The 144,179-nt window shown below is 32.4% G+C and overlaps 5 protein-coding genes across 9 annotated transcripts; 3 read left to right on the forward strand and 2 right to left on the reverse strand.

The window, feature by feature from the left end:
* Positions 1–28,059: 28,059 nt before the first annotated feature.
* Positions 28,060–35,334, reverse strand: LOC133189065 (lipase maturation factor 1-like). The gene is made up of 11 exons (XM_061324500.1): positions 35,154–35,334; positions 32,544–32,853; positions 32,374–32,384; positions 31,842–31,990; positions 31,475–31,540; positions 30,972–31,139; positions 30,480–30,651; positions 29,858–30,011; positions 29,226–29,406; positions 28,881–28,993; positions 28,060–28,310 (listed from the first exon to the last, which is right to left on the reverse strand). Exons 1-11 carry the CDS (start codon positions 35,332–35,334, stop codon positions 28,121–28,123), a joined length of 1,695 nt encoding a protein of 564 aa, XP_061180484.1. The 3' UTR covers positions 28,060–28,120.
* Positions 35,335–42,100: 6,766 nt separating this feature from the next.
* LOC133189066 (dual specificity protein phosphatase 4-like) lies at positions 42,101–48,030 on the forward strand. The gene is made up of 4 exons (XM_061324501.1): positions 42,101–42,543; positions 45,283–45,422; positions 46,060–46,279; positions 47,259–48,030. The coding sequence occupies exons 1-4, from the start codon at positions 42,129–42,131 to the stop codon at positions 47,633–47,635; spliced, it is 1,152 nt and encodes a 383-aa protein (XP_061180485.1). The 5' UTR covers positions 42,101–42,128; the 3' UTR covers positions 47,636–48,030.
* Positions 48,031–51,679: 3,649 nt separating this feature from the next.
* Positions 51,680–99,943, forward strand: LOC133188603 (BTB/POZ domain-containing protein 16-like). Of its 5 annotated transcripts, XM_061324093.1 has the most exons (21): positions 51,680–51,758; positions 51,860–51,959; positions 52,319–52,385; positions 59,090–59,246; positions 59,661–59,826; positions 61,001–61,116; positions 64,424–64,450; positions 67,569–67,770; positions 71,431–71,564; positions 80,687–80,801; positions 81,112–81,181; positions 81,622–81,684; positions 82,874–82,941; positions 83,120–83,239; positions 86,774–86,865; positions 94,568–94,650; positions 95,087–95,173; positions 96,151–96,228; positions 98,139–98,237; positions 98,387–98,575; positions 98,728–99,943. In XM_061324093.1, the coding sequence occupies exons 2-21, from the start codon at positions 51,886–51,888 to the stop codon at positions 98,794–98,796; spliced, it is 2,076 nt and encodes a 691-aa protein (XP_061180077.1). In that variant the 5' UTR covers positions 51,680–51,758; positions 51,860–51,885; the 3' UTR covers positions 98,797–99,943. The 5 variants fall into 5 exon arrangements, with proteins under 5 accessions (XP_061180077.1, XP_061180076.1, XP_061180079.1 ...); XM_061324092.1 differs by having other exon boundaries at positions 51,680–51,959; positions 98,728–99,942; XM_061324095.1 differs by lacking the exon at positions 96,151–96,228 and having other exon boundaries at positions 51,680–51,959.
* Positions 99,944–104,957: 5,014 nt separating this feature from the next.
* On the reverse strand, positions 104,958–107,990 carry LOC133188258 (M-phase inducer phosphatase-like). The gene is made up of 9 exons (XM_061323631.1): positions 107,968–107,990; positions 107,738–107,789; positions 107,250–107,417; positions 106,721–106,918; positions 106,190–106,351; positions 105,747–105,845; positions 105,438–105,571; positions 105,199–105,316; positions 104,958–105,095 (listed from the first exon to the last, which is right to left on the reverse strand). The coding sequence occupies exons 1-9, from the start codon at positions 107,988–107,990 to the stop codon at positions 104,961–104,963; spliced, it is 1,089 nt and encodes a 362-aa protein (XP_061179615.1). The 3' UTR covers positions 104,958–104,960.
* An 8,740-nt stretch (positions 107,991–116,730) lies between these two features.
* On the forward strand, positions 116,731–119,502 carry LOC133189067 (M-phase inducer phosphatase 1-like). Its single transcript, XM_061324503.1, has 8 exons — positions 116,731–116,871; positions 117,233–117,289; positions 117,624–117,785; positions 118,085–118,234; positions 118,453–118,551; positions 118,683–118,819; positions 119,000–119,117; positions 119,344–119,502. The coding sequence occupies exons 1-8, from the start codon at positions 116,731–116,733 to the stop codon at positions 119,476–119,478; spliced, it is 999 nt and encodes a 332-aa protein (XP_061180487.1). The 3' UTR covers positions 119,479–119,502.
* Positions 119,503–144,179: the final 24,677 nt, after the last annotated feature.

The raw sequence follows: 144,179 nt of genomic DNA on the forward strand, positions 1-144,179 counted from the left end.
TTCCTCTTCCTATTAACTTAGCAAATTCTCCTACCAAAATAATCCTTTCTACCCAAAAAGACAACAAATCTATATGGTCACAAAAGAGAAAGCTACATGTCTTATCAGAGATTTTTTCCATTTTGCGTAAGGTTTTGGAAACCAAAATAGTCTTTTAATATTTGAACATAAAATTGTTGTTCCTTGAGCTGTTGAGAAGACCAAAATTCCGAAGAGCATTTAAAGCTGGAATAGAAGGATGTTGGGGGAAAATACTAAGCTCTTACAAGTGCTAATTTCAAAAGCTAGTGCAAAGGGTTCAATAAAGTCGGGCAAGAATTTCTTCAGTTATATTTGATGGTGTGCTGAGGGATGTTGAAGTGGAAGTGCGAGTTGATAATGACAGCAATTCAGCATTGATTTTAGGTGGAACACGGTCAAATATGAGGAAAGCAAGTTGAGTTTGATTTAACTATTTCCAGAAAAAAAATGAAACTTTTCTAGTATTATATATTTGTTTGATCAAGAAAGGCAGAATATAGAAACAATAGACAAATAAATCAGAGAAAATTCGAATTAAGTGTAGAAACGACTAAATTTTCTGAATTAAAGTAATATATATCAGCATTCTTTTATCATTTTATAGTTGCATTACACTCAGTCAGATATTCACACATTCTTTCTCCCATTTGAACGACATTAAGAGAAAATTGGAAAAGTGAATGTCCGCCATTTTGGCCTTTTTAACGCCCTTTTCATGAAGGCCAGCATTTTTTTTTCGCATTCAGCACACTCGAAATAGGTTAAAAAACTCTGCTGGACCAAGTAATAATTATTTGCCGTTAGAAGTATTTTTTTCTATAAATCAGGACCAGACTAAATAGTTCAAAGCTGAAAATGTATACCATGTCACTAAAGTCTGACTTTTATCCATGTTGAAAAAAATGCATATTTTAGAAAACAGTATGATTATAAATAGCTAATCAAGGTGTTTTGTTTGTTTGTATGTTGTTTAACGTCCCTTTCGAGAATTTTTCACTCATATGGAGACGCCACCATTTGCCGGTGGAGAGCTGCAAATTTTGTCCTATACTCGGCACTTACGGCCATTGAGCAGTGAGGGATCTTTTTCGTGCCAGCATCTACTGCGACACGGGACCTCGGTTTATACGGTCTCATCCGAAGGACCGGTCTCCACGTCCCACAGTGGGATTCGAACCCGCGACGTAAGGATCAACTCCTTACGCCGCGACTTTAGAGCAGACGCTCTAACCACTGCGCCACGCGGGAGACCCCAAGGTGTTTTGAATAGTAAAATCAAGCTATACCGGTATAGCTAATTCAGCCACAGAGCTTAGTCAATTTTAAGATGCAAGACCTGTTCAACTTTTAATCATTCTTAAAATATTTATATCATCATTCCTCTTTCAAGGGAGAACTATGAATATGATCAAAAGTCTATATCTATTGACTAGTTAACATGTACATGTTTGTGAGAAGAGTACTAGTAAATAATGATGAAAAGTCAGAAGTGGGGTTAATATTCGCAAATTTTAGGAGTTTTCAACAATTAAGACATGCAGAGATAACTCCTATCCCTTTTCTCCCTTCCTAGTCCCCAGTTTGTTCATGTAAGCAAACCAATACTTTGATTTGACATGAAAAAATGTGAATATATAAAAAAAAATTGCACAAAGTTTAATATTGCGTCTCTCTGAATGATTTTCATTCCTAATTTTAGGAGGATGGGTTGACTCAAAATCATGAATGGAATGTTAAGCAATCTTTTCATTGATGCACTTTTGAATTTGATACAGGTCATATTATGAACATTTCCAGTTCAAGTGGGTTGAGATGACCTCCAGGGGTTCATAACCTTTATACAATTAGATACATAATGAAACAAGAAAAGAAAGTATGTATGCTCAAGGGGAAAAATTTTCAACCATATTTGAGTTACATGATCAGTCGTCGTTCCAGGGACAGGGGTGGCCAGGGAGACCTCGGGGGGGGGGGGGGGTCATGACCTCTCATACCATTTAATTTGACATAATACAAAGACGGCTTTAGGGTTTCCGATTTTATTTAAAGCTATTTGATTGTTTTCACATCCAGGGAATGGAAATAACCCAGAGCCTTGCTTCAATGTGTAACTTGCATGTGGCATCCGATGATCTTTAACCCTTTTTAAACTAAAGCCTAACCATTTGCATTACAGATTATTTTATTCTATACCTAAACTTGTACTTACCGCGTCTCATAGTATTGTCAACTTCATTAAATATAATCCTATTAAAACACATAATGAATAAATTCATACTGATATAATGATGTGTACACCATGTTCAATCCAATAATGATAATGGTTAGTACTCGCGGGATGACGCAAGTCCAATGTGAGGCGCGGGTCTAGAAATTATCAAAAAGGTGTAACATGGTACATGTACAAATTTTATATTGATTATTCGATGTTTTTACGTAACTTTGTACTATCTTTGTTCAAAAACAGGCAAGTTAGGGGGGAGGTGACAATAATTGATCTGGTGTGGGTTTCGGAGAGGGTTTTTGCCTACCCAAATATTGATAAAAGTTTGCACAATTTGATCAGTTCTGAAAGTTGGCATCTATTTTTTTTTTCAAGTTCATCAAAAACTCTATGCAATAAGATAATATTTGTTGTTTTGAACATAAATTTAAAAACTTCCAGTTATGGGACAAAATTTACATCTCCCTCCTTTTATTAATTTTTATATATATATAAAAAAACACAATTTACGTCAGGCCAGCTTTAAAATAATGTTTGTTTGCCCTCTCCCGACTCAGGATGAAAAATTTGGGTCGGTAGGTAGGAGGGAATTTTTTTTTTCACTGAATATTTTCAAATTAATGCTGAATTTTCAAAATCTATTTTCCGGAATGCATAAAAAATAATTGTTTCCGGGAATTTATAAAAAAAAAAGTTTTGAGCCTGGCCATTTTAGCCAGTCAGTCGGGAGAGGGCAACCAACCAAATTTTTAAAGATGGTTTCATTAATTAAATCATGTAATTTTTAAGTGGTAATGAATTTAGTATATGAAATACTTACATAAGAGGCCCATGGGCAACATGTACACCTAAGCATTTTATGCTTGATTTGACAAATACATGTACTGTGTAAATTATAGAATTATTGTGGCTTTTTCCTTGGTTACCCAAATATGAGGAGTGCATTTAGAGGCTAACACCTTAGTGCGGGTATTACAGTCTTTTGACACATCTAGTTTGTTTCTTGTTTTGTTTGTTTGTTTGTTTGTATTACAGTCTTTTGACACATCTAGTTTGTTTTTTGTTTTGTTTGTTTGTTTGTTTGTTTTTTTTTGTTTTTTTGTTTTTTTTTTTTTTGCTTTTTTTTTGTTTGTATAATTTTTTGTTTGGTTTTTTTTTTGTTTTTTTTTTTTTTTGGCTTTTTTGTTTTTGTTTTTTTTTTTTTTGGGGGGGGGGGGGTTGGTTGGGGTTTTTTTTAGAGAGAAGTCTCATTTGGGGTCTGATGCATCAATATGAAGCTTATAAGGAAAAGAATTGTAGCGTATTCTAGAATAGGTCAATAAGTCTGATGAATCCTGTTTCAAAAACTTGGTCTTATGCTTTTCTTCCTTTCCACTCTTGCACTAATTTTTTGTTCTCTCAATTTTTTCCTGTGGTGTTGGCTTGAGGTGTTTTAAGGGTCTGCTTATCCATCTAAAATTTTCAATAAATCCCCTGCAGGAATTTGCGGATCAATATTTCTTCGTAACTGTTCGGATCCAGCCTTTAACAACCCATTTCGGCTTATTTGGATTCGATTCACACCTTCTGTTGATACATTTTCATTGAATTTCACCTTACTCATAAAGAATTCACATTTTCCATGGGATATTTTAAGACTGGCATAAGACGACCATATACAAATTTGATGTTGTGAAGGTGTTCCTCAAAAGTTTTTCCAAGAAAAATGGTCATCTATAAAAACTTATTTAAGTTGTAATCTGCTAGGATAAATTTCCGATTATTTCCGATTAGTCTTTCTTGTGGTTGCTGGTACATTTGTTGAAGCCAAAGGCATATGATTATTTCAAGAATCCTAGGGGTCAAACAGAAAATAAAGTACGTTCTTTGTGTTCTTCATATGTCTCCCCCTAGTTTCATGTCGATACGGTTCCAGATGAACAAGAAGTTTTTTATTCCTTGGAATAAGGTAAGTTTCTTTCTTTATTAGTTTCTTTAATTGTCGGTAATCGACACACTTCCAGAAAATGCCATTTTTCTATCTCAATAACACTACAAGCAGAAGGAGAATGTACTAAAACGATGCCGATATCAATATAGTGGATGATGGTATCTTTCGGTGTTTTTGTTATGGGGTGTCAAGCAAGAAGATCTATCATGTGATGTACATCTATGATGGACATCATTATCTCCCCTAGCTGAATATATAGCCAAATAAGCCAAACGTATTTTCCACTCCATAACTGTTTCATCGTAGGTCACTTTCTGTAAAATCAACCTCATTTAATGGTTCTTTTGTCTTTGCTTTACATGGTATTGGATTTCGTTTTCTTCAATAGCACGTTGTTTTCACGCGATATATTGAGAAATATTTCATCAATAACATTGGAATACAGTTTAACTTATTACAAGCTTAAGGCATAAAACTCAAGCTTGTACACGAAAGCATCACACACACACCACATTAGCGATGCTGTTTCTCCTTCTACAACTTGTTGCTAGATTGGAAAATGAGCAAGAATACTAATTGTAGAACCAATAATTAAAAATTTCAACGAATTATCACTCACTAGATGGATTACAAATAGGATTATTCATTTATGGTATAGATGAAGGTTCTTCAACTCGTATTCTCCAGGGATGAGAAGGTTCACTAATTATTGATCCACTTTTTAGGTTATCTGAGTCACTCAGGTGACTTATTGCTATCCGTTTTTGTCTGTCGTCGGTCGTAAACATTTGAATATTTTCAGCTTCATAAACCGCTGAACCAATTTCAATCAATTTTGGCATATAGCATCTATGGGTAAAGGGGAACAAAAATTATGAAATTCATGGTCCCTGCCCCCCTAGGAACTGAGGGTTGGGGCTAAAACCACCAAAATTAATGCAATCTTTAAAAAACTTCTTTACTCCTGGACATCATGCGGTCAAACTGTTGGCATGATTGTAATAAGCATTGAGCCTTCTACCAAAATTGTGAAATTCATGGCACCAGGGTCAGGGTTTCTTGTGCTAGGGCTATATAGATCATATAGTGAAAGTGTATTATTTCTTTGAAAATCCTCCTCTCTGCTCCTGGGTATTATTTAAACAAACTAAGTGCATGGTTATGATAAGCAATGTTGCCTTATCCAAAATTTTGAATTTCATGGCCCCTGGGTCAGGGGTTCAGGTTCTAGGGCGGGGCTCTTTTGATAATATAGGTAAAACGAATTAATTATTTAAAAATCTTCTCTGCTTCTTGGTACTATTTAAAAAACTAAGTACTGTACATTGTTATGATGAGCAAGGTTGCCTTTTCAAAAATTATGAAATTCATTCGATTCAGAGGTTCTTGTGCTAGGGCAGGGCTATATAGATCATATGGTGAAAATGCATTAATTCTTTTAAAAAAAATTTCTCTGCTCCTGGGTATTATTTTTAAAAAAAACTAAGTAGTTTGTTATGATGAACAAGGACGCCTTTTCGAAAATTGTGAAATTCATGGTCCCAGGCTAGGGTCAGGGGTTCTGGTGCTAGGGTGGGGCTATATTTATATCTATAGATCATATGGTGAAAGTGCATTATTTCTTTGAAAATCTTCTCTGCTCCTGGGTATTATTTAAACAAACTAAGTGCATAGTTATGGTAAGCAAGGAGACCTTTTCCAAAATTGTGAATTTCATAGCCCCAGGGTAAGGGAGGGAGTGTCTATCATAATTGAATATGTAGTGAAAAAGCATAAATTCTTTGAAGATATTCTTTTCTGCTCCTTGTTATAAAGCAAAGAAACTAAGTGTATAGTTATGATGAACAAGAGTGCTTCTTCAAGAATTGTGAGTTTCTTGGCCTTTGGGCCAGATGTTCTGGTGTAAGGATGGGACTCTATTGATAATATAGTGAAAATGCATTTATTCTGTTAAATAATCCTGTCTGCCCCTTAGTGTTGAACAGATAAACAAAGTGCATAGTTATGATGAACAGTGGTACTTCTTACAATTTTTTTAAAAACTTGTGGTCCCAAGGACAAGGGTTTTAGTGTTTCTCGGGGGGGGGGGGGCTATATTGATAATATATAATAAATAGAGCCCCGCCGTAGCTACAAACTTTCAGGTGAAAGTGACATCCAGAAACGTGAATAAGAAAACCATTTAATACATATTTTCAAACCTAAATTTAACAATTAGCATAATCGTTTTCACAATTGTACATATCATTTTCATTCTACAGTTTTCCCGCATTGTTTAACTATGACGTCACTATAGACGCTAGTATCTAATGTTCTGCTTATGTTGACGTTTTGACGTTATGTTTCTAAGTTATTTACTGTAAAGCTTCTGAAGATTTGAAATGAAAGCCCTAAAGCTTTATTAAACGTTTCCGTGTTCCTTTATTTTTTAATTTATCTATAATTTACTGAGCATATATACTATATAATTTGCTTTTTATGGAACTCTGAACCTACCTAATTTTAATCAGGTCACGGATGGAAAGTACATGCAATATCAATTGTAGCATTATACATATAATAATATCAGAACAATTTTAGTTCGACCACGCTTATTGTTTGGAGGGAGTATAATGCCCCTGCGAGAATTCTGTGTTCAGAAACATGAAGAGTTTACGGTATATACATTGTATAACCTTTAAGTTGGTTTTAATTTTTTAGGTTTCTTTTTTTTCTTTTTGTTTTGTTTTGTTTGTCTGTGTTGAGGGATTTGCCATTGACCCTCTTATAAGTAGAGCTTTATGCCAGAATCAGTTGACAATTTTAGATATTTGCTCTCATGTTTTAACCTGTGTTTCAAATAATATTTTTAGAAATAACACCGATATGTTATCTTTTATTTAAAAGAAATTAATTTCATAGCAATTCTCTAATGTATCTTTGTTGAAATGATTTTTTGCAAATTAGACCCCTATTTAATTTATTTTCAATGCATAATACCGTTAATCGTCCAAGTTGTTTTTTTTTTCAAAAAAAAAAAAAAAAAAAAAAAAAACATTTCGCCATCGAAAAAAAAAATTCTAGGACTCATCTATCAGTCGGACATAGACATTTGGACAAAACTTTAACCCCCGAAAATATGGCTTATAGGTAGATTAATGGGCCAAGACAAGGACAGTGAGGGTTCAATATCGTGCCAGCTGTACGATGTGATATGGGGTGTTGGTTTTTTAAGGTTTTAATTGAACAACCCTTGACCTTCACTACTAATGCCGAGTGTTTGACAACTTGATATTAAGTATTAAAGTCCTACGACTGTGATGAGATTCTTATTCTCGACTTTCCCCGCACAAAGATCTACATCTAAGCCACAGCATCAGCATTGGTCGTATGAAAATAACTCGGACTTGTTGGAAAAAAGTGCTTGTAGACAAGTAGAAAGACTTCTATGGTTATCAAAAATTGTACATTGATCACGAATTTTGGTGATTACTAAGGACATATATCAAGAAGTCAAATCCAAGACTTCACGATCATCATAAACAGAGCAAATGCGCTTTTCTCATTTTTTCAAAGTATTAAATTTGTGTTAGATACACAATTTTGTCGACTCTCAAAAAAGCATTATTGTCGGTCAAGTTTTCTATTTACGCACTTTATTTCTAGTTTGTTTTAACACCAACACCTAAAGACGTCGGGCTCAATCACATTTCTAACGGGCCCGATCAAGTTTTCGTTGATGACATTCTTGCGTCCTCTGCACGGATCCTCTTTCATAGAGGTTTTGCCTCCGGAAATTTCTTCTGCTATTGATAGACAAGTTTCTGGCAAACCACTGATTCAATATAATACTTGTTTCATTAAGCATCGTTCGGTTCTCCGAGCAACACACAAAATTTTATGAACGTGCACTGTTCCGTTCAGTCACTTGTCATAATTTTAGCAGTTGTTTTCAGAAGGAAATCATTGGAGAAAAATCAAATATTTTAGCTGTTTCTTCCAACAGAACATCAGATTGTAACAATAAAAAAAACTGAAGAGAAAATTGACGAATTTTCTAGCAAAATTATAATCAAATAAATGAGTAAATTTTTAGATTCTGTAAATTTGTTTTTCAAACCTATTTCCATGCTCCGTACATCAACATCGGCATTAATTTCACAACAGCAAATATTCATGTCGAAATCCACTTAATATATATTTTTAAGATATTACCTAATATTACTGCTTTAAGGAATGTTTCTGTAAATTGTCTTGCTATTTGATGTCTGTACAAGTAAGAGTAGATAATACCAGTATCTGAGTGATTCATATTTGATGCTTCTTTAAGGAAAGAGTATTTAAAGACAAGCCTCGAGCTCCGACCAAATATTCTCCATCAGCAAGCTCATCAACAGATGAGAGTACTGAAAACATGAGTAGTTTGTTGACCTACCAACACCAAATCTATTACAAGAAAGGTGAAAACTCGACATCCGAAAAACAAGGTAGAGACTTTCATTTATAATCATCTATATGAAAATTTAATCAGTATATTTTTCCATTATAGGAACAGTATTAGCCACCTTCAAAGGGTTAGGGCCTAATTTTTAAAATCCTAGATTCATCCCAATTGAATAAAATGCCGGGTGGGAAGATTTTATTTTTTTTATTTGTTTCAATGTAAAGATATTTTTGTTGACTTTATAAATAAAAGTCAACGTGGAGTTCCATTTAAAATTTGTCACAATAAGTGGTCTTTGTTATATACATACTGAGGAATGGTACAATAAATTTGACCTTTTTGCAATTAAATTTAACTTTTGTGTTAAACACTTTAACCGTAAGGTACTTGTTTATCACTCGTCAGCTTTTGGAAAAAAATTGGTCAGAACGTCTAATGTCAAAATTATCAATTACTATGCAATTTTTATGACATAATTATTTGAATAAAACAATGCAATAGATACAATATTCAGTTTAAAAACTGTTCAAAGGTATCGTAATAAAATAAGATTTATGGGGGACTATTTCTTGGGTGAAAGGATATCTAGATTGACTGATTGATTGTATGTTGTTTTACGTCCCATCGAGAAATTTTTACTCATAAAGAGACATCACCATATACCGGTGAAAGGCTTCAAATTTAGACCTTTACTCAGGACCATTGAGCAGTGAGGGACCTTTATCGTGCAAACGCCTGTCGTAACACGGGGCCTAATTTTCTAGGGTTTCATCCGAAAGACCTGCATCTTTCACTTTAAAGTGCCGAGCGCTAGGTGAAACAACAGTTGCTACCTATACGTATTTTTTATCGACTCAGTCGCGACCTGGGTTTGAACCCACAACCTTCCCGATCACAGAGCGAGCGCTCTACAGACTGAGCTACCGTGAAGGTCAGAAAGATATGAAGAAGAAATTCTTCAAATCTCTACATTTCTTTAATTCAAATGTTTTTTAACTTTAGCTCTATATACTTTTACTCAGAGATTTTTTTTCATTATTGTATGCTAGCAATATTTCAGGAAGCTCTAACACTGCACTTTAAAGAGTTCAACTTGAAGCTAGGGTAGATTTATGCAGTTAGAGTGATCTGTCCTTAGAAGTAAGATAGAAAATATGGTTATTAACAGTTAATTACACAATTTGTAAAAAATCAAAATATTCTTAACATTATAATAGACCAAGAATAAGTAAATGAATTCATTATTTCCATTAATTTACCCAATGTACGTAAACAACAGTGATTTCTGTTCACGAATAATCCATTGTCTTTGAACATTTTTCCTGCGGAAATAAGGTAGGTACCCTATGTTGAAAATGAACTAAATAATCTAAATATGCACACCGTTATAAAATATGATATAATTTTAGTCCAAAAAGCACTTTTTGTCAGTGTTTAGAGCTTCCTTAGAATATGTTTCAAGTAATATTTTTGGAACAAATTTTACACTTTCACTCAACCTACTTCGTTAAAGAAGGAAAATATATTGAAGGAGTCAAGATATAAAATTACGTTGTTTTTCGTCTATAAATTGCATATTTTGACCAATATCTAAATATTTACATCAATTGCCCTAACTTTTACTTTCATTATTTGAAATTGCACGATACTTTCAACCGATCAACACTAAAAGTCATAAAAAGCTTGATACAAGAAAATATTCTATTGTCTATTTAGATTTTTAATACCCTAATAAATATGATACTCTAATAACGCAAAAAAGGTCAAACGATAATTTACGCCCATTAAATTGCAGGATTTTAAAAGTTTCAAATATTATTCAATGTATTTTACATAAAATATGATGATATTAATTACCATGATAACATCTGGTAAAATATAATTAAGGTTAAAGTGATTTACCTAAAAAAGTAATAATTCAGGTGCAAAAAGGTCAAACTATTTATACCGCTGCTCAGTAAGACACAACCTGGCCCCCAATCTTCTTTGCGATTTTGAGTCATGCTATGAGTGGTGATCTAAAACATCCTTCTCAAAAAATCCTTGATATAACTCATGTCATGAGTGACATACCTTAGTTATATCTTATCAGATGTAATCATGACAATAAATATAATTTTATGTAAAATAGTTCATTTCAAATATATTATTGAAAAAATTCCCAATGCACGTTAATTATGGTGTGACTTTTTTGCACTAACAGAATTTATTGTATGATTGAATAATTTCCATCTCTCTAATTGGCTGAGATCCAACAATGGTAGAAAAATACTACGTTATATTGACCTGCATGTGATCATCCAGGTCAATATAAGGAATTATTTATTCTACATTGGACCAAAAATAGATAGGGAAATTCCAAATTGATGCAGATAGTTTTGGAAAGTTATTTCACTTGCACCTGACATCCACTCATATGAACATAACATTAAGGCACATAGATTCTTGGGGCCCCTCTCTCAAACCTTTTGAGAATGTTAAGCTTAAATTTAAATTTTAAGGATAAAAAATTTCAATAAAAGCCCCCCTCCCCTCGAAAAGTTTATGGACCTTTACATCCCACCAAATAAAATTTTGATTTGGGAAAATTCTTTTCCTTTTTTTATGGCAAGGAGGGGGGGGGGATAGTCAAAGATTTGTTTTCGGGTAAGTTGTCAATTTTTGTCCTTTTAATGCCCCCTTTTTCAAAATCAATTCTATATATGTGCCTGACATTTATTTTTTCTACATTGCACCTAAACTAGAATTAAAAATTCCAAAATAATACAACTGTTTTTTTTAACCCCGTTTCTCTCATTATGTTCGGCTAGTACTTCAGTAGATGTGAACAAGTAAGATGGCATAGATAGCTTAATGAGTGTGTGTCATTTAATCATTGAATCATATAATAAAACAATTATTGCTGGGGGGTTTTTCGGTCAATACGATGATTTAGCCACCTTCGAAGTACAATATTCACATCGCCCTTCGGGCCTCGGTAAATATTGTACTCCTCATGTGTCTAAATCATGGTATTGACCTAAAACCCCCCAGCAATAATTGTATAATATTTTGTACGTTAAAAATTTAAACACTCAATGTATATCAACCTTTCCTTCTATTTAGTGGGGATCCGTTAGAAGTATCCTTTAGTACATTAATTTCAAAACATGGGGAACAACTGGGGCCATTGATGTAACTTTTGAGATATGGATCAAAGAAAATTTCAGGCTATAAAGAAGGTTAATTTAATCTTGACTTTTTCGACAAATCTGCAATTTTTGACCAAGTGCGTTGAAAAAAAAATGTAAAATTCTGTTTTTAAAAATATTAGTTGAAGCCTACATTGAATTTAACGTGAAAATTTCTGTTTGTAAAAATAAGTGGGGTTTATTATTAATAAGCATATTGATTGATTGATTGTTGTTTTACGTCCCATTCGAGAAATTTTTACTCATGTAGAGACGTTACCATATAAGGGTGAAGGGCTTCAAATTTTAGACCTATACACGGCACTCAGGGCCATTGAACAGTAAGGGTTCTTTATCGTGCCAACGCCTTCAGTGACACGGGACCTCGGTTGTAATGTCTCATCCGATAGACCCGTAACTTTCACTTCTAGTGCCGGCTGCTTGGCGAAGGAACAGTCACTAGCTATGTTTTACGTCTTAGGTTTGACGAGGAGCGGCGGACGAGAATCGAACCCGGGCCTCCCGATCACTAAGCGAGCGCCCTACCTCCATCATATTGAATAAAACATATAAGTAGATTTTGACTATTTTCGTCTAAATATTTTTCCACTACGAGAATTAGTCCCGTATAAATGTTATTTTTAGCCGTTTTGTAATTGATAAGTTCTTGCCAAACTAAAAACTGACGAGTGACACACCTCAATAAAAACCGAATGTTGAATGATGTATTGAATACTGTTCCAATCAGAAACAAGACGAAGAACTATGAAAGTTTCAGTTTTTTATTATGTATAAACATAAATTTAAAAAAAATGAGGCGGGGTAAAAATGGGATGGGCGGAGATAGCAATCTAGAATTTTTTAAATATGGCCTTATTAGGGCCTCGCTGTCCGGGTACCCTATAGTGATCAGTCTCTCCGTCCGTCCATCCGTCTGTCCGTCCGATTTCATTTGCCTTGAGCACATTTTTTCTTCCCTCGGAATAGTCGAGCTCAAACTTCACCCATTGAATGCCCTTGGGTAGAGGGTATTCATTGATCTTGAACCAATTCTATACGTGAAGGGTCCACATCGAAGTTTAAACCTCTCTCTTAAATTGATGTCTGCAGCATATTTTCTCTCCCCTTCGTCCAGGATATATATACCTGTTATTTTAAAAAGATCTTGAGTGAAACTTATCGTGTCATGAAACCAACATATACATGTATTAATATGATCGGCGTTTTGATTTCAGTTTGTTTGTTTATTGTTTAACGTCCCTCCCGAGAATTTTTCACTCATATGGAGACGCCACCAGTTGCCGGTGGAGAGCTACAAATTTTGACCTATACACGGCACTTTGGGCCATTGAGCAGTGAAGGATCTTTTTCGTCTTTTCTTTTTAAACACGGGACCTCGGTTTATACGGTCTCATATCTCTCCTTGTCCCACAGTGGGATTCGAACCCGCGACGTAAGGATCAACTCCTTACTCCGCGACTCTAGAGCGAACGCTCTAACCACTGCGCCACGCGGGCGACTGTTTCTGTTGATGATTACACACACACACACACACCCTCACACACACACCCTCACACACACACACACACCCTCACACACACACATATATATATATATATATATATATATATATATATATATATATATATATATATATATATATATATATATATATATATATATAGTACAATAGCATATCATATTATATTATATATATAGTGTTCCCAGAAATTATTAAGAATTTTTTCGTAAAGTGTTTTTCATATTTTGTAATATTTTTTTGTATCAAATCACAATACATGTACTTCCTACTTTCTTATTCTATATGCAGTTTTCATGAATAACTTACTGTTTTCTTTGTATACTTCCGGTCGATTGCTAATGTTCAAAATTAGTGCTTATGTTTATTATCAAAGAATTGCAAAAGTAGCGACACTGAGTATTCCACTGTCTACTATTGAATCACGTGGGAAAAAATATTGAAAAATTGAAAATTCTGAAGAGGAATAAACTAGCTATAGTAGGGCTAGAAATAAAACCCCATTTTTTCTACAATTAGTGTTGTTCTTACTGAGCAAAAAGCCAAGCTTTCTTTGATCTGTGAATGTTAGTTTACTACAAACTCTTTTCAAAAACTGAATTCTTCTTCTTTTTTTAAATATTTTGTACAACACAATACAAAGTAGACGGTGAAATACTCGGTGTTTCAGAAATATCACAGCAGGTTTAACAGTCTTACTTAATCCCTTACATAGCTCAAATAGGCTTGAGCAACAGCAGACAAGATGAAGTATATTACACAGTGTTACATGAATTGGAGGCTATCCATGAAAACAACATGTATCATAAGAGTATATATATATATATATATATATATATATATATATATATATATATATATATATATATATATATATATACATACGAGGGTTGTTAGAAAAGTTCGCGGACAAGTTCTATTGTGAGCGCGCTATTTCCATGAAACCGGTTAAACTCTCCAGATAAAAACTTTACCTATTTTCCAATAAATATACAAAGATTTGTTGTTTTCCGGTGATCCTTAAAAAATATACAGCTATATTATTTTGATAAAACATGCTTCATGGAGCATGCTACTTTTTTCGCACGTATACTTTACATAGACTTTTTATTGAAATTAAAAATTGCACAGTTGTAGCGCAGAAAGAATTATGATATATTACCTGTCGCTACAGTATTAATAAAACGTCACTTGCCGAAATTTTGAATTAAATTGGAGGTTGTATGACTGTTTTATAGCCATTTACAAATAATTTAATTTTGTTTGTATTCTAGCCTCTGATTGGTTAATATCCAAAAAGGAACACAAATTATTTCTGTATAACCTGGTTTGGTATGGGGACACCCCCCCCCCCCGACAACCAGCTGAATCGTCTGTATCCATGCAATCCTCTCATTTCCAGTCCTCGGGATTCATGGAAAATTCCAGATTTAATAAATGTACCTTTAACTTCAAACAGTAACTCGGATCTTACCACATGTAAACAAAAACATGGCTGCTAGGACTATGTATCATTTTTTACCTCCCCTCGCTTCCCATCACTTCCGTTACTAGGGTTGTATTATTGAGCGGCAAATTTGAACTAATAAAAAGCAACGAAATTTTACACCCACAGTTGTTTAATGATTTTAGAATTAAATTATAAGGAATGACTCTAATTCTTGGCCAAATTATTCGAGGATAACCTGGTTTGGGTCAGTTTACGCTGTTTTATAATCCGCTTCGCGGATTATAAAGCGTAAACTGACCCAAACCAGGTTATCCTCGAATAATTTGGCCAAGAATTAGAGTCATTCCTAAAATAATCAACGCGTAAAAACAAAGCCAAGAATGGGAACGTCATTGAACGTCATGGAGCACCGAGCTACTAAAAAATTATGTTTGCAGACAGGAAAATGTCTAAAAATAGACGAAAATGCTTCTAGATGTTGCTGAAAATTGCCTACATGTACAAAGGACAAAGGTATTCAAATGGTAGTAGCTTTTTAAGAATGGAAGGATAAACATTTTTAATGATCAACTCGATCGATACCTCAATACCCCACTTATCGCATGGACGTTGCCGCCTATGGATTTTGCATTGTTTCCATATCTGATCTCTTAACTGCGTGGACATTTATTTTAAGATCTCACTAATATCCGAAACAGCACAAAAGACTTTATAGAAGAAAAGTAACATGTCTTGATATAGATATTTAATTTTTAAGTAGAAAAAAGACGAGAAAAGTCGAAATAAATGAAAGATATTTAGAACTATGAAAAAGCTTAATGGGTTTGAAATCTGTTTGTCACGTCACTTAATGTCAAGTGATTGCTCCGTGAATCCTATGACCGCATAGTAAGAATTGTTGTAAATTTTCAACATTTTAGTAAATGTACCTGATTTTTTACATACTATTAAACAAAAGATAGGAATTTAATCAGACATAAGTCATACTTCACAGTATACAATAGATTTTCCGTAAATCAATGTGTCCGCGAACCTTTTTAACAACCCTCGTATATATATATATATATATATATATATATATATATATATATATATATATATATATATATATATATATATATATATATATATATATATATATAATGACATTGCTTAATTAGTTTCCTAAATATTTACCAGCCAATAATATTTTATGTTAACTTTCTAGAACCAATACTGGATTACGCCGAAGCAAGAACTGTCGAAAATGTTCTCCAAAAATTGGAAAAAGAATCATTTGTGATAATTATTGGAAATCCTGGGGATTGGCATTCAAAACTTGCAAACATATGTGCAATGCAGTGTACCGAATCAAGTTCAAATACCATTCTCCTCACGGTCAACAGAAGCTATAAATTTTCTGCTATCAAGAAGATGAAAAACTATGTTATATTGGTGGAAGGTCCTTTTAATCAAATTGATCCTGACCCAGAAATAGAGTATATTTTAAGAGAAGTACAGGAAAATGCACAGAATAGGCAGAACAGATGCAAAATGGTAGTTGTCATGCTAAAAGAGGCACTCACATTCGTAAAAACATACTTTAGAAACATGGAATGGCTGCGAAATGATGTAATCATTGACGTTTCTTTTGATGCTAGTAAGAAAAGACTACTGGGGGCTCTGAAAGATCATCTAACTGATATGAATGGCATCTCTCTACTTCTATTAGGTGCAATTGCATTGAATGACGGGTCACTTAGTTTTCAAAGACTGTGCTGTACTGACCAAGAAGACGTAATTTGGAACAACGTTTCTGTTTTTGTAGGAATGCCTTTCCACAGTTCTCGGACAAAGTTGTTATTTAAAACAGCAAATGCATTAAAAGGTATTTATATTGCGGAGAAATCAAATTCATATGTTTTTCTAAACCAAGATGTATCCGATGCAGTCCATATATCTCTCTTCAAGCAAAATCGTTGGAAGTACGTAGAGTTATGCCCCTTGTCCAAACTTTCAATCTTGTCTAAGGAATACTTCAAGGAGCAATTAATAACTGAAATTTTTGAGAAACGCATTATTAGAGAAATGAAGGAAAAAATGCCGAGAATTGAAATAATCCTTAAATTGAACATCTGGCAAGAAGATGTAGTAAGAAGAATTGGACCAGAACTAGTGAAATCATTTTTATCTCTGAAATGCAATGATAGGAGAATATTCTTACAAGGTCTTCGAAGAAGCAAGAATATTGCTCTTTTGTCGTATTTCTTTATTGTACTTCCTAATCTTAGATACAACAAACTGGAAAGAAAAATTGTTCTTGAAACCTGGACCACTGAGAATTCAAAGAACCTTTCGTTATGTCGAGAGCAAACCATGCATTTAAAATCATGGCCTGTTGATCCAGCAGGAAACTACGCTGGAAGTTGCGATAACCTTGTATGCATTCTAACCTCAGATTTCATCTGGAGGGAATTTGAATATTTTAGTGGAACGCATACTATGTTTTCAGAGTGTATGTACCCAGCAAGAGAATTCATAGTGTATATGGCTAGGAAGAGAAAGAAGGATGAGGTATTCAAAATGAGCAATGACGACAGCCAAATACTAGAACGGCCAATAACTTTGCAAAGTGAATCAAAAACTCTAAGTAAACTCCTTTACGGATTAATTGATGATCGTTCTAAGAATTATAGATCATTATTGTTGGAGATCGGGAAAGAGTTGAAAGAAGAATGGTATATACAACGTGCAGTTTTTCAAGCACGGACAGATTTTATGACAAGTATTTATCCCAGTTTAAACAAATCAGAAGAATGCTTTTTAACATCAAAGATTGATGAAGCAGTGAAACGTCGATTTAAAGCTTTGAACAAAAACTTGACATTTTTACAAGTTTGGACAGGAACGTATTATCAACAGGGGGAAAAGAAAAGTAGAGGTATTGACACAATTGTTGGGATTGTAAAGTGTAAACAAACGTCCACAGAGAGTACATTTTGGGGACTTGATGTTATAATTCGAGAGGAAAACGAGTTCTGCGAAGAAGCTTTGGATGTTATGTTCCACAGTCCAAAATACTCAAATCAAGAATTGATTGAGTTAAGTGGGCAAACATATAGTGACCTGCTTAGAATGCATTCAAACATAACTCTTATAAGTACCTCTAGCGTAAAGTCTCGAAACTATGAGAAGAAAAATGCTTCCATTGTTTACACACAATGTGTTGTTATATACTGTCAAGTTAAAGGCATTATACCGACAGGAGAAGACGCGTTTCCTGAAAAAATTGAAAACCATCCGGTTGATGTTCGTGAAGGTTTTTGTAATTTTGCGGTCAATGAAATCCGAGCCGGGGACAAGATTACTTCAGAAAAAGAGGGAACTGGTACTTTGGGTGGTTTTGTAGATTGCGAAGGTTCTCGAAAGAACGCATTCATTACATGTGCACATGTTTTGTATGCGAGAGAAGAACTTGGAGAAAATTTAGAAAAAATGTCCATTAAAACTGAACGAAATGTCCTTCTTAGTGTTAACGATGCATGGCACGAAATCGGAAGGGTCAAGTGTGCCGTTTTTAATAATTCCCAAGAAGAAGATTCGAGTGTTGATGCAGCTCTTGTCGATATGACTGATTTTTCTTTTACAAATGATGGCCAATTTTCAGAAACATATAGTAAAAAACAGTTGAAGAGAGCAGGTTTGTATAGATGACTGTCCTCAAATTCCCCAAAATAAATCTTTCAGAAATTGTCACTATCGAAAATCAAATTCAAAAGAAAAATTGACTTGAATTAATTTTTTATTCTTGCTCCTTTTTGAATAATCAGCGGAACTTACTCATTGTCGCCCAGCATCTTTCTCTATATATAACAACTCGTATTTTACTAAATAGAAAATATAATGTGCTATAACATGCTAAGAGGCATATATTGAGGACTCCATAGTAAGTCAGTAGTAGTGTTTGAACTCTTCCTGTATTTTTAAATTGTTTTTTAGAATTATTTTTAAAATGAATTCTGGTCTTCCGAAATTAATTCTATGGGGGGGGGGGATCCTTTGATTTAATTTGAGGCATTCGCGCGCACATTATTCAACGAACTTCTTTGCATGCAAGATCCTTTAAAAATTTTACATATCCGTGAAAGCAGGGTTGTTTCTAAGACCCAGGGGCCGGGGAATTTCCTCGCCTATAATGATGTAATCCCCCGGTTATTCTGGTATTCCCCCTCAACCCCCCCCCCCCCGTTAGGGAGGAACCCGAAAAACCCTTCTACTTTTTAAATGTCCCCTGCTATTTCAATTCTTAGGGACAACCCTGGTTAAAGCATATAAGATTTTTTCAATACGTTTACTTGAAGTTCGTTATTTATGAACTTACGGTTTTTTAATGTACGTAAGACATTCTTTCACCTCTAAAACGGTCTAAAATTAATAAAAATTTTGTAAGATCATTTAATCGATCGCTTAAGGATCATTTTCAAGACACTTTTATTTGAGAGGTTTTGCAAACCAACGTGTACACTTACTTGCATTTTTCGTTCCATGAATCATACTGTTTCTATTTTATGTATTACATATTGAATATTTGACATACAACATGTGCGAAGTTGAAGATATTAACTGCATATATATATATATATATATATATATATATATATATATATATATATATATATATATATATATATATATATTAAGTAATGAATTTATACAAAAATGATTTACAGCAAAACATAACTTTACAGTCTCTTTTTGATAGGTATGCATAATGAACGCTCAATATCATTTACTTCGGGTAAGACAGAAATGATCAACTCCAGTACCATTAATAAAAAAGTAATGAAAGTTGGTGCAGAAAGTGGTCTGACTGTTGGAAAAGTTACTTCTACCTGCACTTCCAAAACACCCATACATAACCAGGACCGTTCTCTGTGGTTTAATTTGTTTAATCAAATTGAAGTTCAACCTTTATCAAGAGATCACAGCCCATTTCTGAAAAGTGGAGATTCGGGGTCCTTCATATTCATATTTGAAGAAGACAATCCACGGGATCTTAAGTGTGTTGGCATGGCGGTAGCCTCTACCTCTTATGGTTCCTGCATAATGACTCCGATTCATCGTGTTCTAAATGCTTTGAACCTTCATCAGAACTCGCTGTCTAGCTTTGTAAATCCATTTGAATCTGAGGAAACTCGATATGTCACAGAGAATAAACTTAGTAGTGTAATTCAAGATCAGACAGATATGATGAGAAATGTTCTAGAGAACGTCAAAATAATTAAAACTGAAATTGAAAAATTGTCAAAACGAGTGGAAAATGTTGAAGAAAAAGTAGAAAATAACCTAAATAATTTTGAAAAGAAATCTCAGGATCCGAGGAATTAAACGCAATAAGCTTAAATTTGGTGTGCAATGCTTATTAAAGGATTGTTGCATGGATATCAGATGATATTGCTGTAAATATACATGTTGATAAAATTTAGCAATTACATTGTACATTATGCAATTGCTGTATGATTGAATGACGTAGGGCTTAAGGATTAATTTAACATTTTTTACAATATAAAAAAAAATTGCTTATAATAAATAAGTATCTCTTACTAAAGAATTTAACAACTTCATATATTTATATTTGGCTAAGTCAAATAATTTGATGAAAAGAGGGACAAATTTGAAGTTTTGTCATTGTCAAATTTATTTTTACATGTCAAACAATTTGAAATTTCCTGATTCCTAATTTCAAAACAGTAATGTTCATGTAACTTTCCGTATTAAAGATAAGAAAATTGGTTGTAGGTACATATCTTAATTCAGACCTTAGATATCAAATCATTTTTTACAGTACTTATGTTTCTGAATTTATGCAAGTGACAAATGCAAAATGAAAATAATAAATAGATAAATAAATAAAAGTAACAACTGTCCTTGTAAATATTAAATCATGAAATCTTAATTGGGCTATTCTGTTGGAATAAATTAGTATCTTTAATCTCTTCACCTGCTAGAACATCTGTGGACAAAATCGTAGGTGGAACAATAACAATATGACAATGATAATATGTATGAAAATTGTATCATTTCAAATAGGTTTCTTTATTTTGAATATAGTTTCCTTTTTTCTAATTTGAATTTATTTTTGGTACAGAGGTAAATAAATTGAGTGTTCTTCAGTCAGAATTACTTAATTGTCGGGATTATTTTTCAGCAAAACTGGTCGTCTGAGAGTAAGTAAATGCACTGGTGAAACAAGAGGTCCATGGACCACAATGCTCACCTGAGTAGCTTTAGCCCTGCTGGTCTTCAAAGACTTCCAAAAAGATTTCTATATTCCAGCGAAAAATTGCAATCCAATATTTTACCCCCACTCTAACTCTAGAGGTCTCTGTATTCATATAACATAAGGATGTTGCTATATCATTATGACTATCATGGCCTTGCAATAATGGAGAAGCATATTCTTTTCCTGTATACATGCATTGTGTGAAATTTAATCCCTGTTTTAGCTAATTAAAACCCACGATGCATAATTTGAAAAACATGTAGTTTCTGAGATTTTCAAAATTTATTTCCCATATCGTTCTATGTAAAACTTTGATCCCCTATTGTGGCCCCACCCAACAATGGGGGGCATGATTTGAACAATTTAGAATTTACACTACCTCAAAATGCTTTCACGCGTGTCATCTCTTGTGACCCAGTAGTGCTTGAGAAGAAGACATACAAAGACTTTTTCCTACATTTTTCAATGTAAAACTTTCATTCCATATTATGCACCCACCCACACCCAGGGCCCAAGATTTGAACACTCTAGAATCTAACTACCTCATGGAAGTTTTTACCTAAGTTTCATCTCTTCTGGCCCAGTGGTTTTTAAGAAGAAGATTTTAAAGCATTTTTTTCATATATATTCCAATGTAAAACTTTGGTCCACTATATGGTCCCACCCAACCCCTTGGGCCCATGATTTGAACAATTTAGAATGTACACTACCTCAGGAAGCTTTTACATGAGTTTCATCTCTTCTGGCCCAGTTGATTTTAAGCAGAACTATTTTAAACTTTGATCCCCTACCCTAAGGGGCCATGATTAATTTAACTTAAAATCTACACTAACTCAGGAAGCTTTCGTACAAGTTTCATCTCTTTTGGACCAGTGTTCTTAAGAAGATTTTTAAAGATTTTTTTCTATATATTTCAATGTAAAACTTAGATAACCTACTGTGGCCCTACCCAACCCCCGGGGGCCTTGATTTGAACAATTAGAATTTGCACTACCTCATAAAGCTTTCACACAAGTTTCATCTCTTCTGGCCCAGTGGTTCTTGAGAAGAAGATTTTTTAATGACCCAAATCTTTTTTTTTTTTTGCCTTTTCTTGATTATCTCCCCTTGGAATAGGACTGGCTCTTCATTTGAATAATTTAGAGTCCCCCATTTCCAAGGATACTTTGTGCCAACTTTGTTTCAAATTGGTCCAGTGGTTTTTGAGAAGAAGTCGAAAATGTAAAAAAAAATTACAGACGGACGGACAGACAGACAGACAGACAGACGGACTGACACCATACAACGGGTGATCAGAGAAGCACTTGAGCTTTCAGCTCAGGTGAGCTAAAAAGTATCTTGATTATATTTGCAGGGATCTTGTCATTTTCGATGTCAGTTTTCCGAGTGTAAATACTATGGATTATTATTATTAAAAATCGATTTTATTAGAATCGTACTAAAAAAAAATAAGTGATCTTTAGACAATACAAAGCAATAAACACTTCATTAGCATTCTTCAAGACAGTGTGTCAATGTCAGGAGCACGGTTTGATGTGTTTATGAGTGTTATCAAAATCAGCCCCAAAAAGCAAAAAATTGCATACACGGAGAAAAAAGTCGGATTATAAGCGTCATAAAACTTCGAGAACCTTCTGTTCCCTTTTCATCATTTATCTAAGCACTAGTGAGAATCCTTGTACATCCCTAGAAGACGATTGATTGATTTTATGGGTGAATTTAAAAAAGAAAAGACCGGACACATAATTGTCAACATGCACTGAAAAAATCAGGCTATGTGAGTAAATTTCTATAGCTCAGCATGTGTTTTTGATACTGGCTAAATGCCTGCCAAACATGTCATTGATATCTTAGGACAAAAAAAGTTATGCAAAAAAAAAGATACTAAAAATGTCAGGAATGTAACACCTTTATGTGACACTTTGAAAATTTCATATTTTTGAAGATCTGTTAAATAAATAATAATGATTTATATTAGAAATAAAGATGTTCCTGATAAAATTCAATATATTGAGCTTTAAATTTAGACTGTAGTAACTTCATTCATATTGTGTTGACAATATAATCATGCCTCATAATAAATGTCTGTGGAAAGGTTCCTCCTATCTCTACATACTCTTATAAAATGAAAACGAATTATTACATGTATGTAGCCTAAAGCCATTGACCGTAAAGAAAGCGACAAGCTTTTTGTAAAGACTGACACCAATCCCGACCCTATAGGTCCAAGCTCTATTTATAAAGAAGTGCTCCTTTTTCAGAATTAAAAAAAAAAAACAGAAAAATTTAAATAAATTTCAGATAATTCCACCATGACTTTACTGAAAAAATAGAGTAAATTTTGATGTAATTTATGCTTCACAGCCCTACTTTAAGGTCTCGCATGCTCTTCGTCAGGAGTGCAACAAAAATACTAGAAATATTATTTATAAATATATATAAACAAAAATTGATGAGTAGAATGTTTCTGGTTGACCTTAGTTGCTAACTGTGTTTGTCCCATGAAGTAAAATGTCCTGTAAGATATACTCTTTTTCTTCTTACTATATTTTAAGATAGTTTTACGACATTACTAGGGAATAATTCGTAATATAAACCCAAGTTTAAACAATTTTATGCTTTAACCACGAAGTATTGGACTATAAATAATATTAACGCAAAATTTCATTGTAACATGATGTTGCCAGAATGTTATGAATTTTTGTGTTCTGTGGCTTTAATTCTAAATTTTACTGCAGTCAGGAGTGCAATAAACTGTTTTATAATTATCAATGTATATGAAGATAACGAACAGTATTCCAGCTCAAAGTCCATTGAAACAATACAAATCGGGAGCAGAGCAAACACGGACCTCCAAAAACATCAGAGGTGGAATCAGGTGCCATGGAGAAGTGAGCATCCCCTGCCGACCGGTCACAGCCGCCGTGTGCTCCTTGTCATGATCAGGAAATAACGGGAAAATCTGTCGGCAATTCAGTGTGTAAATAATGGCCTAACAATTAGTATGAAAAACGTCAGTCAGCATATGACTTAATGATAGATAGTATTTGCTGACAAGGTCGTTGTATCGACCATAGAACTTACGAAATGATGACATTAAACGAGACTGTAGATATTCTTGTTTCATCAACTTGTTTGTCAATAACTTACCTCGTTTTAGAAAATGTTAATACGTAGAGCATGCTCTTGCGTATCGAATCAACTGAGAGATATACACCCCATTTGCAGGTGATAAGGGTATATTGCTGCATAAGTAAGGGAAGTTGACGATTGAAAAATGAAAGTCATCACGTTTATTATAAAGCTTTGTTGTTAGATTAACATTAACGTCTTTTTCTAGTAAACTATCCAAATATGAAACAGATGTGTCAGACTCTGTGGTATCTTTTATTTCAAGCTTACTGGGATATATCGTGTCGACATATGAATGGAAATAACTATTGTTAATTGACAATACGTCGTCGATATATCTAAATGTCGAGATGAAGGCCACAGCAAGAGATTTCTTTTTCTCATGTATAAGATTTTGAATAAATTCTGCTTCATATGAATACAAAAATAGGTCTGCTAACATCAGGGCGCAATTGGTACCCATGGGAATTCCAACAGATTGTTGGAAGACCTGTTCTCCAAAAACTACATGAATATTGTCAATCAGAAATTCAAGCATCTTTTTAATATCAACTTCAGAGTACTTGTGTGTACAATCAGAATGTTTTTAAGAAAATAATTTTGCAAATAACCAATGACAAGGTAAGTAAATTTACGAGTTCCATTTTTATTGAAAAAGCAGCTGTCAATGATGTCAAAAAGCCTGGACTTTAATTCATCGTGGGGAATGGTTGTATACAGTTGAAAAATATGATAAGTTTATTTGTTTAATTCAATTTGCCGGTCATTATATTTGAATTCACCCTTATGTTGTTTTACATGTACGTCCCATTGAGAATAGAATTTTTATACATATAAGAGAAATACCAACTTCTTAAGAAGGAGTAACCAAACGATTTAAGAAAAAATGTATCGTTCTTTGCTTTCTGTCCGTTAGCCTTTTTATAATTGTAAACTGTGTGCTACAACCCATGATCCAGTTGATATCTCCTCCTAGAATATTTAGCAGTTCTCATACCTAGGTGACTTAATTATTTTGGACAATTAGATAAATCCGAGTTGTTGCAATGCTTCGATCGATGACTTTGGTTCTCGATAGTAAGTACCAATTAAGACCACATCCTTCCCATCTGTGGTTATCTTGGCACACATTAATTCACATGCAGTATCGAGATCTGGACAGTCTTCACAATCGTAAGTTGGCTTTACCTTGATGATCTCCCGTCCACCTTCATCAACACGAATTTTCCTATCTTTCCTATATACTAGTACTTTGTCCCGTCCACCTTCATCAACACGAATTTTCCTATCTTTCCTATATACTAGTACTTTGTACTGCTGTTCAGGTGGTATTCCAAGAGGTGGAATTTCTGCATCTAAATAATCAGAGTCTAAATGCGCCTCATCACCCATGGTATCATCTGGTTCCATGCATGATAATGATATAATACTTGTCTTTCTTTTTATTCCTTTAACTTTTAAAGTTAATAATGAGGCAATTCAGGTTGTTTGATGTCATGTATTGTGATGTATCATTGTTGTTAGAGTCACTTGTGCTGTGTTATGACGGCGACTGTATGGCATCAGTTGCAGGTGATGATTCTGGTTCGGTGATTACACTGTTGCCATGTGATGACATAGAATTACTGTTCCGAATTGGTGCAGGTAACTCGATTTGGTGGGTATGATGATGAGGGCACTGTTTCCCTGCTTACAAGCACGGATTCTTTAATCTTTTGCTGGTGTTGGATAGCTCTGAATAAAAGGTATTGGAGGAATAGTTAACTAGTTTAACACTATGTTGAGACGATATGTGTGGGATTCAGCAGCTCGTACGTACAAATTCAACTAAAGCTAGGTTTGTGTAGAAGACTAGATGTACGGAGACCAATGTTTGCATTTTTTCTACGATACAAGATATTGCATCCGTCACATTGTATGGCCTTTGCATTCATCGCTACATTTCTTGCATATATGCCACAAGGGTACCTGACTGGGCCTGGAAGTTAATCTGTTAATGTCTATCCCTGGTGTGGCCACATAAGATCATGTAGATTTTAACTAATTGATTTCCCATAATTTCATATGAGCGTAGTTTTGGAACTTTTAATTTTACAACCTTAAACAATAAACATTCTATATCTGCAATTACATGTAGATACTGATCAATTTGTACCCCAGCTCTTATTTTATACGGAGTAGTCCTCGGATGGGAGAGTAGTGCATTTTCAGGGGACTAGACAGTTCTATTGTATTCATTTAAACAGTAGAGGTATAATGAACTATTTATCCACTGGAGAACTAATGTGACTTACTGTCACCAAAATATGCATGAAGAATTTAAATCCTTCCAATGATACAATATTAATTGCAGTTAATACATAAGTGGTAAGCAGTTCCTGGTATAAATATATCAAAACAATAAAATATTTCTTTGTTGGTACAAGAATTAACATTGCAGCTGTTCAAGAAAAAAATATGTGTAAGTGGGTCATGAAAATTTTTCTGCAATGCCCGCATGTCTGTTTATTCCCACACGAACAAAGATGGAAACTTTAAGATACATGTCTTTTATGTCTGTATAAATAATCATATATCTGGTTTACAACTACCTTAAATATTGTATTATTGATATGTATGTCATTGTATGTTTCACTGACAGTAAAACACAATGCAAAAGAAATCTATACATGGGGCTCCAAAAACAGGTTCCAACTTGCGTTTACTGATTGATGAATAAAGTAGTTTTTCCATAAGAGAAAAAAAGGAGAAAATCTTCAGTAGACGTAAACATCATGAAATAAACAACTCGAAACACATTGCTAATTCATTTTTTTTAATTGCAGAAAAAAAAGTCACAGTGACTATTTCAGGAACAAAATTTAAAATAATAAGAAGATATACTTTTAACCATTTTTTACAAACAATTTCATATATATCTTATGACACTAAACTGAAAAAAAATATAAAAGCAAAGACATTTTTTTCATTTGTGTGCAAGTGTAAGACAATATCTGTACCTGAAAAGGGACACAACAAACTTTCTCTGTTTAGAAGTTTGAAGCTTACAGGTAGTCAAAAACTATATCCTAAAATACTTGTAATAAGAATATTTGTGGAAAACTACATCAAAGAAATACACTTGGTTCTGCTGCAATTCCATTTATGACTATATGCAATCTATTTAAAAAAAAAAGGTTTACTGTTACTTATTTATATACTTGTACATAAAACTTATGCAATTGAGCATGAACATCAAAGAGCAAGAGCCACTTAGGGCCTTTTTTGGCCCTGAGAATTTCTGAAAAATCAAAACTGCTCACTTTTGGTTGAAAATGCAGTATTCATAACTTGGACCCTTGGTGACCATGTATCTATTGATTATGACGTAATTTTCTCTCTAATCAATGCATTATGACGTCATAAAATGTGTCATTTTCCCCCATATCCTGTAAATTCCCTTAAAAATGGCCAAAAGTTGAGGTATTTTTTCAATATTTCATATAGAGCACAACCTCTGATCCAAAATATGCAATTACATAATGAAAAATCCGTTTCTGAAGATCACAAAACATGTTTTAATTTTTGGATCGTGGGCTGTGCTCATATTTTAATTCTTTGCTGAAGGTAGTCAAATATGCATATTTTCTGCAAAATTCAAGAACATTGCATTTTCTCCAAGCCTGTTTTCCAATACCTGGATTCTCAAAAAGAAATTTTGTTATAGGAAATGAAAGCACTACATGTAAGTCTCTAATTTATTTTGATATATGAAATGGGACAGAGGGTGATAGTCAATTAATTGAAATAAGGACAGGGCCATTTTATGCATAAAGTGAACCTAGCTCTTCGCAACAACAATATAGTGGTAGAAGAAAACAGAAAAAAAAAATAAAGTCATGGAGACATTAACAGGTACTTGTATAGTCCATATATAATAAAAAATAAATCATTAATAAATAAAGAATAACGGACTTTATCTACTGAGATCATGGCTTCCTTCTTTTACGTATCCTAGGATATTCATAATCCATGTTTTTCATGAATTCTTTAACAGAGTCCAGTGATATTGGAGGCAGATAATTTCCTATGTGTCTTCTCTTCCACCAGCGACCCAGCTTTGCATCCTTGCTGCCTATTTTTGTGAACACATATCGATAATGTTCTACTCTTATGTATCTGAAAAATAAAACAATAGCAATGCAATGTATTGAGAATTTTTATCAATTGAGAAATGTTATGAAAGAGAGGACTGATGTAGAGGTCATTAATTAAACATGAGTATAAAACTAGGTCATTTCAAATTTCTTATAATGAAGAACTTAAGTTCATGATAATATAACATATATGTTACATGTTTTACTACTGAACTTTACACCAGTAGCTGCAGACAGGAGGCTTATTAGAACACTGCAAATCACTTTTTTATTTTGCGCAATTACGTGAGACGGTCTATTACATTTAGTGTTTATTAGCATTGGATATAAACTCCAATAAATAAGGTGTCACGAAAATTTGGTGATCTACACTATGCTTTAATACATACTCATAATGTAAGAAATTTATTCACTACATGGAATGCATTTACTTTATGAAATGCGTACACCAAAAAAGAAGTATAAGTCTATTAAACTGGACTTAATTCATCTTTTAAGGTCATTTGGCAAGAAAGATAACTTTAAGTTATTTGCCTTCTAACAATAACTCTGACAAATCTATAGATACTGCCATAGATTTGCCTATACTCACTTTGGTGGATTTTTGTTATGGAATGGATTGTGAGCTATGAGAGACTCGGCCCCAGGGTCATTAGTCATCAGTTTTACAGCTAGATGTACAAGCCAGGGGTTATACTGGTAATTCTACTAACACAATAAAAGTAATCAGTAAAGGACAAAAAATCTAGACACTTCCTTTTCCTTACTCCTCTGAGTAAGCAATTTATGGTAAATACTTTTTATTACCACCAGTTGCATCAAAGTCTTCACTACAGTTAACTTTTATGAAATTGGCTATTGGTAAATGTAATGCTAAAACAATTGTCACACTTCTGTATGATTGAAAATATCTCAGACAACACAGTTTTTTTTTTACCTGAAATGCTGCAAACCACAGCAGCCAGTCCAGTCTATAGTGATATGGAGAAATGAGACATGGCCTATTTCTAATGTTTCCAGGCTTGCATTTAAAATGATACTCTTCCCAGCGTGCATTGGGTTCATACGGGTTATCATACGTTCCCTGAAATATAACTTCTGTTCTCTCCTTTGTAATACTGAAAAAAAAAAAAGTCAATAAAAGTTCATTTTTAAAAGAGATACATGTACTACATTGTAAAACTTACCATAATCCATGCTTTATTTGGGAGTACATTCAAACCTTGTTAACTTGCACTCAATAGGACCAAGAAAATACTTCAAGATATCCGAGGATTTGAGATATCCAGGGTAAAATACTTAAGGAATAAGTGTTTGGATCTTTTAAAACACTTCGACATATCCATGGTTCAACTGTACTTTGTTTATTTATGTGTAATTTTGTCACTTTATTGAAGTTTGCTATAACTTGGTTCTACTGTGCTTAACATTTTTGAAGTGGCTCAAATTATGGCAGAAAAAATATCAACACCTTTAAAAACATCTATAAAACTGAAAGCAATTTGGAAGTTGATGAAACATGTATGTGTACAAAAGGAAATCAGTGCATTGCAATATTCATTGACCAACCTTCCAAAAGCACCATACGTGTTAACGATTCTGAGGGGATCAAATGAGGTATTCATGGCCTGGCGGGGAGAAAGAAGGTTCTGAACCACAGGGATACTGAGGTAGGCAATCAAACATCCAAGACTTATGTTAAACACTCGTCTTATGTAGTTACCTGTGATAAAGAAATCCAGAATGTGTCTGTAATATTTGTTCTGTACAGTGTATGATGTATACAAAATTTGTATCTGTTCTTTTCTTAAGCTTGAATGATTCACTGAATTAAGTAAAAGAAAAAAATTATTAATTTATGTAGTTTTTCTTTATGTTTTTATTATGACCTTGTTTTCCCTTTAATTCAAAGTAAAGGGTTAGAGATCAATTGTAACAGGCTTGGGTTGAAGTTTATGACAAATCTCTGTGGACCTTACGACAATTAAAGTTTGATTTTTTTATTTCAAAGTGGTAAGTAAAAATAATTTACAACAAACCATTCATTCCCTTTTCACCTTTTTTTCTCTCTGTCTCTTTTTTTTCTCTCTGAGTCACTCAATTTCTACATCACTCTCTTGAATCTTAATCACTACACTTACAGATACATGTATTGTACAATACATTATATATACTTCTTAAATAAACTGACCCACTTTTAATGTCGGAGTTCCCTTGTGTTGTAGCTGACACACCTGATCTCTTACAGAACCTGATTTACTGGAAAACATCCAAGCCAGACTGGGATCATCAAAACAGGCCAAACTTGGTACAATCGTCAGCCAATTCAGGAAACTCAGGTTCCCACTGATGATCAACACAACCTTGTAAATAAAATCATAATTCAGTGAGGAAATCTGTATAATGTGCGATGTGAGACAGCTAAAAACCTGCTGTGTTTTCACGAGTTGTTTCCCTTGGCGCATCAACTCTCCAGTGCATTTACTATAAACAACATAGTAAACTAAATACACTGAGAAATGACAAAATACATCATTAATTCATACAACGCTGATAATTTTTTGCTGTAAATCCTCAAAATAAGACATCGATTCCCTTGTCTGATACTTTTCCTTTATATTAGAAAATGTCTGATAATTTTTTTTTTAAATATGACATACAAACTGATTCCTGGAAAATTTACCTGAAAGAGAATTTGAATTGCACCTCCAACCATACATAGTCTTCTAGGTCCAATGAGGAACAATGGAGCCACCAGCTCCACAAAGTGGTTTGTCAAAGTTTCAAATTTGTGAAAGACTTCAGGAGACTGATGCATGAAATAGCTAATGGGGTTAGGCACGGGCTGGGTCTGTAAAACAAGATGTTAAAAACAATTCATTACAAATCTTGTCATGTGTTAAACATTCCTCCAAGTTATAAATTAAAATAATATTGATTCATTATAATCAGTGTAATTTTATATCATAGAGGTTTAATCATCTGATGTCTCTTAAAACTGCAGAATTTATCTAAATATTGCAGTAACTGGAAGTATTTACTTTAGGCTTTTCAAAATTTAGCAATTTTGAATATGTACATGTATAAATCTGTGTAAGGCTAAATATTATGAGGGCCATAAAAAACTTGTCCAGGAGAATTTTCTTCTCCAAAACATGGCATACAGTTCAAAATAAAACTCCTTACCTCATAATGGTAATTCATACAAGTTAAATCTCTCCAGCACTTATCACCTCTAATCTTTATTAGTCCCTGGTAGGAGAAATTAATGATACATATGTAATAATGAATAAAATTTTCAGAGAGTTGATTTAAGTTAATTCTTTGCCAGTTACCAAAATACAAAATCTTTAATAATTATACATTTTATTTATTTTGAGAAATATAATTTCATCAAAATTTTTCCTCATTTATAATTTTTCTTAATCAATATTTACAATCTGTTGCATGTTTTGATTGTGAAATTTATTAAATAATATATTTTTTTCATTTGTTTATTTTTTTTTTTTTATAATTTATATGCTAACTAAAGTGAGGTAATCTATGCACTCACAGCACCAATCATGATTCGAAAGATAAGCCATCTAAATCCCCAGATTACTATCTTTGATGTGGGTGTGCCCTCCGGGATGGGACTGAAGTTCCAGACAGGGCACAGAAAAGTGGCCAGAAACCCCGTCTCTAACAACTGTGATTCCCAACCTGTAACAAACAAGATTTCTTTCTTACTTTGCAATAAAAGCAGAAGATATAATTGAAGCATTTAAAATCAGTTATGTAAAAAAAAGAATTCTCAAAAGTTCAAAATCAATTTATGAATGAAATTCATGGTACGTGTATACTTTTTCCCCTTGATTTTTTAAATCATTTTTTATTTATTTATTCATTTTTAGAAATGTTGTTTATTATCAAGTATATCAATGAATTGTAAAAGAATACACTAAACTGAATAAACAGCATATTGTAAGTTTCAAGTATAATCACATTGTTAACCCTGTGGATTAGCATAATTTCTAAAGTACTGTAAATGAAATAATTTGCCAAAAATACTTACAATATGTCTTTAATTATGAGAATATACTTACCAAAACCATACCTATCAAAGTGAAAAACTCCAATTTAGCCAAGAAAGCTAAATTTGGTCATGAAACACAACAATGTCAAATCATAAACTCCTTTGTAAACAAAGTGCATAATCATCAAATAGTAAAATTATAGCAATGAGATAAGATAAAATTTTTATAAGTTATCTTACCAAGTGCTGCCAAGATTAACAATGGAATGGTATAGAACCCAAAGACCAACCATAATGAACCAGTTAGCCCCGCCCACTATGATGACAAAGAGAGACAGAGCCAGTCCAGCATACGCTGTGTAGTCCAGAAACTCGTCCAAGTTCTCCTCGTAATCTATCAACCAAACCAAGCTGGGAATCCGGGTAAATGTCTGCATGTTGATGCCTTTGGTCTCTTGTTGGATTCTTTTCAAAAACTTTTGAGCAGGAATGAGCCCTTGTTGTCCACATAATTCTTTGTTTTGATGAAGAGCCACCAGAAAAGCAACGACTGAAAATTAGAGTACTGCTCTACAAGTTTGTCATAAATATTTATTAAAAATCAGGGGTGTGCAATTAAAAAAATTCAGCACTAGTCCACGGGATAGTGGCAGAAATAAAGTTACTAGCCCCAAGTAAAAAGTTACTAGCCCAAATGTAGGGGAAAGGGGGGGGGGGGGGGTAACAAAGTTCTAATATTAAAAGAAAATAGTTTATTGTTGAAAAAGTCAGCTAGGGTTTAAATGTGATTCTTTTTAATTCTCACTAGTAAAATTAAATCATGTATAAATTAATAATTATGATAGAAAATAAAAATGAATTAAAATAAATTATCCTATCTAAAATGAAATGACAATCATTTTTTTTCATCTTAAATCATTAAATTCGCTGGAGTATATGTTATGTAAACCACATAACACTTATCTTTCAATTGATTGAGTGATCGTAAATAATTTAATGAGATATCTGCATGCGTATTTACCATAAACAGAGGAATAGAGGAAATTCGAATTAGATAAAAACGATCGTTTTTGGAAGTAAATAAGTCAGGTAGTACTGCAAAATGGATAATATTATGTAGATTTACGAATAATAGGCGCATGCTGCCGAAAAATTTTCATTGCTTAAGAATTTTATAGCCAAAAATGAGAGAAAATACCGATAGTGATTTTCATGTATTACATTGGTAGTTTTAATTTTTACTAGCCCAAGGGGCTACCTCCGTGCAGAAAACTACTAGCCCGACCCCAAAAAATGGTAGCCCCGGGCGTCGGGCGATGCTAATTGCACACCCCTGAAAATATATAGTCTTTTAAAAATTTTCCTGCAAAAATGGAACAAATATCATTATGCTAAAATCTTGAAAGTATTCAAAATATCTGTAACATACAGTCAATTTACAGTAATTTTTGATTGGTAAGGGAAATACAGTAAAGTGTACACTGCAAGTCAACAATCTGAGAAGGAGTTATTTCCCTTTAGTCTGAAAGTCTTAACCTGTAAACCACAAATTCACAAACTTATCTTTTAAATGATTGAATTTAATCAAAACAGAATCCACAATTGAAAATTGAAAAAAAAGTTTTCAATTTAATAAACATTGGATTAAATGGTAGTTTAGAGAACTATATTTAAACACAAAACTAAATTGTTTATTCACTAAGCATAACTTTGGATTTCTGTATATTAGTTTAGAAATTCATCACAGTAGACAATTTTAACAAATTATATTGTATATATTACAGCACTGCATTTCATAGATCTTCATCCTTATGCTCAAGATTTCCAGGGAATAAATGAGTGGTTTACAATAAAAAGGCCTTGACAAAGGACATCTGAAATGGTTTATAAAACAAGAGAAAAGTCTGGCAAAATATATCATAATAATGTAGGTTAATATGGGAAAGACCATTTGACTCTGAAGGTGGCAACAAACTTTTTCGAGTCAATTTGTTTATTTTCATGCCTTGCTGAAGGACAGATTGAGTTAGGTACCTTATAGATAAAACATTCTATCGTTAAAATCATGATACTGTCCTAGAGACCTGGTTCAATAATAGAATTTGTTCCTTGCGTTGGCAATTAATGTATAGCAAAACAAACTGGCAGACAATTCTAAGCTACGCATTTACTACAAATAATCCAGAGAGTTCCAAATGTCAACATGGCATTAAATTCGAAGGAAGAAAAAATGTTGAGAAAATGAGTTGATTTTTTTTTTGTATGGATTTTTTCGGGTTAAAACGCATATATAAGGTCAAAAAGGTTTGTTATGGTTAATTTTGGTATTTTTTTTTTTAGTGCAACTCGTTTTGTATTCTTCATAATCGTTTCAGCAGTCTGAGAGCGGATCCACAACTATATGGGACGTATTCTAATTGTGGTGAAGGCTTATCCCATGACACAGTTATATTATTCTAATTAGGTACCCTGTAGCACAGGAGTTCGCAATTTTATCAATATAGTTAATAGAAATCACTTGATTGACCAAGCTATGAGCTATGTGTTAGCATAGCATATGCTAGAGCATAGCTCATGGCTTGGTCAATCAAGTGATTTCTATTGACTTTATTGATAAAATTGCGAACTCCTGTGCTTGTAGAAAGAGAAAAGTGAGGTGTCCTCTTACTCCTGTACACGAAACAAGTGCTTGTGAAAAACAGCATGGCGGTTTGATATCTTGGTTTGCTGAATGGCCTGTATGCTTAATATATTTTTGTTATCTAGGTGCTACCTAGCAGCTACAATATTGCAGTGGTGACTACATTTTTGGCCTCGAATAAGATGGTTACTTTGTGTTATTGTGCTTACAGTATATGAAGCCGATGTAACGCAGCAAAACAATGCGTGTCAGCCAAAAAGTATTTGTTCGCAGTGGCTTCCCCTTCTCTTTGTCAATGTCCTCTGATATTTTCTTTGAGTCTTTTTCCGATGACGAAATTTCGGCGTTAAATCCTTTTCTTCTTCTCAATCCCACATCACCATCCGCCATCTTGTCTCACATATCAAAGAAAATATACGATCTTGTCTTTCTTTTTCTACAGTGTTCGTTAGAAACAGCTAAAAATTTCCTGAAAAATGTCATTAACCAGCTTAGATGATCAAAAGCTTGAGTAGATAAGTATTAAGAATTCTACAATTTTTTTATTAATGTTGTAGGCATACTCTATAAAAGAAAACCAATATTGCTGTCACTCTACAACTTTCGTATTTCCGGAAAAAATGTGGAACGATTTTAAATTTAGAGATATTTTGTGGAAATATTGAGTATTCCTGGTATTTTATATACTGTTTTTTTTGTGTAATTAAATAAAATGTCACAGTACAAGAAGTGCAGAAACATATATTTTAGTGTAGCATAATGATTTTTTTTTATCTTTATTATTTTTTTATATTTACTTTTCTTATTCAGTAGATTAGTATGTTTTTATTATTTTACTTTTATTCTTAGACTAGATTGTTTATCAATGTTTTGACCCAGACTGCGAACAGGTCATGGGGAGCTGTTAATTAGGTTAGGAGGAGGTTTTATACAATGGTAGTGATTTATAGTGTTTAGACTTTATAGCTTGACCTTAGTTTACTTTAGGGGAGACATTAGGAGGAGTAAGAGGAGTCATAAACTATATAAGCAGGCTCATTTTATAATGAGAGGGGAGTAATTTGGGGGAGTAATTTGAAAGAGTAGTTTAATAATGGGAATTTAACTTGAGTTACATTGGAATAATTATTTTAAGTGCCTTTCATTCAATTCTTTTGGATTTATACTTTGTGACATTGATTTGAATTATATTTTATTTTCATTTGGATTTAATAAACATTTTACCGTTATTTTGTGTTTTATTACAAAGAGGAATTATGATTGAGAGCTACCAAAATATGAATGTGAAAAGGATTTACTCGGAAACGCTACATTAGATATACATAAGTTACATGTATAAACAATAGACAATAGTTTATTTCTGAACAAGCAAGGGCCCCCAGAGAGGCTGAGATACAATTCTAGAAGAAGACAGTAATCAATTATGAGAAAAAAATAATATTGCATAAAGTAAAATACAAACAGAGCAAGTTGTTGTGCTTTACAATGGTTCATGATTAGAGAGGTGGTTTACAAGTTAAAGAAAAATATCAAAATTTTTGAGAACTATCTAAGCTTTTAAAATTTATATTATGTTTCTATGCTTTATTTAGAAGTTGATTTTTTTTATTTTTATTTTTTATTATTATTATTATTATTATTATTTTGGTTGAAAGGAAAATCTTTAAGAAAATGTATTTCATTTTCTATTACATGCCTATTCAAATTACCTTTTTCGAATATTCTTTTTATCTCTTTCTTGTTTCTAGTCCTATATGTCTGCCAGTTTCGATTTTAAACCTGTGATAATATATTTTTAACTGTACATTAAGCAGTGCTTTTCTATTTTCGCCAGGCAAAAGTTTCCAGAAACATAAGATAGCGATGTTTTAGTTGCAAATGTCTATTATTTATGTTTCTGGTATTTTAATCCGCTTAAAAGTTTACGAGGAGTGGACTAGATCAACGAATATATATGGAGCTAAATCCATGGATCCCCCCTCCTTTCCAGGCACAATGGGCGTCCTCCAGTGCTCTTAGAATTTGAAAACTAATAATTGTTCATCAATTTAGTATAATAATTATTACACTATGTCAGTAAACTTTTATAACAGAAACAAGTACCTGTGCACCAAGTGGATGTAATTTAAACTTTGTATATGTATGTATTTAATCACTTTGAAAGGGGGTGTAGTTTAAATCAAATACATGTAGCTTCTATGATAAGAATAATTAATTTATGATATTTTGGGCGTTTTTTTTTTCCATCTTGAATACACATCGGGGACATCGTTACTATAAATGATCTTACCATAAGCCTGTTCATAATCTACACATAAATTTATGTATGTATCATGTTGTAAATTTTGAATTTACTGGGGGGGGGGGGAATTTGTTGTAAATTTTGTATTTACCTCCCCCTGGTAAATTCAACATTTACAACATGATATATGTCTGTTTTCAATTTTACCAAATATATAAATCGGCAACGAGATTCCGTTTGTCTGAACATCCAGTTTTATAACGTATATAGAAGCATGGGCATAGTGCTATTTCTGGCCTCACTATCATTTGATATAGAAGTTGCATGGAGGCATTGTCCTTATTGTCAAATCGTTCATGTCAACAGTTTTAACAAATGTCTGCTCAAAATTTAACCACAAATAGGAGATCTGACACATTGCTAATGGTATAATTAATGTTGTCCATGAAATTTGATAAATGTCGCTTAAAAATCTATTATTAAAGAATTGCCATGGTTTGTTCCATTCATGGCCGTATAGGACTGTGAACCGGGGGGGGGGGGGGATCTTTAATTTTGCTGATATAGACCTGTGGTATACTATAAAAAACAAAGCAACTTTATGGATGTGCCCCCTCAATTTTTGTTTCCTAGTTAACACTGAAGGATTGTTTGCTTGTTAATGCCCTACCAAACTGAAAATGTTCAGTTGTGCCTCCCGACCCCCAACTGAAATTCCTTTCTACGTACGGACCTTTTGACTTTGAACATATTTTATTGCATTAAATATATACAATAGGATTGGGCACAAGTTCTAAAAACTTAATTCGCCCTCTCCCTACATGTATAATATCACAAAAAATTGAATTAGACGTGTCCAACGTTAACAGTGTGTACAAAATAAATTAACCCACAAAATAGAAATATATACTGCTAAATTATTGTCTATACACATTTTAAGTATAAGAACAATCAATTAAATCTGCCAGGATGCAGAATATAAGAATGTACAATAGAAAAGAGATATTCATTTTCAGCAATACCGAGTGAAGTATCCCCTCAGAGTAAAGTATGAGTGTCAACAATATGAACTTTATTAAATCTCAGGAACTTATCAAAGAACTCTTTGCTGGCCTCAGTGTAATTGGGACATGAGAAAATATAATGATGTGTGTCTTCTACCTTACCACAAGAGCATAATGGACTAGATATTATGTTACACCTATAAAGATCAACGTTTAGCACACAACTGTGTCGAAGTCTAGTGTGCAGTATATTGTAGCGTCTTTTTCCAAAACTGAAGTAAGGCGGGGCTACTGTTATATTTTTTTGTGTGATTTTACTTTTAAAAGCACACAAGGAGCTCGAAAGTCTCGTGTCTAGCGATAAAGAATTCCACTCGTTTACTACAGCTGGTACAAGTGATGATTTTTATGTTTGCAGTCTACATACGGGTATATTATTATAATTTTGAGAATTTCTTGTTGTATACGCGGAACTTCCGAAGCATTATATCGTATGTCAGGTATAATCGGGAACTAAATTATTATGAATTTTATACATAGTATTCAATCTTGCGTCTATCGCTGAGCGGTTCCCAGCCTGTTTCAAAGTACAAAAAATCTCTAGATGCAATTATATATAAGGTCAAGCCATGCAATCCAAGATGTGTGTAGTTACGGACCTATCAATGGATAAGGAGTTCTAAAGACAAACTCAGTTTTTTAACCACACCTCTTTATAGACTCGATAAGACCTCTGAGCCAAAATCGAAATTTTCAAACTTTATCGCACATCTGCAGCACAGGGTCAATCATATCCCCCCCCCCCCATCCCCAACCAAAAGAGTAGAAGTTATGAAAACGGATCCGGATGAGAAAACATACACAAAGACGATGGGGGTTGTAGATTAATGTATATACTCAAAATATCTTTAGTTAGTGCAGATATACTAAGGAGATAGAGTCCTGAAGATTTTTTGTCTCAACTTTTTTTTTTCATTTATGGTTTGTGTTCTCACATATTAAAGGAGAACATGGTGTACATATTTTAAAACATGTATTATATCAAATAAAATTTGAATTTCCCCATTATATATATATATATATATATATATATATATATATATATATATATATATATATATATATATATATATATATATATATATATATATATATATATATATATCTTATAGATTTTATCTAGTATAACTAAAGATTAAACAGGACATTCGTTAACTGTTGATGAGGTTTTTATATAATTATTATTTGATTATATGTTTCTTTGATACATGCATATAATTTATGCACAACAATGACGTCATGCTTTATTTTTTACACCAGGTAATATTCTGACGAAAATCAGAAATAAATTATGGTAAATCCATGTTAGAGCAGAGTTTCCTAAGATTTTTTTCCAACAAAGATTCGGCTGTTTACAGATATTATCTACGATACGGCTGAATGGCAAATTAAAAGAACTTGCATGAATATTGTGGGCCCAGCACCATTAAATGCCACACACCTACATTCTAGTAATTTTTTTGGAAAAGATTTTGGGTTCGCAGCTGTGTTAAAACTGTTGTAATATATTATGTTCAATGAATATAGAGGCATTTAACCTACATGTAGCTTTTGCATTATAATGAAACCATGCAAGGTGAAGGCAATTTTTTAAATGTATATGCAGTAAGTTTTTCCAGTACATTTTAAATTTTCAAGTATTTTATTTTTCCATGTCGGAAAAAATCATAAAAATCATAATCATTTCAGACTATCTAACCCCCCCCCCCCCCACACACACACACGTGTTAACTGACGAAATACAATTTATTGTACTATAGTAAACTATAAACTTTGAACATCTTTTGAGCTTGCTTTTCTGCCTGTGTTTATGTCAATTACAATGTCTTGTAAATAATAATTATAATTGCATTACCATGATTACTACCGAATTATAATATATTATTTTCTTTGGAGGCGCGGAACTGATCATTAACTTTAATTTGTTTCTTGCAATTAATCACGTATGTTATTGCACGTGGTAATAAATAGCAATTAGCAATACTTCATTCATTTTGTGTGACTCAATGTTTTAATATTTAGTGAATACAGCTTGTAACATCTGATTCAATTCGTATCACGTACTATGTATGCTATACACACATGGGTTATAACAGATTAAAAAAATAATTAAAAGGCAACATCTAACATTAAAGTATACTTTATGTAAAATCTCCACAATTAGCAAAAATCTCACAGCGAATTCATTTGCTTATGAAAAAGCATTCACACATGCACTAAAGAGGGCAAAAGGGATCATTTTCTCATTATATAACACAATTTTTCGATATGAGTGGGTCTTCGATCCATTTTTTCCAAATTTTATCCTCAAAGTATGCATAAAATGTACATTTTTAGTTAACAAAAATATAGAGCAATGACCCATTTTACTTTAAAAATACACTTTATGAAACAACGTTAGAAATACACTTAATGACACAACATTCGCATCTTTCCGAGAAAAACTTGAAGTTTATTTAGTCATGCAAGGGTCGTATCACAAACATAATTTAAATGCCACTATTCTTCAGGAGTTGTGTAGCTTAATGGTTAGTGTGTTAGTCTCAAAAGAATACTCAGGATTTTTATTGCTAGGGTTCGAATCCCACGAATACCACAGTCATATATATTATATATTTTAATAACAGGAATAACTTTTGTTGAGAAATTTTTCCTCAGAAAAGTTTTGTTTGTCATAATTTCATAAATTTCAATAATAAGAACTTAACTCTAAATACTAAATTCACAAATTGAATATGGTTTTTATATACAATACAATATTTATTGGCGCAAACACAATTACAATAATTGGCAAAGGCACAACATACAAGAATCATCAATTGTTCATACACTTAAACAATATTCTAGAATGTGAAGATATGCATAAATCATATGTATAATCATTTGTACAATAATTATGTAATACAATCATTTCTAGACAGATGACATTTTTTTTTTATGAATGAGTGTTATTTTCAGTTATTTCAGGGAATTGGCTTTTAAAGCAGAGCTTAACTTTTAAATTAGTATAAGACATATTTGATATTTTCCCTTGAAAAAAAATCAACAAATTCCTTTCAAAAGTTAACCTAGGATTATTGTATTTTTGGCAGCTGAATAGAAAATGAAATTCATCTTTAATCTCTCCTGTGTTGCAAATATTACAAAATCTATCTGAAGCAATAGGCATTCTGTACGCCTTGTTCACCCATCTCCTTTATAAAGAATAAGGACAGAAAAGGGACGAAAGAACTATGAAGGTAAAAATAAGAGGTTTAATGCACCCCATTATTGACTATCTGATAATTCATGACACCAATAGTAAATAGTTATTGTATCTGAATGTGACCGTTCATTCATCCCTGTAATATTCGTGACATTTCTCGGTTGCTATCGGGTCATTCATAGAAATCCCCAGGATCGCTATTCATCAGTGATGCGGCCACTGCAGCTGGGAATTTTCTCACACGTCGCTAAACAATGGCTTATTTATTGATTTCCGTTCCTTCCGCTATGAATGGGGTGAGAATGAATGAAATGTGGGATCGCATGTCAATTGTTTACTTCCGCTCCGTTTGCGGTTTGATAATTATCCATATATGGTTAGAGGGCGTGGCTTAAATGATTGCGTTCTCAGGCTCTATCCCTGCAATATATGATTTCTTACCAAAAAATAAGATTAAAAGCGGTTTTCAATACAGTGCTGTGTTGAATGTTTCCCTTTAAAATCGGTCTATTTTCAAAAATTCAAACATTGACGATATCTAATTGGGAATATATCTTGACCGCGTATTCTTATATCAACCTATCATTGACCTCAACGAATTTGATTGGTTAAGAAGGAGATTGAAGCAGATAAATATATTACTGCGCAAGTCAAGTTTTACTATCATTTATGAATGGAATGCTCAATAGTACGCACTATTTTATCAGAAACCACAAACGGTGCAATGGAAACTCTATCTTTTAGTGACTTTCAGCAGATGTTCGTCGAAAACAAATTCAACAAATCTTTGCGTCTTCTTATCCTTGACTCAAGACCGTATATTTCCTACAATGATGGCCATATTGTTGGTGCTAAGAACATGTATTGCCCTCCCATATCAAAAAGAAGATTTGCAAATGGAGGAAAACTTCATCTAGAGAAAATGTTAGATAGCGAAACCAGGCATAGACTGACGTCTGGCAGTTATTCACATATCGTTATTTATGGAGAAAATGAAGATGAGGTTCTTCACTCAGACAGCAATGTTAACATCGTCTGGCATTCCATACAACAGCTGGGATTTGGGGGAATATGTCAGCTTTTGAAAGGTATTTTCTATTTAATTATCAATTTAATTGGTTAAGATAAATTGAGTTTCTGTTCAATATATACAACTGTTTTCTAGTTTGCAAAGGTATTTTATATATTTAAAATAAAACTATTCACATTTTTTGTTTTTAATATGAAGAAATTTACGTAGGCGTATCGTGATACAGTTACAACCGTGTGTCTGCATTGTTGTTATATAGATAGTGTTGCTTTGCCCTAGCTTGTCAGAAATAATTTATGTTCATTTCAGAACATATAATTATTTCTCATTTATTTAACACAAGGTACACATCTAATAGATTTTTTCAACCCTTATTAGAGCATTTGTTTAGGTTATTCATTCATAATTATTTGTAGAAATTTTTTTACGAATTTTTAAATGTTCCATGCAGCTACATTGTAGAAAATTGTACACCTAATACACGATTGTGATTAATAGTTATTTATTAAAGCGGGGTTTAGTTTTACTTATTTCATTATATTTGCGTGACATTTTATTGGCCGAGTAAACACTATTTTAAGATTTTAAGGTCACGTTTCTTATAAGCTACATGTATACGTACATGTATTATTACAAAAGAATATAAAAATGAGAAAAAATATTCACAAATTTCCGACAAAACTAATTTTAGAAATGAATAGTCCCGTTTCTAAATATATAATAGATATAGATTTTGATTGATAGATTTAGGAAGAAAAAAAATAGACAACAAAAGAATACTTTATTATTTATAAATAGAAAACAATTCTATAATGACTCTCACCAATGACACACGCATATTTCGATTGTTGTTTTATACGGAAGGAAATCGCTGTGTCACTTATGCATTTATATATATACGTGTACATGTATATGTATATATATATAATTAATTAATATGTTAAAACAAACGTGATTCGTTTTTCCAAAAATATTTATAAACTAAAAATTTTCATTTTCTTTTCTTTTTTCCTTATTCCTGAATGTTCATTTTTGGAATTTTTAAAGCGTTTACGTTTTGATTTTGATTGATCCGTGTAACATTTAGGAGTAATGTTTATGGTTGTTTGTATTATACGGTGTACAAGTTATACCTTAAATGGCCAGATTAAATTCTTTGACCCCTGGCCAATTTTTCTGTTGTGTGTTTAGATTGGACCTGACCTATCCCGTTATTGATAAAATTAATTACGCCCGTATATGTAAAATATCACGTGTATATAAGTAAAAAGATTACTTATCTGTTCACAACTTCCTACATGTGGTTTCTCCTGGGATCCTGAAACCACAAAGGCGTGTTAATACGACAAGGACGTGTAAAACAATTAAAGTACAGTGTATAGATGGGCAGAATAAACTTTCAACATAAATTTTTCCAACAATGGTTGAAAATAAACTCAAAGTAATTAACGACGTATAAATTTTTCTCCCTATATACGACGGATTGTGTATTTTAATTATTACATGTATATCAAATTTTAAATGTAATGTAAAAATACACCAATTTCTTAGTAAAGTTGATACATGCAAAAGAAAAAATACAATTGTTATTACTATTTTTTTGCATGATTGGATTTCCCATTAACTGCTTACTACCTTTCAAATTTATAGACCATTTATGCTCTCTGCATGAAGGGCCAGGGAAATTGCCACAAATTATTGAATTTTCACCGGACGTAGCTAGGGGTTACAAATACCGGAAATTGATTCAATTATCGGAAAAAATTAATTGTTGGAAACAGCTGGGAGGTTATGGGGCAGTAAGATCATTGGAGGGAGGAAATTAAGGTTTCGATGTAATACGGCAAAGGCGTTTACAAAGATAAAACAAAATACAAAGCGTGTTCAACACACCCCCTGAAGCTACGAAGCAAGGTGCAAATTTACGCATCCCGGAAATACTAAGTCGATTAATTAGATTTTTCCAGCAAAGATATTTGTGAAGCATTAATGAATATGGTTGAGAGAGAGAGAGAGAGAGAGAGAGAGAGAGTTGGTACCAAATTTAACGATACGTGCCGGAAAACAATATGACAACTTCAATACCTCTTGAAATACCTTTACTAAAGTTAACGTAAATGCAGCAGTTATAGTCACTGTATATCTACATTGTTTTTCTCTGCAGAGTTCAATAAACAGATTATTGCGCCTCTAGCCCTTCCTTTTATTTCGCTTTATCATTTATCCAAACACGAAGAGGAAAATTTTCCCCATTAATCTCGGAAGTTGATCATAAATGCGGATGGAACTGAAATTTACGGCTCAATATACCGATATCTCTTATCTCTAAAATTTTTTCTGTATTTCCTTATTGAAATGTCAGATTTAAAATTACGTCTTGTTCATGAAAAAAATAAAAATAAACGTCGCAATTAAACTCTAGAACCAAAATATAAACATGATCATACTTCCGTAAATTAAAGAAAACAACAACATATTTTTAGTGAAATACATGACTTTATGATCTTCAAACATATCTAAATAATGATTGCAATACTAGTCAGGTTGAAATTGGATTTATAGAAAAGAAACTTTAAAGGAGGGGGTTAATATGAAAGAAGATTGAATTTCATTATAACCCATTTAACAACTGGAATTAGTATAATTGTGCTTCTTCTAAGAGAGAGGGAGAGAGAGAGAGCACGTGTATCTTTTTGAGGGTTGCGGATGCCAGGATTAAATTTGTTCAGAGTGGAATCACTTAATTTTGATGAGCAGAGCTGTACAGCCGTGTGATTACGTCTCTGTTTTGTTGCAGGCGGATTTGCCCAATTTGAGCAAAGATTCCCCCTGCTTTGTACGTCTGCTGATGATACCTCGATAAACAATTACCCGCCAGAACCCACCGCCCAGGAAAAATCTCAGAGGCACGCACTTTTCAGAACCAATTCCACCCTGGTATGTATTAAAAGAAATTAAAAATAAACATAAGCATAAAAAACAAAACTTAAAAAAAGGAAAAGATTTCACCAAATGATTGATTTAAGAAAGGACTCGTTTTCTTTTTCGTCATTCATTCATTCATTCATTCGAAAACCATATAATTGAACATCATAACTCCTATGACAGGAGAGTTTATTTCATTGACCCCATTCTTTACATAGTTTGCGGATGTAACATTTCAAAAGGTCTAACGATAATCATTCACTCATTTTAAATTTCAAAAGAAATCAATTGGATTTTTTTTATCACGTAAATTTGATTCTACGTAAGAGCATTTTATTACAAATGAGTACAAAGGTTTAGGGGAATTATGTTGGACTTTTTATTATCCAAAAGCAAAAAAAAAAAAAAAAAAAAAAAAAAAAAAAAAAAAAAAAAGAACAAAAAAATCATAGGATTTCACATTTATTTATTTATTAACAATACAATATGATTTGTTTATTTTGAATTAATTAAAGTATGCATTCACGTTAAATTGATCAAAGTTATTGACACACCCTTAACTAATAATGCTTTGTCTGTTATTTCAGTTCACTTGAAGCCACACAAAAACTCTTTTCTTATTCATTGTTTGATCTTTATATTTCCACAGACGGACCCGGTGGAGATTTTCCCCCACCTGTATATCGGGAACGCCCTTTCCGCCGCCAGCATGCCGGAGCTCCAGCGACTTGGAATCACCGCTATATTGAACGTTTCTTCCACGTGTAAAAACCATTTTACAAAACATTTTGTCTACAAAAACATTCCTGTCGACGACAACCACAGCACAGAACTCTCCGAATGGTTTACAGACACCAATTCCTTCATTGGTGGGTGAATTTTATTTATACATAATAGTTTTTAATTGGCTATATAACCTGACAACCTGTCTCTCGACATTCATGTACGTGTAGGTATGAGAAATCAAGCAATATACATTAACATTTAAAATTTCATGATACATTTCAAATGTCAATTTAAAAATATTTATATTTGACTTAGTCATTGTGATATAAATATAATTATATATATATAATGTATACATTTACATTTCGATATCCTATAATATGATGCATATTTTGATATAAACAAAATATTTATTGATTTGTCACAGTAATATACGATGTATATACATATATATCAAGCAGACATATATTTCTGTATTTCACTGTTCTATAAATGATGCATGAAGGCAAATTGTTTATTGTTTGTCAACGTAAACTCCACCCCCACCCCCACCCCCACCCCCCCAAATAGCTTGTTTAAAATTATACCATTGTTAAAAGTCTACATCGGAAAAAAAGTTTCTCAGTGAAATCACATGTTTTTTTCTTCAGAAATGTAACATCGTTATAAACAAATAGTCGAACAGTTTAATTGAGGCCATGAACAAGATAACTCGATGTTTAAATGATTATCTTTAATGGCATCATAAGGACGGTTAATCGCTCAATGAAAACATGAGAATGAATCTGGCACTCGATTAGTTTAGAAATGTCATACTAAATATTCTTCTGTGTTGTGCTCCAAATAAGCGCAATATAAACTATTTTGTTTCGCAAATAAAGCACACAGCTCCAATCTGTCTATTTTTGTTTTGACCATCCTAAATCAAAATGCATCCTGTATAATAATTATAAACCTAGATGAAATCAGAAATTCTGTTGACAGTAATGAAAGAATTGAAAGCAATAATAAGAAAAATAGTGTATCAGCTGACACGTCATCAAACAAACGCAGATGGACTGTAAAAAACAAAGCTTTTGATGATTGCATTTGCCAATAACAATTTCTGTTTTTTATTTGTAGATGAAGTGAAAGGTGCGGGCGGGAGAACTTTGGTCCATTGTCATGCGGGAGTCAGTCGATCGGCTACAATCTGTATTGCTTACGTCATGTACAGCAGAAACATATCATTGGATGCAGCTTTTGAATTCGTCAAATCCCGTCGGAGCGAGATTTCACCAAATGCAGGTTTTATGCACCAATTATTGGAATTTGAAAAAGAACTGGCGGAAAAGAATCGCCGTATGTCCCCTCTTACGCCGCCCAGCTCGCCCCCATGTCGATTTTTCTCTGTATCTTCCAGTTTTTGTAGCTCTATGGATACGAGTGTTTCTTCGCCATTTACCACGCCATTTTCATCGCCAACAGCTCTTTCCAGCCCCATGGTGGCATTTACCTGAGAGATTGAGCCAGGAGTTCTAGGAAATGTTTACACCTCCCCAAGTGGTGATACGATCAGTTTCTGGACAGGTTATTTCTATAGACTCAGGTCTAATTGGTATTCATCGGTAAACCTTCTTGTTGAAGATTTGCATTGATGGCAAAATTTTGCGTTTGCATGTCAATGTTTGCGTTACAGCAAACGACAGTCAACTTTTGTCGAAAAGTAGTGTGCGACAGAGACGAAGGCATGACAGACTCTAGAAAGCGAAATTTGCGAGAGATCGAGTGTTTTATTCTTTGTCTTCAGACAATCGAATTTTTCTCCATTACATATATGCACTACACATGATTATGTTTACAGCGATATGATTTTCTTTTTATGTGCATGTTTTATGTTACATTTAAGTATAATTAGTTCATAAATATATTGTTACTGTAAATATGAATTTTTGTACAGTACTTATATATGTATACCAAAAATTGTCTCTTGAAATACAACTGTGATAAAACAGACTTTGTTATGAAATACATTAATAAAAAAAAATAATTGAACGAAACCTTGTTTCACTAGATATAGGTTTACTGAAACAATTTTTTCCTCCCACGCATTCTAGCAATATGAAAGTGACAATTAATGTAGTATATTATCCTTCTTGTGAGTCACACTGCATTCTATTTTAAAACATAACCACAACGTAGAAGAAATGTTCTTCTTAACAAGTCAATGGAGAAGAAGAGGATAGCTACTCTGTTTTATATACGTATACAGTACTTCACATTTTTCCGGACAATTATTGTACCGTTTATAATCGGAGACTGTTGGCTTTCATACAACTTAAGAAGTTAAATTGTTTTGCGTGGTCACTTACATTTTCTATGCGTTAAGTACTTTGCCATCAAAAATTTGAGAGGCAAAGAGAAAGAAAAAGAGAATCGGAGAGAGAGAGGGGGGGGGTCGAAGACACTTTTACTTTTCCGGTGCTGAGTATTTATTTTTTTTTCTGAAAAGCTAGTTGAACAAAACTAAGCTATATAACCTTAATATTGTTTAAGTTTACAATAAGTAGAAACTACACATTCGTATTACTGATGAAGATCAACAATGTGGCCTGTAACTTCGAGTCAAAGTGACTCCGTATGTTTTTCGTACTTAAATGTAATTTCATACTGTTCCATCTTCAGATGGTTATTTTCTGCTATTCGAGGCGTAAAAAGCAATTGAGAAAAAGACAAAAATATTTATGCAGCGGAAATGTAGAAAGTGCTCTTCCTTCCAAACATCCTGTTCATCTCGTGTTGTAAGAATGTGAATTGAGAACTGTAGACACGTGTAGTGTATCTTAAGCTAGAGGACGCCCACATCTCTCTCTTTCGCTCTCCCTCTCTCTCTCTCTCTTTATAGAAGTCAGGAATCAATGAACGTCTCTCTCTCTCACTTTCTCTATTTCTTTGGATCTACATTGTACATGCATCTCTTTCTCGCTCTCTCGTAATCTATGTGGGTCTATATCTTTTCTTCTTTCTCTCCGTGTATCCAGGGATTTTTCTCTCTCTCTCTCTTCTATAGTATAGAGGCCAGGGATTCTGTCTGCAGTATGTCGACTACAAATCGTTGTGGGCGGGCTATTGATTTTTTTTCTAGGAGAATCCAAATAAAAACAAAGCTGCTCACAATCGCGTGCCGACGAGAGTAAATTGTTATTTGGCCTTGTTACAAGGTAACTATAGACTGTGCCCCTGCTCAATACTACATGATACCAAGAAAATAAGATTAGGCAGTTTTAAGTTGTTAAATAAACGCAATTAAAAAGTGAATCCGAACGAAATAACTAGTGTTGGAGGAAATTTTCATGAAATTAGAAGTTTTAAAAGTGACTATTGATCTTTTTTTTTTTATGAATTTTATTTAATTTTTTTTTAATTCTTATGTATTTATTTCTTTTATTTGCTGACTTTACATTGATTGTTTTAAGAAGAATTGTCTCTGAAGAAATTACGCTAAAATATCCTTTGAAATTTTACAGGTACCCAATTCTTCTTCCACTAAAATGTTCACTAGCTAATGTACATACGCATCTTTAGAAAATCCGCTAAAATGTCATACACCCTTCCTGACAAGGGGGGGGGGCATGGCCTTACAGAGAAATTAATGAAATTGTAGTACCAACGGAACTTAAGGTCATGGCTTGAAAAAAAAAAACAGATGTTAATATAAAGACGGTACATATAGAATATTGAACGAAGTTATATATTTCTGCAGAATTAGATCAATGAAGAAGACTAGCAACAGAAAAGATTTTTAGATCGAGTTACAAAGTGTTCGAATTTCCAAGACAATCTACATTATTACTGTAAATCTCTGTCTCTCTCTAATGAATAAAATAAGGAGCAAGAAAAAAAGTACACGGAATTTTAAGATGAATATACACGCAATTATACACAGACAGAAACATATAATATGTATACTGTTTTATATATGATCATTAAAAAATCAATTTGTGTTATATTACATTTTTACAGGGAGATTTCCTTTGATACCTTATTTATCTTTTTTATCATCTACAAGATTGGTACATAGTAAACACTGGTTTCTGAACCCCTAAAACACATCTATCCGGTCCATCAGGAGACCTAAGTTTCTTCTGATAGTCACTATATGAATTTAGTACTTTTTTGTATAATAATTGACTTGCTATATAACAACAGTGCAGTCAAGTGGATCGAATGTCGGGAAATTTTTTTTCTTTCAGTGATGAGTCATACTACAATGTTGGAATGTTGTAATTTCAGATTAGAAAAAAAAGTTGAATGATCCTCTTGTTTTCTTTTTCAAAGCGTGTGAACAATGAAGTGTTTGTAAATTAAGTGTTTGTGATTTTGAGGGGAAGTTTATCAATGCTTTCCTCCATTGGCTCTGTAAACAATTAATAAAAATTGTAAGAGAAGATGAGAAAAAAAACTAACCCCCCTGCCAAAACAAGAGGGTTGAATAACCTTAGCAAATTGGTTCATAGAAGTCTATATTTAAGAGAAATTGGATGCTATACAAGGGCTCCTGAGTCGATGTTTTAAATATTTTGGCATGTAATAGAAGAACAAATTCAAGTGGATATAAATATATAGGTCATGCAGTGTCACTTCCCATACAAAATTGCAAGAACGTATTTCATATAAATTCATAATAAAAAAAACAACTTATTATCATTTCATTTACGCGTATTCATTTAATAGAGGCCCAAATATTCTTTTCATTCATCAACACTATCAAAACTTTTGAATAACACATGCACAAATTGTACAAATAACAAAAAACATTAATAGTAATTAATTTTTGTTAACCTATTTGGCTTAATACCAATTTGTCTGCATGGACTAAGTGTTTTAAACAAGTCAAACCTCTATACTGTCTGACTGATGCTAATCTATAGACCATTTTTTTTATTATCACGCGAATTGTAATTGTATGCCATCAAAGCTAAGGAGAAGAAGAGTTGAGCGGAGGATTTATGAATGCTATATCTGTCGATGTCGAAGAATCCCCCGCAATGATTGACAACGGTTTTGGAGCTTTATAATCTCTTTCATCGCCCTAGAAACACAGATCGAATTTTTCCTTGTCCGATTTCTTCATGGCCTCTCCAAACACCTACGCACTTGGTGCGGACGTTGACTTTGGTGGCATCTGTCACTGTCAGTGATGCAATCACTGTAGCATTTGATAAAAAGACCGTACATTTATACAGTTCCTTCCTTGCAGGTGTTATATTTATTCTTCCTAAATTTTGTGTTTTATTTTTGATAGGCGGAGAAGACGACACATTATCTGTACGCTGGATATTCAAATTAGGTCAAAAATCAATTTTAAAGTTTCTATACAATGTTAAGAGCATCGCAAGAACAACTGAAGAATGTATTGTATTCCATCATGGGAAATGCAAATATTCAATTATGTAGATCGAGAAGACATTCATTAAAAAAATCATTGCGCAGACTATTTAAAGGGAAAGAACACGTGCTATTGTTTATACCGGTTGTGACGTCACAGAGCGTCCATAGTAACATTTGTGGAAATTTGAGGGGGAATAAGCGCGCCTTTTCCGTGCTGTAGGGAATAGAAACAATCTAATGTTGCATTTGGATGTAATCATATGGTAATATCATGATTTACTGGTTTGCATGACTTGTCTAGTGAACTATTTGTATATAAGACTGACTTAAAAGAGTGGCATACAAATTTCAAGACTTCCAAGATAAAAATCAGCTGAGAATGACAGAATCGGCGCAGTCCTACTTTCCATCAATTCCCCCCAGTGCACCAAAGGCAACTATATCATATTGCAGGTATTTTATTACAGATATTTTTGTGTGTTTTAGGAAATATTAAAGAACGCACGTGAGTCGAACTATTCATTTCGAATTTCCTCAAGAAATCATTAAACAATATTTACATGCATTAAAACGTTAACGAGAGATTAGTTGTAGATCTGTATAAAAGTATACAGTACCCTATATAAATACATTGATTAAAAAATCTATTTACAAACCCTCTTTATTTTTTAACTGGAAACCTTAAACATTATCATATATTTTGGCCTAAGTAAATGAATATTTTATCTTCTGTTTTTTTATTGTTAATTTTGTTGCTAATTAGCCAGAAAAAAGTTTTTAATTGAAAAAAAATAATTCTTCAAATTTTGTAGGTCTGTTCAAGAGGCGCCATTTTCTGCACTGACAGGAGTGGTTGTGGATGCTAGAATTCCAGAGCGTGTAAGTGAAGCTATTATTTAAGTGTACACATGGTACATAAATCTTCATAATATACCTGTGTTATATGGCCATTAGATTGTCACATCTTTGTATTTTTTGGTGGGGTGGGGTGGGGATGGGGGTCATTTTAAGTTCCTTGTTCCATGTACACGTAGAAAGTCAGCATTCCAATCCTCATTCAAGCATTTTCTAGTGAATGTTGAGTTCTGCTGAAAAAGCAGGTCTCATTTTCACAGAATTAGATATCCCTATAATTATATATGTTTATCTTTACTTTTATATTATACCTGTCAGTATAAATTAACATGTGTCCACATTTATTTTTCATTTCCTACATGCCCTACTTTTGTGTCATCCTCAATCTCTCTGCAGTTCATTAATTACTCCCTTAACTTTATATGGCTGAAGTTTACACCAATTTCCTGTAGTGTTTATAGCTATTTAGCTAAGTCATTGAATATAAAAAGTCAACTGTTTAGTCTTATGTTATATTAATAGCTTAAGCTGTTGAATTCTCTACATTGTGAAATGTGTGATGTCTGTTGATAGATTTGGTCAGATATTTCATATTTTATAAATTAAACAATTAAGAAATTCTGAAGATTTAATGAATCCTTAAGTAATACATTTGTATTATCACTATTATGGATATTAAGATGACACCTCCTAGCCAAAACAAAGAAAAATGAAATTGTAGATTTATGATAAAGTGATTTGATAAGTTGATGAGAAAAAAATCTTTTATATGCGTGCACTGTTAAAATCCCTGATTACCGATCTACAACACCAACGTGACCAACCTTATATTATCAAGAAGATTTTTCTGCGTCTCAACCTCTGAAATATAAATTACGCAGTTTGTCAAAAGTGCAAAAATTTTACAACCACCCCCTCTAAATACATCATTTTATTATTCCAAAACACTACATAAACAATGAAGCAATTACGCTACCCTGTCAGAAAAACCTGAGAGAAAAAAATCATGAATGGAGAAAAAATTTCCCTATTTATCATTCCATTATAGTGCGTAATATTGTAAGTTTTCTCTCTCAATTAAAGGGAGTTGACTTCAATCACCCTTTTAATGGCCGCACCAAATCACTTTTGTCATAGGGATTAAACAGAGATTGTTGTCATATTTTTTATTCTTCTGAAGTTTCAATGTAATGTTGATTGATCGGAATACCATCCCAGTTGTCAACAAAAATATTACACTCATTAACTGCAAAATAGTACACTCATTAACTGTAAACAAGTGCAGAAAAAAAAATATATATTGATTTTTTTTTTTTTTTTGGACATAGAAATTGTATGATGCGAGATATTGGATTATATTTTCACTGAAGAGTCTAATTAGCACCTTTTGTCATTCCTTTATGACTTTTCCCCCTTTCGTTCAGTTTTCTGTAATCCAACTAGATTATAGGAGGATTGGTTCTCCTAGACCCTTCCTTGATATTATATGTTCATTTGTTTTATATATAAAGAATAATTAATGAATATTTTTATCATTTCCCATTGGAATTACTTTCATTACTGAGAGAGAGACTTGTATAAATCTTTAATTAATGTATTATTTTTAGATATATGCACTTAAAAAATGCTTTACCAACGTTAATTTAAAATTGTTTATTATTTATTTTGCTAAAATTTTATTTTTAATCATGTAAATTGTAAAAAATGTCTCAATATGTTTTATAATTTTTAATTAATGTTTATTTGAATTTGAAAGACAAAGAATTCAAATTGTATTGTTTGTTGATAATTATTATGTTCCCCAAACAAAGTTAATTGGGAACACCTTTTGTTTTGTTTTTTTTTCTTGATTTACATCACAGATTTAGATTACAAATGCCAAAAAATAAAATGAAAGGTCATCTTGCTAAACATTTTTGAAAGCCTAGTATGAAATGGCCATGGTTTTAACACTTTTAGCAACATGAATGTGTATCATAGAAAAAAAAAAAGTTAAGAATAATTATCATGTAGATTTAGGTAAGTAAAGATTTGAAATTGAACGAAATAAATGTAAAATCAGAAGGGGAATTAGAGCCTATTTTCAATGGTTATCAAAAGGATCTTTATATTTTTTACAGTAATACAGTCTTTTTAAGTATATATATATATATATATATATATATATATATTTTTTTTTTTTCTTTTCAAATAATCCATATTACCCTTTAAACACACATTAAAAGAAGAGATTTTTTTTTTTAAATTTGCATGGCCATATGTTAAAACCTTTCTTTGCAAGTTCTGTCCCAGACCTTTATTTAACTTTAATAAGTATCCGATAATAGTTTTTACTAGGCTTTTATATATTGAAATATACATGTACTGATATCTTTTTAGTTGTTTAGAAATGGGCAATGCCCAATTGAGCTTTAATCGATTTAACCGTAATGTTTTACTTCATGAAAAAACAAACTTTCGAAGCACAATACCTGGTTTGAGAGGATTAAATTTTAAATGTGTTGGGCAAACCAGCAACACACAAGAACGTATAAGTATTATTTAAGACCAGAGTAAATATTAAGCTCTTATAGGGTATTGATTTTTAACAGATCTCCGTCAGATCTTAAAATAAAGTGCTGATCAGTTCTCTCAGAGTAAATTGTTAGTTTAATATTGATCTCGGGGTATCCAGTCATTTTACAAAGGGCTTTACAATTTATAATGACTGCATGCAGATGCTTAAAAAAACAAGTTTTGACACTTTTTTTCCATATGTTATACATCTGGCACATTTTAGCACTATTTAATTAATATATATTTCCTGTTATTTATATTAGGTTCGTGTAACAGGTTTAATATATATATATATAATAGTGGTACATGATTAATTAATTTTGTGGAGACCAATGCAAGCCATATTGGGAATTCTGAAAATGAAGAATTTTTGCATTAATGACATTGATAATTAAAGCAATATTCCATTGTAGATTGGAAATGTTACCTCAGTCTGACAAAATATCACACAGTTGAACTTCAGTATCTCAAACTTTGAATAGCATAGATATCTCAAACTTTGAATACCATAGATATGTCAAAGAGTTGGAAGACCCAACCACCTTTCCTTTATATATTTTAACCTCGATATCTCAAATCCTTCAATATCTCAAAGTTTTTTCTTGTTCCCATGGAATTCAAGATAACAAGGTTTGACTGTATATAATACATGTATGTGCTAAATCTGCTTAATTAATCCCCTACAAGTGGAACCAAAGGGGACTTTATAGGTTTCTTCCTCATCTGTCTGTCTGTTCCACATGGGTTTCCTCACTTTCTCCACATATTTCAATTCCCTAAACGCTTGAAGATATTGAGCTGAGCCTGATTTTTGGTATGCAAGTCTATCCTTGATGAGTTACCGATCAAGTTTGCATTTGGTTCTGCTTGATTTGGATGATTCTGATGGAATTGCTGCCTTTTTTCATTTTTAGGGGAACCAGATTACATTTGCTGGTAGGGGACTAGCATGGCTTGTGCAATACTCTCAAAATGCTTATTAAAATAGAAGCATTATAATATGAGAAGATGTAAATGTTTGTAATGGATATTTGAATAATACTTTGTTGGGCTTGTTGAATCTTTTCTGACAGTTGTTAGGTTGTAAGCAGAGATTGAGGAGTCAGGCAAAATATAATCCCAGTCCAAATTTCAGCAGTTTTATAAGAAAGTGAATTCAAAAAGATTTCAAGAAGTGGTATAGCTCGTTATAAGCCACAATAAGTCCTAGGAATGGGATTGTTCAAAGTAAGATCCATAGTTTATCAGAAAATTTGTATTGAACAGATTAGAACATATACATTATTTATAGGGAAGAAATCTATGGATCTCCAAGATACACACTGTTTTTGCATCCCCCCCCCCCCATTTTCATTTCCAATAATATGCTTTCTAGTGGTTAAAATTTACACTCCCCTTGCTTTTTATTATTTGCAGACTATACTGAAGATGCTAAGTTGGGAATTTTTTTTGTGCTAATTAGGCAAGTGGATATACATTTCATTTGCCTATTCCTCTGTCCCTCTATATTAAGATATTGTCACCATGACATCTCTGATATATATGTTTAAGGAGTGATCCAAAATCCCAAGGCATCATTTTAATGCATTATGACGAAAAGTGCGTCATTATGTTGGATGTGTCCTACATTGTTTCTCTACGTCAGAACAGAAATTCTATCACCTAAGCTTCCATGCTCTGGATGGCTTATGAAGAAGACCGATTTCTTATTCGTGGACAGAATCGGTTACTCCAAGAAGAGCCGTATTTTCACATTTCTAAGCTGAATGAGCTTTGTCTGTGATGAATAAAGCTTTGGCATGCTAATTTCTCATGACTGCCTGATGAAAGAGTATCTGCCAGTTACATGAGTGATGAATTGAAAGAAGTATAATGTTTCCCAATAAGATGGGCAAAAATTGAAAAACTGGACATTTAAGAATGCTGATAAGTTATGCTGTTCTTAAAATTAATTTCATTTTGCTAATTAAAATATACATTCAGTTGTTGGCAAAGTTGGTCTAGTTCACTGTTGCCATCTGCCATCACATGTAGAGGGTTATGTTGACTTGGGCCACCATCCAGTAGTTTTTAAACTACAATTTCACTCAATTCAGTATAGCTACTTGTCTAATGCAGCCATGCAGTAATCACTCTCTTTTGAAATAACGAACTTAGTTAATTTATTTACAAATGAAACTGCTACATTGATCTTTTAAGAAAGTGGTATACTCAAGCAATCTTTTGAATCAATATTCACATTTGTACAAAGGCCTTTTCATAAGTTTAATGTGGGATTAGTTCATTAAACCATTATTCATAATGTAGTATATTAATAAATGAATAAAATTATTACATCGATGCAGGGCTCGACATTAACACTTGTCCGCTTGTCCGGTACCAGTGAAAAAAAAATGCGGACAAGTGAATATTGCTGGGCACTTGTCCGATTGGACAAGTGCATTTTTATGTAAATAAGTCTCTAAATATTTAAAAGAACGACTGTTGAAAGTTTACAGGTACTTTAAGACGGAAACAGTACATAAAAACGGAACTTCGATCCCAATATAGATTGCTATGTAATTGAGTACACTCGATCGGGATCGAAGTTCACTAATTGCATACTACTGGAAAGGCATGGAACTGACAAAGTTTGTACTCTGTTTTATGTTGACAGCATTTATGTTGTCAGGACAGGAAGTCTAGATAAAATTTTGTTTTATGTGTTTGTTGTATTTATAAATAACATCATGCACATGTAATGGACTTTATTTTTAGTTTTTCAGTTAACAGTATTAGATCTTTATTGAAAAATTTTCGGACAAGTGAAGTTGAAGTTCGGACAAGTAAATGTCTTGGTCACTTGTCCGAATGGACAAGTAGGAAAACAAGTTAATGTCGAGCCCTGCGATGCAAGCAGTTGTATTATCTACAAACCATTATTCTTTTTGTGCAAACTTTGGTGCATTTGTTTGAGACAAAATCCACACATTATAATTCTATGATGGTTTTTGTCATAAGCTCTTTGCATATGTAGTACTATATAAATAGTTAAACAAAAGAGGAACATTGATAAAAAGACAAAGAAAAAAAAACTTAAGGAGGTTGGATCCTGCCATCAAAAGTAATGAGAATATTTTATCAAGTATATTTTTAGAATTTATACACATAGCTTTATTAAAAATCAAAACAAAAAATGGGGGTCAATGCGCTTCTTTTGGCGCTACAGAGCATTTAGTTTGACCTTTTTGTACTGTAAATACGTCTTACACATAAATCAATTTTTAAAGTTTTTCCTTCAATATTTTTTGTTCAAATAAATTATGGTGAACAAACACAGTCTTATTTCATCTTAAATAGACACATTAAAATTTGTAACAACGAAGAAATTTTTGAATTACTCCGCATGTTCAATTATTTGACCTTTTTGCACTCAAACAATTTCATTTTTCTGGTATTAAAATTTAACAAGCAAAAAAAATCATTTGAAAGTAATGACATTTTACTGAATTTAAGAAGAATGATTAAAAGTATCGTATATATTCAGAAAAGAAAATCAAAAGTGGGGGTCTGTGATGTTAATTTTTAGATATTACTAAAATAGTGCTAATTTTAAGCTTAAATTAGGGCTATTTTTTTTCTTCATTTCCACAATATATTTGCTATATTTATCAAATATGATGATAGAATTCATGGCAGTTTTTTTAATAGATAATTTAGGACCAGTATAAAACAGTCCACTGCACAAAAGAACTATGTGTGCAGACTACATGTAAAAATAGGAATCCAAACTTGACATACTTTTAATTCTTCGAAAGAGAAAAAATGATCATTTTCTTCTAAAAAACCTTCCGCCACAAAATATAGTTCCTCACTTAATGCTTTTGGTATGGAATTTAATCATGGAGTTTTAACTGAATATAGTTAAATTGGCATTGTAGAATCCAAATTTATTGTAAGAATTAAAACATTATGCAGAATTTTTGAAATATAGGTTAAGATAAGAATCTGCTCAAAAGCTCAGGAGCGAACCTCGTTAAGGCTATATTATATAATAGCAGGTCACACTTTTACTGGAATGAAAAGTAAATAATCTGTTACAAGCATTGGTATCACTTGATAGCAGCAAATATTTCCATGAAATATATATATATATATATATATATAAAACAAAATCTTTCATTTTTTTCTAGCACCCAGTGACTCCACGATGTCGAATGAGGAAAAACGTGGGAAGTACAAACAGATGGCGACTCCCAGAATCCCTTGGGAGTGACCTGTTGGGAAGTTCCCAGGCTATAAAAGCAGTCCAGATGAGCTATAATAACAGTCTGGTCAATATCATTACTGGTTAGTGTCTCCAAAAAAGCCTTAAATATATCTTCTTGCATTAAAGTGTCATTTTGTCACATTCTGAAGTCTTCGAAGAAACCAAATCACAAAACTAACTCTGTCGAAGAACCAAGATGGAAAACATTCAAAATGAGAGCTACATGCATAAAGTGAAAATTATTTTAAGGAAAACTAAAAATTATAGCTAGTTTTTGATCTAGCAGATAAAGCATGCAAGCAGTGTGTCATATTTCTGGGCTACATTTTAAACCAAGAACATCACATGTTTGTCAATGTGCATGCAAAATTTTTACATTATGTTCATGTAAATATTCAAATTTCATGGATTTTTTTTACCTGTAAAATTGATATATGTACCATGTTATGTCTGATCATAATCGTAACGGTAATTTATCTGACATTTCTTAACAGCTGAAAGCCCTGTTCTAAATATGAACCTTGATGTAAGTAAACCATACACTTTCCGTCAGATTGAGGATCGTCCAATCACAGAGCCCGAAAGAAAACTGAGTCAGCAGAGGCTGTCTGTGGATACCTTAGCTGTTCCAACCTCTGCCCCATCAGTGAAGTTCAGAAAGTAAAAAACACATATTAAAATAGATCTTTTTAAGGTTGTATGGCATATTCTTCAATCAGATATAAATTTTCCCAAAGAATTTGTGATTGAATTACAGTACCGTAAATACTTACATGCGTTATGTAATTTTTTGTCTGCAATGACTGCAACAGTTACTGTTAATTTCCATACTAAAGGAGAAAGAAAGACATTTCATTGCTTATATTTATGTCTGTACAAATAATCATGTAAAAATAGGTTAAAGTACGTTTAATATGGCATTATTGATACAAAAGTCAATTTGTTTTTTTTTTTTTCTTTAAGGGGAAAAGCACACTATATAGGTGGCTTGAAAAAACTGGTTCGGCCCTCGGAGGGAATGTTTCCTATAAATTATTCAACACTATAACTGGCATTTACTGATTCATAAAAGAAGTGATTTTCCATAAGAAAAAGAAAAGACAAAAATCTTCATTAGATGTAAATATTATGCAAATATTTGATAAGAAAGCTTCGATGTAAATATCCCCCAGCAAACCAATGCCTCTATACATATTTTAATCAGTATATTGGTAGCAGGGAAATAACACCCCCACCCCTGTTCTTGCTTCTAATTCGCGTAATATAAAAACACACATAAATTTCCTCATTTACAGTAGTTCTGCTACTTTAGCAAGTTTCCTTACACAAAACATTTAGGTACATTACAAGGCATTTGTGCAAGATTCAATAGGTGGTATTTCCTATATAATCCTATAGGAAATCACTTTTATTCTGTCCAAACTCAAAATATCCCACATAAGGACATAATTGAATATATGCTTTTTCAAACAAGATTCAGGCCTTTCAAAATCTACTGGTACCTGTACTGGCCAAAATATTTTATGGAGATAAATTCCATATGCAAACATATTGAATTAAAATTCCTTCCGCAAGGTACCAACTATTTTCACAAAAGTACCAGCTGTTTCTATAATCTTTATGAAAGCACTGAAGTTTCCAGGCAAATATGGATTTCTTGATTGTGTCATCTGACCTTAAATTGATTTTGTTTGATTGTGGTTTACATGATGCCCATTAAATTTATGATATTTATTCTGATGCATTAAAATTTTCTTTTAAGGAATTCAACTTAAAGTGAGATAAATTAACAGTTATTTATTCACAATGTGTTTTAAAAATGTTATAATTTTAGAATACCTACTCCTCTTGGACCAATCAAAAAGTATGTACCATCAATTGCTAGACCAGCCACACCAAAGGACATATTTCTCTACCACTCCAAGAAAAGCCAGAGTCAGTTTGGACCAGGTATTGACTTTTTTCTTAAAAAAAACCCCTCCATCCCACTTAAATTATTTTTATTTTTTTTTCACCAGGTTCATTGAGTTCATATCCATTAATTTTAATTATGAATTGTCCTTGAGATTGGAACTCTACCATTCATACCTCTTTGATAATAATACATTTGTATAACTATAGTGCACTGGGGAAATTACAATCTACATTATTGATACATCAGAGTTTTTTAATTTCTTTTTGGTTTTGTAGTTTAGGGGAAACAGTATGATGAAATAGCTTTATTTACAATAATCCTGTAGCCTTGACATGTCACATACATATATCTTTTAAAAATTCATAATGTGGGATTAGTTTTTTTTATTTCCAAGTCATTATTTTTTTCCCTTCCCAGTTTCAAGAATTAATTTATCAACCAGAATATTACTTTACATACATATAAAATATTTTTAAAGTTTTGCTTTTGGAGTCATGAATGATAAAGTGAAAATTGAATTTCCTATAAACAATTAAAGAAAAATTTGGAATGAAATTTCTATTTTTAAAGCTATTCTTATTAAGCTAGCTTGAATGAGATACGAGACTTCATTATTGCATGTTATCAGTATAAGCTTCGAGTCTGTTGCTGCTATAATTAATATCTAAATACTGTTACACATCTGTTTAGCCACCGAAGAACAGGTAATTGAGAGCCACACCTGGTCATGAAATATTGATCGGGGGATTTTAAGGCAATCCTTGCCGGCCAGTGATTAACTGGCTCAATATACTCGCATGTTGTAATTCATGATTTTTTTTTATATTAATGCGATTGGAAAGGACAGGCAATTAGCCATTGGTTTATGTTTCTTAACATTGACGTATTTTGCGCAGAAAAAAAAGATATTTGACATATTGCAAACACCATGTCGATATAAGAATTTTAGTTGGGAATGATTTTAAGTTTGAAAACAGATGAACTATCATTCATATACATACACGTAATATATGTAATAAATGAATTTGAAGTGGCAGAGATTTTTCTTTGCTTGACATCAGATGGTATTTATGGTAAGCTTAAGAATTGAATTAAATATTGGGTCCTCACCAGTGGTGTAGCTTGGGGTGGATCAATGTGGAAGCATAAGGTTTGGGGGCCAGCATAAGGCCAGGATAGTACCTGGTGGGACTTAGGGTGCGAAGCCCCTGGAAACTGGTGCATTTCAGACAATTGACAATGGACAATTTTAAAGTCGCTAATGCATATTATCCATAAATTTTAAAAAGATTTATAACATTATCAGCCATTAAATTTTAATTGTTTTTCAGAATTTTTTCTAAATACTTTTGGTAGTTATAATTCAAAAGATATTGATATTGTCAGAAATGCATTTTCAGCGAGGAAAAAAATCTTACGAACGACAGCAGCAGCTCTTCCTATTAATTTATAAATTATATTCATGAATTAATATAAATTGATAAATTAAAAACATTAAATATTGCACGATTTTCCTACAATTTAGTATTTTCTTCGAAGATTATTTTAAAATTTTTATTCGAAACATTTCAACTTTTTATGAATTCATTTCCCCCCACCGAACAGTGTGGAAGCATGTGCTTCTGTGCTTCAATGGAAGCTACGCCACTGCTCACTCACAGATTTAAGAGATAATACATGTATAACAAATTTAAATTAGACTGCTGAAAATTGCATGTATACATTAATTGTTCCAATTCTTGTTCAAAGTAGGTAGTTACTTGGTAAAATTGTTAAAGCAATCATCACCAGAATATTTTTGTTTTCATAATATTTTACCATATTTCATTTCATATGGTTTGATCGTGCTTGAATAATCATTTGCATATCTAAAAAAAATTTAACCGAACCGAGGGCTTGTCTTGATTGGCTCATTTCGTTTTTATTACTTTCAGAAAAAGAGTGTAGGCCCACACAATGAGGAAGACATATATATAAAATAATATACATAACTAACCTAAAGCTGTGAATTGTGACCTGATAAATCCAATATAAACTGTGTGATAAATTAACATGTATCCTCCATCGTCATAAGTGTTAGAATTCATGTTTGCAGTGTTTCTTTGGGAATTCTAGCAGTTTGATAAAGGAGTGGGATCAGACAGGTTAAAATCTGCATCTATCGGCACAATTTATGAAAGCTAGAAGCAAAATTTTATTCTTTTGTGAACAAATTGCATTCAGACTATTTCTTTCATCATAATTCACACTTAAATGTATATGTAGGTCAAAAAGTTCCTGAATTTGGTAAGTCCAGTAGAAATTGCCAGTAACCATGACAACATGCTTTTCAATGTTTTATTAAAAGTTACGGTATAATTATCTACTCTGTATCAGTAGTAAGAAAACATTTCAAAACTTAAAAAAAAAAAAAAAAAAAAAAATGACCAATTTGGTTTTCAATTCTTATTACACAGTTAACATAATTTCAGGATGATATAGTTGCAGTATGAATTGTATGAATTAAATTGAAATGTTTACTGAAGCTGATTTATTTATCATGATATAGTTGAACATGAATGATATTATACCTTCTAAAAAGAATATATATGAAATATTTATACAGATGTAACACATATATTGCATACTACGATAGTTAACATAGCAAATTAACACATCCAAATCCCATATAATGTATCAAGTTTATTAACTTATACCTAGTTTTTTTTTAGTTTTCATACTCATCAAAGTATAATTTAAATTATAGCTTTAGTATAGTATTTTTTTAATCCTATTTTTTTTTCTATAATTCCCATCATGTAGTTTCATGTGGTTATAGTAGTTTGGTTGCCAGTTTGTTTTCTCATATGAGACTTGGTGGAGTTAAATAGGTGTGTTTTAATCTGTTGTATGTCATATAGTGCTCTATATTCATATGTCATTCGACACAGAGGAATTCCATTTCTTCCTTTCATCTTCTGACAATCAACTTAACTCATAAATTAATACTTTGCTCATTTCCATTCCTTTAATTGAATTTGTTGGAAATTAAACGTTGAATATTTATTTTGAAAATTTAATGGAAAGAAAAATTAGATATTCTCATTTTACACTGATAATTTAAATCATGATTTCATATATTCGCTATGATCATTTCATGCTTACTTAATACTTTGTTACTTGCAAGGTACTTGTCATATTTTATTTATTATTTATCCTTTTGATTGCATGTGATTAAACATTTCTGAAATGTATTGTCATTTTTTAATCCTTCATGGTACTAGGCCCTATTTAATTATTAAAAGTACTGTTTATGAAGATAAATCATTATATTTTAATATTCCTAATTATATGCTGTTGTAGGGTTTGTGGGACCATTATCCCAATATGGTTTGTTCATTACTTTATTTCAAAGCATGGATAGTTTTGTTAATTTGAATTAACTCTGTTCATCAAAAATTATGGAATTTTGATGACAGCTAAAAAAAAGGGGGTATTTTGGTTTGGTTTATTTATTTAAAGCATTGAAAGAATTCAAATTCACATATGCTCACCTGAAAGTGCCCAGCATAAATTTTGTTGGAAATTGATACAGTCAAACCTCATTATCTTGAACTTTAGGGAATCAAGAAAAAACTTTGATCTGAGAATGTGAGATAGGAGGTTAATAAACATGAAGAAAAAGTGGTTGGGACTTGAAATTCACATCAACGTATCCCTTGGTATTCGAGATAACGGTGTTTGAGATCCTGAAGTTCAACTGTATGTTGTTTTTAGAAAAAAGAATTAAGCTACTTCTTCATATATTTTTATTGCATAGAGACACTGTAATAAATAATTTAGAACATCACTTTGTCTACTGTAGGTAATAATTATATTAATTTATATGACTTTATAGTATAGGTATTTATGTATTTTGTATTAAATATTGATCAACAATTTTTAAATTTAGTCATTTCTTATTCAGTATTTGACTATTGAAAAGTCAACTGTTTGAGGAAGAGGCTTCATAATAAATTTTCCTTTCCAACAGAGGTTAAGGCCAAGGTTATACTTGAAGGTAAAAAAAGAATTAACTCAGGCAGAGTAAAAGGAAAACCTATATATCCCTTGTAAGAACCTGATCATACACGTTACATAGGAAATATCTTTGAAACTTCTTCTCAAGAACAACTAAGCCATTATTAGTCATATATATACAGAAGCAACCTTAGGTATTGTAGAATCAAGTTTGTTCAGATCATGACCCCCAGTGGTTGGGGCACAACAGAGGATCAAAGTTTTGCATAAGAATATATAGAAATCATCTTGAAAAAATTTGCTGCTCAAGAACAGCAAAGCCATGATTAGTCATATTATTATAGGAGCATCCACAGGTAGTGTAGATTCAAATTTGTTCAAATTTAGGATGGATAGTGTGGGGCCACAATTACCAATCAGAGTTTTACATATGAAAAAAATCTTTAAAATTCTTCTGTTTAAGGACAGCAAAGCCATGATTAGTAATACTGATAAAGAAGCATCCTGAGGTAGTGTAAATTTAAGTTCCCCCCCCCCCCCCCCCCCCCCCCCGTTTAAATCTTTTCAATATACTGAACTGATTTCTGCTTCTTCTTAGCCAGTGTGCTCAGGTGAGCGATGTGGACCATGGGCCTCTTGTTTCTTTCCATTTTAATTGAACAATATAATTGAAAAGTAACCCACTCCCCCCCAAAGCAATTTTTTATTACAGTTCTTACACAAAAATTTATGTAAGCTTTCAAGTGAGCATTATTAAAAACAAAGGTGTGACACATAGTTTAGTGTAAAAGTAATGTTTGTAAAATGGTTAAGGTAAATACGACACCAATATTAACTGGTATTGAACTTGTATTCTGGGTTGTGTAACAACGGAAATTTTGCCGGGTGTGCAGTTTTAAAAGGAATCATTTATTGAGCTTATGTTAATACAATACTGCATGGTGAGAGGCTATATTAATGATTTATTGCAGTTTTAATTGATTGTAAGAAAGTGTACATTAAAAGTATCTGATATTCACAACTCTGTAATAGCATTGACATGTACATTGTATATTTGATGTATGGCTCTCATTTCATGTTTTAATTATGTGAGTGTACTCTTTGAAAGTGATCATATTAATATTTTATAGATTAATTTACATATAAAGTGAAGAAATGTCTGGATGAGAAATCAACCACAAAACAATTAATAAACTCAAGCAATATAATTCAGTGTGTTTTATACATATGGATACATGATCAAAATAATTCATTAAAAAGTGTGTTTTTTAACTGTCAGTCAAAAAAATGTGTTTTACGTTCTTATTAAGGCCATTCCAATTTTTTTCTATGTTTATAAGCATCCACATGCAGCTTGGTTTTTGACACCCCATATGAGAAAAAACAAACAAAATCAGGAGTCATGAAATAGATTATTCGATCTGGTCAAAATCTTTCACTTCTGTTAATATCTCTAAATATTTGTTTACAATATGTCATATTAGGTATATTTTAAGCATTTAATATCTTGACTTTGCTAAAGAATAGATTTTGGTACATGAAAAATAGAATAATAAAATGAAATGCTTTGAATGACGTAATTTTAAAGACTATACAGCGATTTTTTTCTACCCATTGGGAAAGGGTCCGGTACCGGTTCAATTGGGAAAAATAGCATCGAAGTAGAACAAAAGAGAATTTTCTGTCATTCAAACAAATGAAACGTATTTTGCGTTTATTCCAACCTCATTACTTATTACTCTGTGATTTAAAGAATAAACAACAAGTATTTATTATTTTTCATATCAATGTCCCTTGTTTTCGCATTTTCATGCTTTCAATTTGTCAAAAATGCATGACACTACGCTATCTATACCACATGTCCTGCCATATTTGACTCTCTACTTTCAATTTTAGCGGAAGTGAAACAATTAGTCCACTTGTACAATGTTTCATATAAAAAGAAATACAATGTCATCATAGTCTGTTGCTTGGCAGTTGAATTGGGAATTTTAAGTCTCAAAATTGGGAAAAATTAACATGTTTTGGCATTGGGAATGGTACCGTTTATCGGTACCAGTTATATAAGGGGAAAAACGCTGCTATAATGTCTGTGTTTTATTTTTTGCTTGTGTGTTTTTTGCGAATAGGTAGGTAGGTTTTTGAAAGTTGGATGGACACTAAACAGAGAAAAAACTTGGAATGGCCTAATGTAAATTTGATCTTCTTTCTTAAGTTTCTTTTTTTTTTTTTTTTTTGATCAATTTTAATAGTCTTTGATACATGAGTGTATATCAGTTTTTTTTTCTCCAAATCTAAGATAAAAATATATATTTTAAAAACTCAAAATTGAATTTTTGCCTCATTTTCTGCTAGAGTCATCTGGAATTCTTCTATTTACTAAAAAAAAAAATGTGTGGCACACAATAAGGAAAGTAAATTCACAGTATATCAACTGATGTTTAATATACAATCATAGTTGCTTTAATTCTAAATCTGTTTAATTTAGATGTGATATTAAAGTGCCTAAACATGGACTGGGAACTTCATAGGCCCTTCCTACAGAAGGCAGAAGTCCTAGCCAGCCTACTAAAGGAAGCAGATGATCCTAGATTCCAGAAATATTACAGAAGTCCTGCTTCTGAAACACTGGACACGTACATAAAGAAAAACAAGTTTTACAGCAATGATTACAAGGAAATGAGTAACAGGTAAACTGTTTACAGGAAGCCTTTATTGGAATGTCAAAATGGGGTTGGTTCTAATTTAGAAGAGTTACTGTCATTAAATGTTACTATAACTTAATCAAAGTACTGAAAGTACTGGGAAGCGCTAAGCAATGTTTGAAATTCATCAGAATTATTTTGAATTTAAATTGCCTGTTGTATTGGAAGAAGTATTATGTTGACAGTGCAACTGCGCTGGGGCGAGCACAGTTCTTCAATACATATTCACTTAATTTAAAATAAAACTTATATCCGCCTTTTCAAACCAGACGGGGAAATATTTGAAGGTTAGAGATTCTCCGTTTCTTTAAAAAAAAACCCAACAATATATAAAAATTAAATAACAGATATTTAGTCCAAACAGTAATGTATTTCTCAAACCTAATAAAAAAAAAAGAAAGAAGCAAAAAAAAGAACATGTAAAAATATTTTCATTCTCCATCACCTTAAAGGAGTCTATAAGAGGTAGGTTTGCGTATAAATCGCAATTCATTGGAGGAAGGGGGTTGGGGGGTCGACGAGTTTTCCAACCAAATTTAGACTATAAATGTAGTTACACGTTTGCTGGAAAATGTATATTTTTAAATAATTTTGAACATTTGAAAATGTCGCTGATATTCCTCTCATTAATGTGCAACACTGATAGCTAAAATGTTCTGGTGATAATTTTTAATAATTCATTCCGTGTTCACGAGCGTTTCAAATTGAAGATGGCTGTTTGTGATTGTGAATTAATTTTAGAAAGTGCTCCTAAAAAATAAAAATGTTATTTTTTATTGCGTCGATAAAATATTTCCTTATTGATAACATATTTTATTAAAGTTATGAATTAAAGATCTAAAAACTATCGAATACTAGTATTCTCACTTAATTGTTTTTTAGTATATCTCTTTTTTTTTCATATTCATGAGCGATTTTTAAATTTACGAATCTATTGAAAGGATTTTACAAGAAATACATTAATGGAGTGTGTAAGATATTTACACAATCGCTACGAGCATCCGGTATTTATTATTTATAAATAAAACTTAGACTATATATATCATTTTGTTTTGAATATGCTACAGCTGTGCATTATACATTTTTTACACTTCACATTCATCGTGCTGTGCAGCATATCAGCATCATCATGTGAAAAAAATCTATTAAATGAGCACCCGTAGATTTTACGTCATTTTGTCAGAGATAATTGGTAAATATACATTTTGATTATAATTAAGGATATTATATTTGTCTTCTTCGTTTGATGATAACACATTCAAAGCTATCCTTTACATCTGATTTTCATATACATGTACATGATTTATAATGTATTTGCATCAAAAAATTAGTCTTTTCTGTTGATCTACAATATAAGTAAATTTGTAAATTTAACTTTTTTAAAATAAAATTTTTATACTTTTCTTCTTCGGAATAAAAATATGTCATTAAAACCCCAAAAGTAATTTTTGGACTCTTGTTGAAATACTTAAAATGCTTCAGTATTTTTTTTTTTTACGGATATTTGATACTTTACACCAATCTTTACTTGTTTATGTATGAAATTAACTACCATGCAAAACATGTTGAGAGGGAAAAAATATCCACAGCACGTGGTGTGTTAAAAAGGAATACTAGTACTGAAAATAATTGACCCGTAATTTTTCTGCTAATTCCATGATAAATAATTCAACAGCCCAAGAAAGAAAGACATTATATTAATCTCAAGTATGAATAAGTCTTTATGAAGGTATGCAACATTGTTTTATTCTGTTTTTACTTAGTCCTAATTAAGTCGCTTAGCAGACAAATCAGCAACACACGCACACCTTTACCTAAACTATTTCTTCCTAAGTTCCTAACACAAGTATGCTTAACATTTCATCAGCGCTATTCCTGTCCATTGCTAAGAACGTTTAATTAAGGTTTTAGCATTTTCCGCCAGATCTTTCGCACTGCACACACAATTTTAAAGCACAATATTTGTCATCAATATTTCCGAGAAATTAGTTTTCCTATCTAAGTGGATTCGTTGAAAACACAGCCTCCACGTTCCCTACGTGTACGTACAGCCACAAACTGCCTTTCATTGCGAATTATTTACATCATATTTTTTTACCCCTATTACAAGTATAGAATACAACACAACTAAAGACAGTTCATGAATGCATTCCAGTCTGTTACTAATATTGACACTGAGATGCGAAAATCAACTTTATTGGTAGCTCTCTACATGGTGCAAGGGTGATAATAGGAAGATTGTTTTTAGTTTCATTGTCTGAAATAAGGGTGTAGAAGAAGAAATATTAGTTAATATTGATATAAATTATATAGAACGTACATATGTAGGTACATTGTAAATCAATTTTATGCGAAATTTTCTACTAAATAACTTAATTCCAGTTTGAGTTTTAAATACTTATTAAAATCCCATCTCAGTTTTAAAAATATGTACTTATTCAATCACTACATTATATGTACATGACATATAATTAACCGTTTCTAAGGTATCTGCGCCATAGATGCAGCAATTGTTAGCTACATGGTACACAAGTGGTATGAGCCGACATGATTTTAAATGAACTACAATGTATAGAGATAAGAACCGCCCCTGTCTACTAACAGTGGATTTTCGTACAATGTACATGCATACTCTTTACCTTACTAATTGACTCCTATTATTAGAACTGCACGTAACGCAGTATTACACTAAAATAGCCGAAAGAGCGTCGGGGATTTCCAGTTGCATATTTTTAGAAAACCCAGTGGAGTTATCTAACTTGCTTAGTGGCGCTGGATCGCGAACGGAAGTAGAATTAAGATGCCAGAAAGCGCTTAGTGCTTAAAAAAGGGGCAGAAAGCTGGGAAATACAACATTGTTTTCAATTTCTTTCTGTAATAGAAGTAGAAAGATATTGACAGTTTACAGAAATGACTGTACATGCATGTAATTAAAAGTAAGTTTCTTGTTTAATAACTCAGCAGTAGATAGGTGGTTAATAGTAATTACTATATTTATAGTGTATTTGTATGTAAGGAAATTCGAAATTAGAACATGAAAGGCTTGAAAGTTACAGAAAGACCATAAGCAGCAAGGATTTTACAGTAGTCCCAGTAAGATGTAGAATTCTTAAACAGTGTCTGCTAAGAAAACTGTAAAAGTGTAAAATTAGTGAAAATAAGTAAAGATAATATACCTGAAAACCACTTCTATGCTGTTACTACAATTAAAAAAAAGACTTGTAAATGTATTATAAAATGCTAATTTAAAAAAAATTGGTAGAAAAGATGTATAATGACTGATAGTTTCATTTTCTTTGTTGTGCTTTGAAGTTTTTTTTTCCATGCAGTTATAGATTTGTAAAATGTGGCTTAATTTATACTTCAGTTGTGATACAGCTGTGGCTAAATAAAATGGCTAATAAAAGGCTAAAATTTCACGGAAAAATTCCCAATTTAAACACATCAATTAATGGTTGCAAAACAAATAAAAGCATTTCGATAATAAATAAATAAAGCTATTATAATATCTTATTTGATGTACAATATGTGAAATGTCTTGATGTGTTCCAAGGAGGATTTTTATTCAGTTTGATTAAGATCAAGCTGGAAACTAATTTTATACAAAATAAATTTTACAAACTTTAAATTCTGGAATGATTATAGGTTGAGTCTGGTGGAAGATCCAGAGGAGGATGAAGTTAAAGGAGTGAATCATCCGGCCCATGTTTCTGAGAAACGAGTCAACAATGTCACCATTATAAAACTGGATTGCAAGGACCCCCTTATAACTAAGACAGGTAAGGGCAGTAACCCAGGCAACCAAAAGTTACCAGATACATGTACCAGGTAAACAAGGACCCCCCCCCCCCTTATCACTAAGACAGGTAAGGCAGTAACCCAGGCAACCAAAGTTACCAGATACATGTACCAGGTAACAACGACCCCTTTATAACTAAGACAGGTAAGGCAGGAAACCAAAGTTACCAGAAACATGTACCAGGTAACAACGACCCCCATATAACTAATACAGGTAAGGCAGTAACCTGAGGTAACCAAAGTTACCAGATATATATATATGTACCAGGTAAACAAGGATCCCCCTTATAACTAAGACAGGTAAGGCAGTAACCCAGGCAACCAAAGTTACCAGATATATGTACCAGGTAAACAGTATCCTCAAGTAACCAATGTTACCAACAGATAAACATTAGCATCAGACTGCCAAATATTACCAGTTATCAGGTAAGCAGGTAACCAACTACAAAGTAAACAGTAGCATTACCAGTAATAACCAAAATTTATTGTTACCAGCTACCAGCTAAAAAGTAGCATCAAGTAACCAAATAATACCTGCTACCAAATAAACAGTAGCACCAGTAACCAAATGTTCTCAGCCCAGTACCTAGGCATAACCAAATGTTGCAAGATTCATGTATGAAGTATAAGCAGTAACCATAGGTTACCATTGTTACCAACACACTGGAAAGCTAGTGTTCTGTGGTAACCAAATGTTACCAGCTATCAGGTTACAGGCCAGGTTTATCTGGTGTTAAGACATTTTACTATTTTATGACTGGGGTTTTATTTATCTGGGCTAAAAGACAGGTGGATGTATATAGACTTCCACAGATTTCCTAAGGGGCTTTGTGGCTACCTGTAATATGCAGGAAGTCAGTGCTGAGCAAGCCGGAATGAAGGAATGTTTTACTCATAAAAGAATTTTGTTTGTAATTCATTTGGAATTTTTTTATGTTATGTTTCCAGTTCTTTTATTTTATTGGGTTTATTTTATTGGCAAAACATGATAAAACATTTTTCTAAAAAAAAAATTAGACACAAGCATAATCTCAATAAATTTTCATGGTAAAGATAATGTGTTACAATAATGTGATGTTTTAAACAAATGGTATTCCTAAATCTCGTTTTAAAAAATAGAAAATTCTTGAGATAAACCACACTTTATTTCATTGAACTATTTAGAAGGAAGACTACTGCTTCATGAAACTAAAAAAATGATCAACAAATATGATATGATGAGGAAGAAGAAGAAATACCTTTAGTGTAGACTATCCTTGCATTTAGGATGCCAATTCTCAAAATTGATACTTATGATTGGTTGAGTAATTGCTATTTTAGCTCACCTGGAAAAAGTTTAGGTTAAGTCTTAGAAGTAGGTCTATGTCCCCAAGTAAGTCATCCTAGATCAAACTTGCTTGGTTGATGCATATAGGGGTGTACACTACCAAACTTGCTTTGGATGTTTCATCTGATTAAGTGATTTTGGAGCAGGCCAATTTCCACATAAGCCCTACTTAGACCAAACAGGCATGGATGAAGCACTTCAGTCCAATGCTGCATCTGACCTATATGTTCAAAATAAGTACTAACCTGGTAAGAGTTTTGAAACATGTCCAATTATATTGTAAGTAACTTTTAGCCTTCCTTGACCAAACTTGAATGATGCATATAGGGATGTACTACCAAACTTGCTTTTGATGCTGCAACTGGCCTATATCTTCAAGCTGTGTATAACCTTATTTTTTGGAGCAGGTCCATTCTCAAGTAACTATAAGCCCTATACAGAAACCTGGGGAAACACACTATGAAGACTTGCTTTGGATGCTGCATCTGACCTGTATTTCCTGGATTAGTGAGCAGGGTTAGAGTTTTTGGAAGAGTTCCTTTCTTATGTAACCATGAACCTACCTAGACCAAACTTGAATGAACGATTAGTCTTGGGATGCAACACGACCAGACTTGCTTCATGATCTACAACTACATAAAGCCAGATTAAGTTCTGTGTCTCCAAATGTAGTGATACATTCTTCAAACCATTTTGTTTAAGATGATGCAAATGATAAGCCATTTTAAGCCTTAAATCTTGTAATTGTAAGTAATCTATAGCTGTGTAGCTTAATTGCTGGGATGATATTGAGTCTTAATTATGGGACATGCATAAATGTATAAAATTTCCAAATACATGTAATTGAAATGATGTAAAGGATCCATAACCATGCATATATCCATGGAAAAAAATTCTTGGCATGCAAGTGAATTTTTTTCTGCTTAGGAAAAGTGGTGATTTCGAAAAGTATGAAATTAAAAACTTCACGTCTTGTGAGATAAAAGAAAATATTGAATTATAATTAAGTTCATTAAAAAGTAGTTTGGTGGATTCGTAATCCCTAATGAAATATGGATTTTTAAGGCAAAACAATGCATGAGATTGTGGACAAAACTACAGGGATCTTTCAGATAGAAATAGGATTAAAAGCATGAAACAAAAGCAAGATTTTATGTTCCGTAATGAGAGACCTAATAAAGTCACCTGAAAGACAAAAAAACATGAGAAAATACAAATATTTGCTTTTAAGACAGCTTGTCAACCACTCCCTTTGATGACTTGTTAATCTCCTCAGTTTTTTTTTTTATATTGATATTTGCAATCTTAGTCATCTACAACCATGGAGACAGCTCATTGCAGCACAAAGAATGAAATCAGTGTCATTATAACAGTATAGTATCAAATATTAAGACAAAGTACTACAATTGATCAAGGGAATATAGGCAAATGGAACATTATTGATATTGCAATTTTTTTCCCCAATCAGACTGCTTTAGGGTAAGCCTATATATGTAATTTCAGTATCTTTGTCATATCATTTTACCCATAATCCCCTCTGATTAATGGAGTCTTGGTCTGTAATCCTTTGTAAATGACTGTATCTTTGTATGACAAGTCAGGATCAGGCTTGCGTTTTGTTATGTAAAATTTCTGAGATGAGATCTATAATTAGCATTATATTGTTTCCCTCCCAAGCATCTTGTCATGTGATAGCAATTTTCTTAAATGGAAAGGATGTGACCATTTTCTTTCATCAAGATAAAGGGGTTTTTTTTCTTGACGATTTCCATCCCAAGATATAAAACAACTCTAATAAGCTTTTCTACCAGAAAAACATTGACTATCTAATGACACTTTTCAAGGTTACGCAGCTGCTTCTTCCGAGCAATTTTCTGCTTTTCTGAATGAAAACTGAAAATTGGTAATCAATATACCAGTAGTGTTGGAGCCCTCAAGCTCAAGGTTTTCCCGTAGTGGCATGAATTTTTTCCCTCATTAAAGCATATTCACTGATGTTGTTAGTGCATGCAATGGAGATTAAGACTTTATTTAATCATTCATCAATACAAAACACAAAGAAATACTTTCAGGGCACGTTTTTTAACATTTGCAGATGCTGCAGAAATGTACTATAAAATACACACGCTTTGGTCATGTATTATTAACGCGATCTTTGTAGTAAATGACAGTCCAATGAATGGAGGGTTGGGAAACAACGTGAAGATGAATGAATTAATCTATAGGATCTCCCAGGAAGATGTGTGGTACTCTGCAAATCAATATCGTGAAGTGCATTCTAAGTTCAGCAGGTTAAGATGAAGAAAGAAAATCAATTACCTCTCTCTATTTTTTACCATTTAAAGGCCTTAATTTCTTTAATGTACCAGATAAATTGAAGTTTAAGAAATGATTCTCATTAAAATCATAAACTGTCTTTTGTATTCTATTTACATTTTCCTTATTTGTTTAAATATGAGAATGAAAAAATAATCTGTTATAAATATTTTCTCTCTCTCCCTCTGTCCACATTTTTAGCTAAGAATTTGTTAGCAGACAAATCCAACATATCTCTGTTAATTTTTTTTTTAACCCCAACCCCCCACCCCCTCCTGAAAAGGGGGCATATTGCATTTGTAGACCTAGTGTTGTCCCCTTATCCTGAGAATATTTCATTTGACTGAGATCAAATTTGATACACTGGTCCCCCCCTAAGGAATGGGTGACCCCTATTTCATTTGAGATCAAAATTCAAACTACACAAGAAATAGAAAGATATTGTTGCTCAGTATCTTGAGAACCCTTTGCTTGACTGACATCAATCTTAATACACTGGTTCCCCTCAAGAGGTAGATGACCCCAGTTTATTTTGAGGTCACAAAGTCAAAGGTCAAACTGGACATATTAAGATATTGACCATTTAATATCTTGAGAACCCTTTGCTTGACAGACATCAAACTTGGTACACTGGTTCCTCCTAAGGAGTAAATCCCTACTGATTTTGAGGTCAAGGTTAAAGGTCAGGGTCAAACTGGACTTGGTAAGGTATTGTCCACTCAATATCTTCAATTCCCTTTGCTTGACTGACATCAACCTTGATACACTGGTTCCCCTTTAGAAGATGACCCCTATTGATTTTGAGGTCACAGAGTCAAAGGTCAAACTGGACATATTAAGATACTGACCAATCAGTATCTTGATGACAGACATCAAACTTGGTACACTAGTTCCCCCAAATGATCAGATGACCCTTATTTTTTTCTACCCATTGGGAATGCATCCAGTACTGATCCATTTGGGAAAAATAGTGTACGTAGAACAAGGGGAATTTTTTTGTCATGTCAACAAATGAAATTTATTTCGAGTTTATTCTAACCTCATTACTTATAAATCCATGCTTGAAAGAATAATCAACAAGTATTCATTATTTTACATATTAATGTCCCTTGTTCTCACATTGTCATGCTTTCAAGTTACCGAAAATGTAAGACACTAGCATGACTACGCTGTCTACAACACTCATCCCGCCATATTACCACTGATCTCTACTACTGATTAAAGAGGAAGTGAAACATTTACGTAACTCATACATTTCATATGAAAAGAATTACGATGTCATTGTAAATCTGTTCTTCAGCAGATGAACTGGGAATTTTTAGACTCAAAATTGGGAAAAATTAATGTTTTGGCATTGTGAATGGTACCGTTTATCGGTACCAGTTATATAAGGGAAAAAACAGGATGATTGGTCTTGAGGTCACATTTAGGCCAATGGTCAAGCTTCTCAAGATAAAGAAAGATTTTGTTTGCTCAATATCTTGAGAACCCTTTGTTGACTGACATCAGACTTGTACATTGCTTCCAACTAGGCAGTTAAGATAACCCCTATTAATTTTGAGGTCATAATGTCAATTTGAAAGGTCAGGGGTCAATCAGAACATAAGAAATTATTGACCACTCAATATCTTGAGAACCCTTTGCTTGACAGACATCAAACTTGGTACACTTGTTCCCTTGAGAAGCAGATGATTCCTGTTGATCTTGAAATCACATTATTAAAGGTCAAGGTCAAATTGGACATAGAAAGATATTGACAGCTCAGTATGTTGAGAACCTTTTCCTTAACAAACATCAAATTGGTACACTAGTACCCTCTATTGACTAACAAATAAATTACCTCTAATGATATTGAGGTCTGATAGATATCATTACAGCTATTCTAAATTCAAAGTTACACCTTCAAGTCAATTTCTTGACCATCTAGACATTAGTATCTGATATTAAGTTAAACATTAGATGTAACTCTTGCATGTATAAAGAGGATACCATAAAACCTAGAGGTGAAAAGAGTATGGAATGTTAAAGCTCGAAGATCTCAAGCATTTATTGTGATAAATAGTTGATAAAGAGTCGATAGTCAAGCAGTGTGTTAAACTTACATGTAACTTAATCCCCATGGTGATAAATCAAATAGATCATTTCAAAGTTCAGAGATAGTTTTTCTTCAGTAGCGATAATTCATAAAAAGACTCCATGTATGCCCATTGTGATTTTAAATTACATTGGAATTAAGGATCAGTTGCTGCAACTAACATGATCGAGTGATAAAAATATAAAGAGATGTAATATAGTGAATAGGAGGCTAAGGTACATTGTATTTTTCATTCTAAAAAATAAATAATATGCCACTCCAATACATTTCATGGGAGAGACAACCATATAAAGTATCTTTCTTTGAAATATTGAATGAAGATGTTATGGCAATTATTGACAGGTAGCTAGTTTACACACCTGGACCATTAAGTGTGGGTGAGTAAATTAATTAAGCACTAATCAATGAAAGATGAAAGCTAGGATCACGAATTTTCTGGCTATGATTCATCGGCTTCTAGAAACAATCCTAGAACATCGTGACGAAACCTTAATTTACTTGTTAATGTCATGACCTTCTTTTAAACTTAATTAGGACAAAATGGTGTTATACAAGGCATGAAATGTTAAAAATTTTGCAAGTTCAGTCCTACCCTTTCAGTATTGTCCTGATTAGATAAGTTTGACTGTATATAAAATAGTAAATCTTTTTTAATCCAGACTCCACTGGTGCCCTAGATCTGGCACCTGGCCACTGGTGCCCTAGATCTGGCACCTGGCCACTGGTTCCCTAGATCTGGCACCTGGCCACTGGTGCCCTAGATCTGGCACCACTATTTCCCTAGATTGGGACACCACTTCAGTGAAGTTAGCTAGATCTGGTCATGCAAAGTTTCCGAGATTTGCAAAATTAGATACATGTAACATTCTGGATTAGAAAACATTTCAAAGAATTGAATTTTACTGAAAAGGACTAAAAAGTTTTCATCATAATAGGCAAGATTTCAAAATACACAGAATTCAGATTAGACAACTTTTACTGTAGTTGTGTAGCACTATGTTAAACATCTCATAATGTTATATGTAGCTTAAGAAATGTCAACTCCAATAATATCAGTTTTATTGTTAATAAAATTCACACAAATCAATTGCTTAAGTATGATAATTAGCTAAGGAGGAGAAATTCCTATTATTTTTTATTCATGAAATAGATTAGTTAATTTAATTAATATTCTTAAATACAATAGAATGAAAATGATGTTTTCCTTGGGGATTGAAAAAAAATCAAGCTTTTTATAAGACTTCAATAACGTCAATTGTGCAGTAAAATTTCTTTAGTACAAACACGGATATTGCAAATTCATGGATATAGCGCAGTTTTCTTGGATCCCTAGCTATATAAATTTTATGCATTCCTTATCTGGATATAAGAATAACAGATAAAGTGAAGTTATTTCATGGGTCCCAGTGACTTAGTCATAACCAAGTAGTTTTACTTTAATCAGTGCCATTTTAATGGTAGGAGTTGAGGAGATTGGAAGTTATTTTTGGATTCGACTCGCAGAATTCATCACCGTACCACAACTATTTCTGTATTGCAGATAAGTACTCGAGTAAAAAAAGAAAGTGTAGATGTGTACTCACATTCAAAAATAGTAACTATTCTAAAAAATACTGTTCTATTTTGAGTTTATCGTATTGGCACTGGTGGGTTTCCCTATCATTAGTTGTGCACACTCTGTGCTAATTAAATTGGTCATATGTGGGCACGAATAAAATAGAAAAAGAAAATTGTGTCGAGGAAAATTTGATCATTAGATGAGTACACAAAACCATACAGTAATCTGATAAAGAGAGAATTCTGTGATTAATTATATTGACAAAGTAAATTGGTGTATCAATACTTAATGTGACAATTTAAGTGACTGTCTTAAATTAGACTATTAGATTGAAATACTACAGAAAAAAGTATGAAAGTATATATTATTCATTGTTAAAAAAAAAGAAAAGATTTTGATATAAAGAATAAGGTATGGAAAAGGCCAAATTTGGCTATAATTGACAAAAATGGAATAGTTTATTTAAAAATTGTTATACAGTGTAGTTTGTAATTAAGAATCCTGTATAATGATTGTTTGAAAACCAGCTATAGCATTTATTCTGTTGTACACAGAGGCCACAAGAGTGCAATAAATTAGAACATTTTCCCCAACTAATCCTTGATTCTGATGAAATTTTGTCAAAATTGATAATTACTTTTCTCTTTTGAAAACACAGAATGATCAAAAGCAATCCTGTCTGTGATTTTTATATATGATATTAGTACATGATATATGCATGTAACTGTAAATTTGGTAGTTGGGCTACCTTTTGCTTCATTATGCCTAAAAATGGATAAATGTTGGAACAAAGGTGATAAAAATCAGAAATTGTCAAAAAACTCATAACCCCCCTGTGATATATTTTAATATTTTATGTTATATCACTTAGCATCAATGCTTATATTTTGAAAAAAAGGATATATTAACAGATTAAAAATGCATCATTCTGAGACATACCCAAAAGCAAGGGCCAAAAAGGGCCTTTATCTTATCATGTCCTTTTCCATTAAAGATATGATCAAAGAATTTGATATATTCTGGATCTTGAAGGAGTCTAAAACACAAAAAAGAAAAAAGAAAAAGAAAAAGAGATAACAGTCACACAAATGATAAAAGTGTTCTCCCACTATTCGATTTGTTGAAACAACTTCATCAAGAACTGCAATTAATCAAATCAGTAAGAAATTACTTAAAATGGAAGTGGGAATGAAATGTTCCCACGATCAATTCTCCTGGGCTTTAAAGGTACAAAACACTTTATTTCTTGGTTTCTTGATCGTTTGCTGCAAGGAGTAAAAAAATCAAACTCCAAAGTGTTCTTCATCAACTTTTAAAAAGATTTTATTTTGGGAATTTTTTTTTTAAGAATATGTATTTTGTGGGCCAACTTTGAGTTGATTTACTTAAAATATTATGCTAGTAGTTCAGTATTTATGTTCTAAATTAAATATATACTTTCATGTATATGGCCTGAGAAATATTTCATATTACATATATAGTTATATGGTTACATGTAAAATGATACATAACTACATGTATCAGGTCTGCTTTAGTTACATTTTATTTTTGATGTGACTTTCTTAATTTTATGCTGTAGTGTATTTTATCTGGAATCTAATTTAAATCATAGACAGCTAGCTTAGTACTGCCTAGTATTTGAGTTATCACAATCAAGCATATGGTCAGTGTGGATAAAAACACTATCACAGTAGTAATTAAAGTTTTGACTGGTGTATGATTTGAACAGGTACTAATTAACTTACGTACCCTATAAAATTTGAAACTCATTGTGAACTCTTTCATAAAAATTACTTCCTTTTTTCAGCAATGGCTGTTGCCTTGGGCAATCTCTACCATGATGATCTAGAAGTAGAGCTTGAAGAGGTTGCTAATGTATTGGCCTCGGCCTCAGTTCTCGGGTTCAAGGCACTTCAGGATGCGTAAGTTTTATGTATATATAGCCACAGTTGTACATTTACACATACATGTACATTGTTACACATTTGCCTTCCCAGTTGAAGAGCAGTTGGAAGGATAAATTAAATAAAGCAGAAAATTCCTCAAGGCCTTTCTTTAAACAGTAATTTAAATTTTTTGGAATAATTGTAATACAGACATAAAATCATGCTGTACAGGTGTGCATGCATGTGTGCAGAAAATGATAATGAAAACTGACATAGATTTAGAGTATTTGATAAGATATATATAAATTAAGTGGCATATGTCATTAACACTTTTTTTCCATTCAAGCTGTGGTAAAATGATGCTGGAAAACATCAATTACAGAACTGTGTGTATATATCACCTGGCTGCCTCAAAGGTAACCAGATCATCAACAATACATTTCTCAAATTGCTTTTAATAATTAAATTTAAACTATTTTTTAAAATTAATTATTTCTCATTTCAAGTTTGTTTTGCCCTGTTTTTTAACAATTATGTTAAATATAACTTGGGGTGCAGTGGAGAGATTCTTGAAAAGGGAGGAAGGGGCACTAGTTGGAGGTCTGGGGTAGGGGCCCAGGGTTGAAACCCCAAGATCTCAGGTGTTAGGAGTTTTGTGGAACAGTTTTGTGACTTATGTATATTTTACATACATAAAATGAAATATTCAACAACAAAAAATAAATTTATTAATTTTGATATATATATTTTTAGCCCCCCCCCCCCCCCCCCCCACCTTTTCCCTCTAAATTTGCCAATAAGTTGTGTGCTTTACTGAAGAAAAAGATTCTAAGAAAGATAACTCTTGTCTTTTCAGTATCACCAAGAACAGGTGGTGTTAGCTTGTGAAAGATGGCTGGAGCTGAATCTTATCCCTCAGGTAACGTTGTCAAACTTTTAACTGAATCTCATTCTTCATTGAAATTGGCCAGTTAATTACTATTGTCACATAAATGAAGGGGCATGAGGAAAAAAACTAAAAAAAAAAAATAATAATTTGGGAAATGTATACCGATATACTTGCATAATATTCCTTTTGATGGCCAGAGATTTTTGGAGAATGTTCCTCTGCAGAGGGGTTAGAGAAAAAAAAAATCAATTAAAAACTTTGAACTACTGCATTAGTATACATACATGTGTTTAAGAGGCAATTTTTCTCCACTTTTTCCTTTCTTTTCTTTTGTCACCTTTTCTCTTTCTTATGACCCCAAATTTTGTGTGTGCCTATTAAGTGGAACCTATACCAGCCAAAGTTTAAAGGCTGTAGAAATCCAGAAAAAAATGCTTTTATGAAAGTCCAGTGCCTGTCGCATGTTTGAGGATCTATTAAATTAGACAGGATTAAGACAGAGTTTTATTATTTTAACAATTGACTGAATACAACTTCCACTTGTGATCCATTTCAAATATGATATCTTCCCCTAGGACCAAGAAACCCTCGGGGGGGGGGGGGGGGGGGGGGATCTTAACATCTGGTCATTACACATTTTTACAGTTGTGCAAAGGATATAAGTCACATTTTTAAGTGTAAAATTTGAGTCCAAAACTGTGCTACTCACTTATAAGACAGTGAGTTTTATAAGAAACATGAGTATTTTTCTGAAATATGAAATGTATTTTCTTAACAACTCCAACAATTATTGTTCTCAAGAGTTAGGATGTTTATATTGTTTACTCTGTATAATTGTTTATATAACGATGAAAGATCAAATTGATACAATGACCCAAAACATACTTTGAAACAGAGGTAAATACATTAGAATATTGACTTGAAATAGCAACAGATTCTGGCAAAAAATGTACATTGGGGCAATTTATTTAAGCGTGTCATGGGCAACTTCCTCTGTAAAATACGCCACATTATAAGTCAATTGACTAATATGCCAGAATGTATACACGGTACATGTATAGAATACCTGGCATTTTAAGATTCGAATTCAATTCATCAGAGACAGAGACCTATGAATGTATATTTTATAGTTATAAAGTGTCAAAAATTGAAATTTTGCAATATAAGTTGACATGAACATTATCAGTAAATTTATTTTTGTTTTTCGGTTGTTATATAGTTGTCCTCTCAGATCCAGCTACGAGATGTCCCAATGGAGCTTATCCAGAAAACTCTCAAGTCAAACAGGTACTCAATTGTAAAATCAATTACCGGTACATGTATGTTAAAGTGAAATTTCTGAATTTTGAATGGATTTTGATTTCAAGGTCATATTGTTTCTGCATCATTTAGCTTTAATTCAACCATACATTTTTCAAAATTAAAAAAAAAAATTTGACTTTTTCTGGTCTTTTTTTATTTTCAGATTGTTTACTTTCAACGAGTACAGTATATATAGGCTGCTCTCTTATTGGTTGTTCCTACAACTTAATCCCCATATACAACTGATGCCCTCGCACAGCACTGTACTCTCCTACTATAACAGGTAACTCATGTTACTTGGTGTAATGTGGAAGCTTAGTACGGTTGAACTTTGGTATCTTGATCGAACATCGAATTTTCAAATACACTAACTATGGATACGTTGAAGCGATTTGAAAGTCCCAACTATTTATTCTTTACGTATTTTACCCTTGATATCTCGGTATCTTGAGGTTTTTTGGTCCTATTGAGTTTGAGATAATGATCCAGGTTTGACTGTATTTTGTGTGGGTTTAAATTTTTGTGGCTATAGAGGGTAACTTTGCTGCTGCCATTGAAGTTATATATAATCTCAATGAATATTGATAGAAAGGAAATGTTAGCCACATAAATAACAGTCCACACAAACCAGGAAATTATTTGCAATTCACAAAAATTTGTCCTCATGAAATTATGTTTCTACAGTATATTATAATGTACCTGTATGTGCTCAAGGAAGTTCGGAAGGCTATAATTGCATCAATTTTTTTACTTCAATAAATTTGTTTCAACATCAGATCACCTTTGTAAAAGTTTAATTTAACATTGGTAAAAGCTGTAATTTTCATAAGCAATATATTGATATCAAAATCATTTAACTAATAATTTTTATCACTTTTCAATGACATGCATACATTTCATTATGGAATTTTCTCACTTTTTGTGCATATACCTATATGTACAGTTGAACTTTGGTATATCAAACACTGATATCTTGAATACCATAGAATGTCGAAGTGAATTGGAAGTCCCAACCCCTTATTCTTTAAGTTACATGTATGTTGAATACTCGAAGTTTTTTCTCTGCCACATCAAGTTCAAGATAACGAGGTTTGACTGTAGTTATGCATAGATATGAAGAAGTGAAAAAACCCTAATTATAAAAAAGTCCTCTTTGTATTTTATGTATAATATGAGGGGTGATCAAAAAGTTCGCGGACTATCTCTATATTTACAAAGCCACAATTCAGACCAGAATGAAATTTGGCATACATATAGTCATACACATCTTCTATAAATAGCATATCATATGTAATGTTTTGCTCCATGTTTGTGACGTCACAATTTGAAAATGACTTCAATATATAGATGACTTGTGACAAAAAATGGTTGACTCAGTCGTACTCAAGCAACGAACGGCTGTGTATATATAGTTTAACGTATATCTTGGAAATTCCTTTACAGTAGCATATAATAATTTGTACAAGGTTTATGAAGACAAAAAAACTTGCACGAAGTTGAATCATTAATTGGATTGATTGTTTTAGTGAAAGAAGGGAGATGGTTAAAAATGATGTTTGTTCTGTTGCCCACATCTTCGCTAGCCAAGGGTTTCTGATACGCTACTCTCCTCATAAACCCTTGGCATACGGTGCTGACAAAAGACGGGATTGTTTTCGTCACGTGATCACAATTCTTACCAGGTACGCACAGATTGCGTCATCGACAGAAATAAAAAGCGTATTTTAAAAAATAATGTTTTTAAAGAATAATTAACAAGAAGGTATTGAGTTATGTTAATTTGTTATTTAAACATGTTAAAATGCAAATCTACATCTGCAGTATTGATTCTTAATCACATATTTCGCACGCAGCTTAAGATATTGGATGACACCATATAGCTATTCATAGAATGGCATGTTATCTTACGGATCATTGTTTACTTGCGTTTTTCATTCCCGATATTAAAGAGTCGAGATATATCCCGAACGCAGATATCGTCATTTACAAAAAACAATTGCTGATTGGTCGAACAATGTCGATCAACTCCAATCACAACTTGAGAAAAAAATCCCAACTTTTTTTAACACCGTATGCCAAGGGCTTATGAGGAGAGTAGCATATCAGAAACCCTTGGCTAGCGAAGACGTGTTGCCCAGTGAAATCACACAGGGGAAGAGATGTGTCCTTAGTAGCAGTCTAGACGAACTCCAAAAACAGCGTTTCCGGAAGTAAGAAATTGAGACTGAAAAAGACTCCGAAAATAGAGTCCGCACATGCGCACACACACAAAAAATGGCGATTTTTCGGCAAAAATGATGGGTCTACAAAAACTGTCCGTGCAAAGTTTTGAAAAGTATGGCAATTATGCCAGTACTCAGAATTGCTAAATAAAAGACTTCGGAAGAGATCGTATTTGTCAGATTTTTTATTTTATTTGCAAAAAAGGAGATATTTACTTTCAAAGTTAATGTTTCAAGTCAGATCAATTACTGAGAAAATGATACGTTTTGAGAAGTAAATATGCATAATAAAAAGGATATACATGCAAAATGGGACATATATATTGTAACTGTTAAAAACTTGACTGAATTTTACACATAAATTAACATTCCGGTTTTTTATTTGTGTACGACATCGGAATTGAACGCATAAGTTCTTACCATTGTTATTTACCGATTTTTTTATCACATACAAACAGATATTATTATGAAAACATTTTTAAAACTATTATCTATTAATATGAAAACTTTAAAACCACTGTTCTAAATATTAAGGGCACAACATGTCTTCTAAAAATGAACCTATTAATATCTCTGCTCCGTGGTGAAAATGCACATTTTCTGATTAAAATAAATACAAGCTGGGTGTCTTCAAAAACAAATTAAAGCACCTTTATTTTAGGAACAACATATAATTTAAATCAAGGAGATAATAAATTAAATAAGAAAATATTTCTTACCGGCAGTATTGAATTCGATGTCGTATATATCCAATTCACTATTATGCAAGAGTTTGAAGCAATAAATAAGTCAACATCCACAAAATAATTTAATAAATGCAATTATCCATTCAACAAAAAATAGAATGAAGTAACAATGTACTAAATACAGCCATTATGCCGACGTATATTTGGAGAAACGAACGACAATCCATCGTTTGTTTACCTCGAACGCCATTTTGCCGCAATGCATGATGGAGCCAAAGACTTCGTTTTCAGAGTTCACGCTGTTTTTGGAGTTCGTCTAGACTGAGTAGAGCAATTTGTTATGAAAGATCGCCAAGTTACAGTTAGAAAAATAGTTGAATATCTTAACAATAATGTAATTATTAAATCCCTAAAATATCGTTTACTTTAGATTTTAAACTTATCAGATATGATAAAAAGAAGGCGTCCATGCTTTATCCACACTGGATAAACGATGTTTTTAAGACAGATGACTTGGGTTGTGATGGTCACCATGCTCATTCTGGGAAAGGATATCCTTATCCACCCATCCTATTGCCGACATTTGGCCATTTCTGACAAATGGACTGTTCTTGCTTTAAAAAAATAACTTGCATGGTAAGAAATATGAGACTAGGAAAAATCTTTTAGCTTCTGTGAACAGAATGCTACGGAACATGTCACGTGACCAACTGGATCACGTGATTCGCGCATGGGCAGAACGGTTTCAGATGTGCATTAAAAGGGACTAGGGGAGAGGACTACTTTAAAAAATAAGGAACACTGAAACCTAATTTTATTTCTTTTATGGAAGTAATTCAATTAGTTCGCGAACTTTTTGATCACCCCTCGTACTGCTATAGGATCCCTTTATATTGTTTTTCTTTACAGTTTACCTAAGAACTGTGCCCTTGTGGAGAAAGATGAAGGTCAGATGTATGCCCCACTCTTCTCTGCTGTCAGACTGACAGGGATCACTGACAGTAAGTAGATATTACTTACATATTACTTACCAAGTATATGTAGATATTACTTATCAGTGACAGTAATTTAAGTACAAGTACATTTGTAGATATAACTTAACTGATGGAGAGTTAAAATTAACTCTTGTGATACAAGTAAAACATCACTGACAATAATAGTTAACATACTGACAGGAATTAAGTAATAAATTCACTGAGAGGTAGTAGACAAAAATACTGCCAACAAAAGTAAACAGAAAGTTAACTGACAGTGTAAACAATGGCTTTACTGATGGAAAATTACTGACACAAAGTAAACAACAACTTAACTGACAGGAAGTAAGAATAACTTTACTTAGAGAAAATAAACAGTAACTTTACATTTAAGAAGTTATCAATGACTTAGAAGAAGTAAAAAATAATTTACTGACAAGAAGTAAACAATAGATATACTGAGTCTGATATTACAGATTTTTCTGTCAGACAAGAAGTAGATAATAACTTACAGGGAAAAATAACTTTCTGTACAAGATTTCAGCAATAACTGACAGGAAGTAAAACAATAACTTTACTGACAAGATACATATGTATAAACATTAACTTTACTGACAGATAACTGGTGGACATAAATGGCATAACTTACAAGAAAGAGATAGGGAACAGAATTTATCATATAGAGTATAAGACAAGAAAAAAAATAGACAGGGTAGGGAAAAGGGGGAGGGGCAGAATCTGGGAGGACCAAAAACAGTTTCCTGATTTCTTGTGGCTATCATTCAAATAAATTGATAACAACTAGTGGGTGTCTTTAAATGTTTAAGGTTTGATGTAATAGACTAAAATTATGGATCTTATAAAGCTCTGGTTCCTGAGTCAACTATCGTGAGATATTCAGAAGCAATTTTTTATTCTTAAGTAGAATCATCATTTGTATTCCTCTGTTATCAGAGATTCTGAGGCATATAGTTTTTGGTCTGTCTGTCTGTCTGTTGTCCACTAAAACTTTAATCTTGGCCATAACTTCTGAACAGTTGGTGCAAGGCTTTCATATTTTACATGTGTATTTCTGTTCACTCTATCTTTCTTTGGGTACCAGCATTTTCGACCTCTTGACTTTTGAGTTTGACCTACTTTTGAAAGACAATAACCTTGGCATAACTTCTGAATGATGGGTCCCAAGGCTTTCATATTTTTTTTTACATGTGTATTCTATGTGACAATTAAGGTATGTCACTCGTGAAATTTGCTATATCAAGGATTTTTTGAGAAGTATATTTTGGATAAGTACTCATATAGTATGATTCAAAATCGCAGAGAAAATGGGGGGTCAGTGTGCATCTAACTGAGCTACGGTACAGTTAAGTTGACCTTTTTGCACTTAAATTGTAACTCTTTGGTTAATCACTTTAACCGTTATCATATTTTATCAGAAGGCACACATCATGCGGCATCGATCAGCGGTCAAGGAAGCACCTGGAAATGTTCGACTGGGTGACGATGTTACTAAGGAAAACAGTGAATTAATCGCACGGCTGTTAGATAACGAAAGTGTATCATCAGCTTGGTACTTTAATGGATCGGTGTATGGGAATGTGAAAGGGAAACGCGTGAAATTTGATATCCTTGACGATATTGATTTTAAAGTAAAAAAAATCCGGGATTAAAAATTCTGACCATACCTCCTTCGACAATAGTTACCAAAACGCTTTTCCGGTCATAACTTGCATTAAATCTTCCAAACTGTGACTCACAACTCCATGACGGTAGTCAGCTTGACTTTCAGTTGATTTTTTTTACTGAAATAATTCAATTCATCTATATTGTTATATTTGTACTCTTACTCTCTTCTTTCTTTCTCTCTTTTAAGTTTCAAAATGAGCTCCGATTGTTTGTTTCCATGGGTATCAATTCGTAAACGTCTTGTAACTATTCTAAATGGTTAAAATTATTTCAGTGAACTGCCAAGGTTTAGGTGATATTGCAAAGCGCAAGGATGTTTTTAATTATTTAAGAGCCTTAAAATATAATATTTATTGTTTACAAGATACACACTTTTCATGTGATGTTGAAAACGAAGTAAGAAATTTGTGGGGATACCAGTGTTTTTTCAGCTCATACTCCACAAACTCTAGGGGAGTGGCAATTTTAGTTAACAGTAACTTTGATTTTAAACCTCTTTCAGAAAAGGGTGATGTTGATGGGAATTACTTAAGGCATATATAGAGGGCCATGAAGTATTGATATGTAATATTTATGGTCCAAATAATGACACACCACTTTTCTTTGAAAACTTACAAAAATATATTGATGATATGCAGTGTAGTAATATTATTTTATGTGGCGATTTCAACCTAGTTTTAAATCCTAACTTGGACTATTACAATTACAAATCTATAAATAATCCAAAGGCAAGAGATAAAGTTTTGGAAATAATAGAAAATAATGGTTATGTTGACCCTTTCAGACAGCTGCATGAAAATGAGCGTAGATATTCATGGAGAAGGAAAACTCCATTGAAGCAAAGCCGTTTAGATTTCTTTTTAATATCTGAAACCCTCTTGTCAGGATTAGAAAAGTGCACTATAGATGCTAGTTATAGATCAGACCACTCCATAATATCCTTATCTATAGCTTTTAATGACTTTAAGAAAGGTAGGGGGTTATGGAAGTTTAATAACTCCTTACTTCATGACGAAAATTATCTAGATTGTATTAAAAATGTTATTTTAGAGGTTAAGAAACAATACGCAATACCAGTGTATAACTTTGACAACATAGATAATATTCCAGACACAAATATTTCTTTCACTGTTAATGATCAGCTATTTTTAGAAACTCTGCTTTTAGAAATAAGAGGTAAGACTATTTCATATGCATCATATATCAAAAAGAAAAGAGAAAACAAGGAGAGAGATTTAATAGAAAATATTAAATTATTGGAAGAAAATGTTTGTGAAAATAATATTGATGAATTCTGTAGTAAAAAACAAGAATTAGAGAACATTAGAAAACATAAATTGCAAGGCACTTATATCAGAAGTAGAGCAAAATGGGTTGAGGAAGGTGAAAAACCATCACACTATTTTTGCACATTAGAATCTAGAAATTTTACTAGTAAGATTATACCTAGATTGGAGGATAATTATGGTAATGTTATTTATGACCAATCAGAAATCTTAAAGGAAGCAAAATTATTTTATGAAAAACTATATAAAAAGAGTGCAGTCAACCCAAATACTGATTTATTTAATGAATTAAATAATGAAGAAATACCAAAGCTTTCAAGTAAAGAAGCAGAATCTATAGATTTGAAGGTGAAATTACTATGGAAGAAGCCTCAGATACACTTTACAGAATGAAATCTAATAAATCCCCAGGGTCTGATGGTTTTTCTGCTGAATTTTTTAAGATGTTTTGGAGATATATTGGTTCTTTTGTAGTTAGATCTATTAATTACAGTTATAAGAGTGGGAGTCTCTCTATCACACAAAGACATGGTATTATTACACTTTTACCAAAAGGCGATAAGCCAAGACAATACTTAAAGAATTGGAGACCAATCACTTTGTTAAATACCATCTACAAAATAGCATCTGGCACTATTGCAAATAGACTAAAAAGATACCTTGACAAAATTATCAACCAAGATCAAACAGGTTTTATCTCTAATAGATATATAGGTGAAAATACAAGGTTAATATATGATATAATGCATTATACGGAAGAAGAAAATATACCTGGGTTGTTATTACTTATTGATTTTGAAAAAGCCTTTGATACTTTGTCATGGAATTTTATTCAAGGAGCACTAAAATTTTTTGACTTTGGCCCCTCAATTAGGAATTGGGTATCGCTTTTTAATACAGACATTACATCTGCAATAAATCAAGGTGGTAATCTCTCTGATAGAATTAACATCCAGCGGGGTTGCAGACAGGGAGACCCATTGTCTCCCTATATATTCATTATATGTGCAGAAATATTAGCAATCCAAATTAGATTAAACAAAAATATTAAAGGTATAACTGTGAACAATGTTGAAAAAAAGATTTCTCAATTAGCTGATGACACTTCTCTTATTCTTGATGGCAGTAAAGAATCCCTTACAGAAACATTGGAAACACTAAAGAGTTTTTCAGAAATATCTGGATTACACATTAATTATGCCAAAACTCATATAGTGTGGATAGGTTCCAAAAAGTTTAGCAATGAAATTTTACTGCCAAATTACAATCTTAACTGGGGAACTACTAGATTTACTCTTCTAGGAATACATTTTGATGTGGAACTGGATAAGTTACAACAACTAAATTATGATCCTAAGCTAGTACAGATTAAATCAGTACTTAAACAATGGGGGAAAAGGTATCTAACTCCAATAGGGAAAATTACAGTTATTAAGACATTAGTTTTACCTATACTAAATCACATTTTAATGTCAATCCCAAACCCCTCTGAATCATACTGTAAAGAATTAGAAAAAACATTCTTCTCATTTTTATGGAATAATTCAATCCACAGGGTTAAAAAAGAAGTTATTGTTAAAAACTATGAAGATGGGGGATTGAAAATGATAAACCTTAAGTCTTTTATATCTTCTTTGAAATTATTTTGGATAAGACATCTCATTTTTACAAATAGGGGCATGGAACACCTCATCCCAAATTTTAACTTAGAGAAATTTATAAACTGTGGGACTGATTATGTCACAACTTTTCTGAAAACTTTGAAAAATAAATTTTGGATAGACGTTTTCAAATCCTGGTTAATATTACAAAATCATGAGAAAACGTCTGAGGTTACTGGTGACTCGCCTTTATTTTATAATCCAATGATTCATATTGGGAGAAAGCCTTTTTATAATAAAGAACTGTTTGACAGCAACATTAGACGGATTAATGATATTATTAATGAAGATGGCTCACTCTTAAGTTTTGAATCTTTTTGTAATACTTATCCAAAAATAAAGATTAATTTTTTAGAATATAGTAGCATTATTCATGCTACTAAATTTTGGATAAAAAATTCTGGTCTTGACAAACCTATCAAAAAGCTAGAAAATCCATTAGTTATGTCAAATATTTACAAGGTGATGAAATGTCGTAAATCCAAATGTTTTTATGAAATTCTTAATCAAAACTCTTCTATGTCAACAGGTAAAACAAAGTGGAGTGAGATTTTACAGGTTGATGATAAAGAATGGAAAAAATTTCACAAAATACCCTTCAAAGTGACAAAAGACTGCAAACTCCAATGGTTTCAGTATAGAATTACAAACAGAATTTTAGCAACAAATTCATTTTTGTTTAAAATTAAAAGAAATGACTCTAAATACTGCAATTTTTGTCACTCAGAAGAAGAAACAATAGAACACCTTTTATGGGAATGTGATTACATACAATTATTTCTAGAAGAATTTGTAATGTTTCTTGAAGATAAGACTGGTGTAGTGATAAATATTATGAAAAAATCCTTTATTTTAGGTTATATAGAGAATTATGCTGATATTCAAAATACTATTATCCTTTGGCTTAAGTATTATATTTATACAGCAAGATGTACTGAGAAACCTTTGAATTTATGTGCTGCAATATCACAAATGAATCTTTATTATGAAACACACAAGTTTATTTCGTATAAAAATGGTGGAAAGGAAAAGTTTGATGCCCAGTGGAACAGATGGAAGCAGCTTTTTTCTTAACTCTCTCTCTCTCTCTTTTCTCTCTCTCCTTTATCTCTCTATTTATTCTATAAAAAACACATCATGTTGTATTAACTTCAATGTACAATAATGTAAAAGAGATGTGAATAAAAAAAAAATTAAAAAAAAAAAAATTATCAGATGTAACCATGGCAATGAACATAATCTTTTTTTTACGTAAAATAGTTTGAATTATATTTATCATTGAACAAATCATACAAATTAATGCGCGTAAATTTTTGAATGACCTTTTTGCATTAAAAAAGTCTCATATTTGGGGTATTAAAAATCTAAATAGGCAATAGAATATTTTCTTGTATCAAACTTTTTACGACTTAAGTGCTGATCGGTCAAAAGTATCGAGTAGTTTAAAATAATGAAAGAAAAAGTTGGGGTCAGTGATGTAAATTTTGAAATATTGGTCAAAATATGCGATTTTCTGGCAAAAAAATGTGTAAATTTTATCTTGACTTCTTTAAAACATCTTCATTTCTTGGCAAAGTTTGTTGAGCGAAGGTGTAAATTTTGTTATAAAAATATAAATTGAGACCTATATTTAATATTCCAGGCATATCATAATGGAAAATATTCTCTGAGTAAAAGTATGTGAGGCTAAAGTTCCAAGATATTAAATTTAATATGTGTAGATTTGCAGAATTTTCTGCTTAATATCCTTCCACCACAAGAAATAGTCCCTTATAAATCTTGCTTCTTTATCAATTTTCGAGCAGTCTTTTAATTGAATGTTGAACATTTTACATTGTTTAACTTAAATATGTTATAAAGGTTGAATTGTAATAAATAGTTTTTAAGTAAGAGGTTCTTACTGAACTTTTCTAAAAGGCTGACGAGTGACATACCTTAAGAGACTTTTCTTTGGGTACCAACATTTTTTGACCTCATGACCTTTGACCTTTGAGTTTGACTTTCTGTTAAAAAAATTTTAACCTTGGCCTTAACTTCTGAACAGTTGATGCTAGGGCTTTCTATTTCTCATAACTAATTGTATGTTCCTTGTTACAAGACATTTCTGTGGGTCCCAACATTTTTTACCTCATGCCCTTGGAGTACATTTGACCTACTTTTGAGCTGTCATAATTACAGGGGCATTAGTGTTTACAAACGTCTTGTGTTTTTGCATTGTAACTTTTTCTAGCATTGCTAATTACCATTATTTGCATAGAGCCTGTAAATTCATTGATATATTTTCAATTCAACATGTTGTATTGTGTTTCTTTTTGTGTTATAGATGTTCTGGTAAGAGTATGAGTCTATCAAATCTGTGTAGTATATATACATATATATTTTTTTTAATTGAACTTCCAGTTCTTCATTCTTGCATGAAAGTAGAAATTTTCATGGTTTCATTTTCATTTAGTCAAATGTTAATTTTCTCTGACAATTAATGATATAAATATACCTATTTCTATTCTATGTAAATTTAAGAGGGAAAAAATCAAAACAACAAGGCAATATGATGAATATAGATGACAATATTTTGAGTTGAAGCTTGAATTGGTGACTGTTGATGTGCCAAAGTATTAGACTCTCGTGTAAAATGTTGGGGATCTTTCCTTAAAAGTAGATGCATGTAGAATTTTTTTTTTTTAGTCATTCTCTAGTATTTTTAGACCTAAATTTTGTAGAAAAATGTATAGGGCCACGTTTAATGTCTGTATTATTACTTTGAATAAAAGATTTTTAGACTCCATACTTTTCTTTCAAATTCTCTTCTGCTATGTACATATTCTCAAACATATTGCACCAAAAGGAAAAAAAAATGATTAAGATATACACAGTAATTTGCACCCTTCAACTCAACACAACCTCTTTTGCATGCATTACCAACTGCATCATTTTTTTTTTCATTCATTTTATTTTCAACAATGTTTCACATTTGATTTGTGTATACAAATTTTATCAGAAAGCTGTTTACCTCTTGAAAGAAGAACATTCTATCATAATTTTGTTACTTAGTCTGCAAATTTCATACAATCACTGTGGTTATTCTTTGAATTTCAGCCAATCATATTCAGGATATGCAGATCATGAATATCTTGCCCCAGTCACAGTTGATTGACCTTCTTTCCCAACACTACCATGCAGTAAGTATGCTGAACTCCATATATATAGACAGAATATGTTCCTCCTGTCTTACAGGGGAAATAAAGGAGAAGTTTTAAGGTTCACTGACCATGTAAGAGAGATAACTCTCACTGGAATAAATTACTGCAATTCCTTTAATTTATCATGTATTGTCCAGGCCAGCAAGGTATGCTGATATTGCATGCATTTTAATTATAAATTAAATTCCTTTGGGAAAATCTTTTGCATAAAAGTGCAGAGCAGAGGGATGATGAACCTTAATTCTTTTCTATCTAGCAGATTGCAAAGAAATAAAGATTCAAGATATAAAGTATTACCATTCTGTATCATTTTGATTATATGCATGTAAGAATTGCTGTAATAAAATGATGGGATTTTCACCCTTTATTGAGAACATATTTGTGAATAATAATTTTATGAGTTTCCTGTTCTGAGCTTCAAAATGGAGGTGATAGTCCTACAGCAAATAAAGACCATTTTGCAACTTTGGCAAAAAGACAAGGTTTTACAATGGACAGTTTTGTAAGTTGATGATATTCTTGAGTAAGTAAACATGTGTAACATGTTGCTTCAAAGGGATGGATGGTTTTGGTGTTTTACAATATAACACTAGTACTGTAATCATAGTTAGAATTTAGAATTAATGGATTTATATAGATCAGTTTAGATGTCATATTTGACAATACATGTATGAGACTGTTTTCTGCAGTATGTAAAGTTACATAGGTGCTGTGTGCTTGAAAAAAACATTTGACCCCTAGTATATCAAAGACTATAAACTGGGGTCAAAAAATTTTCAAGTGAGCTAATAAGTACCTAAGTGCCAGTCATTTCGTAGATTTATAATGTTTGAAATTAAAATCTGAAAAATTGCTCAAAAAGTAACACTTTGCATTGATTGCAATTGGAATAGGACCTATATTGTTCCACTATTCAATATTTTACAATGCTTAATTAGTATGTACAATATATTCCATTCCCTGAATGCTTGTCAGAATATAATTGGCATAAAGAATTTACATAATTGACCCTTAATGTTATTTCAAACACAATGCATTTGAACTTCAGTATTTTGAACATTGATATCTTGAATACCATGAAAATGCTGATTACAGAAGAACATTGAAAGTCCCAACCAATCTTTTCAATATATTTTGACCCCAATATTTGAATCCATGATCCTGAAAATATTACACTGACACATTTTATTTCTGAAAGATGATTTGCATCAGTCCTACCAATTCATTGATACATGTATTTGTAGTATTGACTATAGTTGTAGTCAATAGATTCTAAATAGGTATACCATTAGTCATTTGGAACAGATACAAATACCATTTCATTGCCCCCTTTTCTTGAACCATTGCACATGTGCAGTTAGAACTGTACTCTACAAAATGGCTGGCTATATGCACGTAGGTAATGGTGCTTTGTATGTTTTATTAACCAGGTAGATAGGATTAGTGTTATTGCTATGAAATTGTGTGTCATATTTACAGCTACAAGGTGGAGGAGATATGGGCTCTCTCAGAAACTTCAACGCTTACTCGGTTCGTCAGGGCTTCATCATAGACGATGTAAGGAACTTGTCCTAATTTACACTCTAAACCACTTTTATTCTAGCTAAGAAAAATCTGAGATTTTTACAGATATTGATGTATAAGTAGCAACAATGTAATCATATTTTCATATCCTTGAAATTCTTTCTATATCATTCAGGAATATAAGAAAAGATTGTCACCCTAGGCCTTGTATATATACAGGGCTAAAATACAAAAGATTTATACTTAGATACATATATGTGTTTTAACAGTGTGCCATATAGTTCTTGTCAAAAACTGATACTGAAGTACTAAGAATAATAGCTAGAATTAATTATTATTAATCATTTTTATTAAATTATAATAATTATAAAATATATATTGTATATTGTAAACATACTTTTTCCACAGGGTCATAATTCCTCGGAACCACAACTTCTATTTAATCCATGGGTAAAAATTATGTGGATTACTTGGAGTGCCATTATATGTCTTAAATGCACTTTAAGTATGCTGTTACAAACTTCCGCAGAAAATTTCTGACCACGTCCATAGCATAAATTGATCCCACGTGGAAAAAAAAATATGTCTACAGTATCCATTTTTTCACCCCTGTAGATGAAGTTTGGGTTGTTTACTGGAAACACAATATACATCTGTCTGTAGATATTTTTTGTCCAGGAATGACCTTTGAAACTACTTTTTTCAAACTTTGTAGAGTTAGTATATACCATTTGAATTTGGTATTTTAGGATTGATTTGCCAAAATTAAAAAAAAAATTATGACTTTTCAAAGATTTCACTGTGCATAACTCCTAAGTAAGAGGAGTGAAATTCTTGTCTGAACTTAACTTTGAAACTGAAAAGCTTGAGAGGCTCATACCTAATTCAAAGGTCACTTTTATCATGAAAATTTGCTCCGGTACGATACCAAGGTCATTATGAACAAGGTCAAGGTCTTAGAGTACAAAAGTATTAAATTGTTGTTCTAGTTACACTCAGCAGAAGCTTGTAGAAGTTTTTGACTCATGGACATGTCCTTACCCAACCCTGGATAATTTGAACAAGGTGAAGGTCAGAGGTTTTAGAAAATTAATATGAAATCATTGCTATAGTCCTTACTTTAATGTAGATAGAAACATTAGAAGACTATGCTAGAAATAAACATTGCTGGTGACCATTGTATGTATATCAACCCTGCACCATGGTCATTTGGACAAGGTCAAGGTAACTGGGTTTGGAGTGTAAAATTCTTGTCCATTACATTACAATGAACCAAATTCCAAATATCATATTTCTCTAGTGAAGGGTTGATGATGGCCATAGGATGTGACAAGAGTAATGCATAACCCTGATAATAAGTCATTAAGGCAGGGTCAAGGTCACAGAATTTAGAGAAGTATCTCAGAAATATAATAGTTTTAAAGAAAACCTTAAGGAGTATCAGGAGGTCATACTTGGCATACAGGTGACCAAGATGTAGGTCATGATTCTTTGCATAATACATGTACTAGTATTCTTTTGGCTTTGACATTTTGATGCTTGGACTGTGGATGAATTTTTATCCTCAACACATCAAAGTGAGTTACCCTTGACCAGAATATATTACAACTTTCATCCAATTTTTCCATTTATACATGTATAAGATTTAGGCCAGGGGACTTTGCAGTATAATTTATTAGCAAGATTGCAGAGTTTCTATTGAAGCTATTTTAAAGTGAGCCCCCTTTCTGGTGCCCTGTGGTGGTATTTGTCCTTTCAAGATCTAGCTGTTACATCATAACTAAATAGCCAAGAGAAAATGAATTTTCAAGAAGTAGCAAAAGTAATCAACTTTCTGCATTAGATTATATTTAGACTTCCTAGAATATGCATGTTATGAATGAATTATAGGTTGTCTAAGACCTTTTTCAAATTGTGTAAAGAAAGGTTTTTTTTGGCTTTAGGAGCCCCACTATCACTCTGAAGTTCTCTCCCTTCATGGCTTCCACTTTGAGCTGAAGGCCATTAGAAGTAGTGCAGGACATGTGTCGTTCTATATGCAGGTATTTACAGGAATTTTATTTCTAATTATTTTAATTAAATGCAAAGTGTCAACTGCAAAAAGTTAAGTATAGATTTCAGGTTAAAGGGACATCCATCTCCGATCATTTAAAAATTGTTTGAAAAATATGACTGAATATTTTTTTAACAGAGACTGCGACCTGGTGACCCCATTTTGAGTTTCCGTCAGTGTGAGAGGCACACATTCTCCATGAGGCCAGACAGAGAGGTTCGTTACTGTATTACGGTACAACAGTACAATAAGGGGGATAACTCTGTAAGGACCACAGGAATTGTAAGCCAGAAATTTGGACTTGGAGACAAAACAAGTAGAAGTGAGGTAGGAACTTAGTGTTTTTGTTTTGTTTTGTTTTGGTTTGGTTTGTTTGGGTTTTTTTCAGGTTGATTTAAATCTGAAATTCAGTCCTCCTGAAAGTTACATGTAGAAGTTTGACTGTATGTGATGTCTTTTTTTATTTTCTTAATTGACAGTGCTTAAAGATGGAGAAGTTGGATTGTCCAGTTTATGTCACTTTTGCTGTGATGTTCCCATCTTCTTGAGAGTTGCTACATAATCTGAGAGAAAAAAAAAACTAAAAGTGTCTAGAAATATTTGCTCAAATATTGGTCCTTAATTAAAGCTAGCTTCCATTGCCTTTTATCAATACTCTTTCTAAGAATTTAAAGTCAAAGTATTTCTTTATTTTTGTTTTCATTCATTGTTTTGATTTAGTGTGGTCATTTCCTGTTGCACGAAAATGAAATATGAATTTTATTTTCACACTTACCTCCCTTTATGTGCCATTATCATCCGTGATAAATTGTTGTTTGTGTTGTTCCAGATATATATACATATATATATATATTATATTAGTGCTTATATATCCTGTTGTTGCAAGTGTTCAGTACAGTTCAACCTCATTTGCTTGATTCCAAGTATTTTTTTTCTTTATTGTACTGTAAGGTTGTGATAAAAAAAAAAAAAAACAAAGCTTGTAATATTTGTGGTGATTAAGATGTAATATCGAAAGCTTGTTGTTTTTGAAATAAGATTATTCAGTTGAGTGAGATATGAACAGCTGAAATTTATGCAAAGGTAATTTTTTTTTAGGGCTGGTAGATGAAGAAGTATTATTTATAGTACCTGCCTGTTAAAATATGTTTCAAGACATTTAGTGCCAAGTTTGCTTTAATAAATATACATATTTTTTGTATAAATATTTTATGTATAGAAGAAGCATAGTACTCCACTTTTTGCCTCTAAAAAAAAAAGATCTGTAATACATATGTGTTGATTTTCTCTCCATTATTTCTCCGTGACTGTATAACGAGTTGAATACAGTGTTCATCATTAGTATAATTCTGTGTTTATGACTGTTTATTGGTAAATTGTTGTGTTCACACCGCCCACTCTGGATATGGTATATTGCTGGTGGCACATCCTGTTGTTTGAGTCCGTGCTTTTTACACTTTGTTTTTCTTGGGATAGGAGACAGTTTGTTCTTGTTTTAAAATTTGTTATAAATTATGTAGTATGATTTGTATTTATTTGTTGTTGATGAGCTTGTACTTTGAGCAGTTAAAATATTTAAATAATAGCCAAAAGACTTCATATTTATGGCCAAATAATTTACAGTTTTCATGAGAATTTTTTTTAATTTCAGATTTACATAATATTTTTCTAATGTACGAAACTTTTTAAATATAGATATATTTATACAGTATATATATATTTAGCTTCTTCATCAGATAATGTGCTACATATACTTCAGTGCTGAACAAAATATTTTTTTTTAATTTAGATTTACTAAAATATGCTTTTTCAATTTTATTTTCATAACTTTTATGATTATAGATCATATTTTATAAATATAGGTTTTATACATCGACCAGGTATATTTCCTTGAAGCAGCATGCACATTGAAAATTTAATTTCTATCATAACGATATTTTAATTTAAAATGAACAAAGATGGATGAATATTACTTTGAGGCAGAGAAATTTAAAAAAAAAAAAAAAGTGCATGCTATATACAATCTGTTTCTTTATTTATTTTAAAAAATTGTATTTTTTTTTATATGAAGAAATTTTTTTTTTCCAAAAGCACAACACTAGCATCAGATCTGAAATGAGTGCTAGCACTGGTCTGTTACATATACAAATTCAGAAACTTGATGTTTTTGTATTTATTTAACATACAATTTCTTCCTCTGCTTGTAATTTGAAATATATACTGTTAACTTTATAAATTATTTTCATATATATATCTGTGATACTTTCAAGTGGCCATTTTGTTGTGTAATTCTATAAACAATTTATTTGGTTGTTGTGAATAAATGCTAAATTTAAATAATTTTATTTTGTATTTGCCAAAACATGATAGTTTCCAGCGGTGATTGGGAATGGATGTACAGTTGAACATCTGTATCTGGAACATGGATATCTCGAATACCATGGATATGTCAAAAGGGATTGGGAAGTCCTAACCAAATATTTCTTATGTATTTTACCCTCAATATCTCTAAAACTTGGATATCTCGAAGTTTTTTCTCGGCCCCATCGAGTTCGAGATAATGAGGTTTGCAAAGGGGGAATTAAAGAATGCAAAAGACTTGCATGTATCTCTCATTTTGATCTTCTGTATGTAAAAAGTTTGACCTTGGTTTAAAGAAGGAAGCCATGTCAGTGACACAAATTTATGTGTTGATTTACATGTATTACAGTAAATCTTTCCTATGATGTTTTCCAATAAACCCGAAAAATCACGTATTTTCACAGCTGATAAGTTGAATATTATTGCTCAATTGACATGATAGAAATCAAAGACTTGTAATAAACCATTGTGCATGGATAAAAATTTGTATGAAGAACCTTTCTGAGTAAAATTTTCTCTGGTAACTTCAATTTTTGGTTATTAGTGTCCATTTTAGTCAAAAGTAAAATGGTTTAAGATGATTTTTCTCAAATTATAAAAGTAAGGAAAATGGCTATTTTGTAACACTTCCTGTACGGAAGAGTCCATGCGGCTTAGACACTGCACAGGCGCGAATTCAGCTTCCAGAAACCCGTGACTGTAGCAGTTGTGCTCCTTCGTATAGAAAGCTGTGTCAAAAGTGGTCGAGACACGGACAGGGCAAAGGATATTGACCGAAATATTTGAATTAGATCACACATTTATTACTCAATTAACCCGTGCCAAAAAGCTAGTTTTCTTATATATAGACTCACGGATTCTGAACACCCGTGATAGTTTTCTTATATGGACTCGCGGAGTCTGAAAACCTGTGCTAGAAACCCGTGTCATTTTCCATGTAGGGAGACACGGATTTGGGAAACCTGTGTGGGAAAAAGTCGTATGACATACCATATATGGAGTGAGGAGTTCTTTGCATTCACCTATATCTTGGTCAGGATCTTTGAGAATCTCCTGATGTTACAGTAACTGTAGATCTAAGGTGGAGACTGAAACCAAATTTTACAATGCTTGACATTATCAATATAATGATTAGTTTTAGAATTTTAAAAGTTTGGAATTATATATATGAGTGCGACCTATTCATTTTCTGTAAAACATACAGTCATGTACATATATCTACAATATCGTTTTACAATTCCTAATAGTTTCTAATTAAGAATCAAATGACTATGAACAATTCTATTGTAATTTAACCTAAATTAAATTTAGCCTAAGTTTAGTCAACCTGAGAAAGAATTTAATAAAAATCCATGCCTTTATTCATCACAGTGATGACACTTTAAATGATATGAGACTGTAAAGTTAAAGCCCAGCTTAAGTCATTAATCAGCAAAAACTTTTTCAGTGTCAACATTACATTGAAATCCAAGAATAAATATTTCAAATGGCTTCTATATTAGACTTGCTACATCTGGTTCAAAAGTGACAAAATCATCCCAATTTGACATATATTGTAAAATCACATATTTTTGTGGGGTCTTATTTACGACGTTTGAGGAAAAAATATGGCTTTGTGGGGACTTGATTTCATGAATGAAGAATTGTTGTGTAGTTATATATATATATATATATATATATATATATATATATATATATATATATATATATATATATATATATATATATATATATATATATATATATATATATACATATATATATATATATATATATATATATATATATATATATATATATATATATATATATATATATATATATATATATATATATATATATATATATATATTTTATTTCGTGTTGGACATGAAATCGTGGGTCTCGAAAATTAAACCCCCACGAAATTATTGGTTTCACGGCAAGTACAATTCCAGCTGATATCTATTAGTTAAGTATATCCTTTAATTAGAGTAAAAAGACAAGCTAGTTCATGATCCTGAATCCCTCTAATTTGATTTGAACAAAAGTTAGGAACGAGCATGCTCTGTAAAAAATAAAAAGTCTTAAGCAAACCCCATTTCACAATCATTCAGATCTTATAAGTTAAAAAAAACGTCTCTCTGGGAGACGGAATCCTTGCCTATACATGGTTATCTGTGTGCAACAACACCTCACATTCAGACTCAGAGTCCGTGTGTTGGGTATGCAGAACCATTTTCACTCCCATATACATGTATCGTCACCTTCACATTGCCTCTCAGATGTATTCTTTCTCAAATGTATAGCCATCCTCATATTCTCAATCCCATGTTTTGTCCTCACTTTCTCTCTTTTAGTTGTCCCCACATTCTGGCTCCCATGTATTGTCCTCACATTCTGGCCCTATGTATTGTCGTCCTCACAATCTCTCTACCATGTTTTGTCCTCAAATTTTTGCTCTCTCGTATTGTTGTCTTTACATCTCGCTTCCATGTGTTTTTTTTTTCCTTCACATTCTCAATGCCAAATATTGTTGTCATCACATTCTGACTCACATGTATTGTCGTCCTTATATTTTGATCCCATGATTTGTTATTCTCACATTTTTGCTTTCATGTATTGTCGTCTTCATGCCTATCTCACTACCAGGTTAACATTCTCCCGTATAATGTCAACACCACATTCTTGATCCAATGTATTGTCCTCCTAACAATGTCCCTCCCTTGCATTGATGTCTTCACTTTCTCCCTCCAATGTATATTGTCATCCTCACATTCTCACTCCCATGTATTGTTGTCCTCACATTCTCTCTCCCATGTATTGTTGCCCTCACATTCCTTCGCCCATGTGTTTTGTCCTCACATTCCCTCCACATGTATTATTGTCCTCACATTCCCTCTCCCAGATATTATTGTCCTCACATTCCCTCTCCCAGGTATTGTTGTCCTCACATTTCCTTTCCCATGTATTGTTGTCCTCACATTCCCTTTCCCATGTATTGTTGTCCTCACATTCCCTTTCCCATGTATTGTTGTCCTCAGATTCCCTCTCCCTTAGTATTGTTGTCCTCAGATTCCCTCTCCCTTAGTATTGTTGTCCTCACATTCCCTCTCCCATGTATTGTTGTCCTCACATTCCCTCTCCCATGTATTGTCCTCACATTCCTCTCCCATGTATTGTTGTCCTCACATTCCCTCTCCCAGGTATTGTTGTCCTCACATTCCCTCTCCCATATATTGTTGTTCTCACATATTCCTTCTCCCGTGTATTGTGTCCTCAAATTCCCTCTCCCATGTATTTACACTCACATTCTGGCTCCCATGTATTGCAGTCCTAACGTCCCTTCCTTGTTTTATTGTCCTCATAATCTACCTCCAATGTATTGTCGTCCTCACATTCTGATTCTTCACATATATTTTCGTCCTCACCCCCCCCCCCCTCTCCATTAATTTAGTTCTCACATTCTTGCTCCCAGATATTGTCGTATTCACATTCCCTTTTCCATGTATTGATGTCCCTATATTTTGGCACTCTCACGCTGTTGTCGAAGATGCGAGAGGAGCAAGTATATGTTGCCATATTTTCTTTGCAGAGATTTCGGAAAGGTTATTAACATTTTCTGTTTTTGAATGGACTCAAAATAATTTCGTTAAATATGTTCATCGTGGGTATCCTTTCAGAGTTAAAAAAACGTTTGTTGTTGTTTTTTTTCTCCCTTAAATCTTTAACATGTTCAAGTACTAGACTGGTTCAATAAATTTCCTATATGTCAATAAGCTCAAAGGGACCTATTATAAATTTCTCTTTTGTGTTTCGGCACAGATTGGCTGTTAACTACTAGTAAAAGAATATTTTGAGCGCTGTCAATCGGAATTCAAAAGCACAAGAATTAAATTAAATATATTGAAAGCCTAATATTACTTTCCAACGGTGGTGGTAGTGTGGGGGGGGGGGGGAGAATCCCCAATCTCTTCATTACAATCTGGAGATAAAGAAAGGTGTCGGAATATTTATTTAAAACCATTAATGAGGTTTCAAAAAAGTGAGTACTTTCAAAACTTCCTGGTCACACGTCCGTTAATTCACCCAGATACATGTACGAAACTGATTCATACCATTTGAATTCTCTTCAAAAAAGGAAATGAAGATATAACGAATTTTTTTTTCATTTCATATTTATTTTTTTTTTACACAAATATGTCACTCACAGATACACACAAGACAAACAAACTTCACATTCAAACAATAAATTAGATAACAATGCGGAACACACGATGGTTCCAATAAATAAACTATGGACAAATCAACAAATACATAAATGAAACAATTCAAATCAAATCAAAATTGTATATATTTAGCACCAATGTCATTAAAAAGAAAGACGGCTAGCTTTCTTTCTTTTCTCCCCAGCAGCGAAAGACTTAGATTTGGCCCGGAAGTGACGTAAATCCTGAGCATGTTCCTTGTGAAGCATCGGCTTGTAGTCTTCCGGCTCACAAAACCTCTGTAAATAAAAGTTTCGGTTCAGTTTTAGCCCGAATTTACCCTGCAATTTAGCCTCAATTAATGAATATTAGTTTGAGGAAGGTAAATGTACAAAGACTGACCTTTTGATTTTCGAAGAAACATTTATATCCATTGTGCATCAAGTACATTTCTGGAAAGTTAAGCTTCGGGTACTGGTCCTGATTCATGGCTCTGTCGGCTTTCCTTACATTTCTATACCTAGAATAGAATACGAAAGATTTATGGTGAGGAAAATTATGTTAGATGATTGGATGAATTGTATACAATAAGAGAAACTTTGTTGTGAAAGATAGATTTTAGAAGTCTGTTTCAGAATTACATTTTTGGGCCTCTTTCGGACGAAAACTCGCAGTAAAATATCAGGATATGCCTTTTTCCTTCATTGTCTCCTTGGTTCTCTTTGAAACTGAGAATTGTCTCCGCGTCACTTTCCTTATACAGATTAAGGGCATTCTGAAAAGTATAATTTTAGCATTTTGACGATTGCGGGAAAATTTTCTTGCTTTAAAGTTGTTCGATTTTTTTTTTTATGAAGCACAGATTAGTTTGGTGAAATTGAAATGATATCAGAAGTGTAGTTCATTTTTTACAAAACTAAGTAGTATTAATCTACATCATGATTGTTTACCTTTACATGCCCGGCCTCGTATTCATAAGGGTAACGACAGTCTATGATCTGATAACTTCCAATTACGTCATCAAATTCCCCATTCACTAATTTTGATACCTGAAAATTGATGTAGAATATTAAGCACAAGAGAACATACAAAAATGACAAAACGAGCTCAAAAATACTAGGGAAGTCAACACCACGGTTCGGTCCTTTGTTGCTTAATACAAGAACAATATCAAATCAAAGGTGTTTTTTGTTGTTTTACCTCAATTTCCCTTTTTCAAAAGAGATCTGAAAATTTCGTATTATTGATTAAACCCGTAGTTTATTTTTTTCAAAATACAAGCAAAGATGTCAAGGTTTGTCTCAAACTGTGATAAACTGACATTCTATATACTAGGGATACGTCATTTGGACACGAACAATTTAATGAATGTAATATTTGCAATGGCACGTACCGTCTCGTTTGTTACGCTCTTAAGGTCGGCATGTTTGCCGGGTATTGTGGGTAGAGAGTGGGTTGCACTTCCGTCGCCTACCAAATCTTCCTCCTGCGTCACTCGTTCAACAAACTGTAGAACCTCACTTTGGTCAGTGGGTGGACTCTTCCTGGGACAGTCCTGTTTTACAAAATAAGAATTGCAAAATTTGAATATTTCAGAGGAAAGTGCATGTTTTACCCATCAATATAACTTATTCATTCCTAAAGTCATTTCCTAATATATTATGCAGTTGTGCTATCTAGAGCAAGAATAAATGAGTGATTACAAAATTTTATTGTCAAATTAACCTTTTTATGTAAATTAATTGGTTAGTCAGTATTTGTGCTTCCTGTTCATTAGAATTTCCTACGCATTATTTGAATTCTGTCAGATTTTAAATGGAAATGTATTTTTCTCTCGTAAAACTGTAATTTCATCCACCCCAACCCCAACCCCCCCCCTTTTTTTTTATAGATTTTACCATCAAAGGATAAAATTGGAACGTACACCAAAAGACAGGGATTTCTGAATGCGCTTCCTGCTGCTGGTCACGTGCTTCCGGCGCTTGGTTAAGGGAGAACCCTTACTGTCTCTACGATGGCGCTTCTGTAAACCAAACAAAGATCTTCTAGAACATGGGGTGTCTGTGATCTGTTTTGCGATGTCAAAAGACAAGTCTTGGTCTGTGTACTCTTCTTGTATTGTCTGTCGTGGGATAAGAATACATTTAGGGATGTATATAAAATGTTTTAATGTATGCATACATGTAGGTTGAACTACGGTAGTCAGTGATGAATGAATGAATGAATTGCAAATAATTGCATTGGTTGAAGTACGGTAACCATTGAAAGAATGAATTACAAATAAATTAGCAAATAGATGTGTGTTCAGATTATTAATTATTTTTTTTGATTTGTTTATATGATTTTATGTATGAACAATTCATTCTTACTGGTATTTTACTATCTATGAATGGAATTTTGAACTGTTTTTAGTGACTGTCCTTGTTCAGATTATTTAGAATGTGTTTACTTACATCAAACGTTTCCATTCCCAGACCGGAGTCCTCGTCCACTGGGAGGGGCCTCATTCCTTTCTGTTTAGGGGTTAACATCTGATACACGTCGGTGGAACTGAGGCTGAGGTCATCCAGGTCAAATGGAAGTTGCTCCAACCGGAAGGGGGACATCTCGTTCATCATGGACTGTACATGAAGAAAAACTTAAGTTTTAGACCATCTTCACTGTATTATTAGATTGTTTTTAGAAGTGTCTTTATCTCCAAATTTAATTTTACATTCATTATACTCAATAAAAAAATTATTACTGTTTAATTCAATATTCTATTACGTAAATATGAGTGCAGAAATATCTATATTACCCTAGATTGATTGAGTAATTGATTAATTGAAAATATAAAATATCGCAAAAAGTTTTTAAGGTAATGTCCTCCATTCCAACAAGGTTTTGGTTTAAGTTATGACTACGTGGGAGGAAAGAATACACTCTTTATCATTTTACTCACTTGCTCCATTCCTCTGGTCCTCTTTGTAACGGGCGTACTAGTTGTATGGAACCTGTTTTAAAAGCAAAATACAGCATATAATGTTTTAATAATAAAAAGAGCTTTTTGATAACTTTCAATTTCCTCTGATTTTAATATCTTCATACAATGTTGAAAAACATTATTTTATTGAAAAGAAAATGTAGAAATATCCACATTCGTATAATTTTTATGACAAATCAGTTAAGTACATTTTTAAGTTGACAATAACCATATTGATATAATATTTAAGACAAAACTTAAGTTGACAATAACCATATTGATATAATATTAAAGACAAACAGTTAAGTATACATTTTAAGTTGATAATCCAACGTTGGTCACGGGAACATGTAGAAACACTGAAACTCTATGGTAAAGACATGTGCATTCTTGGTTTATATACTGTTGAAATTTCTGACATGTTATCTATTCATCTTTGTTTGAAAATTGACACTTCGGTGCGCCAAATACTATTTCATTCAAAACCAGTAACTGTTAAATTTGCTGCTTTTGAGAAAATATTTTTATAATATTTTGGTCATAGATTTGGTGATAAGAAATATAAGTTTTTGCCTAACGGTATACAGTCATTGTGCCACCGGCAATATGTCAGAACTTCTAACTAGATATGAAAGCGAGTAGCGGGAATGGACAACCTTGTTGAACACCATTACTGTCGTGAAATATTAGAAATCGATTATCACCCTGCCTTTCAGGTATATCTTGATGATATACATCTTGTTTATCAATAGAAAGTGTAATTTCAATACTTACAAAAGAACTTGACATTAAATCATGAATTAAAAAGTCTTCATTTAATTTTTTCCTAAATCGACTTTCATTACACAGTGAATATTCAATACATTTTTTTTTTCTTCTTAGTGAATTTATAAGTCGTTGATAAAACCATGTGAAAAACTTTATTGATCCTATATATGCTTTTTGTTCGTTTATTTATTGTAAGATTAACAAGCGCTACGAAGTTCAAGTTCTTCTCATTTTTCTTGTTTTGTGTATTTTCTTAGATATAAAAGTTTTTAATGCAATACGGGTTCAATTAAATGTCATTTTCTACACTTGAATATCTTTACATACCCCGCAACACAATAAAAAGTGGTTGATCATTACATACAATTCATTGCCATTACGATTTTCCTAACTTATTACAGACATGAATTCCTTTTTTTCTCAATGAGAAAACGTCGTCATGTACATGAATTTCTATAAATATGTGTCAATGTATTCTGACATATATCTACAAATGTATGAAGAGTTTTAAATACAAGCTTTTAATTCTTCGGTTTATTGAAATATGGAAACATCACACTCGAAGAACCGTAAGTTTTATCCAGATTTTTTTAAAGAAAAGAATAGGTCCAATTTTTTTTTTCATTTCTTTTTTTTTGTCCTGTATTGAAGCCCCACCCCACCCCGCCCCCGTACTCCTTTAAGTTTTTTCTTCTTTTTTTCAAAATTGGATTTAATTATGTTAATGAATAATGTAGATATAATTTAATTTCTCATTCCGAGATCATACACTTGTTCATTTTCCTCGTCAACATGATAAAATTGCGACATATTATTTGGACGTACAAAATGTACATGTTAAACAAGAAATTCTACACGTTTGAAATGTAATCCATAGGATTAACAGAAAATGCCGGGTACAAAAACGTGTCATTTCAAGAAACTGGTTTAACAAGACAAAGAAACATTTCGGAGATTTATTACATGTACATGCAACTTACATGCATGTAAGTTTACAGCGAGTATGTTTTCTATGAAAAAATGTCAATTAATATCAAAGACTACAACCTAATTGAACCGTTTTTATTACCGGTATTTTCAGTTTTATTATTCTGATAAATTTTAACAATTAAATAATTCATATCCATAGTTATCCAGTACGATATAGTTCTTTAATAAAATTTCTGAGAAGTTTATATTAAATTTTGACCTTTTCTATATGGACATGTAATATTATGACTTCAGTAGAAGTTAAAGCTTAAATTTTGTTTGTTTGTTTTTTTTTTTTAAAGCTTTAAAAATTTGAAATTAGGAAAAAGAAAAAATCTTACCTTTGTCAATGGTTTGGAATATCAGAATATATTGCCGTCAAAGTTTTGTGACTTTACCAAAATTAATAAGATCGTCTCTGATAATCTGAGTAGTTGATACACCAGCGTTGACCAGTATATATACTTGAAATTCTATAATTATTGCAGCAATAGTTATGGAAAATTAATGATAAGTATAAAAGTACAAAATTACGACAATTTTCGTTGACAGGACAGGAAAAACTCGCGCCTTAATTTTTAGAACCTCCACACCTTGCCAGAAATTATTCCGCTTGGGGTATCCTTCACTCTGCGATCCCTGAGACCACGGTGTCAATTTCGTACCGTTAATTGTCCTAACGAGGTCATCAATATTGCTTTGTCTAATCATTTAGAAATTTAACGATTTCTTTCTCCAATTTCGCCACTTTACCTGATGTAATTGGATAAAACCTCCAATAGCTTTGTATAAGATGACACAATTTGTATAAAACTGAGATGATTATGCAATCCTTAAAAGATTTTTTTTATTACAAGGTGTCAAGTATCCATTTATCGTGGAGAGTACATTTTTCTTGTGTTTTTTCTCATGGCCGATTTATTCGGACTCGTTGTCGACTAATTTGGAGTGCTATTCCAATGTCAATACTTTAAGATCTTAGAGAACATATATTTCTTGAAGACTTATGTTAGCTGTAGCTGGAAGCATATTAGTCTTTATTGTAATATTAGAACATTAAAGATGAATGTATATCCTATCCTAATACAGACATCAATGAGTTCTCTTTATACATGTACTATAATATAAAATATATCTCCCATTTACAGTAGATATTTCCTACTGCATTTTTAAATGTGCTTCTTAATTTTTCGTAGAAGGAATAATTATAATATTAAGATTAATTCATATGTGTATATTTCTTTATAATCCATCTGGTAAGCTCAGATTTCTTCTACAGTAGTTGGAAAAAAAGGGCTTAAAACTTTATGGCAAAAGGAAAATTACAAAGGCTATATAAAAATGACACAGAAACAAAGAAATATTGGATTGAAAAACATGAAAATTTATTATCGTATTTTTTCTAAAATTCTTTTATTCTATTTAAAGATATTTCTAACAATGCTTGTGTAACATTTACATGTAAATATTAAATTATCATCAGAAACAAACTTGCTAGGCAATAAGCCAGGGACCAAGTGCACGTACTCTAACTACATGTAGCGCCATTGCTTATACAAGGAATTTACCGAACATCGTTTCTATAACAAAATTCTGCATAGTTTGGTAACTCAAATTTATTTATTTATTTTTTTTAATTTTGTTGTTTTTTGGTTGAATATATTTGCAATTTTTTTAAAGTTGTATATATTAGAAATCTAAATTTGAATTTTTGGTAATTAAATGAGAAAATTTGAACATATGATTTTAATTATTGTTTATTCATTTGTTCGTATATTCGGTGAAGTTATACTTTTTATTTCAAACTAAAAAAATCTGGCAATTCTTTTTAGGGTAATTAAATTTAGAGTATTCAGCCCCCCTACTAAACGTAATAAGTAGAAGTAGATTTACAACAATCGGACCGTTACAGATCGATTGTAAAAACAAAGAGAATTAATTGCTCCCCAACAATCTGTGTGACTACCGTTTACCTGTAATTAACAATTAAAAACCGCACGTGGCGCGGCAGCTTTGATGGCCCCTGTAATATCCCGCTATAAAAACTGTCCAAGTCCTAAAAATAACAAATTCTACGTTCGCGGTACCTCAGCAGAGAGAAGTTTTTCGAAACCGTTTAAACTCTCAAAATTAAGATCTCCATATTTTGTATTTGTATAAACTTTCGGAAATTCCTTTGAAACTTTTGAGCTTTTGGTTTTTCTCCACGCGGTGTTTTGGTGGGAAAGTTGTTACAGAAGTTTCACGTGAAAATCTCCTGTTGCTTATTTCAAGGACATCGTATTTAACAGATTAAAAGGTAAGGCGTGTTTTTATCTTAATTTAAAAAATCCTTTTATTTTTTTAAATTTAACTTATTGTAAATAAGAAAATAGAAAAAAGGAGGGTATTCTCTCTCTCTTGATTTATTCTATATAAAGTTATGGTATATTTTATGTGCTGCTATTTAATATTTAAATGCAATTTAAATGTAAATTGTGAGTAAGTTATGTATTTTAGTGATATATACATTTAACTATATTGTTTGTCGATACAGAGTACAAAAAGTTTCGTTTCTCACTCAAAGCCCAAAGAAAGAAAACGCAGTTTAAACAATGTCAGTTAATAAAATATGCCCATATATGAAAATGAATTTGTATATCATAATGTCCTTTTCATTCGTAAAGTTCTGATGGGTTTTAAAGGCATCGAATATAAAAGTAACAGGCTGGCTAAGAAATTGACATTAAGTAAGCGAGAAAAATATAATCCAGATAGAAACATAAATTATTGTGAAATCCTATTTGCAGAAGCCTATTCTTATAAGTAAATAAATGAATGAATAAAAAAGAAATCTGGCATTTGTTTTTATATTTCATTTTTTGTTTATAAAAACTTTGCTCGCAATTTGTATTGAAACAATTTCATAATTAAACGATTGAACATCTTACATGTAACGGTTTCAAAATCATATATATTGTGTAATAACCCAATTTGCGCTATAATTATACATGTGGAAAAAAAACATAGGAATGGTGTGTACATTCATATCCTCCAATTTCTCATAAATAATTAAGAAGATAATTAAGTGGTGAAATGACAGTGAACACACGTATTTATTTTTTTGTTAATTGCTAAGTATGGTACTATTTTTCTTTTCTTTATGTACATGTATAAATTTACATCTTGTATAGGCCCGATGGGCCGGATAATCGATAAATTTTTTAACTTTTTTTTTTAGCATAACATATACATGTACATATGGAATTGCTTACTGTTTTTCTTTCATGTATATATTAATTTCCTCCTGGTTTTTTCTCCTGTAATTTTAATTTTTGATCAATAAAAAAAAACTTTAGAAGGAAAATATTGAAAAAAAATATGTGCATTTTTCCTTTAAGTACTATATATAGGAATGGGCATTAATTCTTTTGACCGACACTTGGGAAGGGTGGATTTTTTTTCATTTTCATCTTAAAAAAAATAATAATGTTTTTAAAACCAGATATCCGTCCAGTTAAATATTGTCATGACTGCAATGAATTGCCATATTTATCGGGAAATCTCTGGTAATTTTTAAGTTCGAGTTCGTCTACTTTAATTTAGGTTCGAATAAAATAATTTCAAATTTCATTTTCAGTTTTTTTTTTTTTCATAAGATAATCAATTCTTGTATGAAAATTAATGTCTTGTGATCTGAAAGACCTTAAAATGTACTAATTGTCACCTTCATGTATACATGTAGTTCCAAATCCGTGCATTTTTGTTTTATTATTAAAACTAATTAAAAGAAATAAATTCATTCATTCATTTAAAAAAAATCTTATAAGTGGTAGGGGTCCGTTTAAGCATGGCTCGGATTTTGAATTTTGGCATATACATGTAGCTTTGGCGTATTCTCTATTTTTGTGCTTTATTAATAAAACTAATCAAAAGAAATAAGTAGGAGTCCGTTTGAGCATAGTCCCCTTTCTTATTTTGGCATATAGCTTGGGTGTATTCTCGTGTAATGTTATACTTATTATTAACTTAAATCATTTGTTTGTTCGCCTCCCACTGACATCTCGTTAACTCCCGCGGCTTGCTGACGGCAGGGGGGTGAACTTTGTTAACCCATTCAATTCTGAGGCTAACTGCCCCTAGCTTGGGCCTCAGTGTCGATTTGAGAGGTGAGATCGACGAGTGAATAATTTGATGCGCTGTCAGTGTCTAAAGATGAACCATATATAAGACCATCCGTCTTGTCTCATTTTGTCAGTTCCTTTGAAGACATAACCCGAGTAAGTATCTAGTATTATGAACATTAAGATGATTGTATCTTTAAAAAAAATTAAGATTATACATTAATATAAATCAGGTTCACCGCTCAAAAACCAAAAGATAAATTTACTTTCTCTGTCTCGTCCGTCTCTTTTTCTGTGAACAGTTTTCAAAATGATTCAATTTCCGTAGATTTTGGTTTGAGTGCAAATAGTTTACAGTGCAAGATTTATTCTTTAAATGAACGAACAGGTAAAGAAAATTATACATATATATTTTTAAATATTAAAAATAAGCAAACGAATAAAACAAAACCTACTCTAACCGAATAATCTAATTAAAAATCACCATCGAATTTAATTTGGAAATAATACATGAATTAAACCCTTAGGGTACGAGAGCAAGTTAAAAATATCGAAAAATTAATTAATTAAGCAAAATGAATTATCTATATTTAATCTTTTAAAAGTAATACAGATTGTTTTGGTTTCTTTAATTTGTGAATTTTTCTTCAAGAATGCACAAACACTCACCAAAACTGTATCGATTAAAGAAATTAAAGAAATATATAAGATGAGGGGTATACATGTATCTCCCTGACCGTGCGCGTACCCCGGGCCTTTTTCAGAAACCTGGCGACGACTTGAAAAAATATTGATACTTCCTAGAATAAGATCAATGTCTTTCAGATGTAAATATATATATGGTTTATCTTGATTGAAAAAAGGGACAGGACTGCAAGAATCATAAAAAATACAAGTATTATAAAATGTAGAAGGCTAATATTAGAACAGTAATGAAACGTGTATTCGTAAATATAAATAATTGAGTCATTCCCCAAATTTAAATGACAAATTTATTTTCCTTATTATTTATTTTTTCATAAATATGATGGTTATTAGAAAGTTTTCTCGGCAAAAATATGTAATTATAATATGATGGTTATTATTCATATACTATGATGGTTCTCAAAAATGTTATCTCTATAAAATTATTTTTATAATGGATAGGTGTATACATACGTATATTCTAAATTGAGACAGAGCAAAGTTAATGTTTGACACTGTTAGTAAATTTAGTTATTCCTCTTTGTATGTAATGTACGTAGCATACTTAATGATCGTATTAAGGAGACAGCCTTATACAATTGTAAATGAAGAATTTTTATGTCAATCTTATTGATTTATCAAATTAACGTGTTTTATTCCATGTTATTTTTTTGAAAGTTTAATTCATTTAAACATTGATCAAAATGTTAAATTTTTTTTCCTCAGCCTCCTGAAAAGTAAACAATCAAGCGCAAATTAATATAGATATATTTTGGAGTGGGGGTGTCTTTGGTAGACATTTCTTTCCATATGTAGCTTTTCAAAAGTAATTTATGTTCTTGCATGATGTATAAATTTGTGTGTGTTTCTTCAAGTAATCGAAAACTCAATACAAGTACATTTGTATAAATAAAAGCACATTATAGGGTGGTAATGTAGAGGACCCCCTCCCATTTCGTATACGACTTTGTGAATACTATTGATTTAATAACTACCCCCCCCCCCATTTGAAAATTTCATGTTTTTATTTTTTAAGCATTATCTTATTTGCTATAATTATAAAGGTCCCTCCCCTACCGAGAGGTACCCCACTCTCCATTACACATACAACCCCCAACTCAAACACACATGTACACACCTCCCCCAAAACACACACACTAAGATTTTTTCTTCATTATTCGTTTCCTTCCTTCTTTTTTTAAAAAAAATGCATCCGCTAAAGATCAGAAAATAACACTTGTATTTAAAAGAAATTAAGAAAAATCTGACTAACACTGTACAATTCCTTGTATTGTTTTTCTACAATGTAAATTGAAAAATTATACAAAATAACATTTTGTTTTATTCAAGTTCAAACCTAAAGAAATGCATGTTACATGCATGCTAAAACACTATATATGACAATGTTGTAAATTATTTCCGACACCGAATCGAACAAAACCAGTTTAAAATGCTGTATACAATTTCAGATTATATAATATATCATTTTTTAACTGTAAATACAAGAGTCAACCGTGTTATAATAAAACAGAAACCGGTCTCTAAACATTATCGTAACCAGTTTTTTTTTCTATAAATATTAACCCTGACGTTTTGTACAGTTATTGTCATTTCTAGGCGATAAAATGTGACGTAATCTCAATAGAAGCGTGTCAAATGCTGTACAACCCAGATAAAGATTTAAATATATATATTTATAAATGTAATGAAACTTTTGTACAACATAATTAGCAAAATAAATAAACAAGTATGTGTTATGATATTTTTATTTTTGTTTATGATGCCTGAAAGTATAAGAATTACTGAAAGATCAGCCATTTATTCCAAATCTTCATGCAGCGTGTATGTATCTAAAGGGAACGATAGCACAATTAAAAATAGCTTTCTTTGATATATTCTAATTTATTTTAATGATCTGTAAAATATAATCTTTAAGACGGTTCAAAGAATGCAGTCCATGTTAATTTACTTAATTCATCTGTAAAACATATGATAAATTGTTTGTGAATACATGTATATTGGTCCTCGCCTGCGGTCGTCTAACATTGACTGCAAGGTAATATTGTACCACTATCGTGCAATATTGCCCGCACCTCGACCGTGAAATCGATAATTTGTTAAAGTAATTTTGGTGTCGAGGCAAAAGATAGTTAACGGAAAAGGATTAAAGGATTAAATTTTCAATACCGCACATAAACATGTCAAAATTTACTAGACGAAAAAATCATTTCCGCGTCATAGAATCGGAAAATAGCTTGACTATAAAAACTTGGGTATTCTAAATCAATAATTATTCGTTTGGTAAATGACTGAAACAAGACCAACATGTAAGACTTAATATGAAAACATATGCAATTGTAATTTGATTAATTAAACTCATTTACCCAAAGGAATAAATTTAAACTGATTTCAACAGTTATTTTCTTTTTTGTAGTATCAAAAATCAACATGTATACTCCTGGAAAGTTAGATGCAGTAATGGACTCGGACTTCGACCTCGGGTGCCTGCCTCTTCCTCGGCGTGTTCTTTTCTCTGATGTCAAACAGGCGCTGTTCGAAGATGAAGACTCGGGACTTGGAATGGATGAGGTATCGTAATCTTTAGCGCTTAAAAACACACCCCTTCAATAAAAAAGAATATGAGATACTTTCTCATTGTAACCGATTTAAGATTATTTCAAGAATTTGCATCAAATAAAACAATGAAACTGAAATCTTACTTAAATTATAAGTTAAAAAATTCAATTCAATGAGGCCTATATTAAAAATACTTTCATTTTTTTCATTTCATATATAATTTTATTTTTCCTATGTTAAATTATTCTCTTTATGTTCGAATGAAAATTTAATTATCGGCCATTTAACAAAACAAAATTGTCTAATTACTATGAAGAAAATAGATCATATGATTTTTTTAAACAATCGTATAAAAGGTTTCATTATATTTCAGATTACGACAGTTGAAGAAGCAAGCATGGACACCAACACTTCCACAGTACAATCATTGGTAAGCTAATTTTCTACTTGAAGAAATTAAAGCTCATTGATACTTTGATAAGAGCAGTAACTCTTCATAACATAAATGTCTATTATTCCTCTATAATTTGCCAAGTTGGAAATGTCTTTTTTGTCCAATTTTGCCCTGCAATCTATGCTATAATTGTTTGTATTTTACCTATAAAATCTATTTCTTTTGGAAAATCATACATATATCAGTTTAAGCAACATTTTATATGAGTGAGCAGAGGGTTTATGGACCTTAACTTTTAATTAATTTGTCTCGTATGAAAGAAGTATTCATGAAATCTGTATGCTTATGTATTTTTTCTGTTTAATTTTAGTTAGAGCGACCATTTGCCAGCATTTCGCCATCGCCCTCCATTCAAATGCGACGACCACTGAAAAGAACAGAAAGATTAACGGAAACCGACGACGGAAGTCTGCGGAAACGAACGAAATATGCCGATGGTAGACGGAGCCTCAAGAAGTCCCTATCTTTTGGTGTAAGTTATTCTAAAGTAAAATTTACTGCACATTTCGTTTTAAATTTAGTTTTTTTTCCATGTATATGTGTAATATACGTAGTATATTGTATTATAAACACTTAGTTTATAAAAAATGCCTGTTGAATTTTTTTTAAAAAATCCAATTTTAAAGAGGTTGATAATTAAAGGGATTTGAGTATGATGAAAAAAGTAATAGTTTGGCAATTCAAGGATACAATGTATTTAAGAAAATGATTTGTTAATTTAAATTTCTCCAAGATTTAAGAATGACAATTTTTTTTTCATTATTTCAACAGGACAAACCCTTAGATGACCAGGATGATATTAAAGCTGCAGTGGGGAGAATGGTGGAGACGTCGGATCTTATTGGAGACGGAAGTCAGACATGTAGTCTTCCAACAATTCCTGGAAAGCACTCGGATCTGAAGAGCATCACGAATGATACGGTAAGAAATATCACAAGTACAGTACTGCATTTCAAGTAAATGAGTTAATTCCTTATAAATTGCGCTTGAGTGACTTGATGAATCAAAAAATGTTTCACACAACTTAATGAGTAAAGGATCATTTTGGGTAATCACAATACATGTATCATCCCTTTTTCCAAGAAAAAAAAACTTTTATTAAAACATATTAATTAATTATCTGATTTAATGTTTCACAGGTTGTAGATATTATTTCCGGGAAGTATGATGACGTCATTGGGAGTTACCTCATTGTCGACTGCAGATATCCATATGAGTACGAAGGCGGTCATGTGCCTGTAAGTTTTTCTCCCTTTAGTTTTTAAAATTAAAATTAAGAAAGAGAAAAAAAAACAAATGAACAGTATACTTTGTGAGTTTGTACTTTAAGATGTGTCATATGATTAAAATGACTTATTTGCTTTTATAGGGTGCCATTAACGTTCATCGACCAGAGGGTATCCAAAGTATTTTGGAACATCATCAGAGCATGCGCAATACGGCTGCCGGCAAACGTCATATTGTCATCTTCTACTGCGAGTTCTCTTCTGAAAGAGGTCCACGAATGTAAGTACACAATGTCTTTCTTTTCACCAATTTTTACAGGACTAGTATGTTAGTATTCAAAGTATTCTAGTAAATAAATTTGAATAAAAGTGAATGAGCAAAAGAAATAATGAATAATTGAATATGAATATCTCATGCTATTTTTCATATCAAACTAAATATGACTTATTTATAATGCAGGTGTCGCAAAGTGAGAGAGGCTGACCGGAACCTAAACAAGGAGAACTATCCCTATCTCAACTTTCCGGAAGTCTACGTCATGCACAACGGGTTCAAGGCCTTCTACGAGACACATAAGGTAGAATCTAATAAATCATTTAATGATAATTTATAAGATTTTGAAAATTTGAATGCACGATCCATTGTTTGTACATGTATTTAAAAAAAATGAAAATATGAAAAAGTTTTCAAAAATCATTTTAAAAATTGTATTAATCTTATACTAAGTTAAAAAGATTTTATATTGAATTATTCACAAAGTCATGTGTAATCTTTGTATTTAATATTTTTCCTTTTTATTTCAGAATTTATGTGAGCCTCAGGGGTACACGCCAATGCTTCACAAAGATTTCTCCGATGACTTGCGTCATTTCCGGTCCAAATCCAAGTCCTGGAGTGGCGGATCCAAGCGTCGCAGTATGGGGCATCGTCTTTTCTGAGTGTCCATTTGCGTATTTAATAGCATGGAAGCTCTGATAACTTCTATCACTTCCAGTCCAAGTCCTGGTGGGTCCAAGGGTTGCATTAAAGCACAGTGTCTTTTCAGCGTGGAGGTGTTTTCTGTGGTCCTAAACAAACCATATTCTTACGCAAAGTTTAAGACAGTTTGAATGAGTAACTTAAGTTGTTGTACCGTTTTTGCTCACAAAAATGCAGCGTTTCTTAAGAATGAATTTTTGGACAGGAATGATTCATGTTTCCACAAATGACAGTACGGAACACAGTGTGAAGTCAAGTTAAAAGTGCTATAAATTGTTATATTTTGTTAACATGTCTGTTATCTGTGATATACTTGTTCAATGTTGATGTTTGTTTTGTTTTTTGTTGAAATGAATGTTATTTCTAGTGCATCGAAATACAAATAAAATTTAAAGATTGATTTTTTTGTACTTATTTGAAAAAAATGAGGAAAGACGTTTAATATATATTTTCATTAGTATAATTTAAAATCCAAAGTTTACAAAGAACAAAAGCATGAAAGTGTAAAATTTCCGCATAGCCAAAGAGTCAAAGTTGGGTAAAAATTTTTAAAATATCTGTCAAATATTTTTTTAATTATAGGGACATCTTATTGATATATCATTAGTATACTAAAAAAAAAAAATAGGAAAGAGACGGGCGGATTCAAAAGTGTAGAGTCCTGTTATGACGTGATTTCATTACGGTATCCGCAGTTCTCCATTCCCATTTTTCTTCAACATTATCGATCTGATATTGAATACATTTTTTGCACGCAATTAAATTTTATCTTCTCCACATCTTAAATAGGGTCAGGTACATGTCTGAACATTTCACGAGGCCGAAACTATATCGCACTAGAAAATGTATTGGATTACATTTGGAAATCTGACAAATCTACCACAAATATAAAATTCAGGAGCTTTTTTTTTTTTGATGTTGTTGTTGTTTAACTAGATCTTTCTCATGATTATACCTCTCCAAATCTTGTATCTCAAATCTGAATATCAAATACATTTTCTATTACGTCTAACTGAAATAGAAAGAAAGACTGGTGTATTTCCTATATATAAAATCTTGTAGAAGTTTTATATTAAATGTTATTTCTATCATTAAACGGTTTTTATTATTAGCGGTTGATACAAGGCCTTGTTGTTGGACAAATTACTTAGCAGATCTAACTACACATATCAAATATGGTTTTTCTAACCATAAACCTATGTGTGGAAAAGAAAAGAATACATTTTCTATCAATAACAATTAATTCATTTACCTACAGTTTTATCCAGAACTCTCTTTTCTTGGAGGTTACAATATACACATGTACTAGTCTTAACTGATGATGACCACCAATCCTTCTTGGTATTTATTGCTGTTTCTTGATATTAGGCTTTAAATAATGCAGGAATTTCGAGGTGTAAAATTATATCATCTTCTAAATTTATGCTTACTATCTGGATAAAGACAACTGCCCAGCAATGGTCACTCTCAATGGACACCATACACAGGTTCACATGTACTTGGGTTTGTTGTAGATTGTTCTTTGTTACTCTGATGCATTCATACCACTCTCATGTTCTTTTAATTTTAAATTTAATTATCTGCCTCGAAGTTTGTCAATTGAAATACACGCATTTTAAAAGGCTTCTTTCGATTTATTTATTTCTAACAGAAAATTTTTCATTTTAGAGCAACAGAATATTTTTATACCAACCTTTTCTCCACGAAACCAAAAGCTTGTAATTTACCTTTTGTAAATACGAAATCCCTATTATGATGGATATTCTGACATCTTAATTAAATTATGTTTTGCTAACTTTTAACTTAACGGATCAAAATTGCCTAACGATGCCTATGACCGTCCTGTACTGATGTTAGTACTTTAAGTTAAAGGCATCGAGGAAGTAGAATTCAACAATGATACTTGTACATGTATAGGGATGGAGCATTTATTTACCTTACTTGAGTGCTAGAACTGGAACTATATAAAATAAAATACAATACTAAATAATTCAAATACCTCCGACATTTCCTTGATTAAATTTTTACGATAAATCATCTCCTATGATATTGAAACATTACAGAAGTCACACGACAGTCACTGACAATGCAACTAGAACACGTAACAACACAATATGGCCTTTTCTATCCCTTGATTGAGATAATGTATTACCTTTTTAATGTCCTCGTCATGAAATGGTCGGGCCTTATCGTGTTACCCCTTTCTGTCTATAATTCCGTCATTGTCATTCCGTCTTAGTCAGTTTTCCGGACTTTTCTTCTGCTGTGCTTGTAGATAATGAGCCGATTTTTGGTTTGTCTCTTTATAATGATGATGATTTATAGATCAAGTACCAGGTTTCTATTGATTGATCCATTTTCACGAAAGGTATTGGCCTTAAACTTTGAAATTTTCAAAAGTAATACACTGTTTTCTTGACTATTTTTTTTCTATGTTTGTTAGTTATCACAATTTTCACACGACAGAAGTATGCTGTAGTATCAACCACTAATTCAAGAAGAAAACTTGTATGAAATCTTTTTTTTTCGAAACTGGAACATAGAGACTAAAACATTTACAGGTAAATGTAATGAAATAAAATTAATATAAATTTGCATCAAATCTGAACATAGATTCTTCAAAGAATAGTATGACTAAAAAATGTAAAAATGTAGCGTGCATATAAGTTGTCAAGATAACTGTTTCTGTTGTTGGATGAAGGGTAAACAAACAAATTCAAAGAATTGTGGTTCCCCACTTTCAGTGTCTTAGTGGATGGGATGCCATTATTTATGGCATATTGTAACTGTCTCGGTCAAACTTCAAGGTCAAGAGGTCAAAAATCATAGTATATTTGGAAAGGTCTTGCCACAGGTAATGTACAAGTCAAACACGAAAGCCCTATCTCTTCTTAATCAAAAGTTATAGGCAAAGATGAAATTTTTTTCAAAAGTAGTTTAAACTTCAAGATTAAGGTAACGGGGTCAAAAACCATAGTACATTTGGAAAAGTCTTGTCACAGGTAATAGACTTTTGAAATATGAAAGCCCTACCTTTTCTCATTCAAATTTTATCACCAATTTAAGGTAATGTTAAAATTTTCAAAAAGTAGGTAAAACTTCAAAATCAAGGTCACAGGGTAAAAAATCATAGCATATTTGGAAAGGTCCTGTCACAGGTAATGTACATTTCAAATATGAAAGCCTTATATCTTCTTAATCAAAAGTTTTATACGAAGATTAAATTTTTGAAAAGTAGGTCAAAATTCAAGGTCAAGGTCACGGGGTCAAAAGTCATAGTGCATTTAGAAAGGTCTCTTCACAGGTAATATACAAGTATAATACAAAGCCCTATCTCTTCTTATTTGTTATGACCAGTTATGACCAATTTAATGTAATGTTAAAATGTTTGAAAAGTAGGTCAAACTTCAAGGTCACGGGGTCAAAATCATAGTATATTTAGAAAGGTCTTGTCACAAGAAATGTGAAACATGAAAGCCTTATCTGTTCTCATTCGAAAGTTATGACCAAGGTTAAAGCTATATTGTGACAGACTGACAGACAGATACACAGACGAATGAGATTTAATATCCCGTCGCACCGCAAAAGTTGGGGACAATAATTAAGATAGATAGGGGAGGGAAAGTACATGTAGAAATAATGTTGGGCGTTGTGTAGTGCTGGTATTGAAATTAAACAAGTAAATTCAAAGAATTTGACCGTTCACGGTAGCTCAGTCGGTAGAGCGCTCGCTCCGTGATCGGGAGGTCGTGAGTTCGAATCTCGGCCGCGACTGACCCAAGTCGATAAAAAATGGGTAGCAACTGTTCCTTCGCCATGCGCTCGGCACTTTGAAGTGAAAGTTGCGGGTCCTTCGGATGAGACCTTAAAAACCGAGGCCCCGTGTCACGGCAGGCGTTGGCACGATAAAGATCCCTCACTGCTCAATGGCCCTGAGTGCCGAGTAAAGGTCAAAATTTGAAGCCCTTCACCGGTATATGGTGACGTCTCTATATGAGTGAAAAATTCTCGAATGGGACGTAATACAACATACAATCAATCAATCAAAGAATTTGTGGTCCCCCCGCTTTTGGTGTCTTAGTGGATGGGATGCCATTATTTATCATGGCATATTTTAACTGTGTGGGTCTTGTCTTCACATGAAAAAAGACATAAATTATTGAATTAATAACAGTTATGGCAAAGGTCATAGTTTCTCAAAACTATTTCAAGCTTCAAGATCAAAGTCAATGAAGTCAAATACTAGTATCATAATACGTCCGAAAGGTCTTGTCACAAGTAATGCACATGTGAAAAAAAATATGAAAGCCCTGTCTCTTAGTTAGCATAAAGGTTATGGCCAAGGTTAAAAATTTTTATAAGCAGGTCAACCTTCTAGGTCAAGGTCATGAAGTCAATAATGATATACTTTTCTGAAAGGTGTTGACATAGGTAATGTACATGTACTAATATATGAAAGCCTTATCTTCTCATATTCAAATGTTTTTACAAATGTAAAGTTAATTTGAAAAAAAAGACTGTAGGTTAAACGTTAAGGTCAGGGTCAAAAACCAGAGTATGCAGTTGGAAAGGTCTTGAAATAGGTAATGCACATGTCAAATGTAAATGCCAAATCTAATCTCAATCAAAATTTATCAGCAATGTTAAAATTTAAAAAAAAAAATATGTCAACGTCACGGTCATGGGATTAAAAATCATAGAATTTTTGGAAATGCTTTTCATAGGTAATACACTGTTAAATAAGAATGCCCTATCTCGCTCCTTCAAAAGTTAGCAACACTGATAAAATGTTTGAAAATAAGGTCAAAGTCACGAGATTAAATATCATACCGCATTCGAAAACATTTAGCCATAGGTAATGCACTTGTCAAATATGAACACCGTATCATATGTCAATCAAAAGTAATCACCAAAGTTAATTTATTTTTTAAAAATTAGGTCAAAAATGAAGGTCGAGGTCAAGCGGTCAAAAATTATAGCATGCTCGGAAACGTCTTGTCACAGGTACTAGTAATGCACATGTCAAAAATGAAAGACCTATCTTTTCCCCATCAATAGGTATAAGCAAGAATAAAATTTTGGAAAAGTAGTTCAACTTCAAGGTCAAGGTCATAGGGTCAAAAGTCATAATATATTTAAAAAGCTCTTGTCTCAGGTAATATACATGTGTAACATGAAAGGCCTATCTTTTCTCATTCAAATTTTACGACCGATTTAATATAATGTTAAAATTTTTGAAAGTAGGTCAAACTTCAAGGTCAAGGGGTCATAAAAAGCGTGCAATATTTGGAAAGGTCTTGTCACAGGTAATGTACATGTGAAATATGAAAGCCTTACTTCTTCTCAAACAAAAGTTATAAGCAAAGATTTTTGTTTAAAAGTAGATCAAACTTCAAGGTTAAGGTCATGGGGTCAAAAGTTATAGTATATTTAGAAAGGTGTTGTCTTAGGTAATATACATGTGCAATATTCCTATCTTTTCTCATCCAGTTATGACCAATTTAAAGTAATGTTAAAATTTTTGAAAAGTAGGTCAAACGTCAAGGTCACGGGGTCAAAAATCATAGTATAATTGGAAAGGGCTTATCTCAGGTAATGTACATGTGAAATATGAAAGCCCTTTCTCTTCTCATTCAAAAGTTATGACCAAGGTTAAACTTTTTGTGACAGACTGACAGACGGACCGTCTGACAGACTGACAAACGAAAGAGATTTAATGAAAAAGGAGCAAGAGGCATATAATGATTGAAATTGAGAGAATCACTCTGAAAGAAACCTTTGGCTTCTGGAACGCAATTGGGATAATATTTACGGTACCTCACTTTCTAAGGTGACGAATTCTACGACATGTGTTTCCAATATGACATTCTAATTTTATTTTATTTCACTGATCATCGAATATTTACCTTTTGTAAATGAGAAATCCTTATGATGGATATTCTCAAAAATCTTTATTTTTTTTTTTCAAAATTGTGTTGTACATATTTATTAGATAAACATACATCGAATTATGCATAATTTGTCAGCGCAATAGTATGAGCAAACTTACAGTTGTAATACGAAACAATCTTGCCGTGGAAATCTATAAATCAGGGAACTGCATTTTATTTCTCGCCAAACGACCGTCTTGTACTGATGTTTGTGCTATAAAAAAGGGCACTGTCCAATATAAACTTAAGAGGGTTCTTGTATGGAGATGGATTCGGATCATCTAACACGAATGCTAGGACCGAAACTGTGTAAAATCAAATAAAATACATATTACTTCAAAAATCTTGTCTCCTTTTCTCGGTAAATTTTTACTATAAATCAAAGGTAATCTTCTTTGATTGTGACACATTACATGATATCACACAATATTTTCAGACAATGCAACAATATGGAGTAATCGCTTAGTTGTCCTTATCATCTCTGGACTGATATAATGTCAGTTCTTTTGTTCCTTTCTGTCTTTCTGTTTCCTATTTTAGATAAAACAGGGGATATTAATTGGGTCTGTCTGTCCGTGCGTCAATTTGTCTGTCTATAACACCTAAATTTCTGAATTTCTCTTAAATTCCTATTAGTAATAGCTTTTGAATTGAAATTTTATATCATAGCTAGAGGACCCCCCTATTGATTTCTTAATGATCATAGCTCAGATGGCATTTCTAGTAAGTATCATTCGAGAGCACGACAAAGATGTCGTCGAACTGTCATTTGTGTATATCTATTTACAGGTATTAAAGAGGCGGAGGCACTTAAACACAGAAATACGAGAAAGAGAAAGGGTATGTTAACATATATCAAGATTACAGTAACTATATTTCAAAATCACCCACCTGAAAATGTGATGTCTTAATTTCCATGAATGTACAGTGTATGCTGCTTTTTTCCCTTCTTCTTCTTCCAAATGATGTAAATACCTTGTAATCTGGGAAAAAAATAAGACTTTTCTTGTTCTAGTAGCTCCAAATAGACAGTAGTGTATCTGGAAACGCTTCTTATTATAAAATTTTCTTTTCTTTTTTTTTTAATTTTGGACAACCAAGTTTTGCAATAGGACAAATCAAAGTTTGAGATTATTTACTCGAAGGGCAATTGAATCTGAAAGTTAAAGTCTATCCCTGGCGTTGAAAGTCCTGACTTTGTCCTTTGGTGCACTTAAGTGTCGCAGTATTTAGTACCTAATGAATCCTTCTCCTTTAATCATGCACACCTATCAGGTAAACTGATTATAAAAAGTAAGCAGCCTTTTTTTATATACAAAGAAGGAATTTCGTGACTGTAATAAGTAAGCAGATTTTTACAACAACAAAAAACAACAACAAAAATCAAAACAAGAAAAAAAAAATAAAAAAAGTAAAAACAAAAACAAAACAAAAAACTGTGAAATTCTTGACTCCTGGTTCAGTCCCAGAGTGGGAATTTATTAACCATATCTACTCATGGACAATAAGGAGGTAAAATCTTTGCGTGTTTGCAACGAGTACTGAGCCCTTTACCCAAATTGCAAAATTCATAATTCCAGTTCCTAGGGTGGGCTAAGTTGGATACATATTGAAAATACATTACATCTCTTACACAAAATTTTCTGCTCTTTGAAGGACAACTAGGGTCAAAGTGATTAAATACTTACAATGAATACTTACATGTCTTTTGCCAAAATTTCATCTCAAATTGGTCCAGCGTTTAGCCCCCAAAAAGGATTTGTCATATATTGAAAATACATAAATAACAACTTGAAAATTTTCCTTTTTTCTTATTCTTGACCATCTAGCTTTAGAACATTGAACACTTAGCCCTCTATCAAAATTTGAAAATGAAAATTCAGGGCCCCCTCTACAATGGTTCAGGTCCCAGGGCTGAGCTAAATGTCTTGTATTGAAAGAAAATAAAATTTTTGAAAAAATATTCCTGGCATCACTTCTCGACATCGAGCAAGCGGATTGTTTGCATGCTTGCAATAAGTAAGTAGCCTTCCACAAAAAAAAAAAAAAAAAAAAAAAAATAATGTCACTGAGTCCAGAGTCAGGCCCCAGGGTTAGAATAATTACCGGGTAGTCATATATTAAACCTCATTATACTGTGTTTGCATCTTTTCTTTATTCCCGAACGTCCTAGATATAAACCAATTTTCACCAAACAAAAAATTACTACTTGCTAAATCAAACACAACTCATGGTTACTTTTTGCCCCGGCCCATATCGGTCATCGTATTAAACAATTTCTTTAAACAAATAGCTTAAACACAAACCAAGCTATGTATAATGATTAAGGTAAGGATTCCGGTAGATGGAATATCTTGTATCTAATCCTTTAGTGTATTATACTTCAATATACAATAAAATAGTATCGGTCCTTTTGTATATACGAGGGTTGTTAGAAAAGTTCGCGGACACATTGGTTTACGGAAAATATATTGTGTACTTTGAAGAATGACGTACATGTATGTCTAATTAAATTCTCATCTTTTGTTTATTAGTATGTAAAAAATCAGGTCCATTTACTAAAATTTTGAAAATATCCAATGATTTTTACTGTGCGGTCATGGGATTCACGGAGCAATCAGTTGACGTTTTATGACGTTGGGTGACGTGACAACCTGATTGCAGACCTGTTAAGCTTTTTCACAGTTATAAATATCTTCCATTTCTGTAGACATTTCATGTCCTTTTCTTACTTAAAAATTGAATAACTAAAGACATGTTATATTTTTTCTAAAACGTCTTTTCAAATTTGTGGCGGATCGGATATTAGTGAGATCTTCAAAACAATGTCTAGACAGTTCAGTAGTGATGGGAAATCGGATTTTTTTTTTCATAATTGATTATCGAAATAATGAGACGCACTATAATCGATTAATTTCAAGTAGCAAATTTGTTAATTTTTGTATGAAAAGTAAAAAAGTAAAAAGTCAGGAATGATTTCTAAAATGTATTTTTGATGTATTTTGTGTCATTGGATTCATTTATGATATTGTTTAGGATTTAGTTACTTTCACAGGAATATGAATCAAGAAATCATAGGAAAAATTTACTTTTAGCTAATATTTTGATTAATCGATTTTCTATAATCGGAAGTCATTTCAATTAGATAATCGATTTAATCGATTAATACGCTCTATTTCCATTAGTGAACTCTTCAAAATTAGAGGCGCGTTTGGTCGTCTGACTGGGACAGCATGGCGTTGCGAATAATACAAAACATGCCAATCTCAATCCAATTTTAAATGTTAAGTGTATTTATCATTCCAATGAAAGAATAGAAGAACTAAAAGACATATGCAAGAGAGCGAGAACCCTAAATTTATCATCCATTAATAAAAAAAAAATACGACATTTCCGAGGCATGTGTATTGTATTTAGATGTACCATACGATAAATAGATACATACGATCAACAATAGATATAAATTGATATCGTTGTCTTTCCTACTCTTGATGTATATAAAGTCCACAACAATAAAATATATCATTTGCATTTTCTTAGGAATTGTTCATCGACATTCAACATATTGTTTAGTCAGCCCACGGGCTGACTAGTTATCTTACGAAGAACTTCAAATGCGCTTGCGTACTTTGGAATTCTGGGTAGTCTAGGTCACCTACACGCTTACCGCATCGTTTGAATTGGGGATCAAACGACTTGCGTGACCACCTGGGAAGAGGTTTTTGAGTAATTCACTCTTTTTAATTTCGTTTCAGTAAAATCAATATTGATTAAACTATGAAATCCCCATTTTAACACCTAATACCGGTAAACTGTTATTTGAACTTAAAACATGAAGGCCTTTGATACTGATTCAATTTTTAAAAATCTTCCTATATTGAAGCAGAAGCTTAGTACTGTCTTGGAGTTTCAAGTTTTGTAAACTGGTTCGTTAGCATCAAATATCATGAAACGTGTGTTCTGCGCAGCGAAATATAAATTCATTTAATGCAGCGTTTGATGTGTCATTTGAAACTGTTCTGTAAAGTATATCTTAAAATTATTTTACATGTATATACACTCAGATCAGCAGCATAAATATTGGTTTATTCCAGATTTTGAAGTCGTTTATTTTTACTTGTTTTCCTTTCGTTTTGAATATCACATACCTCTATAAATAAAGTTTGGAACGCAATAAGGAAAATAAAAGGAAAAGGTCCTGAAAAATATCAACATCTTAGTATTGGAAATCAAATTATAACTGATAAGAAAGAAATATCTAATGAAATAGCTAATACAATTTCAAAAAATTCCTCGACAAACAACATGAGTCCTAATTTTATTGCTCATAAAAATACTCAAGAAAAGAAAACATTAGATTTTATATCCGAAAACAAAGAATGTTATAATGAACCATTTACTTTTGAAGAGTTGCAAAAATCTTTAGACAAATCTCATGACACAGCTGTAGGGCCGGATCATATCCACTATCAAATAATTAAACATCTTCCTAGTGAAAGTAAAGAATGTCTTCTGCAAATTTTTAATACTATCTGGGAACGAGGTCATTTTCCACCTTCCTGGACTCAAGCCACAATTATTCCTATTCCAAAACCTGGAAAGGACCATGCAGACCCTAATAATTATCGACCAATTGCATTAACAAGCTGCTTATGTAAAACCATGGAACGGATGATCAATGAACGCTTAATATGGTTTCTTGAAACCAATAACATCCTTACAAATATACAATGTGGTTTTAGAAAAAACCGAAGTACTATTGACCAGTTAGTTAGACTGGAAACCTATATTAGAGATGCTTTTGTTAAAAAAGAGCATGCTGTGTCTATCTTTTTTGACTTAGAAAAAGCGTATGATACTACATGGAAATATGGTATTTTAAAAGATCTTTACAATGTTGGTCTCAAAGGAAATTTACCTAATTTTATTAAGAATTTTTTAAATAATAGAACTTTTAAAGTGCGATTAGGAACTACAGTTTCAGACAATTTTGAACAAGAAATGGGTGTACCACAAGGAAGTATTCTTTCAGTCACATTATTCAGCATTAAAATAAATAGTTTGGCTGAAGTACTTAAAAATGATATGCATGGTAGTTTATATGTTGATGACTTTGTTCTGTGTTATAAGTCTAAAAATATGAATTTTATTGAGCAGCGGTTACAATCATGTCTAAACAAAATTCAAAATTGGGCCGATACTAATGGTTTTAAATTTTCAATGAATAAGACCGCGTGTGTACATTTTTGTTTAAAGCGGAAAAGCCATGATGATCCGAATTTGCAATTAAATGGAAATCCAATAAATGTAGTTAAAGAAATAAAGTTTTTAGGTGTCATTTTTGATAATAAACTCTCTTTTATTCCACACATAAAGATGCTCAAAGAAAAATGTTTAAAGGCACTCGATATTATTAAAGTAATAGCAAACACAAAATGGGGAGCTGATAAAAGTACTCTACTTAAACTCTATCGCTCTCTAGTAAGATCGAAATTAGACTATGGGTGTATTGTGTATGGATCAGCTAGGACTTCCTATATAAAAGCTCTTGACGCAATCCACCATCAAGGTCTTAGATTGTGCTTGGGGGCTTTTAGAACTTCTCCTAAAGATAGTTTATATCTAGAGGCAAATGAACCACCTCTAGACTTGAGAAGAATTAAACTTGCTTTACAATATATAATTAAATTAAAAGCAAATACCGATAATCCTGCTCATGACTGTGTTTTTCATCCACCAAATGCAAATTTATATGATAAAAACAAGAAATGCATAAAACCACTTTGTTTCCGATATAAAAATCATATAAGAGATTCCGAACTACCATTGGATATTGTAAAACCTTCTACTCTTTCTGAAATACCACCATGGAAATTAATTAAACCAGTAGTGAATAAATCTTTATCAGATCTTAAGAAATCAGAAACAAATCCTCTCATTTTTCAACAGAAATTAGCTGAAATAAAATCTAAACATCCTTCAAGAGAAATTTACACAGATGGTTCTAAGGACAGAGGCAGGGTTGCTGCTGCTGCAGTGGTCAAAAATGATGTTTTTTCTACACGACTTCCGAACGAAGCAACAATTTTTACGGCCGAAGCAAAAGCTATACAACTTGCTTTTGAATATATAAAAACTTCTAGTGAAAATTCATTTACAATATTTTCAGACTCGCTCTCATGTTTAGAGTCCATTCACAATATGAACACAAATCACCCATACATTTTGGATATATTAACTAAGTTCTATCATCTTACTCAACAAGACAAAGAAGTCGAATTTTGTTGGATTCCGAGTCACATTGGTATTTCGGGTAATAACAAGGCTGATAGTTCTGCAAAAACAGCTCTTCAGTATGAAATTGTACCTTTTAAAATTCCTTACACTGATCTTAAGTACTTGGTGAAACTTTACGTAAATTCCCTTTGGCAAATATTTTGGGATTTTTGTGATAATAATAAACTTTATACCATACAAAACAAAGTTAATCAATCATCTGACTTTGGCCTGAAACGTCAGGACGAAGTAATTATTTCAAGAATAAGAATTGGACATTCAAGGTTTACCCATTCATATTTACTGAGCGGGGAACATCAACCTGAATGCATATCTTGTGACTGTGTAATAACTATAAACCATATACTTTTAGAATGTTCTGATTTTACGCCTGTTCGAAATAAACTTTTTAATGGCGTGCAAACAATGCATGATCTTTTTACAAATGTAAATCCTAGTGCAATTTTACAATACTTGCAAGAAACTGATTTTTACAATAAGATTTAAATGTATATATTTTTATTAGCATTTTGTAATTTTCAATTTAACTGTTTTTATTTTTAAATTCCAAGTCCGTCGGATGGGACGTAAAACGGTGCCCCGTGTCAAGGATTACAACCCCCGTGGCACGCTAAAGATCGTTTCTCTGGTTTTCGAAAAAGAGTAGGCTCATTGGGGGCCGCCAGAGAAACCCAAAAACTCTCAAAACCGTTCATACAGTATTTAATTCATACCGCCGAAATATGGCTGAAATATTGCCGACTCGGCGTAAAACAACAATAATCAATCAATCAATCGTTTTGAATAAAGCATTTCGATCCCGATGTCAATTACCGAGTAGGCCAATAAGATTTGTAAAGGTATGCGGCGGATAGACTGGGCAGACACAGCTGACTTCGCTTTTTATATTGTTTGGGATCTCCAATAAGTTCACCTGTTTATCATTAAATTAAAGCATTCAATTTATGGAAATTCAGGTTTAATGTTGTTTATTTTGTTTCAATCAAATGAAGTTAGGTTTAATTTTGAAAGTCAGCACACTAAAATATAAAATATAACGCAAAGTAAAGACTAAAAGAAGGTCCCTTTTTCGGCAAATATTTATTTTCATGTTCTAAAAATCACTAGAAATTGTATTTAATGATTTCAATAAGGACGTTTAGAATGTCTGTCAAGGAATCAAGGGGATAAAAATGTCTCTTCCATTACCTAAATGCAGTTGCCGAGAGTGATTCAACCGAGACAATCTCTACCAGAGGGCATCCTGCAAGCTGGTAGGGAATTGCTGACGTGAAAACTTCATCGCTCCTGGAGTTTAAGATTGTTGGATAATACGTTGTGTTTGATTATATACCTCCAGTTCTTTGTTGTTAATTATTGTGTTTTTGAAATCTATTAAGGACAGATGATACAAATTTTTATTTAAAAAATCATGAAAATAACAAACAATCGTATCTTCTCGAGTCTCTCGGAAAAAACACCTCGAATATATTAACATTGATCAGCGGATGCAAAAAAATATACAATATGGAGTCGCTTCCTATTTATTAAAGTATTGGATAGACTAAGTTGAAAGTCCCTTCTTTGATATATTTTATGTAATATTTTTACATCCAATAAAGTTTACCTCTATATTGAAAACGGGTCCATCTACATTTATTTCAAAAGTTCATGAAAAGAGGTTTATCATGGACGCCTACGTAACACATTTGAGGTTATTTTCCCGCTTGTCGGAAAGGCTTGAGAAGTGGCGCTTGAACTTAAATCATCTTTTTACATAAGTAAAAATAATTTGAGCCTCATAGATTTTTATTTTTCATTCTCCGTTTCACAATAACGTGATTTTAAGTGAAAAAAAAAATCCACAGATTAATAAGGATGATTTCAGAGGATAGAATTTTAAATGTCATAGAAGGTTTACAATTTCTTAATATTTTAGAAATTTTATATTCACATCATTTACAACCTAAAAAGGTCCAAAAATATATACCATTCGAGGCATCCATTTTTCTTTTTGTCTGTATCATCTGTCCTTAAGTCTTATGAATGCGCATTTTTAGCTTTTTTAAATAAATAACAATAAAAGTAACCTTTGAGTAAATGTCAAGATTAAATGGCAGATCCACGGGCGTGGTGGTCCAGGAGGTTCGAACTTATGAAAATCTTAAGAAGATCAAAGAAAGAGGTCATAATAAAAAAAAAACTTAATAGAAAGACTTAAAACTAGCTAGACGTTGTTACGTACTAGAGCATAAGAATTGTAAATGGGATAGGGAGTTAGAGGGTTGTCAAAACTATACCTACATACATGTACATCTATGTGGCGACCCCTTCCCCCTCTATTTTATTCATAAAATCCTAGATCAGACTAATGAGATCAGCTTTACTGACTTTTTAGGGAATTATGCTACGTGAATTTGAATTTCGATAATGAAACCTTCTGTTTTGTTTTTAATTGACAAAATAATGCAAAGATCTGCATGCATGGGATTGCATTGAACCCCAAACCCTTCCCTCCCATGCCGAAAAACTATTAAGAAAAATGTTCTCAGTGACCAATTCCGCTTTATATATATGCAAATTCTTTCTGAAAACATTTTCCTTCAACCAAATTTCTGTTTCCTGATGCTTTAAAATATTATCTTGGAGATAGAAAAATCCACTGACTGACTCTCTAAGCTTTTTTCAAAAGCTAAACTTGTTACATGTTTATGTTACGTTTGTCCCAGAAATCCCGCGAGATTTGTATATTTTCCGACTTTTTCACAAAAGAGCGCACTAAGAAGTATAACTCTTCCATAGTGGAAATAGAACGTATTGGTACATCACTACAGTTCAGCGATCAGGTAATCTATGAGAAACAATGCAAAACCATGGGCACAACATCCATGAGGTAAGCAGGATATTGAGGTATCCCAGGAGTTGATAATCAAAAATGTCAATCCTTCCATCCTTACAAAGTTTCTACCACTTGAACACTTTGGTACTAGATACGTGCAGGCAATCCCCAGCAGCATCTAAAATCATTTTAATCTCTTTCGGCATTTTCCTGTCTGCACACATAATTTTTTTTTATAGCTCAGTCTCAAGACGTTCAATGACTTAACTTGCAAGTTTTAATTTCAAAAAATGTCTCCGTGATGTAAAGGTGCGAAAAAGTAACATGCTCCGTGAAGCATGTTTTATGTAAGTAATTTAACCGTATATTTTTTTTAAAGATCATCGGAAAACATCAAATCTTTGCATATTGATTGGAAAATACATACTGTTTTTTATCTACAGAGTTTTATTGATTTCATGCAAATGGCGCGCTCACAATAGAACTTGTCCGCAATCTTTTCTAGCAACCCTTGTACAAATGTATAATTGAACAAAATATATTCAAAATCAAACAGAATTGAACAGGTAAGAATTGATTTCGAAATTCCTTTGATTACCTCACGGATTCCGAAGATACAGTATTTGCGGGGAGTATGGCAGTGTTGATCTTTACTTCAAAAGCAGACAAAGTCATTAAACGACAATGGCTGGAATCTCATGAAGTGACTGCTTTATTAAGAGGGCTTTTATCTTTTCTCCCTCAGTTTCCTCTCTCACTTGATGTCCTTTAGATATCTTTTCATTCCTGTACACGTCGCCGTTATTCTTTAATGGACGATCATCTTTGCCTTGGGAGAACTGGGAGATAAATTTGACATCTAGTAGAATAAGAAACATGCTCATCCATATTTTATATCATTCTTTGAAAACAGTTTAAATTGTATCACAAAGAAATCAATAAACACCATCAAACAACAAACAGTTAAGAGGACTTGACAATTTAACAGGCCCACTTTTAAAGGTAATTTATGCGTATATTTGTATACTTGTATCTTACATTCAAACTCAGTTATTCATACCGTTATTCAACATGTTGACTCCATCTGCTTCAGCTACTAGTATATAAGTGTGATAAGTCAGAGCAAGTATGATTATATGCTTAATACATATACATCAGACGACCATCTTTGAATTAATGTTTGTTTGCCCTCTCCCGACTCAGGGTAAAAAAAGTTGGGTCGGTAGGTAGGTGGGATTTTTTTTACAAGAAATTTTCGACATTAATGGTAAATTTTCACAAATATATTAAAAAAATAGGTATTTTTTGAAATTAAAATACGCGAAGACAGGATGAGAAAATTTGGGAATGAATATCATGAAAAACAATCGTTTCCTGGAGGTTAAAAAACGTTTTTGAGTCGGGCTATTTTTAGCCAGTCGGACGGGAGAGGGCAAACAAACATTTTTTTTAAAGATGGCCTCACTTACAAGTATTTCATCGGTAGAGAATGTGTAAAGTGTTATAACGCTCGTTACAGTGCTAAAACTTAATACATATCTCATGCACGTTGGTTCAACATGTACAGTGTAATGTCAAAATAACTACGATGACTACAGGTTCATGCCTTAATTTTGGAAGTCCGTAAGATAACAACCAAAATTAATATCATCATATTTATTTACGTTGTTTACTAAAATTCTGATGTTTAGCGAAAAAAAGGCCAAAAAAAAGGAAAAAAAAAAAAAAAAACCTAATGTACCGCACTCTTTAAAAGATTGAGGCACCATGAACCTATTACTCAGACATTTTGAAAGCATAAATGTCTTTAGCTGCAGATAACATTGTGATAGAGATATGATGTAAGCTAGTGAGAACATTATAAGATGACTTCTATCTGCTCGACTCTTTCTTTGGCAGAATAATTGCTTATAAGTGTACAGACCAATTATCCAGGAAAAATATTCCAGACATCATTATCTCTGCAACCGGACAAGTTTTGTTCAGTTTAAGCAATAATCATAACTTTGATGAAATGAAGTCTTCCTTTGTATGGAAAAGAAATTATTTTGTACTCTCCTTTCTTGTTGCTGTTTCATTTTTATTGACCCTGTCTTGTTAGAATTCATTTGCAGGCAAAATCTTCTAAACCATGTTTAACCAAGTCTGAGTGTTTTCCACTTGAGATTTGACCATGTCATGTTAGTACTGATGACTTATAAAGATTATGTAATTCTTTAAACATGCATTTCTTTTTGTGTCGCCTGCAGAGCAGAGCGGCACCAGGGGATCGCTTTACCCGGCGTCCGTCTGTCTGTCTGTCTCGAGAACTGTAAGAGGTATTGATTTGATATTTTGCACATATATTGCTTGGCACTATGGCTTTTGTAAATTACCATGGTTACCGACCCCGTGAACCTTGATCTTTAACCCCCTTTTCAACATAGTTCATAGTGCCGATATACAGCATATTTTTAACATTTCAGAGTTAAGTCTATGCTATTTAGCATGTGCATAAGACGGTATGAAAAATACATGTACCACCATTACAATCCACTCGACCTTGACCTTTGACCTACATTGCCAAAAAAAAAAAAAAAACCCTGGCAGGTTAACTTATGGCTTCTGAATTATTTCGATAATTAGCATCTATGCATGTTTATGAGCTCATGATACTTATACTTTGAAACTGTATTATATCCAGTTACCACGCAAACTTATATCTAAATACTATGAAAATTCATCGGGATTGCTATTCCACAATGAATCGTGTAGACTGGCAATTTTACTAACTACAGAGTCTGACTGAAATCTCTTTTGGCTTTGAAACTATGATATTCACTTACCACGCACATTGATTTTATATTTAAATACTATCGGGATCGGAACTCCACAATGGATAGTGTAGACTGATAACTGGAATAAAGACAGACTGAAATCTCTCTTGGTGGATTGTTAGAAACACGTATTAGTAAAATGATAAATAGTTATGTCTAATAATTTCAATTAAATTATTCATTTGAGCATGTTGAGGGTTAGGGAACATTTATTTTGGAACTTTCGGCATCGGAATTATGTATCTGAACCATATTTTACATAATTTTTATGATACTATTTACTATAAATGTACAATTTTTTATGCTGAAAAATACTTTTGTTTATTCATGTCTTACTTCTAAAAAATATGGCAACCTATATATATTTTGCAATTATTAATTAATTTAAACTATATTCAGTGAAAATAAATGCATTTTTTCTACTTTGAACCCATAAAATTGCGAGGGTGGAAATGCCTTAATTTAGTAAGGAAATGTTCACTAAAAGGCCGTTGGGTCTCCACCTTTTGTAGCATAGTTAATTCCTCCTAAGTTAATGTATCAAGAAAAATTCCTGGTATTAAAAAAAAATGGACCCCCCCCCCGAAATAGGATGTTGGAACACCATATTCCTTTTCTTTCGTTTGTCAAAGAACATTTTTCAGGTATAAGTCAATCCTCCTTTTTTTAAGAAACGAGAGTACGTGCCTGAATGCACAAAAATTCAGCCCTACCGAAACATAATGCTGAAATTTCAAACATAGAAACTTTATTCTGAGGAAATGGACATATGTACTTTCTCAATTACTGGCATATCATCTTAGAACCACGCTAACGTCTACAGTGTCACGGGACCACGGTTTCTAAATTCTCGTCTCATCCAACGAAAGACCATGACATTCACTTCTAGTGCCGGTTGCTTGGCGAAGAAAATGTTATCATGTATGTTAATGTCTTAGGTTTGACGCGTTGGGTCGTCGGGTCAAATGTTGACTGAAGTTTTTCATATAAATTTTTGAGTCATTGTTTTCACCCTGAACTTCCGTTTGCCTGATCATGACAAGGATCCCACGGCACATGTGACTGGTTGACAAGGGATGCTTACTCCTCCATGACACATGATCCCACCTCTGATATTTGTAGAGGTCTGTGTTTGCTCTGTCCCACTTTGTATTGTTCCAATGAACTTTTGAGCTTGATTACTGTTTGTTATCTTCATATTTCATTTTTTGACGAAAACACGGAGCAAGTACTCACTCTACCTTAAGACTACACTTTAATGACACAAAATTCGTATATTTTCGAGATATATTTGAACTGCAGTTTTTCAGTGATCATATTACAAACAAGATGTAAATGCCATCAACGTTTAGGAGTTGTGTAGTGTAGTGGTAAGCGTGTCAGTCTCTAAGAAGAGTAACTGATTATCAGGATTTTTATGCTTGAGTTCAAATCCCTCAATTTTTTTTACCATAGAATACCTCCACATAAAAATTGTACTTGTCATAATTTTATACTTTTCAATAAATAGAGCTTTGCTCTAAATACACTTGTACTAAGTTTACAATTTGATTTTTTTTATATTTGAAGCTATAAGCACTTTGCACGCCTTGTTCGCCCATCTTCTTTGTCAAAGTTTTGATGACATACGCTGCTTTGAGTCTTAAAGAGGGTGTTGCAGTTCTTTTGTTATTTTCCCTAATGGTGTAGCAGATAATACAAATATTTTTAAGTAACAGAAAAACGATGTTCAGTTTTTTCAGATACAACGGTATATACAGCACAATGTAGAGCGATATTTTGAAAATTCATATCGACTTCTTATTGGTCATTAAATGAAGTGTAAATAAGTCACACAGCACAATATGTCCAATTTTGTGCTCTTTAAGTAGGGAATCTCCATTGTTCTGAAAAATTGCTTCCTTGAAACAGAATGAATGAAAAGAGGCAGGAATTTTCTTCAAAACTGCACTTTCCGAACTTTGTTTCAAAGAGGCATATTTAAAAAAAAAAACATAAAAAAATCAAATAAAAATTATAATTCATCCGAAATCCATAAGTGTACATAAAATAACACATCCTATCCTAGTGTCGGAATTAGTCTAGTGGGTAAGCAAGTGGAATCCTAGATTTCTTTTTATCTGATAATGGGTTCGAATCCTGCCCGAATGGCTGGTATATACATGATTATATATATATATATATATATATATATATATATATATATATATATATATATATATATATATATATATATATATATATATATATATATATATAATGGTCTAAGTGCAATGAAATATCTCTTTTGAGAGAGAGAGAGAGAGTCAATATTAGGTCAATAAGAAAGGAGATGGGCGAACATAGCGTCCAGAAAGCCTATAACTTCAGATATATAAAAATCATGTTGAGTTTGTGAATTCAGTATTTAGCGTAAAGTTCTCATTATTGAAATTTATGAAATTATGATAAACAAAACTTTTTTGAGCAAAATTTTCTCGGCAAAATTTATTCTTTTATTGAAACATAGTGTGCTATTCGTGGGGTTCGAACCCTAGCAATAAAAATCCTGAGTATCATTTTCTTTCGCAACTAGCACGCTAACCACTAGACTACACAAGTCCTGATGAATAGTGGCATTTAAATCATGTTTGTGATATGACCCTTGACTTAATGGACTTCTCGAAAATATGCGAATGATATGTCATAAAAGTATATTTTCAAGGTATAGTGGGTCTTTGCTACATATATAAGGAAACCAAAAAATGTATATTTTAATGCAAACTTCGAGGATTAACTTTCAAAAAAATGGAGGGAATACCCAGTCATATCGAAAAAAAAGTGTTATAGTATGAGAAAATGACTCTTTTTGCCCTCTTTAGTGTGACAGTGTGTACAATATTACATTAGCAATTTCAATCTTTGTGAGATTTTTGCAAATTGTAGAGATTTTACATAAAGAATATTTTAATGTTAGATGAAATATCAAGGAAAATTTTGATATAATTGAGATTTTAATTTTTCACCTTCATGTTTGTCACACTATAGGCTTTTCGCTCGTCATGTTCACCCATCTTCTTTCATTTATATTGCTTTCCTCGATACTGTGATCTCAAACAAATAAGACATAATGGTATTATTTAGCTGAGTGGTGATGTAATGTAAATAAAGTACTGTTTTAAATAATTTAATTTTTACCAACCTATTTCGATTCATTTTTGTTCAGTTACTTAAGCAGTGGCCCAGATCTGACTTGAAACAACTAAATTGAATTATTGACTCAACTGAATGTCTTGGATGTAACATCAACAACGTGATTAGGTACACATTTTTTTCTAAATTGAAAAATAATCACGCACGTTGCTTTCAAAATGCTGTGCAAGGTGCTTTGGCCATTGTTGCCTTTTGTTGTTCTGGGTTGGCTCTCTCATACATTTTGGCGACAATGGCACATACATGTAAAATGTAAAAAAAAAAAAAAAAAACCCACTTTGCCAGTCGGTTTCTATGTTAGGAAAAAAACTTTGCATAAAATAAAGGTAAAATGTAATGTGTTTTGCTTTAACGAGCTAGACATACTCGCCTTTAGATAAATTCATTAACGTAGCTGTATCTATATTTATATAGAGATAACTCTTTATGCGTCGTGGGTATTTAAAGTCCTTCTCGATGTAGGGAATAATCGCGATTTTCTGCAACACCCTCTTTGATTAAAAAAGAGATAATTTTAGCTAGATGACAGAGATATTTCTCGTTATCTATATTGCAAATATGTTATACAGAATTTGAATAAGAACCATTTTTTAAGTTTCTTTTCCTACAAAGCCCTTAATTGATCATTCAAGTGTCTTATCAAAGCAAATATACTCCAAGAATTTGGATAATTATAAACTACGGAGAAATAATGATTTTCTATCTTAGTTAATCATATGGGTGACAATGTAAATCTTAAATTGATAATTTCATCTCATGTTTAAAAAGGCAATACAGAAAATAAGAATGTACATATTGTATTCGTGTAAATTTAGTAATATTACGATGATGATAAAAGAAAATGTCCAATCAGTTCATATGCAGAAAAAATATATCTGTATGTCACAACACAAACACAATAGAAAGATAACGACGGATAGGTAAGATGTACATGAAAGTTAATATAAAGATCAAAGAAAATGCCAGAATGAATCAGTAATGTTGCTTCAAAGATCAGACAAAATGTTAAATGTTGTTTTAGTTGTTTTTCTTGTCACGCTTACAACAAATGACACCCCGGGTAATTTTGAAATAAACTTGATATGTTTTGTGGAGTATTACTCTAATATCCAAGATAGTATCAAATATCGAATAAATACGCAGTGATGGATATATTATGTAATTTCTAATTCAAAATCAAAGCAATGCTTGCGTTTTTACATTAATCATTTGAGGTTTTGTTGTCGAGGACCATTATAATGATTCAAAACATTTAAATACATGTAGAGTGATTATTGCCTGACGCCACGTGCGTCAGGCAGTATAAGGATTAATTTTTCAGGGATCCGAAACTAAGCGATCATTCTTAATGAACTAGATTTTGTGCAAGCTGATTTACATCGGAATTTGTTACCTGCATTTAAACAAATACAGCTTGCAGAAAAAAGAGTCATATAACTGATGCAAAATAATAATATGTTTAATTCCTTCAGTTTTTGTTGCATGCACATGTTTATTCTTTGCTATTCTTTGTACGGACATGTCCGTGTAACATTTTTTCTGCGTTTCTAAACTACTGGATCAGTCCATTTGCCTTCTACGAAAGGGGTGACACAATCATTTCGCGCCAAATGTCACATGTAAATTATCTTCGCGCCTTTTTCTTGGGTTGTTCTATTGAATGGGTGTGATAATTCTATGGAAATAAATAAAGTTTATTATTTTAACTTGATTCTTAAGCTTCAGATTTTTTATTAACAGTAAATTTTATCTCATTTTTTAAGAGAACATATTGTATATGGACAGGCAACACTAAAACAATGGATTTGCTGATTATTCTTACTATTTATCCCATAAGTGGACTAGTCTCTCCACCTAGTAAATGGGACATCCCTTCTTGATTCATTCTGTTTTCCACCTAGCCTTTCTTTCAATATTACATTTATTCATAATGTACGTTACAAGGTTAGGTTTTTAAAAAAAGCTTAGAAAGTCAGCGAGTAGCATATTATTTCATGCTTTGTGATGAACAAGGGTTTCCTTTTATACAGTGACAAGAGTGTAGGTCAGTACCCGTAGGGGATTGGCTTCACTCCCGTAAGGTTCTAAGTAAAGAATCGGCAAAATGAAGAAGACATCATGATCTGTACTGGTTTTCATTTCATAAAAAGTACGTTATTATAATTTTGAGAAAGGTCCTAAAATCGATTGAAAAGAAAAACTAAACAATTTAAAACTCATTTATAATACATGTACATGTATATGGTAAGACCATCATCGTGAGTTTTTTGTCCGGGGGGGGGGGGGGGGGGGCGCACGCCCGGCGCGCCGGTGCTAGATCCGCCTTTGATTATAATCTACGCTAGCGCACTTGCAGTTTCATCCCAAAGTAACTAGTCAGCCCGTGGGCTAACTAATGAATGCCCAAATAGTCGCATGTCTTAGATAATCGTTAACCTGTAGTATTTGGTTATGACATTTGAGAAAGTCAATTGTACATCTTGTGAAATGAAGTATCGCAACTATGTCGCTCCTTGATGACGGAAACGTTTAGCACCCCTCTTGCATATACGTTCCATAGATATTGATTGATTAGTCAGGCAAGCTTTTTGAAAAGCTATTACTTGTATCATGTAATAAATGTTTCAAATTTGGATTGCTTCAAGGTGATGAAAATAAAAAAATAAAAATGCACATTACATTACCCTGAACCTTTAAAGTTCTGACATCACTGGGAAGTCTGGGATGTGGTAAAATTATATATTTTCTTTATCATTGTACTTACTTTTTTTATTTTCTACCGTCGTCTTTCTTGTTATCACTATACCAATTCATACCTTGCATCTTTTTACTGAAACTTTTTCTTTATAGAACAATAGTATTTAAAGAAATAATTAGTTTAACTGACTCACCTTAGTGTACGAGGGTTGTCCCAGAAAACGCGAACTTCTTGAAAATTTCGAAAACTATCAAACATTTTTTTTTCAATTTTCCTACGATGATGGAATACAATATATAATTTTTTATTAAAACAAAAAATTATTGTGATGACTTTTTCTATCGTAAACTTCCCATACTTATGTAGCAATATACCTTTTTATCACCTGCATATAGGGTTTTTGTCTCTCAGTTGATTCGATACGCGAGAGCATGCTCTGCGTATGAACAATTTCTAAAACGAGGCAAGCTATTGACGAGGATGGAGTTGCTAAACACTGTTAAATGTATAAGCGGTTGGACTAAACATTCTAAGACAAGTTTCTATATGCCCAGTGTTTTAAAAATCTAAAAATACATTGTTCCTGCATGACCATCTTATTGTTTGTTCACATGGCTTTGTGAAAAGAGTTCATAGCCATTTTCATCATTTCCACTGCGCTCTTCATAGTCTCCATTTGTGTTTAAGTACGTATGTGCTTGTTTGAAATCATAAAAAATGGAGGGGAATCAACAATTATCTCTAGGATTCTTTTAAATTCAAAAGACGTTAATGGTAACCTAACAGCAAAACTTTATGACGAACTTGATGAATTCCAAGTACTTATCACCTGCATATGGTGTTTATATCTCTTAGTTGATTCGATACGCAAGAGCATGCTCCACGTATGAACAATTTCTAAAACGAGGTA

The sequence above is a fragment of the Saccostrea echinata genome, unplaced genomic scaffold (assembly GCF_033153115.1).
Source record: "Saccostrea echinata isolate AGI-Se365-2 ecotype Australia unplaced genomic scaffold, CSIRO_AGI_Sech_v1 ptg000016l, whole genome shotgun sequence".
In the NCBI taxonomy this organism is placed as follows: domain Eukaryota; kingdom Metazoa; phylum Mollusca; class Bivalvia; order Ostreida; family Ostreidae; genus Saccostrea; species Saccostrea echinata.

What these genes read in the sequence shown, in the direction of transcription:
- LOC133189066 (XM_061324501.1), top strand. Translation starts at nt 42,129, where the DNA reads ATGGAATGCTCAATAGTACGCACTATTTTATCAGAAACCACAAACGGT. An exon ending in TCAGAACCAATTCCACCCTG is followed by an intron (nt 45,423 to 46,059) that starts GTATGTATTAAA and finishes ATATTTCCACAG; the next exon opens with ACGGACCCGGTGGAGATTTT. An exon ending in AGACACCAATTCCTTCATTG is followed by an intron (nt 46,280 to 47,258) that starts GTGGGTGAATTT and finishes TTTTATTTGTAG; the next exon opens with ATGAAGTGAAAGGTGCGGGC.
- LOC133188603 (XM_061324093.1), top strand. Translation starts at nt 51,886, where the DNA reads ATGACAGAATCGGCGCAGTCCTACTTTCCATCAATTCCCCCCAGTGCA. An exon ending in CCAGAGTCAGTTTGGACCAG is followed by an intron (nt 61,117 to 64,423) that starts GTATTGACTTTT and finishes ATGCTGTTGTAG; the next exon opens with GGTTTGTGGGACCATTATCC. An exon ending in ATCACCTGGCTGCCTCAAAG is followed by an intron (nt 81,182 to 81,621) that starts GTAACCAGATCA and finishes TTGTCTTTTCAG; the next exon opens with TATCACCAAGAACAGGTGGT.
- LOC133189065 (XM_061324500.1), bottom strand. Translation starts at nt 35,334, where the DNA reads ATGGCGGATGGTGATGTGGGATTGAGAAGAAGAAAAGGATTTAACGCC. An exon ending in GTATGAATTACCATTATGAG is followed by an intron (nt 31,140 to 31,474) that starts GTAAGGAGTTTT and finishes CTTGTTTTACAG; the next exon opens with ACCCAGCCCGTGCCTAACCC. An exon ending in CAATTCAAATTCTCTTTCAG is followed by an intron (nt 30,652 to 30,971) that starts GTAAATTTTCCA and finishes TTTATTTACAAG; the next exon opens with GTTGTGTTGATCATCAGTGG.
- LOC133189067 (XM_061324503.1), top strand. Translation starts at nt 116,731, where the DNA reads ATGTATACTCCTGGAAAGTTAGATGCAGTAATGGACTCGGACTTCGAC. An exon ending in CGGGACTTGGAATGGATGAG is followed by an intron (nt 116,872 to 117,232) that starts GTATCGTAATCT and finishes ATTATATTTCAG; the next exon opens with ATTACGACAGTTGAAGAAGC. An exon ending in CCTTCTACGAGACACATAAG is followed by an intron (nt 119,118 to 119,343) that starts GTAGAATCTAAT and finishes TTTTTATTTCAG; the next exon opens with AATTTATGTGAGCCTCAGGG.
- LOC133188258 (XM_061323631.1), bottom strand. Translation starts at nt 107,990, where the DNA reads ATGGTTATTGTCAACTTAAAAAT. An exon ending in TGGGAATGGAAACGTTTGAT is followed by an intron (nt 106,919 to 107,249) that starts GTAAGTAAACAC and finishes ATCCCACGACAG; the next exon opens with ACAATACAAGAAGAGTACAC. An exon ending in GTTTCTTCGAAAATCAAAAG is followed by an intron (nt 105,096 to 105,198) that starts GTCAGTCTTTGT and finishes TTTTATTTACAG; the next exon opens with AGGTTTTGTGAGCCGGAAGA.